Genomic DNA, 144,179 nt, shown 5'->3' on the forward strand with positions numbered 1-144,179 from the left:
TCCGAGTGGCGGATCCAAAGGAGAGCACGTTGCGCGCGTCCCCTCTTTATATTTTGTTAAAACAAGAGAAATAAAAAAAAATTGGGAGGGGGACGCCTACGCCCCTTTAATTTTGTAAAGGCGCCTCCCTTTTACGGAATTCCCATCCGCCCCTGGATTACAGAACTATTCAACCATTAAGCGGATTAACGGACAATTAATCCCCGATAGTCGGAAAGGGATTAAAAGCAACAGAGAGTCATAATTAGGGGAAACCATGTAGGAAGTAGATCCATGCTATTCAAAAATGTCATTTTATACGTAATGGAAAAAGGGGATGGGCAGCGTGAAGATGAATTTTCGTCGGCATCTCAACAGTGCGGAGAAAAGAATTCAGTTGCTGTTGTGATTGTGTGTGAAACACTTAGCTGTCACAGAGAGAAGTATTATTCATCAATATCGTTTGACAAATTCTGGTATAAGAAAATACTGAAACGTGTTAGTATGACGAGGATATTATAATAATGGTGGCCTACAGGTCGTTTTATCAATTCTTCTCCTTCTTCCCCCTCTTCTTCTCCCTTTAAGTTCTCTTCTATTCTCATCTCATTGGCTCCTTCAGTAGTGAATAAGCCTATCATTGCAGACGGCTTTGCTGTTTTTCTGATACTCTATTATTTTGTTTGTGTTCTCAGATAAAACTATTTTCCAGAGAAATCGCGACGAATATTTAGTTATTCCCCTGTAAATGAGGTAAATTGAATACTTTTGTGCGACTGCGACAGACTGTGATCTTCAATTTGAGGAAACTATAGGTCCTTTTTTTGCAGACCATGTACAAACAGTTGTTTTTTAATTCGTATTTAAAGGCTCATGGTCAGCAGATAAATCTATGCTATTGCACAGATAAATGAAAGAGACATCAACTCTGAGGTCCTCGTGATATAGCTTCTTTTCTTTACCGAATTAAACTACATTGTATAACTAAAGAAGTTTTCTCATTTTTGCATTGAGTTTGTCGTTGGAATTGCATCGCAGCTCTAGATAATCACATCGGTCTTGACGTCAAGGTTGAACTCAATTATTTCATCCCTCAATTCAGCACACATTGGAGGTGTACGTGCGTCTAATGTCCGCGCGTCGTACACTACGTGCCAGGATGATAGACGATCGTATGAATTACATGCATATTGTGCGTCTCAACACCCGCGAACGTAATGAATTACCTCTGTTCGCCGGTGTTAGGGAGGGTCACCACTCACGGAATTCAGGACATATTTTGTCGATTTATCCCACAGTTATTCCATATCAAACTGAGTGGTTTTGTGGAATATCGCATTTAACCATCAATGGTTTGTTTGGGTATTGTTTCGGCAGTATTTGACAAGTAATACTGCTGATTTTCATACCCTTTCCATTATTATTCGAGGTACAGTGGTGCACGTCGCTCCTTCCACTACAGGCTTTGTACATGTCCGTTCACACCGGTAGCGCACCGCCCGCCCGACCGACGTTGCATCTCATTATACATTACTGACTGGTGCAACGCATGCAAACAGAAGTTGGAAAATGAAGTGATCGGTCAGTACATTATCAACGATTTCGTGGCCTCTCAGACAGTATTATCCAACTGAGACAAATTTCATCGGAAAGGGAACAGATAATTCCAGACCAAGAGGATGGCAGACCCTGCGGAGTGCAATATCAAAGTGGTGTGCCGTGTGCGGCCCATGAATGCGAATGAACAGAACACTTCTCATGTCTGTGTCAAAATTCAGAACGAAGAACAAGTTGTCGTCGGGGTAGGTATTCAACAAAAATAATGTGCAACTATTAGGAGGCCTAAGTACATTCCTGTGTGACCCACATCTATTTCTGTGCATACCTTGATTGATAATCTAATGTAGTAATGAGGGCATTGTGTATTTTTCAGCCCAAGAAACTTATCTATGTTTTATGAGTTTAGGAGTTGGAGTTCGCTGTGAGTTCTTCCTGCATGGCTTTATGGCTTGGTGTTGTTGTTCATTGCATTTTTGACCAGTGTTGAGAAGAGTGTTGGTGTTTGTCATGTGACACAGGCTCAAAACTTTTTGCCTGACTGGGGCTGGGCAAGAGTTCTTGTGGGACAGACAGCCACCCTAAGTCGCCACCACTTACTTGCAAAATGTGCATTTATAATATCAAAAAAAAAAAGGTGGGGTAGTGAAGTAGAGTGGTACGGTATATAAATTGTGGTGGCTGTCCCAAATACAGTACAGTGGCGGATCCGGGAGGGGGCGCACCGGGCCTCACCCCCTCGTTCATTTTTGTTAAAAACAAAAGAAATAAAAAGAAAAAAGTGTGGGTGGGGGGGGGGGGGGGGCATGCGCCCCCTTTAGTTTTGTAAAGGTGGCCCCTCTTTATGGAATTCCTGGATCGACCCCTGCCCAAATAAACTTTCCCCTGACTGTATATTAAAGTACGTACTGTAAAGCAATTCGACCATGGCACCGTCCAAATTCAACTGCTGACTAGTACAAGTAACAACTATGCTTTTGCAGTGCATGGTCAAATTTTAGCCCAGGAGGTTGAACCTTAGTGCAGGTTTTTTTTTAAAACCAGAAATTTTCGTGAATTTTGCAAGGAGCCAAGATTCACATTTCAATAAGTTAAAATGCACCCAAAAGTTCTTGTCCACACTATGCATTGAATGCCAGTGGCACCTTTCTGAAAATTTCATATTGCAAAAAAAGGCTTTTGGCTCCAATTAGCAAAAATTTCGTGCTGCTTTTTATGGTATTGATATCCGTTTGCTGATTCTTTTTTTTAAATAAATTTTACAACTTGTTGAGTGCACATGTTCATTTTATTCTCTTATCCATTTCTTTTGTTTTGATATACAGTGTAAATTCATATACATGTATTTCAATTCTTATGATGGAAATAGCAGTTTCATACCATGTTAAAGTTGGCTCTAGTACACACAATTGGAATTTAGATCTTATTTGAATATATACATGTAAGCAAATCAAAATGTTATAGATTTCACCACAGTGAGATCCAGAAGATATAATCTATAATTCAAATGATTTTGGCAAGATTTATGCCCCCCATATCTCATGACTTGCCAATGTGTGTGGAACTGTGAGTGTGTGGAACTGTGAGTGTGAGTGCCTTCATCTGTGCAGAAGCTAACATTGTTACCTTACCCTTGTTAGTAACAAGGGTAAGGAAAAGTTAGCAGGGATGGGGTGGGGGGGGGGGGAGACATACAATGTAAGGAAGTCTTTTCCATTTTTCACATACAAAATATGTGTAACTGATGTTATGTTATGCAAATTAGCTGAGGTATGTATTGGCCTTCCCAAGTCTGTTGCAGTGGCCCATACATACACACACTGTAGATTATTGCCTAACACAACAAAATGTTACTTGACATGATATGTAGGGGCTAAAAAAAACAAGCAATGGGGGGGGGGGGGGGAGGGGGGTGGGTGACACCAGCCTCCCCACAAACAAACAATCAGAAAAAAAAAGCGCAAGAAAACTCATGATTTTGTAAGGGTTCTGCCAGATATTTTGCCCATTGAACGAGGAATGTTCACTGTTGATCCAACCAACCAAAAGTACCCCCCCCCCCCCAAAAAAAAAGGAGCATTCTTCAGCTTGTGATACACTATGATGAAAAACTTGCATCCATTGCACAACACTAATACTGTGAAGCAATAACCTGGTCAGTTTGTTTGGTTTTCTTTTTTTTTTTTAATGGGGGAAGCGGGTATGTGCTGAATTTCAAACGTAAATTTTTAAATGAAGATATTTACATCATGTAAAGTTGCACTGTTTTCTTTTTGTGTTTTTTTTTTTAGTTTGCAGACTGGAAATTATCTCTATAGAAGATTCATTTACTTTCCTGTTCCACTGGGGTTTGATCAGTATTTTCAATGATCTACAACTCTAAGACATAAGGCCAAGTAAAAAAAGAAAGTAGTTTCTCGTCCGGGTTTTTTGAGCAAGGCGATGAGGGAGGTCCTTACTATTTGATATCTTACTATTTTTTCAAGGATCGTCGAAATGAAAGTAATAGGGCCTATGTGTTTCTCGTCCGGTAATTCTGAGAAAGCTAACGAGAGAGGGCTTTACAATTTTCTATATTCAATTTATGAAATGAAATATCACTCTGGTAGCTGTGTTATGAGACCAGGTCCCAAGTGTACGTCTTGCCTGCACTCTGTGCATTTTCAAACAAATAGATATATGTGCCATACTTGAAATGAAACTTCATGCATGCAGAAATACATTTGCTTTTTCTTTCCACTACAGATGTCAGGGGAAAATGACCATCTTAACACTGGTATTTAGTGTTGTAATGGCTTTTCTGATACCAGTGTTCTTGCAATTCTGATGTATTGTGCTATCAATTGAAACAGGTATAAAACATGTCTTTCAACAAATGTACGACTGAAATAAATTCCATGATATTCAAAACACTGCTTTATTTATTGGTGTTTGTGACTTTTTGTGTCCACACAGCTGGTATGTATATCTGCAGTTCTTCACAGTACAATTGTAGCATATTCAACTGGAAACTGGCTTGTACAATTGCAGATGGATGTCAAAATGATACTGATATGGCATTCTAGCATTAACCGTTTAAAGATGTTTCTTCATGTTCTAAAAAGACATTTGATAATCACTCATTATTTGGATGATGAATGATTGTATAACAGTACACACTACAGATGATACCACTCACGGATGTGTCCATGAATTTACATCGTGAAGAAAAGTATCCCGCAGAAATACGAGACAAACCAGAATCCGTGGAAAAGTTATTTATTTTGTAGATACACCCATTTAATAATTCTACATTTGCTGGAAAAGCGCATTCATTTTCTCTTCAAAATAGAATGTATCGCCGTGACAGACCAGGGGATGGGGACCCTTGACAGCTACAAAACACGCACACTTTGCCGATATACGGTGCAGCACGGCCACTGCACTGGCACCGTGTACCAGGGAGGTGTGGACCTCCCTGCTGGCACCGTACCTTCCGACACTGCACACACATGCACATAGTCACAATGACATGAAAATGTATACAAACTCGATACCGTATAATCCTCACAAGCATTTGTACAGTACAATTCATCCGCTTAAAATATCAGAAACGGGGAAAAATACGAACAACGCGCGAAATATGCGTGGAATATCAGCGATTGTTCGCAAAAATGTTGCCGCTATCGCGTTCACGACGTACCGAGTGCGCTGTACATCACAGCCCAGTAGGCCGGCCCGCCGCGCCGCCCATCCAACTACAGTGCAGTTCGACTGCTTTGTGGGTCATTCCTTCTTGCCGATCGGCCGAGCTCGCAGTGTTATGCATGCGTACGTTATTACATACGCACTACACACAGAAGCTACAGCTGTACTACAGTCTGCAGCTAAGTAGAGGACGCAAGGCGTAAAAATTAGAAATGAGACGTCACGATTGTTAGGTGAATTGTCGATCTTTTTTTTTTCCGGCGGCCGAAAAAATAGTAAATATCAAAAAAGTCGATGCGGCAACTGAAAATCGATGCGGGCGGGGAGCGGGCTGGGACGAGAATTATGAATTTCTTGGTATTTTCAACGCCATTTTGAAAATAGTAAATAGTAAAAAAATCGATGCGGCGGCCAAAATCGATGCGCGCGAGGACGAGAAACTGGTTTCTTTTTTTACTTGGCCTAATCTTGAATAGTTTTCATATCACAGACACTGTACCTGTGGGAACCAACTCATTTCAAGGTCATGCAGCAGGAGTGGGGGGGGGGGGGGGATATAAATTGTCAAGACCTACAGTTATGCGCACAACAATACTTTTTCCTGTACGCATGCAGAAGAAATGCTGATTTTTGCTTTTAAATACATGTATGTACCTTGTACAGTTGTAGCCCTGCATTGGGCATGGGGAGTGCATTTTGTGTATTATGAAGAATTTGTATGAACAAGAAACTAAATTCATGTTTTAAAATGTACTGGGGTACTCATCAACGTTGCCAGATGGTGATTTCTGTAACCGAAAAGGGTGAAATTTGGTGATTTTTAAAATCGTTTGGTGACAAAATTTTAGCCTGTTAACCAAATCAAAATTTGTTGATTTTTGGTAATTTTTTTTGGTGATTTTGAGACCAATGACAAATGATCACAATAAATGAAAACGAACATGCATTTTGCTAGAAGATCTCCCCTTATATCACGACCAAGTACACATACAAGTACTGCAATTTCCTGTAGAAACAATACTGTGGTAATCTGTGCATCTTTTTTCTGTCACACTGAGTATTATCCATAGATACAAGATTTCGTACGCATTTCACATTTAGTGTGTGTAACTACGGTGCGGCGTAAATTGCACCGAGACTCGCACAATGATGCATTTATGCAGAGTATTTGCAGGTTTATTGACATCAGTTGTCTTGAAATTGAAGCCGAAACTACACTTTTCCAAATTTTGTGATTTTTGATCACTTTTGGTGATTTTTCACATGCCTATTGGTGATTTTGCTCTGTTGGGACCTGGCAACGCTGGTACCCATTGCCGGTGAAAATGGCAACATGTATTAAAGAAGATGCCTTGGACACCAGAAATAGTTTTCCATCTCTTTATACTTGTTCTTCTTGGTGCCAGTGTTCATGCCGGGCGATATCAGTGGAGGCCAGGTACAAATTTGAACGAAAGCAATTAGTGTGCCAAGTTGTGCCTGCTCATTACTCTTAATATTATATCTTGTTAGATGGCAAGGCATTTACACGACATACACAAGTGTGGCATCCATCTCACTGATCTTTGAACTTGCAAACTTAGACACAGTTGTTGATCCATCTTGCCACTTATTGTTTATGAGTTTATCAGTGAGGGTTTGCTAGTTTAAGTGCATTATTTATAAACATGTCATGCTGCATTATTGTGTCAGAAATAAGTGCTGTGGAAGGCAGTGTGGTACACAAAGATTACATGCCTTATTCTGAACACAAAATATTCCACCTACGTAGGAAATTATAGAGGTTGGTACACTTGTACTTTATAATACAAACATTGAAGACTTTTAATACTTTGTTCAATTGAAGAGCACAATACAATTGTACTTCATACATGTAATGTTGTGCATTCAATTCAGTTGTATTTCATGTTATCCTAGTCTAATTGTGTTTGTGTTGTAATCATGTACTTGTCACAAACATTTTTTTAAAAAATAGATCAAGTTTTGATAAGGCATGATATTTCTACACAGTAAAGTTTAGTAATGTGTACTGCAATGTAGAGAATGTACACGATGACACTGCCCTACAGTGCATGGGTAGTAAAATTTCTGAAGACTGACTGCATGTAAATTTTTGTACACCTGTAGCAATTGAAAAATATTCATTGCAATAATAATTACAGTTGAGTTATAGCTGGTTTGATAGTGCATTTCAGACTTATCAAGAATTTCAATGCATTTTACAGACTATTATTATGAACTCCCTTAGATACATTTGTACAATTGTATTATCATACAAAAGCATGTAGATAATACATTGTAGATAAACTCGGAAATTGGCCTTTGTCTGAAATCAGAGCACTTGCAAATTTTGAGCTCCCACAATTTGTCCATAAGTTGGATTTTGTTTTGTTTTCTTTGCTTGTTTTAATTTTTATTTTTTTATACCAGTTTTGAAATTGAGTTTAGATATTTGGCCTGTGCAATACAACCTTACAGCTGTATGGCAAGAATTCCGTTTATGCCATGAATTGATTTTTGTTTTTCCTCATGGTCATATTACCGAGACTATTAGGTGTGAAAGGAATTTTTTGTTTTGGCCCGTCATCATGCACGTTTGCTCTATAAAACCATGATGGAGCTACACATTGTACAGTGCATGATAAAACTTGTGAAAACTGCTCTGCTAACTCTGCACACAGAAATGCCACAGACCTACTGTGTAATGTACTCGTATGCATATTAGACCTTCACTTTTACTTCCTCTTTTTCTATCTTTTTTCGTTCACATGCATTACATTTTACATGTGTAACTACAATATACATGAAAATAAGATAATACATGTAGTTGTGAAAGCAAAGTATGCATTGTGGGAATCTCGTCAGTGAAGTATGAAGGATTTTGTTTTACTGTGCATGTATGCTTGGAATAAAATACATTTTTGTGGATCTAGAGACATGTAATACAATTGTCGTACACCGTACACTGTAGGATTGAGACCTGCAAAAATCCAAGCTGAATAGTAGGACTAGGAGGGTGGTTTTGTACCATAAATCACTATCATGTGTATTGAATACACATGATAGTGATTTGTGATATGGTACAAAACCACCCTCCTAAGGATGAATTTGAAAGTAAATACTGTAAAGCGAGAAATGTTCTCGAGTACTAGTAGTAAGTACTGTAAAGCAAGATCTATGTTTTTGTGGCATGAAATTATCGCGATTTTGAGCCGAAGGCCTTTTTCGCGGCATTAAATTTTCCTGAATTGTCACTGGCATTCAGTGCATATGGTGTAGACGAAAACTTTTTCGCAAAATTTGCAGAATTGAAATGCACGCAAACATTTCTTGTCGTACACTTACAGTATCCAATGCATTTTGATATCAGAATGGACTACAATTTTTGTATGCTATATGGTCAACAATACCCAGTTGCAGTAGGATTGGCTAAATACTTTTGATAGTCTTTTTTTTTTTTGGGGGGGGGGGGGGTTATAATGCAAACGTGTAGTATGTGTGTGTGTGTGTGTGGGGGGGGGGGGGGGCAGTGCTTGACAACGGTAAGTTTACAAATTTTGTCCAATTGTAAGTACATTGTATGGTCTGAGGTCTGAGTGAAAGCGCAGTACAGCAGGCCAGTGGCAAAGCAGGCAAATAACTCCTTGTACCAGAGTCAGAAAGCCGAACAGAAGAGAAGAGTGGATTTGAGGAGATCCACTCCCCCATCAGGCCTCATTGCCATTCAATAGTGATTCTACTGTAATACAGAATCCTAAAGTACATTGTTGTACATCACATGGTTCACTGGCGTATACAGTTGTAGATACCGGGACAGTGCAAAAGATGTACAGTTTACTGTAGATAACACTAAAAAACTGAGTGTCTACAGGCTAGTTTGTTGCCATAATGCGATGTAAGGCTCTGTTTGGGAGTTGATTTCTTGATCTATGATTGTTTGATTGCTGTTGATTTTCTTTTTTGGGGTTGGGGGGTGGGTGGGTGGGGAGGAGGCATTGAGTTAAATAATTTTAATACACAAGAGGTCTGCTTTACAGGATTGTGAGTACCTTGATATTGGTTTAAGCAATTTTGTTTTCATGAGCAAATTAAGAGGTATTGTATTCAACCCAAGGAGATGATGGCAGTTGTAAAATCGAAGCAGTTCAGTGCATTAGTCAAAATACAAAACAAATCATACTAGTGTCATGAAAGCTTAGCACCTAAGGGCCAAAATTCACAAAGTTTTTATAAAGGAGTTGCAGTTATTTACTTGGTCATGATAATTGAAATTTGGATGGCGTCATTTGTAACACTATGAAAATGTAAGAGTAATATTGATAGTGCTCAGCAACAATATCAACTGTTGATGTATAGTCATTTTAATATTAATTTTTTGCCCAATGTACACTTGTACTCTGATTACTTGGTATGTACCACATTTATCATACTTTCATAGGTTAAAGAACAGCAATTTTGATACAAGACTGATACTTCTCATTTGTGAAAATATCATCAAAAGTCCTATTTCATTTTTTTAAAAACATTTTGATAAGAAATATCCCTACAGTTGTCAGGAAATTGCATGTAGTATGTTCAAGTTATTTTGAGAATTCTATGCTGATCAGTTATGAAATTGTAAAGGGAGGGTTGATTTTCATGTTGCTTATGTTCGTGGCCTATGTTGGGCTAATGGACCTTCAGCGCTACACTGTAACTGCAAATGATATGTGCTCGGTTCTTTAGCTGCTGGGGCTTAATGCGGCTCCGACTGTGTGCTCATAAATTATTCTGTGAGTGACGTGTGTTATGTGAGGAGGCCGGAGGGTTTCCTATCACGAATAGGAGTATACAACGTAGCTCTCTCGCCGGCAATGGATTGGTCTTGATGCCGTATTATGTACTGTATTGCCTAATGCATAGCAAATGATATACTCCAGAGAGTCGCTTATTGCTAAACGTGTGTCATCCAAATGAGTCATAATTGTGATGTTTCAATTACTGCTTTGTTTCCATGGTTACAAGTGTCATAAAATGATATGTTTTTAATCCTATTAATTTCCAAAATATACATGTATTACTCAGGCAATTATTCTTTTTCTACCACAAAGTGGTAAACTACAATTTATGCAATAATTGTATGATTTTATGTGATAAACTGCCTGTGAAATTATTCTTATCTAATGTGATAATCCTGCAAAGCTTTCCTGCTTAGTGGATTTTAGAAATGCTGCAAACCAAACTCATACTCTAGTGAACTTTCTACTCCTCTGATTGCCTTTATACAGTATTCATAGTTGTGATAGTACATTGTACAAGTACATAAACCCACTGTTATTAACAGTGTTAATACAATGTACATTGTATGGATTCTTGTGAATATTGTGTAGTATGAGATAAGTTGCGACAGAAGTGGAACACTGCTTGATAATGCCTTTGATTACTTAGAAGTTAGACTGTCCGTACTTTTGTAGTTTCAGTGGGTACCCTATCCCTGAACTGAATTTCACTGGCCACAGTTACAATTGTAAGAGTTCAAGTGTGATTGCGTGCTGTGTTAAAGGACTCCTGTAAGTCCATAATAATGACTCCAGTCATAAAACCATTTTTAAAGTGACTCTCCTCCCCCCCCCCCCCCCCCCCCCGAACAAGATAAAAGAGGCTGTTGACTGGTGATGGCAATCACATGTATCAGGTCTGTATTTTTACACATGTACAGATTTGATTATACTGCTATACAGGTGTAGGTTGTACATGTGATGCATGAACAGAGTCTGACAGTTCAAGCATTATGTGTTAGAATTGTTATGTATTACTGTAAAACGAGGAATGTTCGCTTGCATTTTAATTTCACGAATTTCGCAAGAGCTAAGATTTGCAAAATTAAAATGCATTCAAAAGTTATTGTCTACACTATATCCATACTATGCCAGTGGCATTTTGCAAAAATTTCATGCTGCGAAAAAGGCCATTGGCTCCAATTCACAAAAATTTCATGCCGCGAATATATGTGACCCGCTACAACAAAATGATTCTAAAGTCGGGCGAGGTCGATTATTTGGAAATTGCATGATATAATCCCCTTATCTTTCTGCTTTAAATTGATATATAACACATTTTATAAAAGTAATCGGCTGCGGAGATATCGATGTTTGAAAGACAGCATGTCGAGACGTCTGGAAAATCACTGTTTCGAGAAAAACGCCCTAAAAGTCTTCCTTTCGACGCAATCGCGATCAAGGGACACGTAAGTCAGTTTTCACCTCTGGACAATAGAAGGTAAGCCTAGCAACCCCCGAAGAGTTCATTCAAGCACATCAGCGTCGGCGGTCTCCTCACCAACCAATCAGTGACCAGGATGTGAGAAGCGGCTGAGCATAGCGCACCCTGCCCGCACGCACCAGTCGACTGGGCAGTGTGCGAGCTTCACGCTTCGGTTAGCAGCAAGCAGCAAACTGACCAATGAGATCACTGTGGTCGTTGTTAGGGGTGGAGCTTATCTGTGGCGCTCAATCCAAATTTTCGAACCAGTTTCTGCTTCGTTGAAACGCCAAAAAACATCGCTCAGAAAAACGCTATTTTTTATCTTTCCTTTGATCATTTTGCTTCAAAATTTCGACAGATGATAGAAGACATGTTAGACTCCAATAATATCAAAATCAGAAAATCGTAAGTTTTGACCAATTTTAATGCTCTGACTTCAAACTCGATTTTCACGGCTTCGATCGTGCGCGACTTTAGGATCTTTTTGTTGTAGCGGGTCACATATTATTATGTTTTACAGTACATGAGCTTACATTACGGCTGTACTAGTTATTTGGTATACTCCTAGCATATCATCAGCATGTTGATGCTAGGGTTCATCATTGAAGTTTGACTAAAATTGATGCTGGTCCATCAAAGGTGACGTTCACATGACTCTTCTCAGTGATGGTGTTATGAAGGACATTAAAAAGATATTCATTTCTTATAATTAATATGGCAGTAATGCTCACACATAACATTGGCAGAAGACTTGAATATGTTGTACACATGTACAATGTACACTTGTTTGCCTCACTCAGTCACTGGAAATCTCATTCTTACAGCTACATGCTGTAGGCCTACCTTACATACGTGTACATTGTAGGAGATACTCAGAATCTACTGTATACGCCGAATATTTCGCGAGGTTTTTATTTTCGCGAATTTAGCGAATCAGCTGTTATACGCGAAATTAGAAACACGCGGAAATATTGACTCTGATCCTGATATGAATGTGACATACGCGTACACACATTTCTCCGTTCAGTACAGGACTCCACGATCGCGAATTTAACCACTCGCGAAGTTGTCGGGAAGTCTCGATTTGCGAAAATTTAGACTCGCGAAATATATGGCGTATACAGTTCATTGGAATATGCACTGTAACGTATTTTATACGACTAATCACAACATACACTGTACCAGTAGCTTGTTTTGTGTAATTTTAAGCAGATCTATACAGATGCTCTTGGTCATAATGCAAATATTGTATACAAGTTACACATGAACATCTGTACAAAGATATGTAATTTCGTAAAAGTTTTTGACTGTGTTATTCTCTGATTGCATAAATTAGGCAGATCTACAGTATGTTTTATCAGTGGTTTTCTGGCTACTCTGAAGTGTACACTGTACTTTAGTTGACAGACACTACACTTTGCACATTGAAGGTGCAACAATGGAAATGATATTAAACTTATTGCACACATTTTGTTGACATAGCATCTACTACTTGTAGATTATTCCAAAAATCAAAATAAAATGTTTAGAAATCATTTATTTTTGTTTCATCTGATGCCCATGTCAGGCTAAATGTGATCGTATGTATTCTGAGGTACAAATTGTATAACAAAGATTTCTGCTTTCCACCCTTTAGTCAGAGTCAGACAGGTGAGCTGTAAAGTTAAGGGTGATGATGACTATTAAGGTGTTAGATAATAATGTCACTGCAATGTAAACAGTGATGCACCTGTTTTGATACTGGCATTAGATTTTGATACCCAAGATGTCTGCCAAGAGTCCAATCACGTGGCCCGTGAAAGGGAGGCCCACCTCTTGCCGGGAGACGTGAGGAAAATGCAAATGAGGGCGGAGATGGAGCTAGGGGGAGAGAGAGAGACCCACTTAATGGGCTTTGGCTGATCTACTTTGCAGTAAATGCTTGTATGGGAGGGAAGCAGCTTCTGATCCACTTTTGAGATCTATGTGTCGTGGAAATCATATAAAAGTGCAATGAAGTTTGCTTGCCAACTAAAGTACACTGTTTGATGTGAATGCCTCTGTCACTTGAAAAGTACATTATGTACAAATGTGTGATGTCACTGAACTGATGTTTCATGCATATTGTCAATATGTTATGTGTGTGAGAGGATTATTGCTAATGTCACATGTACAACCAGTTCACATCAGAACATCATAACACATTAACTATAAAGATAAGGAAAAGCTGTGATACATGTACTACGTGTATGCTTGGTATCATCAATTGTACATTGTGATTCCATACTACATTGTACATGTACATAAAGGCACTTTCAATTTGTTTAAAATGTTTATAGGGAAGGACAGAGAGAGGGTGACAGTGGAGGGAACAGAGTTTATAATGTACAGTAGCATTAGTTTGTTTAAAATGTAGATTTCTTTATTAAACTTGTTCATTCTATGGTTCCATGTACAACATTGTATCTATTGACAGAGGATGCAAATGCTTGTACTCCATTTTATGAGAACAATGTTGAATACACATATTGCACATGGCAACTGATGCAAAGAACATATCAGGACTCCTGGTCTGTATGACACTGTAGTACTTACATTGTATAGGCTACAATATTTCATTTGTTGAACAAGGTATACAATATACATGTGATGTGTAAATTATGTTGATATCCTGTGCTTGTAAACAATTGTATGACCATGTTCAATGCTAACATGTTAGTATTCATCAGCAGACAGGAGCATTGCCTAAAGATTGCATTCACCAATTCAGTGCTTTTAAGCACTGGCCTCCCGCCCCACTGGTTTGCATGTATCAAAGCTGAGATGTGAGTGGGATAGACGATGGATAGAATGGTGTAGAGAGAGTCATACAGTGGGCATGAATTCTGCTGCTGCCACTCACTGTATATTGCATGTTCCCTCCCTGCAGGGCTGCTGAGTGAACCTCAAATGTTAAAGGTCGCAGCAGGAGGACGGTGGTTGAAGATGATGCGGAGGAGAGTGGTCGAAGATGCGGAGAATCAGGAAAATCCACAGAGGAGACGAGAGGAGATAGGGAGGGGGATGGGGAAAAGAAAAGTGATGAAAATTTTTAGTAGTGGTTGATGGAATTTGTGTGATGTTCATGGTAGTTGATGACCCTACATTGTATTTCTAGTTCCCCCTAAAGATAAACATCACAAGTCCATGATGTAAAATGATACATGTACATTTGTATAACGTACATCTTCTATGTACATATGTGTGGTTACAGTCAAAGCCAAATAGATGTATATTACTGCTCTTTGTTCAAATCCCAATCCTAAAGTGCAGATTTTCACCATTGTTAAGAATAGCACATAAATGTCAAGTTGACTATTAAAATGTGTGCAAGATATCTTGTGGACCGACATGTGTATGACGTAATAGCGAAGGATAAATTAATGTTCCCCCATCCCACCAGACCTTTACATGGAGGAGTTGACAGTGGAAAACAAGATGACGTCACACCTGCTCATCGGTTACCATGAGAGTACAGTTTGTTTTCTGTACACTGCTTCACTGGAGTTGTAGTGTGATGAGTCAGAATTGACCTCCAAGCTTCATATTTGCATAATCACAGTGTGTAACTCTCACTGAGCGCTGCCCTAGTATTAGGTTCTCTAGGAATCTGTGTTCACATAATTATGATGATGATAATGTGAACACTGTATCTCATTGCCTAATAAACTTGGGTTCTGCATGAAAAGGGGAGGAGCATGGGTGTTTCCTTGTGCATTTCATACCAGTTTGATTTCCCATAATGATATTTCAGGGACAATTATACTGAACTTTGCAATGATCATTACACAGTACATTTTATTCTCTAGCCCCAAGATTGTGTGGTATTTAAAAAGGTATAATAAATGTACTCAATGAACTTTACATGGTATCTTATACCTACCTATGATGATTTTATCAATGATATCCTCCTTTGGAGGGTTTGTATCTTGATGGTCAAACACCTGGACAAAGATTTAACCCTTTCTGTGCTGTGTGTTTGGACAGTGTGTGTGTGTGTGTATTATAATACACTGTACAGTTTTCTGTACCTATCAGCAATCAAAGCCACAAAGGGATATTTTACATTGTAAAGGCAGCGGTATTCCTGCCAAGTGTCATGACATTTTGCACGTAATTTTCAGAATATGTGCAGTATCGTCATTCGTATAAATGCCCGACATCATGAAATTGACATCGTTTTCAAACACTGTACATTCCAGTCATGCTTGTGAGCTGCTTGTCATGACATTCTGTAATTGAAATCTACAAATCCTGACCAGAATTTATTTCCTTCCCACTCTTATCTGCAGGGAAAACTCTTCATATTTGACCGAGTCTTCAAGCCCAACACAACCCAGGAGGAAGTGTACAATAAAGCAGCAAAACAGATTGTAAAAGGTAAATTTTACTGTTTTAAGTGGAAAAGGAAAAAAAAATATGGATTTTCTCTGATTTGTACTTTTGTATGATGTGTGTGTATATTCCTGTTTTGCCAAGGTTACATGTCACAGAGATTACATCTACAATGTATTTCTTTTTGTAGCATTTTGTACTGTTGTGTTGTTGTTGTTTTTTTTGCCAAAAATGCTCAAAATTTTTGTGAAAAATACTGTCCTTGCCCAAATTCTATTACTACACACTATGTCTCTTGCAGGAACTGGTTAAAATATGTCTTTTCATTAAAAAATATGCCTTTTCAGCTGCTGTTTACAAGGTTGGCATCCCTGAGGTTAGGATAATTTGTATCCGCTTCATAAAATGTCTGTCTGTCTGTCTGTCTGTCTGTCTGTCTGTCTGTCTGTCTGTCTGTTAAAGGCTTGTGAGTATTTTAATCCCGCAAAGTAGCAGGAGGATTGTGGTATGAAGGTTTTCGGCTCTGTATACAGTCAACATGGCAGTGGCTTTATGAGGTAGAAAATGGATCAGAAAAATGGCATGCATACATCTACATGTATTGAGCGTCAATCTGAGCCGAAGTTATCCCACTGGTCAACCGACAAAGTTTGTTTTCAAATTGCAAGAAAATGCAAGTAAATTTGAAATACCACATAATTTATTTGAAACAAGACACGCATCTAGTTGTGTTATGAATGACACATACTGGTTCTTGTAATCAGACTTTGAAGCCTGCCTTTACTGTAACTTGTCAAATTAATTTAGACAGATTCAAGGTACGCCAGTCAGGCCCAATAACAAAGATGTTTATGAACAGTATCAGGTACTGTACCGCATTACCTTCTGACACAAACAGCCTATATGTTAGACCCTATTTTACACCTGTTTCATAATCTTGCGATGAAATATGTTAGTCCACCGTGGCAAATCAACCCTCACTGATACAATGTATCATGTGCAATTTCGAAGGGTCTATTCAATTAGACTACAGTAGCAGGGTATACAAATTAGATTATGATTGGTTTTAGTTGCATGAATACCTATCTCTAAATCAAGGATCTTTATCATTGCTGCGCAGGAGGTGTAAGGGGAATTACTTCAACCACAGCCCCACCACAAAAGATGAAATTGCTTTCATGGAAACCCGCTTGAACACTAGTGAATAATTTTAGTGGAAAAAGACAGATGTGGGAGTTAAAACTGATAGCGCTTGTGTTGGCAAAATTAGGGCAAAGCAAATGAAGTGTGGAGTCCCAAATTGCAGAATTGATTATCCATAGACCCAACAAAAAATTTGATTCCAAATCAATGTTCTGTTATGCCATTTGAGCAAATTTTTATTAAATTTTCGGAAAAATGTGCTCATTCAAGGGTTGCATACAAGAGGTATTTATAGAGTATCACAGTTTAATTTATCTCATTTAGGGTGATTTAGAGGAACAATCAGTAAATTGGATTTCCTAGTCATGCATTCACAACTTATTTTTTAAGGGAACAGTATCAGTATTATGAAGAGAGAATAGCACAATGTTTTTCTGTCACCAATCATGGATAGATATCACTTGTTTGAACAAATTATATTTATTTATATTTTTATTATATATTTTTGGATCTAGTGTGTGAAATAACATGTAATTTCCCCTTTGAAAATCTGTCTCCCTATACAGTATTAGTCAAGTGACATTGTTTACATGCGGTGTAAAAGCTTAGAGACCTGCAAATGTTTCCATCTGGTTTGGCCCTCATGAGCAATTGGGCATGGCGGAAACCTTATGCCTTGCAAAATGGCCAATGTTGTTGACTGTAGCCCCGTCATGTGATTTTCACATCAGCAGTAGATTCCAGCTCCGGTTGCCTGCCATGAGGCATCCTCATGCAAGACTATCTCAGTGTGCGGGTGGATGAGAGCACTTGACTTTCATGCCTTCTGGCATCCATACCAACACACACAGTTTCCTCTACCATGAGGAGGATGGTGGCACTTCTCACACACACTTTCACACACACACACACACAGAGTACCCATATGGTTAACACACACACACACCCTTCACACACAAACCAACAAACATAATGTGCATGACATGTATACTCACACACACAGGCACACAAAATGCTGTACACCATGCACCTTGTGTGCTAGGGTCCCAAAGTTCCGACATGATGCTGCGGAAGATGCAAGCACAAGAGATGTGTGTTGTCAGGAGTGTGTGTGTGTGTCGTGTGTGAATTCAGACCTATACCTTGTCTGTGGCATTCAATGTATCATATGCATATACGGTACATGCTGGTATGTGGGTAGCTTGAAATGCTCTTCTGAATGTAGAAGAGCAAATACTGATGATTATGCGTTGTGATTTAACAATATTTGTATCAGCTTTGTGAGTATGCTTGTGAGGTCCAAATAGTAGATGACCACGTACATGCATCTGTTTGAAATGGATTAGCTATGAGTTGAAACATCACATGAATGCTATCGTGGGAATCACGGTGTAAAATGTGACATGCCGCACCTGCATCAAACCTAGCACAACATACCGGTAGTGATAGACATTGATGAAATAGTGATGTCTCTTTTCATGAGCAGCATCATACTTTATGCCTCAGTGTGTGTGTGTGTGTGTGCAACTCTGCCATGCACACTGAATTGGAAGGCGTACTCTTATTAAAATTGCCAGAGGATGTTTTCGGCTCACTATTAAGTGTTGATGAAATGAAAGCACAATTGTCTGCAATGCACATGTATATTATTTGCTCAAGAACTAAAAGCCATCCTTTATTTCATTTATTTATACTGAACTAGATATCAAACAAATACATTGCTCGTTTATAATCAAACTATTATGAAGAACATGTTAATTCCTGTGCTGGTTACATTTGAGATGAAGTTAACTGTCTGTGCTTTGTGGCAGCACTGTGATTAAATTCTGCTTTATTCAGCCTTGGGCAAAGCATTGTAATAAAACAAAGTTATGGTCATAAGATTTGATAATCTGTGTGCACACATTCTGGGTGACTACCAGTGTACATTTACCAGTATGCTTCAAAAACTGTGTGTGTGTCATGTGTATGTGTATGTGAGCGACATTGATATACACCCATGGAGGCCATCCGTCAATAAAATTTGTATACTCTGCCATCTGTTAGCATTAGGCCGTATATTCTATGAAAGATTCTGCACTGGTAGCCTGTCATTTGTGGCCCTGTCTGTGCAGAAATATGTTTTATCATCTTCTATATTTTTTTTCCCCTCCCAAACTCTGGTATAAACTTAGTAGTCTTTTTTTCCCCCCAGACTCTCAACAGTCTACATTTTCTTTTACATCATTGTTGTTGCTATGCCACTGTGGTAAATAGATTGAAGTTGATAAATGAATAGTAAACACAAATCAATGAATATATAAATTACCCGATCTGTGTATGGGCATATAAAGTAGAATAATTATGCTTTTGGAAAAGTGTAAATGAAGAATGATTATCAAATTTTGTTTCAGTCTGGAGATTTGTTACCATCTTCAGAAATTTGTGGCATTTGAGATGCCACATGTTCATCATGAAAAAAAAAAAAATCTGTTTGGCCAAAAAGTTGATGTCACATTTATATCATGTTCAGAGTTTTAATGATATTGCATGTTGTTGAATTGGCAAACAGCATGCAACTTGCAAAATTCTCACAAATAAAATCCTGGCAAAATATGTTACAATGGACAGTATGCATGATACAAATGGCCAAGCAACTTTGTACGTATGCTTAGGGAAGTTTTGATATGGCATAATAACGAGACATAGGCCCTACAATGTACGTGTAATAAGGCATTTAGTGAATATCAAACTTAATGTGACTCTTTGCCATGGAAGCCTGATAAAGCCAGCAGATATTCATCTTCTGTTTTTTTTTTTTCAAATTTTCCTGACTCTGAGCTTTCCAGTGATTTGACTATTTATCACTATTTAAATAAAAAGAAAGATTACTCACAGTTCTGAGAAAATTGCCCTCAAAGTTAAGATGCTGTCCAGCAGGTCCATAATGGATCAAAATGCTGTTTGTCATTATCAAATAAAAAAGCACAATAACATGCTATATATACATACTGTCAAAATTTGGAAAAAAAACAACAGTTTCCAAATTCAAGCATTCTTAGACTTTAAGATATGAACAGGAAACAATTTTGTGAAAGACATGAAACTTCTGATTTTCAAATTAATTTCAAATTTCATCTTTTTTTTTTTTGTTAAAAGCCAAGTCATCTTTACTCTGCAGTTTTCTCAGCCGTTACCATGATCCGTTTTTTCATCAGGATATTAGGATAACAGGTAGCAAAGAGGTAAAACAGGAATAGCATTGGTGTTCTTTACCGGAAAGATATGATCCTGCTGGTGCTGTTCCTGGAAATGTAATGATCCTGATGGTGCTGTACGGTGTACCCATCTGACGAAGGGCAGCATAATATTATTCTGATTGCCTTGTTATTGCCAGGAGCCCTTCACCCCGTGCGCAGCTTCCTGCCTGAGTTCAGAATTGGCAAAATGACCCATAGACAGGACTTCCTCTCCTGAAGGCATGACCCCATTGTGAACACAGTTTTCAAGGCTGACCAGTGGTCACCACTGGTCAACCTCTATTGTGTGTGTAAGGTCTTGACCCATATATCTGACTCAAAAGTGTCCTTGTGTTCATTCAACCATCATACTTATTATATACTTCAAAGACTTAATATTTGAAAGGCTTCCATGCATGAAGATGGAGAAAGAATAACCTTGCATTGGCTAGTTGACATAGATTTGAAATGTCAAATGCAAACACTTTTGATTGAAAACATAATTGTAATATTTGTATCAAAAGGGATATAAATAAAGTCACTGAACTATTGTGATAAAATCATTTTATGCTGAAAAAATTGTAGATTGTATCGTAGGATAGAAATACAAACAGCAGTATCTTTAACCCATGGAAACAATATTTGTGTTACATTCCCACCTATTGAACAGCTTTTTGCAAAATGCTGGAAAAAGGAAAATAAAAAGATATTGAATTCCAATCTTTTCTTTCTCTTTTCCTGAATACATTAAAGGGCCTATTTATTTTCAGCAACATAAGAGAAAATGTGCATTTGTAAGTATGTAATTTCGTGCATTGCGCAAACTCAGCACTACATCAATAGATGAATTAACTAACGTGTGCACAGTCTAGTTTACCATGATTTCTGTGAAAATAAGAGAAGTTTGAGCCTCGGGTGTAGCCTTGTGAAGTTGTAGTTGGGGTCATTTCTGAAGTCAATATGGCAGTGTTTGGAAAGGGGCCACTCTCCCTTGCAAGCTACACAGGAAGCTAAGTCCTGTTCAAACAAGTGTGGAGGAGTCATGCTCAACTGCTGACCTCAAGCAAAATGAATAGTTGAGCGCTGCAATATAGCACAGAGTGGTTTGCATTAGTACTAACTAGGTACTGTGCATGGCCTGAGCATTGTGAGCTGGGCCCTGTTTTATGAAGACTCAGAAGAGTTAAATTGATTAGTATATAGGGCCTAGTAGATTTCAACTGTAAGACTATGGCAGCCTGTGTGGTAAGGAAATCTGAAATCGATTTTATCTTTTGATAGAACGGGGCCCTTCACTTCCAAGTTTGATAGCCTCAGCATCATGAACTGGAACTCCAAGTGATGTAAAAAACAAAACAAAACAACAACAAAAGCAAAAAAATAAAACAAAAACAAACACACAGTGCCACAATGAAAAGAAAATTCCATCTTGCATTTCCTTTGCTCTTAATGAGAGCATTCCTTTAAAGTTGGGATAAACATGCTAATTCAGTACATATAAGTAACAAGATATGAAAACAGTAACCATACATGTAGGCCTAACTTAATCCCTTGAGGACGGGCTGATTTTGCTAACAACACCCATTTCCCATAGACACTTGCCTGAGTATACAATGTACTTAGTACAATGGGTTGATATGGAAGCAGAAGTAGTTGGAGAATATTCTTAAACTGTAGACTTCTTAAAAGTTGTTGTTTTAGTTGTTTTATGAAATTGTAATGAATACATGATATAAGGTAATGTAGCACTGGTTATGAGTCATAGATGATTCCCCACCAGGTCATTGCACTGAGCCAATTTACAGGGAGAAAAGAAATGAATAGTTTTAGACTTGAGCCTGAGGCTCTGAGAACAGGGAGAAGCACCTAGAGCTTCACCGTACTAGTCAAACTGAAGGGAAACTTGGTGTGCTTCTATAATTAGATTTCGATAAGATCTTTGTGACATTGATCACAGAGATTTTTAATATCTATTGGTCAGAAGCAAAGAAATATCTTTTTTCACCCCATTTGAGCCCTGTTCTAACCCAGTACTCTGACTGAAAGGATAATGAGGCTGTGTGAAATTGCATTTCATCAGTGATTAGCTTCTTTAATCAGCTGTGACAGTTGCATTCATCTTACATTTTTTCAATTCATGGAATAGGAAGTGCATGGACACGAAGGAAGATTAGAATAAAAGCCTGTTCTGGAAGACTAGCTGTTTGTCGTGAGTCATAACGATAGACAATAATACAAGTACCCCCTGAGCCCAGCGAATAACATGCCAGGGGCCTGGAAGGAGTGCATCCACATCAGCCGAGTACCAGCCATTGCTAAGCCTCTGCACAGTACAACTCTCTCTTGCTGGGTACATGTACTTGTTGACTCCCCTATGCTCTAGCAGTGAAGGCGTGACACATCAGGCACAAGTGGTCATTTGCACATTATGATGAATAGTGTCGACCACTGAAAAAACCAGAAGAAGAAGTGAACGACTTCAGGCATAAATGATGCCGTAGTTCCCATTATGAATATAGTCCAAGTGATTCATGAACAAAGCGTGAACATGACATGGCTGTGAGCCAATATCATCCTTTTGGCAGGTTGTGTAGTTAATTTATTGTTCAAGGTTTGACAAGCAAAACATCTATTCTTTATTTTTTTTTATTCACTCTTACAGTGAAGTGGCTTTATGAGTCGGACTTTTAGGAGGAACATTCACCTCTCTTGTACATTTTGTGGTAGTTTCGGATGGTTTGGAAGTGGGCCACTAAATTTTGAAGTTCACTCAGAGTACCCTGTGTTTGTGAGCAAACTTTTGCAGTCTCAGTGTTGAGGACATGAGTAATTTCAAAGCTTTTTGCAGAGGAAATGTGTCGAACATACCCAGATCAAAGCCAAACATGAACAGGTGGTGCTACACTTTCAGCAACAAGGAACCAAACGGTACATTTACTCATATGTTCAGAGCAAACATAAGATTCATTTCTTTTCTCAAAAAACATGCCATAAATCTCCCATTAGTGAACATGTAAGCAACAAATTGTACCTAATTTGTATAATGGTGATGGCCTATATTTGTGATACTTAGCTGGTACCGGGTAAGCAGCCAATTAGATTGCCAAAATGATACAAATGTGGATGTTGTTTTGGAAATAGCACTCTGAAGTGATCCTGTGATCACTCCATGACCACCACGTAGGAAAAATTGTGAAGGGTTGTAATACCAAAACACTTTATCAAATTATGGGTAGATTTAAAGTAAACAAATGTACCTCTCTGTCAAATGCATGGTTTGTACAAGTTGTATGATGCAGTTTGTCCTCGATTGTTTTACGCCATCTGATCAGTGACCTGTGTATGTGCCATGGTATGAGCAGACTGTTAAATATCAACTTGAGATAAATGTCATTCTGTATTTGATACCATGCCATGACTTGCGACATTGACAAAGGGTGTCAAATGGAGTGGGCAAATTTGGTATTCCTTCTTTTTCCCTCTCATATTTTTCCCATATTGCATCATTCTGGTCATTGTTGGGTTCAGTTGGTATTCAAAAGATATGGAAAGGTGATGAAAAAGAGAATGACAGGTTGCATCAGGAGTGGACAATTGCGTCATGCTCTGTGGTATACATTGGCTTCTATTTGATTGTCTTGGTATCACTGGCTTGAAGTATTGTTGACTCAGAAATTAGTTGGATGTGTATGAGGCTTGGCGTGTGAGCAGGTTCAATGTGTATTCTACTGAGCCGGCAGAATGTGAACCGGTCCACACTCACCATGTGTGTGTAGTGAAGAATGCTCTGCCTGAAAGGGAGCAAAGTCAACAACCACTGACAGTGGTTACGTGACGAATATCATGAAGTCTCTTTGACCGTAATTAATGAGAAACTAGCACTCTTATCTTGCAGGAGGAAGAGAGAGTGGGCAGCCCTCATTTCTTCTCCGTGTCTTTGCCTCCCAATCGTCTTATTTCATTGCTTTGTTCATAAAACTGTTTTGATAAATATGCATGAAAAAAAAGGCTCTTTGCTGGTGATACATTGTATGTGTGTGAGCATGGCTAAGGTGATAGTCCTAGATGAAAGTTCAAACTTCATTACCATTAGATGCTAGAATGAAATAGATTTCAGGAGAGAACTTTGAAAATGTATCTCCCAATAGAAATCAATGTTTTACTATCCACACACACACACACACACACACACACAAAATGAAAATGGACGTCAAGTTAATTCTTGTTCCTGTCCTGCAGGCTACGCAATACCATTCAGGAGATACTGGAATGCAGTATGAAGCTAAAAAAAAACAAACCGACCACAAAAAACATCCTAACAACCTTGCATTCTATTATTGAAAAGGAAGGCATTATTAATAAAATAAAGATCCTGCAGACTGACTAAAATCATAACTATGAGAACTGGAAAGAACTACCTACAGTGTAACACAATTTCATGAAAGTAATCACTTTTCATGATAAAAAGCAAAAATATGGCCACAAAATCATCATCAGTTTGTACTATTTTTGTGATGGATTAAATATTTTCATGTCAAAACTTGCCCTTTGTAACTTATTGCATATCTGTGATAGTAGAGCATACAATTGTAGCTCATCCATTTATTATTATTATTATTTTTTTTTTCAGTTGTCCACCCCTATGCTTGGGCTTATGAGCAGCACACACACACACATGTTAAGTGTGCATGCTCTCTGGTTTTGCATCGCTCTACGATGCCATGTGTACAGCCTCCAATGAGTGCTATCTGTCTTATTTGCCTGCCCCACTCACCTTATGACATAGCAATGACCTTCGTGAGTCATATACAATTGAGAGAGGAAAAATACCATATACCCTGAACTATGATGAGGAATACATGTACATACTGTAGATAGTTTTATAGATGCTGTGTACATTTTTTTTCATGTGTTTTCACCAGTATGTATGACTTACTTTAAGTTGCTGTATCAACTTCTTTGTAATCATCATGACAGAAGGTTTGACTAGGCAACAAGCACTTTAAAAATAAAAGAATGAAAAAAAGAAATGTGGGAAATACAGGTAAAATAAATAATACCACGAAAATATTAAAGTGTATTTTGTATTCTATTTTTAAAATGAATATTTTTTGAAAGATTGGTTATAAAAAAAGAAGAAAAGATGGTGAATATCGTGCAGTACAAAGGCAACACACAGAAAAGTTTGAAAAGACCATCCCCCACAAAAAAACAATTAATTAAAACAATAAACAACAACACAAAAATAGGAACTTACCCATATGTGTATATTAGTTCTATGAGTCAATTTCAGTTATCTGTTCTCTCAGTTTTGCTCACGTCTGGCTGTCCAACAAATCCCATGATTAATATTTGAATACCATTTGCTGAGTTTACAAACCACTGATGATAAACTTAGGCCTACATATAAAATGTTGTTTTTTATAATCACTTCTGTATCATCTGAAAACCACTGAAATTACCTCTGACAACTTATTCAGTATTGCAGTTGTCAATGGGAAAAGGAAAATTAAAGCTAGTTAGCCAGTGATTGTAGGTAATCTCAAACGGAAAGAGGAGGTAGGCTTAGTGAAACTAATGATAAAACCTCATCCTGTATAAGTAATGTAAACATTATATGCTATACCACTTGCTAAAGTGTAAGAAAGATGCTATGGAAACAGATGCATACCCAGGGTACCTCATAAATAATTTCTCATGTCCAGCGAAGGAAAGAGTTTGACCTACATTTATGAATGAAGTAACCTAAGCTACATTGGTTGTACATTACATACAGATCCTGATCTTGTAGAGCACAGCTTCCGATCAGAAATCATGGAATATTCTTGCACACTGGTTGCTGCTGTGGAAACGATATTACCTGTGCCACTTCCCATCTGGCAAGGTCAAGCGCTGATTTGTTTTGAGCTCAAATCAGTCAGAAATAGACTAGGAACTAAACTCTTATCGATACTGATATACAAGAGGAATACAAATTCTAGCAGAGAAATATTAGAAACAACAAAAACTTGTAACAATGTCTGAACTAGGTGCTAGTGGTACAATAGTTCAGCTGCATTAAAAATCATGCGATGTTTACCCATTGAATACTAGTCCCAAGTACACGGGCAGGTGTCTATGGGAAACGTGTGTTATAGCGAAATCAGGTTGTCCTCAGTGGGTTGATGTAATATGTAGGACATTAATTTTTTTTGGGGGTAAGAAGTCATTTTTGTTGTAATTTTTGCACAAATTACCGTTATCCTCATGAAGATAAACTGGTTTTCTGACACATTGGTAAAATGTAGACGCAGCAAAAACTCCAGGCTTGCAAGCGAAGAGATGCTTACTACCTGATTCAGCATAAAATCTGGTACTAGGGTAGGGAGATATTCAGGGCTTTGCATTCAGTGAGCATGCTTGCACTTTGCATATTGACCTGTGGACACGGCACATGATTGTGTGCCAGTGCTTGCATGTTTCTCTCAACACATAGTATACGACACATGAGTCATAGCCTTTGCCAGCTGACGCAATTATACTTTAGACTCTCATTGAACTTTCACAACCTTATCGTAGATGCAATGCAGGTTAAAGGTCATTTGATAAATTATGACATACGAAAATATCCCTGGTCATAAATCTCCGGCCATTTATATACTTACAAGTAGATAGCACAGAGAGTGCTCATGGCTCTTCACACTAATAGTATGGATGCATGTGACCCTGTGGTGTGTATACAACATGTATAAGTGTATGTGTTTGAGGAGGTATAAGATATAATGTTTCCAGATATATGCACACATGCTTTATTTCAGTATTGTAGTGAAAAGTAGCCTGGCTTCCATTTAGCATTTAGGCCTAATCTTTGTAGTATATATTTAGTGTGCATTTTTATCATACAATAAAAACAAATATGAAAAAAAAGTAAACTACAAATTCATAGACTTTTGAGAAATGAACAAAATATGATCAAGAATGATCATGACATGCAGAACAATAATTATAGTATACTCACAGAGAAGTGGAAGCAAATCATGGAAAAACACATTGAATGTTCATGCACATTACGACAGAGATACAACAATGTAGTAGGCCTACATATGTTTGTTGAGAGTTTGAGTTATGTTCTGACAGTCAGCAGGTGATGAAGAAATATATTGTCATTTGTAGCAATTCAGAAACTGTTACAAATATACAGGGTGGCCCAAAAAGAACAGAACAACTAAGATCTTTAATTTTAGCTATATTGTTGCTAATGTGTCACTATTTTGCGTACTATTGGAAAGGCCATTCCTTTTCCCATATAATGACATCAAGTTCTATAATTTTGGTTAATGTGTTATGATTTTAGAACCACTTTTGTCAACCCTTGCAATTTTCAAAATGTGATCATTTTGCACTCTCAGAGATAACGAAACCAGCGAGAATTTGGCTTGCCATAGAACCAGTAGTGTTCACAATGTGCGGAATATGGGGCGGACGGTGTTATTGTCGTCAGGTCGTCTCATTCACAATGGTAACGGACAATGACAACCACATTCTACACATTGTGAACGTAACTGGTTCTACGGCAAGCCGAATTCTCCCTGGTTTCTTTATCTCTGAGAGTGCAAAATGATCACATTTTGAAAATTGCAAGGGTTGACAAAAATGGTCCTAAAATCATAATGCCTCCTCCAAAATGAAAGAACTTGGTGTTATTCTATTGGAAAAAGAATGGCCTTTCCAATAGCATGCAAAATAATGACATATTTGCAAAAATATTGCTGAAATTAAAGATCTTAGGTGTTCCGTTGTTTCTGGGCCACCCTGTATGGTAAGGCATGCCTACTTTTCGTCTGACATGTGATTCAGCTTATTTATTTGTCTGACACCAAAATATTTACCTGACCACCCACTCCTTCTCTTTTTTGTGGTTCCAAGGGAGGAACAGGAAATATTGAAAAAAGAAAGAAAGAAAAAAAGTATTTGTTCATTGATGTTTCAGCCAGTTGACTGCTATTAGTATTATAATATAAAAGTAAACACCAGATTTTTAGGGTGAAGCTATGAAGGTGTCATCCATAGGAAAAGTTCAAATATAAACCATGCCTTTGCTTTAGGCCCTGATTCAAGAAAACTATGTATGGTATCGTTCCTTTGTGGGTTTGGGGGCGAGTGGCCCAGAGCTTGTAAATTTTGACTGCCTGTATTAAAGATTGAAGATACCAGTTGGATACTTTTGATTTGGGCCATGGTTAAATATATTCTTGGAATGGACATAACTTGCAAGCTCAAAGGCCATAAGAATATATTTCCCATAAAGTATGTTTACTTCAAAAGAATACTGTAATATTTAGGCAGATGAAAAATCATAGAACCCCCCCCCCCCACTCACACCCAAACAGAAATGGTTAGTCTGTGAACTCATATTAATTCAAGATTCATATCTATCTGACTATTTGATAAATAATAATTGGTTTATTTGAATTAATTTCAAGCTCAGTAGCTTTTGATAAAAATTGGAAGCAAGAGGTGTTTGTTTCTTGAATTGAGCCAGTTCTTCCTGTATGTACATGTATCTGTTATCCCTTCGAAAGACAGAAAAAACCCCAAACCAAAACAACAAAAACAAGAGGGGAGTAGATCTGTTTCACTGACAGGAGGCGAGTGAATAGTTGTATGGCTTAGTCTCCTCCCAAGACACTATGTCAATTTACAATGACATGATCATTACCTTGTCCTTACTTTTTTTCATAGCTTTCAATATGATGTGATTTGGTGATTGATGCAGGCTAAACCTTTGGAATGTCCATGTTTATATGAGAGGTCATATGCTGGTGTCAGAATCACAAAAACATTTGCATCCTTGTAACTGAACTTTGGAGGGGGGGGGGGGGGGAGAACAACCCTGAAATTACCTTGGACCACATTGGGATGACACCAGGAGTGAACTCTCGGTACCCTGCCATGACTAGTCTCTGAGCGCAAAGCCCCAGATTTCCACTGTCACCCCTCTCGAGGGGTGTAATCCTATCTCCTGTAGAGACCCAGCTTGTGAAGTGTTGTATGCCTGGCTCGTGTGGTATGTCTGTGAAGTATCTGTGAAATACGGCTGGCAATCGCATGGATCTGAGGGGCTGAGGCACGAGTGATGGGGCGTGAGACTAGAGGGAAATTGTTTGTTTTTCAGTTGACACAGATTGCACATTATTGTATTGACCTTAGCTGAGAAAGTCGTCCTGCAGCCGGCAGTGCCTGTATTTCTTTTTTTAAAATGTCACTGTGGAATTTGATGTAATTCGGTGCGATGTCATTGTTGAAAACAATGCTTTGGAAACACAGTAGGCTGAAGTGTTTGTTGTATTGTCTACAAGGGGTGTGCAAAACACTATGAGACTTCATCCTCAGATCATGAAAAGTTTTGTCCGGCCAATACATAGTAGATCTCTCTACTCAATTCACACTACAAGCACAGAAATGGGAGATTTACATTTCACACTGAGAAACCAACAGAAGTGCTATATAAATGATGAGATAAAGAAAAACACTTTCTTCCATGTAATATCTTTTAAAATAAAACAGACATTGATATGATTTTGTGATAACAAATACTGCCATAAGACTCAGTGTTCAGTGTATGGTTTCCTGATTTCTTTCTCCTGTTAACAATCATCCAAGACTGAGCATCATTACTTCCCGTGCAATTTGCTTCAAATGGCATGGCCTACTAGCCTTTTTGTGCGGTGCAAACTCCTAGACAGATGCAGTGTAATGCATTATGCTCGATATTGCTGTCATGGCTAATACAGTCCCAACAGAAAGAATGAATACCTATTAAAGTGAGAGCACTTGGAGAAGAGGTACATTCACATTCAAATTATTGCACCATTCTCATTGACAGAATATCATGATCAAAGTTACCGTAGTACTGTAGACCAATGAGTCTAAATTTTCATGAATCGGGACTTCCCAACGATTTTGCGAGTGGTTAAATTTGTGATGGTGGAGTACAGCACTGAATGGAGAAATGTATGCACATCACATTCATATCAGGATCAGAGTCAATGTTTTCGCATGTCTTTAAATTTGCAAATAGTACCTGACTAACAAATTAAAAAAAAACACCTATTGAAATATTCTTCCGTGCAAGTCACACTCATTTCGGGATCAAAGGAAATGTTTCGGCATATTTGTCTTTAAATTTACGAATAACACCTGACTCACAAAATTCACGAAAAAAAGACAAACACCTAGTGAAGTATTCTGCATATATACAGTAATTCACTTGGTAATTTCTCATTCATGAAATGAAATACCATGGTGTATTTTTTTGCTTGACAGTACACCTCTCAGAGGTATTCAAACACTGCACATTATCTCCTATGAGAAGAATACAGGAAGTGTGTCAGGTTACATGAGAAATACACTGCTCTGTACGATATGTGGTACTTCATGACATGATTCACACTCAAATTTTGCATGATACAAATGTATTTCATGTGAAGTTTAGATTATCACCCCAAATCCCGTGCCATTTTACAGTGTATTTTGTGGTGTATAATTTGTATTCTCATTAGGAATTACTGTGCAAAATACTGAGGTATTACACGTAAAAACGTGAATGCTTCTAAAAATTACTTGTAAAGTGACAGTGGGAGGGAATTATCTTCCTAGTGTGAAAAATCTGGCTTTACAAATGGGTGTGGAGAGAGCGAGACTGGATGAGCTGAAAGCTTCCCTGGGATGCCATATGGATTTTATGGGGATTAGCGAGGGTATGGATTAATGGCACCTATAGGTTATACATAATATTTCAAGGAAGTGTTAAATTAAACTGAATGTACAATTTGTATCATGAGTGTCTGATATGAATATGATGCTGGTATTTCCAGGGACATCATGCTGCGTAATCAATATAATGCAAATGGGACTGGATAGTTTCCTGTATTAGGTTGTAGACATCCAACATATGAAGATACAGTGTACGTTGGTCAGAAGTAAGGTGGGAATAGCACTAAAACATTCTATATTGTCAGTTTTCTTCATCATACCAGTACTAGTCTTAATGTTAACTTGATTTTGATAAAGTGTGCAAGTAATTGGTGTGTTTCTTTACTGGGAGATGTGTTCTTCTGCCTAATGCTACAATGTTTAGGGGATTAAAAAAAAGTGATTATGATTTTTCTGATTATCTTCCCATACATGCTATTTCTGTGTATTAATGCTAGCCATCACCTTTTGATACAAAAATGTATACTTGAACTTGAAGTACAAAATTTGTATGCAGCATCAATGTGTGAATGGGGGAATTGGAAAGTTTCATTGTGTAACATGCTAATCTGCATGAAGAGTTCATCATAAATTTAATTCGCATCCCCCCTCCCCCCCCCCCCCCCCCCCGAGTAAAGAAACCAGAGATAAAACATTGTTCTACTATTTAAATCCATCAACTGCTCGAGCATAGTGGAAACTAACAAAATATTAGAGTTTTAGAAATGATGTGTTTGTGCAAGGGTGTCATGCAGTTGTTTGTATTGGAACAGTTCAGTGAATATTTACATTGATTGTTTTAATAGATAAAGTGTATCAATTACAATGTAGATATTGAATATGTACTAGAAATAAAAATGTACAACAAATACATGTTGTATGCTAGAGCAAGTGTTTTAGAATGCTACATCTCCAAACTAGAAAACAATGTGATAGATTGAAAATTTGTAGTATTTTCCATAAGCTGAATTTATTTTAAATAGTACTTTAAAGGACAATTTGTAAATTTTGGACAACTGTATACTGTATTAAAATGATTTGGTTTGCCTGGTCTAGGTTTTAGAGGGGTGGTTTTGTAAATTTTCTATTAGCCACATCACAAGAATATCAGGTATGGTATCATAAAACTTCTTTTCCTCTCTCTTTATGCACCTGTATATTATTCTCCATAAATTGTTGTTTGAAATAAATCTTGACAAGATCAAAGATAATTTGAGTTTCAGGAAGTATCATTTGTTCCTCCTTGCAAGCACTCTGTAAATTTAAATAATTGTGGAAAAGTGTTATGTCTCTCTTACACCTGCCTGCATTAACAGTTTTTGTAACAGTTCTGTTTTAGTGTAAAAACAACTAGATATCTCTATTAAAGTGTTCTACCACCAAGAAAAGGCCAAAAGATTTGCCTGATTATAATTATAAGCTTTTACTTTTGTTTGTAATGCAGCATATCATTCAGTAGCTTTAGTAGTGAATTAATGCCAGCCATATTTTCCACTTTATTGTTTTAGTTTCTACACCATTTAAAAGACTTGCCAATGTTCATACAATTTGATATTTCATTCCAGGTATACCCCTCTGTTGATAACATGTATGTCCGGTACATAGTAGTCTCATGAATTTTAAAAAAATTGCCAGTTATTGTGTCCAATGTATTTTTTTGAATAAAATCATTTAGATTAATGGAATTAATGTACATGCATGAAGATATGGGGTCATAGAAGCTGAGCACTTGCTGAATGTATGCTATGGAAATATGCAACAAGTTTGTCTCATATATATGTTTCATTTTGTGAGAGGCATTATCCCGGAGCTGTAATCATATGGATGTATTTCACTCTACTGTCATGGAAATTCAACTTGATCCCCTTTGCAGTAGCCTAGTTTTTTGTCTTGTTTTTTTCTTTCTTGGAGATTGGTTTGTTGGGAATCTGTTTGTTGAGAAGCAAGAGGCGTGGGAGGTTTCCGCGGTAGAGGTTTCGGCGCCATCTCATTACTTGCGGAGATGGGAACGTTGGGCACATCTGCGACATGTAGGTCAGAGGATAGATGAACAACCTTCAAATCCACATCTCTCTCTACCTCTATGTCTCTCTCTCTTTCCTTCTGTCTGTCTGTCTGTCTCTCCCTCACACACACACACACACACACACACACACACCCACCCATCCCCACCCATGCACATTACTCAATGGGTGAAATTTGTGAGTACGAAGAAGAACATGCATACCTCAAAGCATTGAATGATTATTGGAAATCCAATAACACAGAGATGGCTTGTGTTGTGTAAGTGGAGTGTTTTGTGACGTGTGTATTCCCTAATCCATCAGCGATAGATGATTTGTTTTTTTTTTAATGTTAAAGTATTTTGTTCGTTGAGTTGATGTAAGTTGCCATGGGTAAATTAATCAAGAAAGTTATCATCTCTGTCTGTGAATTAGTACCATCATGATTATCCCAAATAAAAGAAGATGTTGTGTATTTCATCACATGAATGTGAATGCCGTGACATGTATAGAAAATGATGGTATCCATTGTGGTATTTCTAACTCTCTACACCTTTTTAAGAACTTTGAGGCACACAAACATGAAATGAATAATACTGTAGAAATATAGTGATATCTTTGCCTGCCCCAAGACCAATGTATGGAAAATAATTTGTGTTGTACAATGAGAGACTGTGGTATTTTGTTATCTTTTGGTATATGAAAATAAAAGTACACAAATATTTTTTACTTGTTATGGTATCTACTGTATTTGATTCTGTGGAATTACAAAGAAGCGAAAGTCATTTTACCAAAATTACTCTCACGAAAATGTCCGCTTTTACAGTATCACATATGTGGCTACCATGCCTAACAGATATCTTGGCTGCTTGGTAGAAACAGAAATATGGCCTCTCTATACAGATGGCCACTATATACAGATGGCTGCTATAGACAGTCACTATATTCAAAGGTTTCACGGTAGTTGATACTGTGTTTCGTCTGGTCCTCAATGTTCACAATGTGACTGGGGAGCTTGTGTTGATTTTACATGTACCTGTGTCATTCTGATATCCACACTGGGGTCAGTTTGTCCCACACTCAGGCATACCATGTCGTGCATTGCTTCCCTGTGACTCATCTTCCCAAATTTTCTTCATTCTCTTCATTCCTGCAGATGTTCTGGAAGGTTACAATGGAACCATATTTGCCTATGGGCAAACATCCAGTGGAAAGACATTCACTATGGAGGTGAGAACATTTTTAGACGACGTGCTGTTTTTTACACCATGTTTGCAAAGCTGGCTTTGAGCGATGCCTCAAAAAAAGAAAAAAAGTCTGATGCATAAAGTGTTAATAAAACTGTTTCATCAGTCATAGGATCTACAACATTTGTAAAATGATATTTTAAAGTTGTACCTATATTCCCAAACATTGATTTGAGTCATAGTCACATTTGTATTGGTGGAGGTGATGCAGTCATCCTCTAACAAGTCTTTTGGTAGTCTTCTAGCAACCTAGCAACAAGGATTTTCAGGGGGAACTGGATTGTTACTAACTGAAATATTGACCCAAACCATGACATTGATTGTGTACAGACTTGATTTTTATTCTTAAGAAAAAAAAACACCCCAAACAAACAATTGTAATATCATGGTGCTGTAATGCCCTGTAAGAAATGGTCTTTGCACTGAGAGCAACATGCCGGATTATGCTTGACATTAGATAAACATTCCATTCTTTTTTGCTGTTATCATTTTGATATGGTATATTTATTGTATAACCTTTTCCCCTAGAATAGCATATTTTTGAGATGGCATATCTGTTTTATAACTTTTTTTGTTGTTGTCTAGAATTGCTTTCCCATTGATTGATGATTAATTTCTCTGTCAACAGAAATATTATCAATCTGCTTACTCTGTAGAGTGTCATAGCAGAGTACAGCAGTGTCATTCCCCTCCTCTATAGTGACTTTATTTTTGTTATTCAATTTCATGAAATTCTTCCGTCGAGATGCTTTCATTGCAACTGATTGACAAATTGCCTGCATCGACGTAAATAAGCACTGAATTGATCAGTGTTTTTAAAACACTGATCAATTTAGTGTTTATTTACGTCAATGCAGGGCAATTTGTCAATCAGTTGCAATTTATTTTTGTTATTGTCTTAAAGCACAGTCCAAATGTAAAATGAATCCTGCTTCTAAACTACCCTTTGTGAACCCCAACACCAAACATGCCATGTTGTCAGGCTCTTCCATTATTTGAATTGACTATTTGCTCCAGTTTGTGTCCTGTCAGTGCGATTCCACTCATGCTTCCAGGAGGTCTTTATTACTGCTCTCATCTCTCTTGCCAATATTACCTTGAGAGTACATCAGACTTGTGACCTTCCAACACAATATTAAATTTCTGTACACACTAGCTATGAAAGGCAGAAATTGACACACACGCACACCAAAAAAAAAAAAATGTTGTAGCAACCCACACACTCCTTCCCCCAATGTTGCTTATCTAACTGAAAATTAATAGTGTTTTTGTAATTGCAAATCAATTTCCGGTGTTTCTTTCTCTGTGATGGAAGAAGTTTTATTTTATTTTTTTTTTTGCACGCTATTACAAAAAAAAAAATGACTTATATGAATCAGCTTTTTGTATTAAGTACTGAATGTGAATATAGTTTTTATAGAGTATGTGTAAGAATTATTGTGATGAAACATAGGTACTTTTCAGGTACCAGGTGGATGCTACAGCGGTGTCAAAATTTTAAGACCCGACCAAAATAAAGTATTATTAATATTCAAATGGTGAACAATATTTCTTCGAAAGACAAGAAACCAGTAGAGGCTGTTTATCTGTAAAGCAAAGAGGATGTATGAGGATGAATTTCTTCAGAGGTCACATCAAATGTGGCTTCCCAGCCAGCTGGTAATAATTCAGAAGGGAGGAAAGGGGAGTGAATAGATACGTTCACATGACATTTGTAATCTTCGATGATTAACTTTTAGTTTTAAACTATGACAGGCATTCACACCACGACGCCTATTCTTAATGATTGAATTTTCGAGCAAGAGTCCCACAGAAGTATAAGAAATAGGCTACATACGCATGGCGCGAGTGATAACCCAATAATGTACACCGGCACGATAGTGTACAACGCGCACTGGAGGTTGATCTTGAAACTGAGGGGGAGTAGGGTTCACAAAGAAGTCATGCTAACTTTCGAGTTTAATTGACTAGTGTGTCCACATAATGCTAAACTATGAGTGGGCACCCCCTCATCTGATCATTGTGTGGATAGAACATAATTTGTAAAATGTGGCGTGGTTCTAATCTTTGAGACTGATGTTTAAGATTGCTATACAACTGCATCTTTATGAGGCTAAACTACGAATTATTATCATTGGAGATTAAAACTTTGAGCTAATCTTGAAGTTTAGGAACATGGTGTGAAAGTGACTAGTGAAAGTGGTATGAGGAAGGACTGCACAGATGATCTTCAGCAGTGAGATAGAAACACAGGGCATGTCTCTCATCAAGGTTGGACAGCTCTGTCTCCTGTGCATGACCTGGATGTCACATACAATGTACGTGTTGTTTTCACAGCAATGTGTCATGGCACATTATGTATTTGCGGATCGTATTAGACTGAGGCAAACCGTGTCTGGCTGAATGTTTGATTTCTTTGTGTATGTCTGTGACATGTGCGATTAAAACTACGAAGTCTCTGTTAGTGGCACAGAAATGTTTATATTCAAGCGTTCGCAGCATAATGGTGCTGGAGGCATTCCAATTTCAGATTGAAATTCATTCTTTGAGCCGGCCATCTCTGTTAGATGCTGAGGGTCAAAGTTCATGGAATGAAGGTTAAGTCAAGAATGCGATCTGGTTTTAAAGAAACAGTATAGAAAGCAACTATTTGATAACATTCCAATCAAAACAGGTTTCTGAGAATAATGTAAAGATATTTGCGATTTATCCACATACAGACATTTAAAGTAATACAGTAGAAGATAGATTGATAAGATTTCAGCAGGTGCATGAAGGCATTTGTACAAGAGACCTTCTTTTTTCTGATGATTGTTATGAAAACAAAATGCAGCTTTGAACTGTCTAATTAAATTCTTCAACAAAGCCAGAACAGTCTGTGCACATTGGCAGCTGCTGCTGTTTCTTTATGTGCCAATGCATATCATTTGACAGTGTTATATTCAAGGTTGGGATGATTTTAGTGTGCTCTGTCTACCTCTGCAGTGCTATTAAACCCATGAATAAAGTTTGATGTGCTCGATGAATAAAATTTGTTGAGTTTACTGTTTATCTTTCAATGAAAGGGATATTTCAAGTAGCAGTAATTTAATTGTTTCATATCCTATTACACAGAGAGGTAGAAGGATCTAAATGTGAATGTAAATGTTCTTTGCCTTCATCCTATCCCACATGGGACAATAGTATTATACATCTTCGTTTTTCTTTTCTTCCTCTTCAGTTCAACAAATCAGTTCAGATTGTATAATCTATTTGTCATGGGGGTGCAAACATATCAAGCCTTACTTGAAGCTGTGTAGCCCTTCTGTTTGCTATTACAGTGTTGAACATTGCTTCTGCCTGATCACATTGTCATATGTAGACAAAAGGGTTGTAAAACGGTATTCTGAGCAATCACATGATAATTTTCATGTTGATTCATGATTGACGATGATCAGAGAAACCAGTCAAGTCTGGACATTTCTTCTGTGCTGCAAAGTCAGTTACAACTGTAAATGGAGTGTGACAAAAGATATCTATAGAGCTTTGCTGCAATGACATCGCCCTCCCACTTCAATGATGTTGCCCTTTACGTAACCAAACCATATACAAAAAAATATATATATATGATCATGTGAAGTATTGTAAAACCAGACATTTTGCATGCATGAAGCTTCATGAATTTTGCAAGGAGCCACAATTTGTGAAAGTAAAATGCATGGGAAAGGTTTTGATTACGCAATGCATTGAATGCCAGTCAATTCGCAGAAGTTTCATGCAGTGAAAAAGGTACCTGGTTCCAATTAACAAAAGTGTTATGCTGCGAATGTTTCTGGTTATATAACTTATGAGCAGAAATATACAAGTTCGTATTTAAACAGAACAAGCTTCTATTCAGTCAAGGACTGCTTTTAATTACAATGTTAACCTTTTCTCCACCCCCCCCCCCCCTTCTCTCTCTTCTTCTGGCAGGGTATCATGGGCAACCCACAGTACATGGGTATCATTCCTCGCATCGTACAGGACATCTTCAATCACATCTACCAGATGGATGAGAGCTTGGAATTTCACATAAAGGTTGGTTCTTCCACACTTCCAATCCGTTTCAAAAACAAAGTTTCGATGGGAATGCACCAGGGGTCTTGTCTGTAATACAGTTGAGCTGTATGAGTTACTGAAACTGACACAGGTAGTAGTTCTCAATGGGAAATTCTATCCTGATATTGTGTTACTCTGACGTATGGAGCAAAAAAAATCAGGGAAGAGAGTCAGTGGAAATTTGGGGGAAATATTCAGACTCACACAGAAAAGTTTGAAGTGTTCAGTTTAGAGATAGACAAATTGACAGCTGTTTATGGTTTAAGTATTTGTTTTCTATGTATATCAATTACACTAATTTTAATTTTTCTCAAATATGTGGGCACAGACAGAACCTTACCCATGAAAGAGGACATGCAAAAATGTATTACTCCTTATACAGCAAGAACAGATAGACATTTTTTCTTGGGAGAAAAATAACTTCATTATTCAGAATGATTCTAGTAGTTTTTAAAGGGATTGTACAGTTATGGTTGAGACCTAATATCAGGTTTCTAACAATTTTTGGTGAGATAATGAGAAACCTCTTATAAAGTGTGAAAGAGCATGTAATTCTATGAGGAATTCAACGTTTATTTGATGAAAATTGGTTTTGAAATGGCTGAGATATCAAAAAAGAGCGATTCTAATAAAGTGTGGGACCCACACTTTGTCGCGATCGCTTTGTTTTACTTTGTTTTTTGATGTTTCAGTCATTCCAAACCCGAACTTCGTCAAATAAACTTTGAATTCCTCTTAAAATGGTATGTTCTGTACTATATCATAAGTGTTTTCTTGGTATCTCGCAAAAAGTTAAAAACCCAATTCTCATCTCCACCAAAACTGTACTATCCCTTTAACTTTTTGTGTACAAGCCTTGTACAGGTCTGTTGTTTCCCCCATTTTGCCACTGATCTACTGCTGTGATTTTTTGTCTTTCATACACACACACAAAAACGATTCTGTCCTGATGTATCATTCAGGATAGATAGAAACCGGGATCCATGTTTCATAAAGCACAAGTTTCACAACTTCAGCAGTGTGCAATACGTGCAGTGAAGTCAAAGTGAAACTTATAATAAAAGCAAACCTCCTTCGAAACAGGCTCCATGAAGAACAACTGTTCCAGGGGATAAAGCCATTGTGAGGATATTGTGGTATGACAGTGAGAAATGTCACAGTCAACAGTATAAATTGTGACAAATATTTGATACCTCCGTCTCTCGAAATGTGTACTCGGTGATATTTTTAGCAAGCAGAATCCCAGCACGTTGTAGTCCACGAGGGTCGTGATCCCCTATGATGTAAAGAACCATGGCAGGCCTTCGAAAGGTAGCATTTACTCATCCTGGCTCAAAATGAGGACTCGTCTGATAAAAATCCACAACGCAAGATCCTTCTATCATCAGAATCCAACAGGCACTCAAGAAAAGAAAAGAAAAGTCCTGCATTATTGTATGTTGGACAACTATTCCCTAATATGTACATGTATTTAGGACAAAAAATTGTGTTGAGTTTAATTTTTTGTGTTCCTTTTACAACCCTGAAAATCAGATTCCTTTCATAAGCTGGCATATTGTAGAGGTAGGTAGTTCAGACCTTTTCTCAGAATAACAAAACTGGGAACTTCTTTATGATAGAGTGGGAATAAGTACAGTCTAACCTGTCTATAGCGGCCACCCAAGGGAGACGAAAGAGTGGCCGTCATAGACAGGTTCTACAACATGCTTTTTCTCTTGGAGGGAATTGTGTTTAGTGGTTGTATACAGCAGATGGCCGCTGTAGGCAGGTGATCGCTATTGACAGGTTTGACTGTGCTATAGACTTCCAGTGAATTTATCAAGACCCCCAAAATTCCAGCTATTATTCTCGGTGCAAAGGGGGAATGTTTTCTAAAGTGACATGGGGTTTGTTTTTCACTTCTTTCTTAAAAACTCAGAGGTATGTTACTGTAAGATTTCATCCATGATCTTGAGAGACGCCATTCTTCAACTATGCCAAATTTCATGACATTTTCAAGAGGGATATAGGCCTACAGTGTATAACCTTCAAAGTAGAAATTTTGGGTACCCAGTATATGTTGCCGCAAAATTCTGAGGCAGTGCTGTTGAAGATGCAGTCAATATTACTCTTTTTAATGCCTCATAGGGAATTTTGTTAGAGCATGTGACATACATTGTACTGGTAGAAGCTGTAACTGCAAGTACTCACAAGAGATGACTACAACCCTCAGAGGGCTGTTGTTGTGTGAGGTGTTAGAGTGCCAATAATGATATAACGATGATGAGTCCCATGTAGATTGATACTGTGTGTGCAGGATGAGAAAGGCTGACGTCATTTAATGGGTCAGGGAGCTCATAAATGGCCGAGGGTTCATCGCACTTATATCCAAACTTCTCCTCAGGGGGTATACTCTGTGACAATTTCACCCCGGTGCATGTTCATTGAGATGAGCTTTTATACTGGCCGCAAAGAAAGCGGCAGTAAGAAGCGTGACATGAGTCACAAAGATGTCAAAATTGGCTTGTCAGCGGATTGTAAAGATACATGCAAACATGCTGATTGGGAGATAAGCAGTAGATTGTGTACATGGGAGGCACAACTTTGCCCCATGCTATCACGAAGGGAATGTAAATGTATCGATCTTTAAAGACATGAACTGCAGTGTTCTCCTGTACAACTACTATTTGCAATCCAAGATCGTGTCTCTCTTCTCTTCCCTGAGGGATACACCTGTATAATGTAATTGATATTCATAGCATAGCAATAGTGTCTCAAATTCTATATTTTGCTGTGGCAGCCAAGATGTTTATATTTTAGAATAAGTGCCTTGGGATGGTTTTTGTTGTTTTATCTTACCTCAATCTGAAAAATGTCACATAGAGAATAGAAGATTTTCTGCAGCGTGAATCCCTTTAGGCTGTGTAAAAGGCACATACTCTGTCTTTAGATTTTACATAAAGCTTGCCTGCAATGTAATAGCAGTATTGTATTGTAGCATGCTAGCCAGGATCAAATTCAAACACATTGTGTCATTTCTTTTTAAATCTTTGTTATCATGTACGCGAAATCTTGACAGATTTCCCATATCCATCAAGTTACATAACATTCAAAAATAAAAAGATTGGACTAAATTACACCTGTCTCTTTCTCTCTTTCTTTCTTCTGCTCTTTTCCATCACCTGTACATTGCATTGTTTGTGTATTGTCTTTGACACTGCCCCCTTGACTTAACATGCACATCAGGCATCAATTATGTAATGGAGTCAATCCATCAACCTGTGGCTATTTCCTGCTTATAATCCCACATTGTGCTAATGGTCATCTTCCTTTGATTCTCCATAAGAACACCTGCTGCTGTTTTTGTGTGTACCTCTAATGGTTCACGGTCATGGACTGGTTTAATAAAAAAATTACAGCTTTGTAGCAGTATTGAAAATAAGTACTGCAAAAAAAAAAATGACATAAAAATGTGTCATTTAAAGTCTTCAATAAACTAAATCTGATAGGCATTTACTCCAATATCTCCTTTGCTCAAGATATTTTCATCTTTTCTTTCTCAAAAGCTAAAGAGCTACAATTTCATTTCATCTTGATTCCAAAATGTTGTCTATGATTCAGTTTGAATGCAAGTCATCAGTTGGCTTTCCTAATGACAACCGACAACAGGTTTGTAATAATTTGTAATGTATCAACCCACTTTCGTAGGTAGGATGAATTAAAGGCGCATAGTCGCGGTAGTGTAGAGGGCAGTGTTGATGGTACTGCCGATCACGGTTAGCATTGATACGAAGATTGCCGAAGTTGAGCTGTCATCAAGAGTAAAGCGCGTAGGTGTTGCTAAGTAACGTTGCTTTCGTTGTCTTCTGTGCGTATCACGCAGTCTGTAGTAATGCCAGGGTGTGTGCATAAGTGCTTCGTATTATGACATCACAAAAGAAGTTTGCTAAAGCTGTCACCCCCCACAGCCGAATCATGAACCGAACTGTGATCGGACCACTGACTACATTGGATCGGACTTCTTCGGACTTGGAGAAATGGGTCACAGCGTAAGCGCTAAAGAAGAGTCGATAGCGTAGGTCTCTATAGGAAACTTGCACCGTGCACCCGCGTACGCATTTGACTAAACCACTGGGACCATGTGCCTTTAAAGCAACCATCGTTCACACAAACCAGTGATTTATGTACAAGCTATTCACAAGGAGAGGGAGATTGTGGAACATAGTGCATTCTTCCTCATGATAATTGTTACATACAAATTGTATGCTGTAGGTGTGCACTCAATCATATTGATTTGGTATGCATTAATCCTATAGCTGCACTTCAAGCACAACATGCTTCACATGTTGAGTAAGTACATCGTGAGGTGTGGCTGTCCCAGACTAAAATATGTTGCATTTCTTGGCAAGGTTTTGTTAGACAACCATAAAGAGGTGTGTTTCTGGCTGACAGACCTCTAGTTTTCTGTGGCATCCTAGGGAATGTAACTCCTGCTGCTGCTCATTCTAGTACATCATGTCCTTTCTCTAATGATATCCCTTCCACATTTTTTTTTCCAGATAGCATTCAAGCTTTCCATTGGAAGAGTTAATTGTTAAATCAGAGGACTACATCTTTCATAGAGGAACATGATTTGTCTTTACTCAAAATATTGGAATTCATAATGAATGTGTGGTCTACTGAAGATGTAGACATTTATTTGTGATGATACATATATATCTTATCTACACCCGCTACCAAACCTTTTGTTCAAACTACTAGTAATTCCTTTCATAGCCCCCAATTAAAAAATAGAATAACAAAACGTGAGAATAGATAACAACTCAAAACAAGAGGATTTTCATTATCCTTTTTAAAGCTTTTAAGTTGGTTATTAAAAGTCAGATGATAATTTTCATCCTATGATTATGGACTAGATTGGTATCATTAAATGCTGAGGGCTATCTTTCCTGCTAATCTGTACTATGTTTTGATTGCTGATTGACACACACTGTAAAATGCTTTCTTTGATGGTCAACACACATGGCTGGAAACTAATTGCCAATTAATAGAGATTAGTTAATCTTCCCTTATCCCAATTGTGTCACCATGGCCTTCCTGTTGGATTAAAGCACATTGCTACTCCTGAATGGGCTTAACATAAGCTATTAAGTGCCAAGGCAAATAAGGAGGTTAATAAAGCATGTATCAGTTTTATGAGAGGGACATAGATTTCCATGGAACAGAGTATTTTTTTTCCTCTTTCGGCAGTGAAGAGTTCCTGTCCATACTTCAGGTGCTGATTACAGACAGGGTGTACTACCCATGAACTCTTTCCTTTCCTCTCGGTAATGAATGCCATGTGCAGTGAGTGATGCTGATGGCCAAGAAAAGATACAGCGACTGCAGACACCCAGCAATAAGGCATAATGAGGTAATGGGGAGATCTCTTCCTGGGAAACGCGCTGACGGCCAGCTGTCTGTGTTCTGTCACTGGGGAATGGGAGCAGGCGTGTGTTGGGGGTAACTAGGAGGTGGGTTATACTTCAGGCAGAGATCCAAGCGCATGACATCCAGACATCAGTGGGCATTGTGCAGAATCTAGGGTGGAGATGAATAGCGCTGCATTCCCCAATAGTAAAGAACCCTACACTTGCTAAGCATTGTGGGAAGTATGATATAGAGGAAGTACATAGAGTCAAAGCACTTGATGGGGAAGGCCACATGAACTTTAAATTTACAAGGGAGGGGGAAAAAGCCCACCAAACTATTAAATGATTCTAATATGTATGTCTAATGTTTAAATGAGAAAGTTGAGGCTGTCAGTTGGAGACAAAGGATACTCTCTAAAAAAAAATCGAGTGAAAATATTCACTCCTAAAAGAGTGAATATTAAAAAGAGTGAATTTAGAGTGAAAATGGAGTGAATTTTGAGTGAAAATGTTCATTTTCACTCGTTTTAGAGTGACCTCAGGGATCACTCCAAAATCTTCGAGTGATCCCTGAGGTCACTCCAAAATGAGTGAAAATGAACATTTTCACTCAAAATTCACCCCAATTTCACTCAAAATTCACTCTTTTTTGTATTCACTCTTTTAAGAGTGAATATTTTCACTCGATTTTTTTTAGAGAGTACTGAAAAGCTGCTCAGGAAAAATGAAGTCATGTGAAATGACTGATATTCATGTCTGCAAGGAAATAGTTGCTGCCTCAAAAAGGTCCCATGAACTCATAGAGGCTTGGAAGGCATTGAGATATATACTCTGTTTTTTTGATCTATTATCATTATTGTTATCATTATTATTGTTATTATCATCATCATCATGTAATTCATTGAAGAGTCTCCCTGCTATGTGTGGAAGTTCTGGTCTTGCTTTTGCCTGTAGTAATAGCTCATGAAAAATAGTGAATCAAGACCATTGATTCCCCTAGCAGCTCTAATATCACAGAAACATGGAATTGGGATTTTGAGCAGTGATACACACTCATGCTCAAGTTTATTGTTTCCAGAGTGTGCCTTGCCAAAAGAAGAAGAAGAAAAATTATATGTGCACAAGTTCAAGTTATGAGAAACATCGCTTCCTACTAAAAGGGACTGTACAGTACTGGTTGAGGTGGGTATTCATGTTTTGAACATTCCTAAGTGAGATAATGAGAAACCTCTTATGAAATATGAAAGAGCATGTAATTTTAAGAAGGATTCAACATTTATTTAATGAAAATTGGTTTTCAAATAGCTGAGATATCAAAAAAAAAAGTGATGATAATAAAAGGCGACAGGCCACACCTTTTATTAGGATCTCTTTGTTTCACCATGTTTTTGGATATCTCAGCCATTTCAAAACCGATTTTCATAAAATAAACTTTTGATACCCCTTAGAATTGCATGCTCTCTGACATCTCATAGAGTGGTTTCTGAATATCTCGCAAAACATTAAAAGCTAAATCCTCACCTCGACCAGAACTGTACGCATCCTTTAATATTGTATTGACCGATACTGACTGTGCCATAAAGTGTGAAATATAATTCATCTTAGTGGCACTGTATGTTGGTTGGCATTTTTTTCCCTAACGGTGTTTCATATTGTATGAGCCAAATTTTGTTTAGGGAGAAACTGTTCCAATGAGTGGCTGAAGTTGAGGACCCAACTTGTACGATTGTAGTTGGGAGGAATTTGCCATTCATATATTTACATTGTGGAGTGGCATTCAGCCATATGGCTCATATACAATACTATAGTTTTCATGAATTAAGTTTTTATGAATTTGCTTTTTTTCAAATACTTGTATATGGCGCATTTATATCAAAGTGGGGTGGGGGGGGGTGAATTGATGGGGGTTGGGAAGCAGTCCATGTTCTTCTCGTCTATCAGTTTGCCACCTGATGTGCTGCCAAGGGGAAGTGATTCAATAGGCATTATTGTTTGGCTATGTGGTCATCACTTTCCTTAGTGATTGTAGTCTACATTTGTAGGTTGACAAGTATTCAAAGAACAATGCAGGTCACGTGTTGGCTGTATTCATGTAGCATTGCCAGGATGTGTACTGCAAGATTTGAAACTCATGTTTGGTGAGCTTCAAGATGGGCCAAGTTCAGTGAACTTTTAATACAAGTTGATACTTTTTTCTGCTTTATTTAGAAGGCCTGCCTCCTGAATATTTTTTTTGTTTCAGACATATTCCATAGTTTTGGCAGTTACAGCCTGTCTACATTATGGTATACGCGATCTGAAATGGCAGCACAATCCACCATTACTGCGGTGCTCCACACGTATGACAAATGCATGATGTAGATATCGCTGCATAGCATGGCTGGCTCGTGGGACACCACTATAATGTTACATGCAAATCAATCCTCAGATCGGTGTATGAGTAATCTCTATATCTTGTGTAGAGGAGATTTTGCAATGACTTCTTGAAAAATGATGAATTTGCTGGGTTATAAAAATTCTTCAAAATATGGCTTGGTACAACTGTATGTACAATGGGTGACAGGTCTGGATTGCTGTAGCCAGACATTAATTTTTGGGCCCAGTGTTTTTTATGGAACATGCAGTGAGAAATGAGTAAACAGAGGGCTTTGTGAATGAAATGGAGGAAGTCATGTTAAGCAGGCTATGGTATAGCAAAGGGGGGGGGGGGGGAGAGTCAGTAATGAAGGCCATAATGTTAAGACGCGTGAAATTCTACTTTACTCTTAACTTGTGTCATTGTAATGATGACAGTGTACTAATGTGCTGTCAAAGAGACAAATAATCTCAGGGTCACCATTCTGGAGACATCATATCACAGACAAAAATCATTAAAATGAGCACAGATGTGAACTAGGGAAGCACTCTGAGAGCGCAGACCTCCGCCAAGCATGCAGCTCATTTCCACCTCTGATCTTGTTCTTCCATAGAGATCCATGTATCAGTGATTTCCACCCATGTGTACTTATAGCATTGTATGCTGAAAGTCGCTCGACTTCCCAATATACGTCATAAACCCTCAGCTGCACGGCGCGCCTCGCCCTAGTAGAAACTAGAGCACGCACTATAGTGCGCGCATGCAAACCTCAAATATGCGCCGCCTGACCTCCCAAGTTCATTGGCCCTACCTGCCAAAATATAAAAAATCCTTCATAAATTCCCCCAAAATTCTCGCATCACTACCAAAATTTAATCATCTCTTACTTGTATCATTCTTAACTTTTCCTGCAAGTTTCATCCAAATCCGTTAACTACTTTTTGAGTTATTTTGCACAAGGACAAACAAACACACAAACACTCAAACCAACGGTAACGAAAACATAACCTCCTCCATTGGCGGAGGTAACAATGCCATGACCTCTGTACCCTGTTAGCACCACAAACATTCCTGAAAATACTGACGATAATGGTATTAACGATTTGTCAAGTAGCACTACATGAGATCAATTGTACCCTTATTGGTATGGCTATTCAATGAACTTCACTTTGGATAGGAGTGTTTGGCTGCAATACAAGGAAGTCTATTGTATGCCATTGTGGTTTTCTGTGTTTGCATTATTTAATATTCACATTAATGTGAGTCCATACTTTTCACTCAGGTGTCATTATCTCTTTATCGCTACATGTGTAAACACTGTAGGGGCAAAATCTGAAATTCTGTACCATTATGACTAAGTCCAAATGTGTTGCCCTCTATAGTATTTCTCTTTTTTTTTTTGTATTCTCATGTTCTTTATGTGGTTTCACATCTCTTTATATTTCTATGTCATGCTTTAGCTGATTCTCGCCCTCTGTCACACGAGGGTGGTCTCTCCTTCGCAGGAAGACGCTTTGTTTGCCTCCAGGTACTCATATTAATTCATTCCCCCATTCTCTCGTATTCATCCCCACACAGGTTTCCTACTTTGAGATCTACATGGACAGAATTCGAGATCTTCTGGATGGTGAGTCATGCATGCCACTGCATAAATCAGTCATAAGACAAGGGGGGGGGGGGGGGGGGAATTACCGCTGTACTGAATATTGGATTCAGACATAACAGTCGCTGCATAATTGAATTTATGCTCCCCAAAAAGACGGGAAACATATAACAAATTTTGTACTTCAAATGGCATAAACATGATCTATCATAATTTCTTCAGCAGAAATAGTATGACATATCCAGAGCAGGAAAAGAAAACAAGGGGAAATGAAAGTCTTTTCTACTGTGCTGATACTGTTCTTGATAAGAGTTTGCTACATGACAATTATGTAATATTACTTGCAGAGTATATTGCAACAATTTATTAATTTTTTGTCTTTTTTTTTTCAAACTCATAAAAATCTGTTAAATACAAGTTTTAATGTGATATTACATAGCTGAAGGGATGTAAGTTTGGTCAGCTGTCAAAAGCATGTATGTCATGCATTGCACAACAAAGTATTGCAGTTACTTTTAGTTTGGGAACATAACAGAAAATATGATAAGTGAATATTATTCAATCCATTTAAGCATGAGACACTTTTACATACATGTAATATCAAACAGTGTACATGCAGTCTCCCTGATTTAGAAACTATTTGCCCACGATTGATTTTCCTGAAACAACCCAAATAGCACCAAGTTACTGGAGCTGAAACGTGTCAGGGTAGGAAAGACTGCGCCACTGTAACAAATGTTTTCAACACCTGTTACTGTCTAGAGCTGAGTCACACGCCAGAAACCTTCATTGTTGACCACTGCAGTAATTGTTTTACGTGTCGGCTCATCATTTGGGGCATCCATTGCTCTTGTATTCTGCGATAGCAGTGCAAAATTTTGGGTTTGCTTTCGTTTTTTTTTTCCTTGTCTTCAAAGCTGCAGCTGTGTAACTGCCTGTCACTCACAAATACAAGCAGTGGTATTAAAATGACAAAACTGTTCAGAGTTAAAGAAAATTGATCAAGAAGTTTAAGCGTTTGTTTGGTCTTTAATGTTAACTGTCCTATGGGGTTTACAATTAAAATGATATGGTCAGATCTCCTGGGCCCCATTTCATAAAAGACGTTAAGGATGTCAACTCTTGCTGGAATGGCAACTTCCAATAGCGACACCCAATCGGGAAGCTTGATTCTTGTTGTTAACATGACAATTGCCATTCCAGCAAGAGTTGCTATCGTATCAACTTTTTATGAAATGGGGCCCAGATTGTCTGTAAATTCTTGGTGCTTGTGTATGTTAATATCACCCCTTCCCGATGAAACAATGAGTGCAGATTTCTGAAATATAAACATTAGAACATACTCTAAGGAAAAATGTATACTGCACAAACATAGTGACACAACAGCAAAACAATTTTTTTTTCTAGAGTTTGATGAGAGCAGATAATTATAAAGACAATTTCTGACCATTGCAAAGATGGCAAATTATCTAAGATAGACTTTTGCTTTGATTTGCGCGAAGGCATTTTGAATAATGTCACACAAAGAAAGCATAATTGCATTCATAAAGCACATTTGCATGTCATCTCAGATGAAGAAGAAAAAGTATAATGCAAACTTTTTGATAACATTTGCAAAAAGAGAGTTATTTCACAGATCAAAAATAGTATCAATAAGGGGTGAAGAATGTCTGAAATATAACAAAATCAATTGAGACAATAGAAACAGATTGTCTAGACTGTAAATGCAAATCGCCTCAGGGCCCAGTGGGCTTGCTATTGATTCTAGGACTGATATCAACTGCAATTCAATAGTTATGCTGTGTGCTGAGCAAATGTTCCATCAATTGTGACTTTGGATACATTTATATCACAAGGTCTCCAGTAGGAGAGGATGATATTCCCACTATCTATACATCACCCTCATGTGACAGTGCATCTTGATTTGATGGACATGGTGACGTGTGACATAATACTGTACTATATTGACCTTATCAGGTTATTGTATGTCTCAAAATAGCCTCCGTGAAAGTACGGTAGTGAGAATTGATCGTAAATCAGACACACCATGCAATTGCCTCAGAGTTTTGTTCAGATTTTTTTATTTTTGATTTGGGTGCCCAATCCCTATGCACACCAGCACATTCACATATAAATCATGCACTATTTATATGACTTATTGGTGCTTGTTTTAGTGTGTTTGCACAAAGCTGTGAATATAATGGTTAGATGACAACTATTTCAGATGCCCAAAAGTCTCTTGCATTGAAGGCTTACAAATTTTTAGATAAAATTCTTTCAGTCTGCTGTTGATTGATGGTACAGCTACATACTTGTACAACAGTCCACCAGCACTGAATTATGACACTGTATTATCTGATTCTTTTTTTTTTCCTGTGGTCGCTCAGAGCAAACAGCATTATCTTACACGCTTCCTCTACCATTGTATCACACTTGAGACCTTTTACAGCATTCAGAGTTCTCATTCAGTGTTCTCATTCAGAGTTCTCATTCACTGTTCACATGCATGAAACTGTGACATACTTTCCATCATGAGCATCACGAATGATTGATACGAGGTTCACAATGGTACGCTCCATTGATACCGCCAGCTAACCAAATGAAAGCATCAAGCAAACATTTATTCTATCTTACTAAGAAAGGAAGTTTTTCATACAAAGTATTAAAAAAGGTGGAGTTTTTATTCCAGACAGCCAATATGTCACACAGTTTCAGGATGATCCACAGATGTTGTAACAAAATAATGTGTGAAAAGGATCGTGATATTGTGTGAAATGAATCGAGTGCCATCACTAGCGCACAACACATATCCCTTCATATAGGGTGCTCCAGAATCCTAGATTACTCACTGTTTGGATCTTCACCTTATTTTGGAACATTGAACCAAATTTTAGCCAAATTATCAGCAAGTTGGAGATACTATTCAATCATTTACAGGTTTCTAATTCTCGGCACCTCATCATTTATCGGCATTGCTCTTTACTATAGAATGTTGCCCGAAAGTCTCACCATATTGCTGTGACATGCTATAAACCACTCATGGGCTACCTTGCTGTAGTATGATCTATCAATATTACTCAATTGTTCCCCCCCCCCCCCAATGCTCTGTGCTGTTTTATTTCCTGTCTCAGGTGCATAGCCTGCATACACTCTGCGAACAGCATTGACAGATTTATACAGACTTGAAATAATAAATATATATACGTGTATAATTTGCACTCAAATAGGATCAGCAAGGCCCATAGAAACAATGTTGATCAATTAAAATCATGACTGTAGTTCATGATTTCTTGGGTAGTGAGAGGAGCTATATTTAAAAAGGGCAGAAATGCACTGATGAATAGCACAGGTCAGCAAATGAAGTAAGATCAAACCTGTGTCAATCATAGTTCAGTGCTAATACAATTTGCATGTTTTACAGGTTCTGATTTGTACGTACAACGTGTTCATATTGATTGGAGGGAAAAAAATTACATGATGTATATACCGTTAATAGCAATTGAAATTAAAATGCTAAATGCCCTCTGGAAATTGGTTACCATATCATATGCAGGTATCACATACCTAATGCATCCATCATTGAAGTATGGTGCATGCCCTAGGACTAGCTATGTGTGAAACTACACCCCATGGTATGATTTCTGCATCAATCATCAGCAGTCGAGGAAACAGAAAAATCCCTTATGGCAGCACTTATAAGACAGTCTTCGTCTCGGGAGAGGGAAACCCATGCGAGACGGATGGAGGGATAGAGTGTGGTGGGTGGGTGGTAGAACATTGCAAAGCCATTGTGAAGGGGAAGAGGATTTTCAAGAGGGGGATTGATAGAAATGTGGATAATGGATGACAAAAATTTGCTCCAAAGAAAAGGTCAGTCTGACATTTAGCTATGAAATAATCTCCCCCTCCTTTTTAAAAAAAATGGAAATAAAATGCATTGCAAATTTTAGGCGAAAAATGAAGCTTTGAGAAAATTTCACTCTGTGTTATTTAATTTATTTGCTCTTTTATGGACTATTGTTGAATTTATGAGGACTATGTAACAAGATGTGAAGTACATGTATCATCATGGACAGATGTCTAATGATGGATTAGAGAGTGGCTATACTGTAGACATGAAATGTGTTTTGAGACATGGTCTTTGTATGACAAAAACTTCGCCTCTTTCTTGTAGTGTCTCTGTTTCCATTTCAGGGGGTGGATGCCAGACAATGTGTGCAAAAAACAAAACAAAACCATGAAACGTGTAAATATTCTCACTATCCAAAAAAAGAATTAATCATACAGTATTGACTGGTCACAGCATATAATGAAAAGCATTCTGATCATTGGTTTGGGATTTTAGAAAGAATGTTGAGTTGATCAGCTGTGAAAAATGATGGAGAGTTCTGCTGCTGCCACGCCTCTGTCCAAATGTTTAGGTTGTCGGTCCACGGTGCCACAAAGTGCCCCCTTCCACCCAGGGAGACATCACCCATGCTGTAGCTCCAGGGGGAGAGATATTGTCCGTTGTCATGGAGACGCGCTCGTCATTTATCCAGTAGAATTGTTTTACCCTTCCAAAGCCCAAAGAGGACTTGATAGACTATCGGAGGAGGGAAGAAGGAGGAGGAAGAGGAGGAGGAGGAAGAGGAGGAGGAAGAGGAGGAGGGGGATTAGCATGTTAGGAGAGACAGCGGAAAGGATGTGTACTCGTACTGCATAGGAAGACATGATTTGCAAGATTAGTCTGCCGTGACACTCGACATATATTGCGGGGTAGAAAGACGGGACAAATGCAAATAGGAGTAATCTGGGATTACCGGACCGGGGAAAAAGGCGTCATTAATTTCAGAGTGATAGGGTGAGGCATGTCTGCTCAGAGCTGGGAGCACATTCTCTGTGACTCATAGAACAGGGTTTTGTTTTCGCTGAGAAATATTTTTATGTTTAGAAAAAAAATGTATTCCCATTACACGAGCATCCACAGGCATCCCTCTTCCATCCCTCCCCCCGTGTATCACCAATGATACTGTCCAAAAAAAAAATGATCTTAGTAACAGAATTGATTTTGTTTCCCTTTAGGGGAATCTTTGGAGAAGAAAATAATTTTAGGGGCTTGTAATGATTGCATCTCAGCAATGTGTACAATTGTAATTGAAGATATATTTACGTGAACAATGTAGTAATACTATTAAATCTTTTGCACTGTGAACTCTAATAAGCAGTGTCTTAAGCAGTGTGAAATCTGCCATAGCAGTTCTTAACTGATTAATCTGTCATTGTTAAGTACTTATTTGGCACTTTATTGTGGCAGCATTCTAGAATACAACCTGAAATGAGTATTTGATAATAAAAACTTTTGCTACAACACATTCTTGATGATAATCCTTCTCCTTTCTCCATTGTCTCCCTGTCACATCATCCGTACAGTTTCGAAAACCAACCTGTCTGTCCATGAGGACAAGAACCGGGTTCCTTTTGTCAAGGGTGCATCGGAGAGGTTTGTGTCCAGCCCTGAGGAGGTCATGGAGGTCATCGATGAGGGAAAGTCCAACAGGCACATCGCCGTCACAAGTAAGTTGGTGATACCTGGGGGGTGTTTCATCAACGTTTGTCAGCGCTGACAACTTGAATCACCACAGTAACAGTCAGTGACCAGAGCATCTCAGCCAATCAAAACCAAGGATTTTGCTGAAATTGTCAGCGCTGACAAACGTTGATGAAACACCCCCCAGGTGTCAGCCTCAAACTTTTCATGGCGTTAGGAAAATATGGCATACTGATTGACAGACACAATGCACATGATATATTTGTCATAAACAAGTGCAGTCTGACTTCGGTTACTATAAAAGCTGTTATTTTCACAAACATATATTTTCAGGAGTGAGGAGGTCACAGGCATTTTTGCGAGATGTTGTTTGCCACTCATATGAGCTGATATTCTTGTATGATACCTCCTATCATAAGGTAGCAAAAGTAAATTATTGTTTTCTCTATGGGTAGCTTTTCCAAACTTTAACACATTTGACCACACCATCGAAGTGACAAGATTGTTGATAGCAAGGTTTTAGTGTAAAGTGATCAATAAAAGGCTGATTGAACTTACTCTGAATATCTATCATGGTGACATTCGTACTCCACTCATTTTTTTTTTTTCTGTCAGTTATATTCCGTTTACTTGAAGATGACTCTAAAAAGACAGAACACCAAGAAAGCAAGCAAATAAATGAAGAAGAAAGAAAGTTTCAATCTGCATAGCGTCATGGCACCTCACATGTTAGGTCTGTTGTAAGATTTGAGATCCACATTTTAATCACCCTTTCCTCCTCTTCTCAGACATGAATGAGCACAGCTCACGTAGTCACAGCATCTTCCTCATCCAAGTCAAGCAGGAGAACATGGAGACGAAGAAGAAGCTGAGCGGTAAACTCTACCTGGTGGATTTGGCTGGTAGTGAGAAGGTACTTTAATCTCTCCCCCTACTCAGTACCAAATTTGAGATGTGTCAAGTTCCATCAGACAGATGGGAAGCAGAGCAGGGTGACATGACATACTGTATGCTCCTGCGACAGTTGCTCCAGTCTTATTTTCTCCCAGGACTTGGGGGTTAGGGTTAGGGTTGTGATGTGGTTTAAGGTTTAGTTTGATGTAGGGATTAGGATTAGGGTTAGGGTTGTGATTGTGGGTAGAATTTATGTATGGCTTGGCATGCAGATATTTCATGGGAGCAATTGTGGCAGCACCAAATGTCATGGAACCAGCATATTCATCATGAATTGATGAAGCCTGGGTATAGGATTTTAAGCAATATACAGAGGGAGAGACTGGCCCAAAGTTTGTTCTAAGTGAGATTAACACGCATTCTGGTATGTTCTGCATTGTGTTAAGTAGCAGAAAATAAACAAACTAAACAAATCATGCTTCAAACTGCATCTATGATGAAACGTTGACATGGTGATATTAGATGGACAGTCATAGGAGGAAATCATGTTATAGTTGATGTGAATGTTTAATCCTGGAAAAATGATTTTATCATACTCATTATATTGGAGGGCTTTCAGAGATCTATAGCCATTTGAATCCATCCACTAGTCTGATGTGGACTTGACATCAAATTGCTCTCTCTCTTTCTGATCTTGCTTATGTGTTTGTGAATTACTTATACTCAAAGTAGCTGTCAGCTCTCCATAAATGCCCTTCTTTATCATCGTCAGATGAGCTTCCAAAGGGCATTGACCCCATCAAATTTTGACAGAGCTTATGCTCCTATTGTTTGTTTGTGAATGTCATTAACAATTGTGGTGTGAAATGTATGATCTTTTTCAGGTTAGCAAGACAGGAGCGGAGGGTACTGTGCTAGACGAAGCCAAGAACATCAACAAGTCTCTGTCTGCGCTTGGAAACGTTATATCTGCCCTGGCTGAGGGCAAGGTGAGTGTTCTGTGTTTTGACCCATTGAGGACGGGCTGATTTTGCCACAACACGCATTTCCCATAGAGCCCTGCCCGAGTGTACTCGGGACTCGTCCTCATTGGTCTAATTACATGTATCTCCGCTGAGGGAGTGAGTGCTATATGAACATACTGTGCATGGACATATTATTTGAGATTTTCACTACCTTGGAAATAAATCTTTGTCTGGAAACATGACATGATGTCATCCTGAAGTCGATCCTGATCTTGTACAACGATCCTTTGGAGCTACTGTGCTCTAGAAGCATATCAGATCAAAACATTGGTAATATGTGGGTATAATAATACTCAAGGTTGAAGAATGATTTTTGTGTGTGTCTACTTTCATGTTTTCAAACTGCGAAATGGTTTCTGTTTTGCTCCAGAAATCTCACATCCCATACCGTGACAGTAAGATGACCCGTATCCTCCAAGAGTCGCTGGGAGGTAACGCCCGAACCACCATCGTCATCTGCTGCTCTCCCTCCTCCTTCAATGAGGCTGAGTCCAAGTCAACTCTCATGTTTGGCCAGAGGTGAGTGGGACCACAATGGACCACATACCCCTAGGGACCACACACCACAGTGGACCACACACTACTGGGGACCACACAACAGAGTGGACCACAAACTCCAGTAGACAACACGCTACATTAGACCACATGCTACATTAGACTACATGCTACATTAGACCACATGCTACATTAGACTACATGCTACATTAGACCACACACTAGTGGACCACACACTCCTGGGGACCACACAATACAGTGGACCACACACTGCACTAGACAACACACTACAGTAGACCATACACTACAGTGGACCACACACTGCACTAGACAACACACTACAGTAAACCATACACTACAGTGGACCACACACTGCACTAGACAACACACTACAGTAGACCACACACTACAGTAGACCACACACTACAGTGGACCACACACTCCTCCGGGCCACACAATACAGTGGACCACTCTCTACACTGAACTGTACACTCCTGGAGACCACACAGTACAATGGACCACACACTACAGTAGACCACACGCTACAGTAGACCACACACTACAGTAGACCGCACACTCCAGTAGCCCACACATTCCAGTAGACCACACACTACAGTAGATGACAAATTACAAATTATTTTTAGTAAGGCCCAATTTTAGACAGATCAGATCAAAATGATGTTTTAAACAGTCATACAAAATTATTTAAACCTATGCTGATAAAATGTCTCCACAACTGAGCTCATAATATTGTCTCCATGGAGAAGCTCAAAAGAAGGGGGGAAAAAAGTCTCCATGTGGGAGTTAATATAGTAGACCAATCAAGATGTTCCATTTGTGACCCTGCACCACAAAGCAAACAAAAAGTCGCCAGACATGAATATTTAGTTGAGGACAGATTCTTAAAGAGCAGGCTCTAAGCTTTGAAATGGTATATAACTCAGTTCATATGGACTCCCCTAACCTATCTAAATACTGGATAGAAAGCACACACTCTGGAAAAGTGTGAACTGAGAAAAGAGGCCCTGAAGTACAGCGTCTATTGAAGCGCTTAATCTTTATCGAGTCGTACTAGCTGTGCAATGAAAGGGACAAAACACAGGATGCAAACCACTGGAGCAACAACAATGAAGACATTATCAGATTAAGCTGAAATTGAGCATGTTCTATCAGCACATTCTATCCATGATTGATACCAACTTTTAAAGCAGTGGAGTTATTCTTTCAAAAGTTATTAGACTTGAAAGTGAAGAGTGTCTAAAGGATTTCAAGAAATGAAAAAGGGACGCTAAAGACATAACTGATCATTCTATTCTCCCCCAAAAATGGGTTGTAGAAAAACTGCTGGAAACACACTTTCCCATTCATGTTATGATCCCAATCTAAAGAATAATGTAGAAGAAGGATAGCTCTTTCAGAAAATATGAAAAACTCAAGATTGACTCGGTTGACCCATTTCACCTTTTTTGAGTCCTCACATGAAATCAAGGGGTGCGACTTTTTGTTCGTTTTGTGATGCACGGTCACATTTGGTCGCTCATGAATGATGCATGATTTCATTTTACTGTGATACCTACACACAGAGCCAAGACCATCAAGAACACAGTGACAGTGAACATTGAGCTGACAGCCGAGGAATGGAGGAACAGGTATGAGAAGGAGAAGGAGAAGAATGGCCGACTCAAGGCACAGCTCCTGGTCCTGGAGGCAGAGCTGCAGAGGTGGAGAGCAGGTGGGTTTCATGGGTGTGGTCTTTCTTTAGGACCGGTAGTGTGACTGTTGAATATTGATGCAGGTGGGTTTGGGCGTGGCCTTTCTTTAGGACCGGTAGTGTGGCTGTTAGATATTGACCAGTATGTGATGATAGTACTGATAATGGAATACAAAAATTTCCGACCTACTGGTTAGTTCATTTATTGTCATCAAACAGGATCTGCAGTTGATTGGCGTAGAGATAAAATGGCATTATATTATTTCTTTGGGAAAAAGAAAAAACCTACTCTGCTAGCAAACCGAATGGAGAAATTCTGTAATCTATGTGAACCAATCATATGAGGATTGAAAAGTTGGGATTAGATCCCTTTCCTATTTTTGAAACAAATTTCCATTGTCGTAATATAAGTTATTCACTTTCCAACCAATTCACCACCAGAGTTTGACGAGTAGAAGCACATGGAAACATTAATGCAATATTCCTTAACAGCTGTAAAGACAAAAACGATAGACACACACAGGCCTGAAGACCTTAATTGCATCCTACTGTGTTTCCACCCCCTCCCCTGTCCCCAGGTGAGAGTGTGCCAGCCAATGAGCAGGTAGACAAGAACCCTGAGATCCTCAAGGACCTGATGCCCAAACAGGAGACCATGGTGCAGGTGTCTGAGGAAGAGAAGAACAAGTGGGAGGAAGAGAGGGCCAAGCTCTTTGAGCAGCTGGATGAGAAGGTGGGGCTGAAAACTTGTTACCTTTTACATGTACAAAACCTCTTACTACTCATACAGTCCGACCTTTCCCATCTGGACATGTTGGGACCAGCACTCATCCGGATAAGGGATTTGGCTGGATATGGGAGACTCACTGTTTCATACATGCAGCTGTCTACCCAATGGTAGCTACATGTAGGCCCTACATGTATCAATTTTGCGTTGACATGTCACATACTCTTCAGCTGATCTGCATTCAGAATTCTCTGACAATTTCCTCAATGAACGATCGCCTCTACCATGCCCTGATTTAATGAAAAGTTTTCTGTCCAGTTCCTGTGCTGATCGGGGGGAAATGAATGTCTGAATGCATGTTATTTAGATGGAAGTTAGATGTGAATGTATGTTACGATAGGAATAATTTGTACTTTGGAAAAAAAACAAAAACATCACGCTGAGATCGTATCCGGATAATAGAGAGATGTCGATAAAGGGAGGCCGGGTAGGAGAGGTCGGACTGTACTTGACGGATGCATCAGAGACAAAGTACACAATGCCTTGCCAGATATCTTTGTGCATCATAGTGTTTGCATGTAAAGTGATCCATGCATTAAATCTTGTGCAATGCAATCAATATAGTTCAGAGATCTCCTTCCTCTGTATGGGGAGGTTAGTCTCAAGGAAATTACATCAGATATGGTTTGGTCCTTGGCCCAGAAAAGGGACCAGGAAATTATGTTCTATGACAAGCTACAATAAAACACATGGGTAGAATATATCCATAGAGATATCTATTTTACAGTGTAGGTCTTGGGATATGGAGATGACTCTAGAGATGCTAAGGTTATACAAGATCAAACATGCTGATGCAATTTCAGAGATACAGAATGTGTCTGGATCATATTGTTTTTAAAGGCAGAAGGGATATTAGAGTGTTTTCACATTCAGAAAGTCATGATTGGGCACTAAACACAGATTGTATGTGTGTTGCAATGTTGGCAGTAATGTGGAAGAGAAAAGGAGCATCAGAAAGAGCACAGTAGACATGTTCAATTTAGGAGAGAAAAATATTAGCACACAATACAGTCTTTCTTCTTGTTATTGATATCACAATTATGGAGTCAAACTTCAGGCAGTCACATGTTCTGTGTTTATTGGAATAACCATGTACAAGTGACTTGTACGAATGAAACCGTTCTCTTTAGTTTAGACTGTTTGGTCAAATGTCATGCCTTTTATATTGTATGCATGGAGTATTGATGCACATTTCAATGAACATTGTACTTACACATATCACCTGTGTTAGATGAACATATATGCATTTAAATCAACCAGTTTTTGTCTGAGAACATGCAGAAATCCTTTCTTTGGGTTTAGTGTCTTGAATAATTTATTATCATGATGTTTAGATGAGGGTTTGGGCTGGTATGGGGCTGGGGATGAGTATGAGGGCTGGATTCAGTAGAGAGAGTAATGGTTAATACATGTATGCAAATTTATGCAAAACAAGTGTCAAAATAAAATTTTTTAACAAACTGGAGCTATGATTTCCCCCACGGAGTGTTATAGTTCTCTAGAATACTCCAGTAGATTGAATACAGTGCCAAAGTGCCTCTTTCCCCCCAACCCAACAAACACGGGTGTGGTCCTGTGGTTTTTTCCCCTCCCCACAGGACAGCGAGATTGACAACCAGTCACGGCTGACGGAGAAGCTGAAACAACAGATGCTGGAGCAGGAAGAGCTGCTGTCAGCCATGCAGCGAGACTATGAACAGCTCCAGAGCCAGATGGGACGCCTGGAGGCAGAGAACGCTGCTGCCAAGGAGGAGGCCAAGGAAGTCCTCCAGGTTTGTTTTGATTTTGATTTGATTTGATTAGATTTCTGGATTTCTTTTTCATACATAAATGAAATACAAAGTCAATTGAACGAACTAATTGAGCACAGTATGATTTGAATCAGACAGTTAAAACAGATAAATGATTAATTCAAATTTCCAACATTTTTTCTAACACAATGTAAAATGAAAACAAACAGGCATTATTTTGTGCACATATTCATGCAAACATAGGATCCCATATATCTGTCGTTCAAAGACAAATTAAGCAACTCTTGATGTAACAGAAATACAGGAGACCTCCGTCGTGTTGTCCATCTCAACTCTATGATAACCCCCAAACAAACAAACAAACAAACAAACAAATGAACAAACAAACAAACCAAACATCCAAACAGAGACTGCTATAGAACCTAACAGCAGCATTTCTTAATCCTTATCATGCATTGCTTGCTGATTAGCATGCATGCTGGAGTGCTTTCATCGAAGATTGACACAGATGTCTGGAGACCAGTTGTCGATGAACAGAGATTACTGTGAAAGTGGACATTTTCGCGATGCTCAAAGTTTCACTCATTTCGCATAACCAGAATCTACCGCGAAAATAAAAGCACACAAGTATTTTTTTTTTTCTCCCACTGGGATATTTATGATTCTACATCAAACATATATTCATCTGAACACATAATACATCATAATATTTCAAATAACATCATAACATTTCATATAAAATACTTTGAAAAACAACCAATAAAATATCGTGACTCAAACCATCATATAATACATCATATGATACATATCAAGAGAACAGAGTATTTTTTGCTTGCCATATGATCAAGTGGTTGAAGTCTTGATTCCACGAAATTAAAAACTCACAAAACTAAAAACATCCACTTTTACAGTTCTGAATCACTCTGTTCCCATTTGTGGTCATGGCCTTCCTGTTGGACTGAGGCACATTACTACACCTATTTAAGTGAGCTTGCTAAATTTACAACTATGTCAAGTTTGGATTTATTACTGAATGCTGATGAAAAAGTGCAGCAAGTTAAAGGGTGTGTACAGTTCTGGTTGAGGTGAAAATTTAGCTTTTAACGTTTTGCGAGATATTCAGAAACCACTCCATGAGATGTCAAAGAGCATGCAATTCTAAGGGGTATCAAAAGTTTATTTGATGAAAATCGGTTTTGAAATGGCTGAGATATCCCAAAACAAGGTGAAACAAAGAGATCCTAATAAAAGGCGTGGCCTGTCGCCTTTTATTATTAATACTTTTTTGGATATCTCTGCCATTTGAAAGCCAATTTTCATCAAATAAACGTTGAATCCTTCTTAGAATTACATACTCTTTCATATTTCATAAGAGGTTTCTCATTATCTCACTTAGGAATGCTCAAAACATGAATCCCCACCTCAACCAGTACTGTACAGTCCCTTTAAACTAAGTGCCTGGGCTCATAAAGGGCTAACACATTGTGGACCCATAATGCTGAGCTCCATCCTGTCTACCAATAGGGCAGTAGAATGATAAAGATAAAGCTTTGTCACAAAACTCTCCTGAGAAGTTGATTCCTTTGATATCGTGTGATTTTTGGATATGAGGTACATTTGACTTTAGTTATCTTCTGCAGTGTTGTACAGATGCAGATACTGGGATCAAAGGTATGAATAAACAGTAGGAACTTCATTTAGGTACCTCATAAAATCCTGCACAAGAATAGATTTGTACATAGTCAAGGAATTCGGGAGGGAGATTGTTTCAGACATTCTGTGTGTGTGTGTGTGTGTGTGTGTGTAATAACTAAAAAGCAAAGCTATCAAGAAGCAATGAGATACGAATTTTTCTGAGATTCAAATGATTTGCCCTTTGACCTTTGCCCTCATGTGACCCCAGGCCCTGGAAGAGATGGCAGTGAACTACGACGAGAAGTCCAAGGAAGTGGAGGACAAGAACCGACTCAATGAGACGTTGAGCGAGGAGGTCAACGAGAAACAGGTTTGTCATCCTGAAATACTCCCTAGTATCCCCACCTTTCAACTGAATGCCTTGACTAGTCCCAAATTGCCTTGTACGTGTGTTCTCACTCAACTTTTCTATGTTGCAGTTAAGCTTGACATACTTGTTTTCAAGCTCTTCTGTTGTGTTCTGCCATTGTTTATTCATGATCACATTTCTCCCCAGTCTGTTTGCATAAAAAAGTACAGAACACAAATCTCTAGGAGGATTGTATTTGCATTGGAAGAAAGTTGTAACTCAACTTGATTGAAATTTTAAATAATGGCCTGTCTGATTCTCACTGTGTTGAATACCTTGTGAGATCTTTCTCTCGCACATTTTCCTGTGGTTTTCCATTTTCTCTGAAAAAAAAAAAGATCAGAAAATGGCAAAATGAGAATGCACACATGGTATAATAAGACCCAAGAGGTACTAACTACAGAGCCATCAAGTCTAAACCTCATTGTGTATGAATGCCTCACAGTAAAGGTTCTGTTCTTGACCTTGCCTCCCCTCAGACTGCCCTCTCCTCCACCAACATGGAGCTGCAGAAGCTACAGGAGCTTGAGCAGCACCAGCGCCGCCGCATCACCGAGATGATGGCCAGTCTCCTCAAGGACCTCGGGGAGATCGGTACAGTCCTGGGAGGCAATGCCGCGGACATGAAGGTGCCATTATCTCAACTCCTTGGCTTGTTTCCTTTTCAAATACTTTATCTACCATTTTGTCAGTAATTGTTGAGATGATTGTGATGGGATGTCTCCAAGGAATTGTTGTGGTGGGGGTTATGATGATGATTATAATGGTACAGAGGAAGATTTTTGTGGTACTGGTTATTACAGTGATGGCAATGATGATTCATTAGGATGTTGTTGAATATGAAAAGTGAATAACAGTAATGAAATATATCAATATTGATCATTGTAGCATTAGTGACAATGCCATCCTCATCATGTATCCTGGATGAGGTACTGTTAAAATAGGGGGAAAAAAAAGGTGGATAGAACAAAATCCTAGACATCAAATTTGTGATAATTTTCTTACCCTTCCCCCCCCCCCCAAAAAAAAAGAGACAACAAAAACAGATGTTAGTACAATTATTAAATGTCCCTTTCCATCATACATAATTTTTTTTTTTTTTTTTGGTGAGGGCCGATTTTTTTGTGAAGTTCAGAATATGTGTGCTTAGCATTCCATCTCATGCTACCCACCTCTATCTGTCTCTCACTCCAGCCCAATGTGGAGAACAGCGAGAAGGTGGACGAGGAGTTCACCATGGCACGCCTCTTTGTCAGCAAGATGAAGACGGAGGTGAAGACGATGTCGCAGCGCTGCCGACAGCTGGAGCAGAGCAACATGGAGCACGAGTCCAAGATCAGCCAGAGCGAGGAGGAACTCAGCTCATGCAGGATGCTGATCCAACAGGTAAGGGGTCTGATGCTGATCCAGTAGATAGGGGTAGGATGCTGATCCACCTGAGTTGGGTTCGATGTTATTCCAGGAGGTAAGGGTTGCATGCTGATCCAGCATTATACGGATGGGGATGCTTATTCAGTAGGTAGGGGGTGGAATGCTGGTTCAGCGGGTAGGAACAGGATGCTGATCCAGTAGGTAGGGGCCAGATGCTGATCCAGTAGGTAGGGGTGGATGCTGAACTAGCAAGTTGGGGTAGGAAGTTGATCCAGCAGGTAGGGGTGGGATGCTCGTCCACCTGACTGGGGTTGGATGTTGTTTCAGGAGGTAAGAGTTGCATGCTGATCCAGCATAATACCAATGGGAATGCTTATCCAGGAAGTAGGGGGTGGGATGCTGATTCAGTGGGAAGGAGTGGCATGCTGATCCACCTGATAGGGGTCAGATGCTGATCCAACAGGTAGGGATAGGATGATGATCCAGCAGATAAGAGTGGAATGCTGATCCATATGGTAGGGGTTGGATTCTGATCCAGCAGGTAGGGGTTGGTTTCTGATCCAGCAGGTAGCAGTTGGATTCTGATTCAGCAGGTAGCGGATGGATGCTGATCCAGTAAGCAGGGGTCAGATGCTGATCCAGTAGGCAGGGGTGTTATGGTGATCAAGTAGGTGGAGGTGGGATGCAGATGAAATGACAACCTTTTAGAGTACCTAAGTGATGACGTCACAGTCTTCTGTTACAAAAGTCTGGTTCTAAACAAAATATCTTTGCACAAAGGTTTGGGTAATTGGTTGGATCGGGGAACGAGCATCGTTATCAACCATTGTGTTCACAGATATTCAGGCTGCAGAGGTTGTATAGAATCACTTTCCATTGCAATGAATTGTAGTCATCACTTGAAGATTAACAAGTGCTGTAGTGGAGGAGTTATCATTGTTTAGTAATGTTAGCGGTACCTTGGCCTTACAGTCGGCCATATTTTCATTTTCCTATACAGCATGAAGCTAAGATGAAGTCACTGCAGAAGAACATCACTGAGGTTGAGCAGAAGAAGAGAAATCTTGAGGGCAATCTGGATTCCCTCAATGAGGAGGTGGCCAAGCTGAGAGCTGCAGGTTAGTCAGTGGTAGATGACAGTCATTTCTATACCAGTCTCTAGTCATGTGCTCTCTAACATGCATGTACCCTATAGCCAGTCAAAAAACATGACTAGGATGGTAAATGATGTACATATGATGGTGATAATGACAACAACAACAACAATGATGATGATGATGGTGATGATGATGAATGTTAAGATGCTGGTGTAATTAGGATTACTTTACATTTGATGATACTAAAGTAAGGTGAAGATACCGATAGTGGAGATTGTACCAACAGTGTTGATGATAGACAGGATGATAAAGATAACAGTATAGATATTGATGACGAAAGTGAAGATGAAGATGAATAATGTGATGCGAGAGATGATGATTATGGTGATGATATTAGATGCTAATGATGATCAAAGAGATGATGAGTTTGTGGAGGTGATAAAAATAATGATACAGGTATGTGATAATGATAGTGATGATGCCTGTGAAATCTGACAATGGTATGATAATGATGATGATGGTGATGATGATGACGATGACGATGACAATGCTGATAATGTTATGTACCATGGATACATGACCAGGTGTTGATGATGATGAAGATGATAATGTTATGTGATGTTGATACACAACCAGATGTTACTATCTTTCAGAGTTAGAAGCATGCATACATGTATATCAGCACTCTGATAATGACCTCTTATCTTTCATGTTTCATTTTGGCCCCACAGAGGAGATGCGTTTGGTAGACCAGGAGGACATGAAACGTGAACAGGAAGACGAGATACAGCTGGCCAATGAGATGAAGGTATGATCGTCACATGTTTTCCCTCCCCTCCCTCGTATGACTCTTTTATCTGTTAGGATGCATACCATTTCTTCACTTTCTTCCATGTGCTGGTGTATGTGGCCGTCGTGATGCAGGGAATACTTTTCCTGGTATCGCATTATAATTAGCTATGGATGCTTGTACCACTGTTACACAAACATCTTTTGGGTAGCAGTTTTCTTCCATAGAAGTGTACAGTATACCATATGAAATCGCCGGCCTCATGCCAAAAGGGCACTAATAGTGTACAAAGTCTATGGTGTTAAGGCCCTTTTGGCATGAGGCCGACGAAATATTGTTCATCAGGTGAAATTACTTATCAATTTCGAGTTGGAAAATTATTCCCTGTCATATATTTCCTAGGTGCCAAGTCCATGTTAGCATGTTGATCTCTTCACCTGACCCTTTTAAATAGTTTGAAGAAAGTAGAGATAATTCCTTCTACAGGACCATTAGTTTTATTTGTAATTTTTGTTGATGTAGGTATTTTATGTAAGACATGTAAGACATCTGATATCAAGCTAACAAATGGAAAGAGGTCATAATGGTATGAAGCCATTGAGGGTAAGATGCTGTTTTGTGAGAAAATGTCCGGTGAGATGAAACGGCGCTACGCCTGTTCCTCTGCCAATGTCCTTTTAAAGTTCATGTATCCCTTTTGCAATCATGAAAGTTTAAATTCCTTTCATAGGCTGGTATACTTGAGGCAGGTAATTCAGACATTTCCTCAGAATAATAAAAATTGAAACTTCTTTGTGATGGAGGGGGGAACACAATTATAGATTTCCCATGAATTTATTTGAACCCCCCTCCAAAAAAAAAAAGTTCCAACTGTTATTCTCAGTACAACAAGCGAGCATATTCTCCAGTGACATGGGGTAAGTCTCGCATTTCTTTCTTTTTGTAAAACCCCGAGATATATCACCATAAGATGTCATGCATGATGTTGAGAGATATTATTCTTCAACCATGCATAATTTTTTTGAAATTTGCCAAAGGGATGTATGACCTTTAACCCCACCCATCCCAATCGTTGTCTCCTCGCCCCGCCCAGGAGGCCCTTCAGGAGCAGATGGAGGCCCACAGGGAGGCGCACCAGAAGCAGCTGGCCAAGCTCCGCGCCGAGATCCTGGAGAAGGAACACATGATTGAAGACCTCCAGGAGTAAGTGACTGTCTTAGATTTTGAAAATTTGAATTTGAAAGTCTTTGAAATTTCATCGTCATGTTATGTTGCTTTGTATGCAAACAGAAAATTCAGAGAAGTAAATCAGTGAAAATTTGGGGGGGAAAAATCTGACCATAAAAAAAGAAAGAAAGAGTGAATTGTTCAAGTTCAGTGAGTATGACAAATTGGCACCTCTGAGTGAGCTAGGTTGTGAGCATCTCTCTGTTTTGTAAGCAAAATTTCACAAATTCTCATATTTCTCAAATATTTGGGCACAGACAAAACTTATCCACTGAGGAGGACATGAAAACACATGCTACTCTCATCATATACCAAGAACAGACTTCAAGTGAATTTTCCTTAAAGGACAAGTTCACCTTCATAAACATAAGGATTGAGAAAATGCAACAATATTAGTAGAACACATCAGTGAAAGTTTGAGGAAAATTGGACAATCGATGCAAAAGTTAAGAATTTTTAAAATTTTTGTGTTGGAACCGCTGGATGAGGAGACTACTACAGCTTGTGAGTCATATGCGTACAACAGTATAAAGAAAATGTAAAAGAAAATTCAACATATTTTCACTTTTTTCGCATAATAAAAGAGCACTTGACTTGCCTCTTTCTAAAGGCAGGGGGAATAATATTACCCATAACATTTGTCGGTAACAAGTCAGGGGAATGTGTACTTTTTTCAAAAGATGGAATTTTGTGAAATTCTCTTTATATTTTCCTTATATTGTTGTAGGCATGTGACATCTAAGTTATTCATACACTGCAGTAGTCTTCTCATCCAGCGGGTACTGCACAAAAACTTCAAAAATTCATAACTTTTGAACGGATTGTCTGATTTTCCTCAAACTTTCAATGATGTGTTCTACTAATATTGCTACATTCTCTCAATCCTTATCTTTATGAAGGTGAACTTGTCCTTTAAGGGAGAAATGAAAACTTGTGTGAAGATAAGTGCTAGATTTATATTTATACCGTGCAGAGAAAATTTATCAAGATTGATCTGGAAAGTTAGGAAGTAAACTCTGTAGTTGTCTAAGTGGATGATGGATTCTTTCAGGTTTAGAAATTGATTGATGACGTCAGATACAGTGCAGAGTGATAATAGGTGCCTTGATGTTATATTAGGATAGATGATTGTCTGCATAAATACACTATTCTATCTGTGTAACCATGGTAACCGAAGTGGTCTGCGTCTCTCCTGACCTTTGCAGCCAAAACCAGCGCATGACCCTACAGCAGGAGAAGCTGCAACTGGACTATGAGAAGCTGAAGGTGGAGGAAGCAGAGAAGGCATCCAAGCTGAGAGAACTGAGGTTAGAGCTACATTTGTATTCTCCTCCCATCCCTTTAGTCTCTGGAATGCTAACTCTTTATTTCCAGATCCATACAGATGCTGTGCATATTCCACAAACTTGATGGACAACCTTCCTTTATATGGATATGATGTTGTTCCCGAATTCATTTGTCAGTTTACGCACCGAAAGAAGAGGTGGAACTGAGACATCGAAGTTCGTTTTTCTGTATCATTCTTCACAAATGTTAAACTTTACCTGTAACACTTTCTCACATTGAATTGCTTTCCAACTCTTATTAAATGTAATTGCAACCAAAAAGTATCTCAAGTGTGTATCTTGTATTAGCCACTTTGTATCTACTGCACACAAACTCTGAATGAAGTCTCTAACAAGCGAATGAAGTCTCTAACAAGCCAACAACATAGGGAGAAGTCTCTATACTCAAAGACACATGCTTTCATCTGATGGAGAAATACAGGCTGTCATATTCATGTCATGAAATTTACTTTCACTTTTGTTTTCACTACCACAGCCAACAATTTGACCGTCGTGAGCAAGCCAAACAAGACTTGAAAGGCCTTGAGGAGACAGTAGTAAGTTTGGATTTAACCCTTCTAGTGCCACAAGGTCGAAAGGCTTGAGCCAAGCTAGTTGTAGATCTAACGGTACCAAGTCTATTTTGAAACATAAAAAAGGTTGTTTTTGTCCCTACTGTTCAACTTTTCACCATTCTTAATCTGCCCATAGAATAAAGAGATACATGAAATAAATTGGAATTTGTTTTGTGATGTGTATTATTGCAGAATATTATAAAACTTTCCAACAGTTTTTATAGTTCCAGGCAACCCAGTGAAATGCTAGAACTAGAGCATTGCATAATTTCAGATTTGACAATTTGTGTTGAACTGTTATGTCTAATTAATAAAAAAACACACACATTGCTCTAAGGATATTTTATGCATATCAGTCAAGCAGAATGCACTTCATATGAACAAATCGCCAAATCTCAAGACACATCTTATTTCCCCTTTTTCCAGTAAAGCTGATGACACTTCATATAGGGATGATATGAATGAGATTGGGCAAGAAAGTAATGACTTTACTTTTCTGTTATTTGATTTCACTAAATGGCAAAACCTGGGATAGTAGATTGATCATAAAGACAAAAGATGTCAATTCCCTCCGTCCTGCCTTGCTGAAGGTCTGAAATGGTGCAAAGGCTCATGGGAATGATGGTTTTTCCTTTCCCCCCACAGGCCAAGGAGCTTCAGACGCTACACAACCTACGCAAGTTGTTTGTGCAGGATCTGCAGAACAGGGTGAAGAAGGTCAGTTTGCCTTGACCGTGTCCAGTGTCCAGTGTGGCTTTGGGCTTGATGTACATAGCTATCATCTGGCAGGGTTTGACCACTTGGCTAGTGAAAGCCGTGGGCTAGTGGACAAGTTTATAACTATTTCTAGACTAGTGCTGTAGCGTGGCTTTGAGTTTGATGTGTCTGGCTATCAGAATACGATTTGGTCAGATACTAAGCTACTATTCTATTACTTCCCGAATTGCCCTCGGCTAGTGAAAGCCACGGGCAAGTTAAAGCAGTTTCAAGACTTGTCTTGTCCTTCTAGTTACTGTGAGAAAATGGTAGATGATCATGTTAATTTCAAAGTAAATATGTAATTTTGATTTGAAATGGGTATTGATTATTATAGACTCACCAGTTACAGACAAGCTTCACAAAAGTGATAGATTAGGATTGGAGGCTGAAAACTTGCATCACAAAATGCAAGCGTATGTTCAGCTATGTGCCTTCCTTAACCTGTAGAGGGTAACAGACACATACATTGTTTTCAGTCGATGAGCAAATCACAACCATGTCTGTTTGTGTTTCACCTCTTGCCAGGCTCTTGAGGGTGGTGACCGTGACGACGATGCGGGAGGCAGCCAGGCCCAGAAGCAGAAGATCTCCTTCCTGGAGAACAACCTGGAGCAGCTGACCAAAGTCCACAAACAGGTGGGTGTGACCAGAGTAGGAGGAGGAGGAGGAGGAGGATGGGGAAGTCCCATCCCTCATCCTTGGTATCAGAGAGCAGTGGATAAGGGGTGGGTGTGGCTGGATGAGGAGGAGGAGGAAGGGAAAGATCCCCTCCATCATACTTGGTATCAGAAAGGGGTGGGATGAAGGATGGGTGTGGCTAGAGAAGGATGGGTGTGGCAGGAGGAGGATGGGTGTTTCAGGAGGAGGAGGGGGAAGTTCCCTCCCTCAACCTTGGCATCAGAGAGGAGTGGGATGAGGGGTGGTAGCGGGGGAAGATGATAGTAACTTTGTTGATTCTTTATAGACTTTAACCCTTTTAGGGCAAGCTGATATTGCTGTTACTCACATTTCCCATAGACACCTGCCTGTGTACACGTATCATCAGGACTAATCAAAAGTCTGTATGTGTGCTTTTCCATGCATGCAGAGCCCTCAGGAGAATCTGACTGTAGTGACAATCTTGTTTTGGTAACTTTATTCCATTCGAATTAGGACAAGCGGTTGCAAGGGTAATACACAAAAGAAATCATAAGAGTATAAATCATCCTGTAATGCGGCATCAGGATTCTTTCCCATCTGTTTTCATCAGAGACCATGTCAGGCTTTGCATGTTGTACACGTACCTTTATTTTGACATGAAGGTGTCACATAAAATTTGACCTTGCATTTCCATGTGACCAAGTACGTAGTTCTTTGACACTGGCAATGATGTCTAAGATTATTATGGAAGAACGTGTTACAAATTAAGCTCCAAATAATTTTTCTCGTGAATATACCAAAAGCCCCTGTGTGAGCTAAATGTATTTCTAAATTTTTGCTCTTACCTCACAGCTGGTGCGAGACAATGCTGACCTGCGATGCGAGCTGCCCAAGCTTGAGAAGCGTCTCCGGGCGACGTCTGAGCGCGTCAAGGCCCTGGAGATGTCTCTGAAGGAGACCAAAGAGGGCGCTATGCGTGACCGCAAGAGGTAAGACCTTTTCCTGCTGGTCATGTGACTAACTCTTCTTCCTCTCCATTTAGTGTACTCAGAGCTGCCAAGTCTTCCTGATTCTGCAGGAGTCTCCCTGAAAATGTCAAAATCTGTTCATGTCTGAATAAGAGAATATTAAAATCTACCTGATGTGGGAATTATTTGTGCCCATTGAAATACATGTAACACACAGATATCTCCCTGATTGCTTTTTGGAATCTCCCTGATTTGGATGTGGGAATGTTGGCAGACCTGGTGTACTGCTATGTCTTCTAAGCCTTGCACATTCCTAGTGATTTGATATAGTTGGAGCAGAGCGGAGATTCTATAATTGCCCATTTGTTTGCTTGTGTTTTTGCGAGGTTTTCGGATGCAATTCATATATAATGATAGGATCGTTTTATAAATACATCAGTGAAACTGCCATGATCAAAGGATGATCGATGTGCTTTATGTAAATGCAAAATGCATTGATTTCTGGAGAATATGAAGAACTGCTCAAGTTCTCTTTGTGAAATCTGGAGGACCAATACTGAGAGAAAACAGTGCAGTCTTGGATAGAGGCTACAAAATGTCATGAGTCTCACTACATAATCAATATAGCAATTCAAAGCACAGAGCCATCAAGGTTGCCCCAAAGTTAAACAACAAATTAATAATTTCTGTGCTGTTATGAGAGAGCATGTGCCTATAACCAAGATTTTGTTTGGTTTTTGCGACAGGTATCAGCAAGAAGTGGACAGAATCCGTGAGGCTGTCAGGCAGAGGAACTACGCCAGAAAAGGAAATTCAGCCCAGATTGGTAGGAAGAGAGAACCCAAGTTTTTATCACTGATACTCACCCATCTGTCTATAACCTGTTATGGAAAAATTTGCATAGAGGAACAGTGATGTTGAATGCACTCATCTCTTAAGTGAACAACCAAAGTGACTCATGCAAGAGTTATGAATCAGTAACAACTGTTATTTTCACAGAAAGACCTTGGAGATATTAGTGAAATCTGTCGCAGTTGGATATGCAGAGGAGCAGGCTATGTTTATGAAAGTTTTTTTGTTGTATATTTACCAGTCCTTTTAGTGACTATAGTCCTTACTCGTGTGTTGTTGAAAGTCGTCAATGTGATTCAGAAAATTTGGGGTTGTGTCTGCCCACACGCAGATCCCTGTGTTAAATAGCGCGCTGCTCACAAACGGGATGAAAAATTACATCATGTATTGGATGATGTCATGAAAGTTGTGATGCTTATCTGTGCTACCATATCCTGATATCAATTTCAGCTGCATATCTTGTTGTTTGCACCTGCTTTTGCAGCAGTACAATGACCTTCGATTATGTCACTTTTTTTTTTTTTTAATGAAACACGCACCCATACATTCACAACAGCAGAAATAACTGACCGATGAACTGTAAGCTGTAATGAATTTTATTTGTGTTTGTTTTGCAGCCAAGGCCATTAGGGCGGGGCACCCTCCCATGTCACCTGGTGGGCCAGTCTCCATCAGGGGAGGCGGTGGTATCCGGGGAGGGGGCGGTCACTCGCCTGGCATGCGACCCCTCTCACAGGGCAGTCCGGAGCCCATTGCACAGTACAACAACATGGAGAAGTCGTAAGTGTTTCTTTTTTTTAACATAGGCTTTGTACAATCAATGTACACTACCTCGTGTACGCTGCCTAATGCGTTGAATGATTTTACAGGTTTGGGTTTTTTTTTGCCCTTTTTATGTAAATGTTCTATCATTTGATATTAATGTGTGGATTAAAAGATTGTTTGGACTTGTATTTACTTGGAGTATGTAATGAAGGAATACTAGTAGTGTAACACATACAGTCAAATCTGTTTATAGTGGCAAAAAAGAGACAAAAATGGTGGCCACTGTTGACAGATGACCGCTATGGACAGGGTATTTCAAACTGCTTTCCTTTCAGAGTGAATATTTCTTAATTACTGTATATGACAGGTGGCCTCTATAAACAGGTGGCCGCTAAAACAGGTTTGACTGTACTCCAATGCAAGTGCATTGTGTGGTATGTTTGTTTTTGACAAAATTGAGTTTGTTTGTTAGTGTTTTTTCCCTTTTTTCGTCGTCTTCATTTGGTTGCTAATGCCTCAACAATGGCTCAGTGAATGTGGAGCATGATACGTGTATATTGATGTATGATTGGGAGAGCCATTGCCAGCCTTTTGATCCAGGTGCATGTTTGTGTATTAAAAGGGTCATGATAGTTCTGGTTAAGACCTAACTTCACGTTTGTAACATTTTTTGGTGAGATAACGAGAAACCTCTTATGAAATATGAAGGAGCATGTAATTCCAAGAGGAATTCAGCGTTTATTTGATGAAAATTAGTTTGAAATTGCTGAGATATCCAAAAGAGAGCGATCCCAATAAATGGTGGGACCCATCTTTTATTACGACTGCTTTGTTTTACTTTGTTTTAGGATATCTCAGCCATCCCAAAACTGATTTTCATCAAATAAACGTTGAATTCTTCTTAGAATGGTATGCTCTGTACTATTTCATAAATGGTTTCTTGGTATCTCACAAAAAGTTTAAAGTCCAATCCTCATCTCCACCAACACTATACCATCCCTTTAAAGTGTGTGTATGTGTGTGCTTGCAATTTTTTTTTTGGTATGGAGTGTGATGGATTTTTCTGTTTAGTGTAGTGGTCATCTTGGGTCATAAGTGCAAGGTCATCTTTAGTAAAATTATTTCATTAGCCATGCTTTGAGTTTTTTGGTACTGTTCTAAATATCTGAAGATGCCTTCAAGCCTGTGCATCCACTGTTACTTGTGACACCTGTCAGGTTTGCACCGCTTTCAAACCATTTTTCTCCCCCCTGTCCTGTTAGGATAAACTCCAACGATGTGGAAAACATGGAGAAGAAGTCCAAGCGCTTGCCAAAGCTGCCACCAGGAGGTAACTATGGCAACCGATACACTGATGGAAGATGATAGATAGCTTTTGGGCCACGAGTGATCCCACATGGTCCCTGTTATAGGACGTTCGGAATTAGATCAACAGCATACTTGATGTATTTGTAGTCTTCCCCTGAATAACTTCTATTTCTGCTATTCAAGGAATTTGGTTGCCCATAATTGGTACTACTACACAAGTAATCAGTAATCAGTACACATGCTTTGACTTGTGAGGTTGGTTTAGGATGAAAGTGATTCATGATTTTACACTGCCTCTGCCTATTTAATGCTCTAGATTATGGATACAGAGATACCTATGATTTTTTTTCTTCAATCTTTAGGAATATATAGTATGTACACTTCATATTTGGAAAGAAATGTAATATTTGTGTGATCTTTTGATGAAATAATGTTTATCTGCTGAGCGGCAAGGCTCGCTGTGATAAAGAAACGCAGAAATGTCATTTAGGTATAATTTTCTCCCTACTCTACTGTTTGGATCAAGTGTATTCAAAACTCCTGTAAGGGAGGTTGAAGGGACTGTTGAAAGTATTTAGCAGCTGTGACAAGACAAATGCCTCTTTAGTCAATTGACAGAGTACCCCTAGTTGTCAATATTTTTGTTTTTTGTTTTCTTGATTTGACTTGCCTTGCCTTTCTCTCACTAAATAACAGGTTTGTGAGCACGAATGACAGTTAGCATGTTTTTTTGTTCTTTGAAATTTGTTGAAATGTGGTTAGAGATTAATTCATACGATTGCAATTCTACATTTCCAAAGAGAATTCCGTACTTTTCATACTTGTCCAAGTAGAGAGAGATGCAATTCAGTACACGTGCAATTTAAACAAATGTCAAAGAGATAAAAGGACATTCAAAGTCACCATAAAGTCTTTTGCTCTGTCCAGTTTAGTGATAGTGTATTTGCCAAATTTGTAACGTGTTTCTTGTCAAGCTGTGTTTATTATTAAATCAAATTGGCCGAATGATTACCTCGTATTATATGAATCAAATATTGATGACTGTATACTTCCTTTGTGGTTTCCATATCCTGCTTTGATGACAAAAATGAGTTTATAGCAACCACAAACAATACTGTGTTGTGACTTTATGATAAAAGCCTTTGATTTTTGTTATTCTCTGCATCAGGTAACAAGCTGACGGAATCGGATATCGCAGCAATGAAAGCCAGACGTAAGACACAGAGTAACTCCAGTGGCAAGGTTCCCTTTACCAGTGAGTTCATGTAGCTGCCTTGATCATTCATTTTATCATCACCTTACACTAAACAGGAACTCTGATAGATAATGATAGCAGAGCTGCCAAGTCTTCCTGACTCTTCAGGAGTCTCCCTGATAATGTCAAAAAGAGAATATTAAAATCTCCGTGATTTGGGATTTATTTTCGTCCATTGTAATGCATGTAACACACAGATATCTCCTTGATTGCTGTGTGGAATCTCCCTGATTTGGATGTGGGAATGTAGGCAGACCTGTGATAGTAATGATAGCTAATATTTTGATAGCACCTTTTCCACTGGATACAAAGCGCTACGAGATGCCATCCCTGGTCGTTGAGATAAAATACACTGTAGAACGAGGAATGTTTGCGTGCATTTTAATTTTGCGAATTTCGCAAGCGCCAAGATTTGCGAAATTAAAATGCACGCGAAAGTTCTACACTACACTATATGCATTGAATACCAGTGGCAATTCGCGAAAATTTCTTGCCACAAAACAGGCTATCAGCTCCAATTCGTGAAAATTTCATGCCGCAAATATATCATGTTTTACAGTATACAAATTACCAGGCAGCGACAGTATAAATCCAGTGCACATGAAGGGATTTCTTATAAGTAGGTCTTCAAATTTTGTGTGAAGTGATCCTGTGTTGGTGATAATTTCAGATGAGGAGGTAGCCTATTACAGCCTGTCGGTACATATCAAATATTTTTATGACTTGGTATCTTTACAATCCTAACAAGTATTTGAAACAGAAGAAATGAGCAGGCTCACCTTAACAAATTGTAATGTGAGCATTTTACATTAACCCCATTTGAAGTATGAGCCAGTAAAAATATTGAAAGGAAATGTCATGAATAAGTTCAATTTCTAAAGACCAAATGGATCACTAATAAACTTCAGTTTGTGGTATTTGGATATGAAGTTTTTGTCTTCAAACAGGCAAAAATTATGGTGGATTAGGCAGAAGTGTAGAGAGCTGGTCTTTTGCACTAAAGAAGAGAAAGAATCGTCTGACCTACCAATTATGTAACCTTGTAATAACTCTGCCATCTTCAGTCAGTTTTACTCATTATCATTCATACTTTTTCCCCCTCTCTTATCATTGTGCAGCTAGCGGCGAACAAGCAAGTTAATGCCCTGATGGAACTACCTATGGAATAATGTAAGAAAGAAAGAAATGTAGCTTAGGAGTTTAACATGTAATAACTCAAACTGAACCCGGGTGTGCAACTTGTAAAGATAGTACGACTTAGAGCAAAAAAAAAAATATATAATTCTAATACTAAGTATAATTAATTTTCTTCTTTCTTTTTTCAATAACAATGACTTGTAGGGGTAGGGTGTGAATACTGCGCAGTCAGTTTAACTTTATAATCATAACTAGTTTCTGTGGTGCGTTTAGCACTGATTTGGTATGTCTTTTATATCAATATCATGTATCCCATGTGAGAAATGTGTCTAACTTATATAACATCAAATGTTTAAAGTCTCTTGTACCTTTCAAATCTTCCTTAAAAAATATCTGTAAAATTTGTACTAGCGAGAGATACTTATTTGTCCTGCTGATGCAAGAAGAGGATGTAGTTTTAACGCGGCGGATTAGCTGCTGTCAGCCCCGAAGTTCCATCATCATTGTAAAGTTGTTCACAAATTGTACTTTTTGCCAGGCCTGCTACTTAAATTATTTGGATGTAAAATGTAATATGAGATGAGTGTTTGTGTCTAGGGTTCAGCATACATGACCTGAGTGTGAATGTTAAAATTCAAATGTCGCCACAGGAGATAAAGAGAATGAGCGTCAGCTGGAGTGTATCAAACAGTTGTAAAAACTTTCTCATTCTCGGTCGGAAAATGTTGAATGTGGAGTAATATTTTAGATTTCTTGGGGTATTACATCGTAGTAGTGCAATACGAACGTTATTAAGCAAAGATGATTTTTGTTTTGTTTTATGTGTGTCAGTAATATGTTTAATGATGATGATAATGCATATGATGATGATCGTTGAAATGATTTGCATACAAATTCAGAATGCGCTTAAGAAAATTTGAACTGCTCGATTATTTGATCCATTGTACTGATACATGACTTGCCTAGCTGTAGCGCAGTAACTGATTTGTGGTGAACATACACCACACTTTAATGACTTATAAATTGTGTTGGAACGGTATCGATGTATGAGTGTAGGTGTGTATGTCTGATACTAAAGGATTCATTCGAGCAAGGTAACTTGAGAAATACAAGCCTTGCACCGAGACTAATGTTGGGGTAGTGCACTCTATAAACATATGTACATGTACTAAAATTTGTGAAGACAAAATTGCCTATGTGGTTTTAGAAATTACTTGTAGATTGTTAGCAAGTTAGGCTATTGCACATTAGAACATCTCACTTAGGTATTGTCTGTTCGTGTCAGAATTGTGTTCGTCATCTTACTGGTATAGAGTTGTGGTTCATTCTAATCATACACATAGTGGGGTTTATCTCTTTGTGATGGTGATCTTGATATACTTATACAGCTTGTATGCTGCCATAACAATATACAATATAATACAATAAAAGCTCAGTACGCTCTTCCCATAAAGCTCAGCGAGCTTGCAGAATTACAGAAATGGAAACTTTATGAACGCAATTCAGAATGATCCTTAACCCAAATTCAGATCCAGGAGGTGACATACAAAATGGATTATATTGACCTGTTTAATAAATATGGTTATCAAGTGAATGATATAGTCTTTAGAGTGTTCATATGACAGAGTTTATCCTAAAGAATAGACACATAGCCCTTGTAGACATTTATTCACATCAGCCCTATGTTCACTGTCTGAATATCCTGTCCTTAGATTCTCAGTTACCACTTTCAGCTCTTGGATTGGACACAAAATAGAATTGATTTGACTCTGTGTCAACTTTGTTCAGTAAATTCTACTCTCTATTCTGTTCTAAGTATTGTGGCTGCGGAGACGAGATCTTTTCCAATTCGGTACACCAGGGGGCTGGGAGGTTGTGACTCCTTTCCTGTGTTCAGGTGAATCACTCCAGCGTTTGGAATGCGTCGTGCCAGAGCCTGGAATCGAGACTAACCTCCCACTCCTCAAGTTTCCAATCTGACAATTTGTGAGAGGGATTATACCATCGTATATCATTTTTATGAATGACAACTGCATATATACGACCCTATAAAGGAAAACAAAATTGGAAAAGCCAACACACAATTGATGACTCACTTATTGCAAAATGTCTAATTGTCTAGGTATATTTTGGATATTGTTTACGATGATCAACAACAAATTTCAAGTAAGCTTTCACAGCCAACAAGACATCCCTGTCTGAAAAGTATGGATTAACACTAGACCAAGCGCTCTTGAGCTTGTATGTTCTCTCTTTAACAACATGGTAAGTTGTGATATTCAGGCAATGTACATTGTAAAGTTGAGATATCAGTATTTCTTAAATTAGTCTCATCTACACTCTACTTTAGTATAAGAGCAGCTTGAAAGCCAGGGCGTAGCCTCTGGTGGAGATGCAAATGAATGTATATCTAGAATTATCTATCATATCCATGTCATGATTCACAACACAAATAGACTCCATGACACTCCTTAGCATTGGATAGTTGTACTGCCCTTCAACAGTTTTGCCAGCAGATGCCTTTAAGCAGATGGACATAATTAGCAGGTGGCAAACCTTTCGAGTCCAATCTTGACAGCGAAGGGAGGTATTCCTCCAACTTTACCATACTATACTCATATTTGGACCCGATTGTTTGGATTTATCACATTTGCAATCGCAAGTACGCCCTCACTGTTGGAATAAGGGGATACGCTTTAACGATCCCGTAGCGTGGGGAAACATGGGTGGTCTGATGGAATCGGTTTTCATTCGCTGCTCACCGGGGTACTTTCGAAAATCACAAGTAGCACTCTCCCACCACGAGTCTGCGACATTCACCGGTCATTGTCAATTCCAGTCGAGATTTTCCAGGTGTTTGTGTACGTACATCAAGATCAGTGGCAAAGCTGTACACAATTTGTACTGGGATTCTTGAATATATGCAAACTGGGCCCACATTCCCACTCCATAAAGCCCCACACTACAGGGTCTTTAGGGAGCTTTGATATGTAATGCTATCTCCTCTCCCCACCTTCTCAATATCTTAAAACATATAAAAAATATACTTTTTCACTAGTCTATGTCCTATGCATGGAGATACACATGTAACGGGCAAGGAGATTTTTGATGAATAGAGCACACCCTTTGTATGATTTGCAGGTTTCTCAATGTGGTATGCACATTGAAGGACATTTCTTTAGTCTTGTGTAGCAACCTCTGGGAAAATCTGATAAAAATAGTTGTGAAATCAATGGATGTTGTCATACCATACTGTTAGGATGTAATGTGAGTCTGAAGTGTAGACTAGAGCACTGGTAGGCCTTCCCTCATATAGCATGGTATTATAGTAACAGCATCTCAATGAGTTGCCATTTAAATACAGAAATGTGTGTTCATCTGTTGGTCACAAAGACCTGTAAACAAAACAGCAAAAGCCAGATATTAAACATTGTCGTCATTGTCATGAAATGTTGTACATACTTGTGAGTACGTGTGTGTGGATTTATTTCAGTCCAAAATTATATCGTATACAAAGTATTACAGCTGTATGCTCTGTAGCTGTTCTTTTGTTGTGTGGAAGATAGCATATATATGTATATTCAAAAAACATTTACAGTGCAAAGACATATACAGGAGGTCAAAGGTCATTAAAGGCCTACGACTCCATATCTCTGGGAGGTGGCCAGTTGTGTGTATTCTAGATGTAGCAATGTGTGTCTGTATATAGGGGAGTCTGTCTGGTGTGCAGATTTTGTTGTTCGGTTGTGGGGATAACTATGCATGCAAAAATCTTCTGTGGTAAACCCTTTTTCCTGCTCAAGCGAGCCGTAAGTAGCGTTATTGTCACTTTGTACGAACTCTTTCAGGTGTTCAGGAGCAAAGATGAGAAGGAATTTGGGGTGGAATACATCGGCAAGAAAGTGTGACAGAAAGTGTGATGATTGCTGAGTGGCTGAAACAAGAAACTTGAACCGGTTTGGAAGGTTTACCATGCAACACATGTAGAGTTGCAGAGTGCTTTAGAATTCAGCAACTGCCTTCGCATAACTTTGGGCGGATTAGCAGTATATATTGCAAGCTTTCCATAGCTGCTTTGTGAAATATCACAAGCCTGATTTGTCATTGAGTTAACTGAAATTCTGAGGAAACAAAAAATTGCAAATCAAATTTTACAGAATCGTGTTTGTATGAATAGAGTCATAAAACTTACACTTAATATTTAGAGCCTGTACTCTCCTGGATGTTAACCAAGCAGGATGCAAAAAAAAAAGGATAGGTCTGGTATGGAAACACATGTAGATGAAAATTAGGCACTAAGGAGTTAGATAGAGATGATAAGGCAGATTATGGAGTTGCACATGTACATACATGCAAAATTGACTAATATCTATGTTATATTTGTCAGCACATTATGTCTAGATCATTGTTCGTTTGCCATTTATCTTCAAACGTGATTATGGGATTTCACCGTTGTAACATGTACTTGAATGTTTCATACAAGAGTTGTGCTATCCACACCTATGTATATCCAGTGAGTTTGTGCTGGTCTATCTCCGTGCAGAGTATCGTCCGGTTGTTTGGAGCCCCAGGGAACGATAACTTGTATTCTGTAAATATATTTAATAACGCTTTGGGTAAATCAGTCTAGCAAAATGTACTACATGTTATGCTCATTGCATAGCAACTGATAATACTGTAACAGATGTGTTTGAACGGTAGTAGAGATGTGGATACCGCTGTACAGGGGTCAGTGACCGACGCAAGGCTTTCACTCAGTCATGGAAAATGTTTGCAAATGTACTTCATGATAATGCATAGTGTGTGGATGTATGTGTGTGTGCATGTGTGTTGTACGTGAATGTGTGTGTGTGTGTGTGTGTGCATTTGTGTGTGCATGTTAGAGAGAGGGAGAGCAAATGAGGAGTGAGTTTGTTGAACTGATTGCCCAGTGATTAATGTCATGCTTAGATAATGAGCATGTATATTCATGAGTCTGATGTATATTTATGAGAATGAAATTCCACACACACACATACACTGTTGCTTGTGAATTATGCTTCCCCTGCTAACCAATCAAATCGTCGATTGTTCTTTCTATCTCAATATTGTTTTTTTCCTTTTTTTAATGCATTGAATTTCTAATGATCATGTTATGGCACAACTAAACAGTAAGCTGTTTCAAAAAGTGCTTATGTAAAATAAGAAAATTGTGAAATACTATGTTATGAATATTTCATGGTGTATACCATTGCCCCTTCAGTAATGCCCCTCCTATATTGTAGGAGTCTATTGAAAGTGCATTGTACAAAAGCATATTAGATTAGATATAATGCTCTATAGTTAAACTTGAGTATGTAAGTAGGACAAGAATTTTGTCATCGGATGTGCAGCCTATGGCTTTAAGTATGTGTACAGTCATTGTGTAAATTACTGCCAACTTCTGCTCAGTGGTTCAATTTGAGAATTCTAATTGCATTATATTTAAACGTTTGATGTACTGTATGTTTATCATGTTTGAGTAAAAAACACTATCGGCTCGTTTCGTTTGCTCTGTAGCCAGGTGTGTGCAAATCGTTGGACCGAATGATTGTGCAGCAGATGTACAGCCGTCTGCTTTCATTGCAGAGTACATTGGAGACTTTCCGATATGGGAACATTATACATGTATATTGGTTTTGTCAGAATGTAACGTTCACACTAATCTTATCCTAGCGACATGCAACATCATGCACCAAAGGTGTTTTAATGTGCTGCATACACTTATGCCAGCCATATCTGTATTTCATGTTATGTTGAAGTTCCATTTCAGAAGTAGAAAACATGATGATTAATTCTCATTTATTGTTTATTTGGTTCATGTTTTTATAATTTTTGTGTAAGAGCAGGAGATGGGAGAGGTATAAAAATGTGAAGTTCTTTAAAGAACCAAACACTAGTGCACCTACATGATTATCCGTTTTCAATTAGACATCTCGCATTTATGTTTTAGTATCATGAACGCCTGCTTGCTTTCAGCAGCGGAGTCCTAGTGTTGAAGTTCATGCATATTGAGGGTCGTTTAAGGACCTACATGTGGTAGGATTTGGTTTACATATATTGCAAACTTTAGGGAGAGTGTATTTAGAAGTGTTTGTGATTACACTTCACAGACACTTAAAGGACAAGTTCACCTTCATAAACATAAGGATTGAGAGAATGCAACAATATTAGTAGAACACATCAGTGAAAGTTTGAGGAAAATTGGACAATCGATGCAAAAGTTATGAATTTTTAAAATTTTTGTGCAGTAACCGCTGGATGAGGAGACTACTACAGCTTGTGAGTCATATGCGTACAACAGTATAAAGAAAATGTAAAAGAAAATTCAACATATTTTCACTTTTTTTCGCATAATAAAAGAGCTCTTGACTTGCCTCTTTCTAAAGGCAGGGGGAATAATATTACCCATAACATTTGTCGGTAACGAGTCAGGGGAATGTGTGCTTTTTTCAAAAGATGGCATTTTGTGAAATTCTCTTTATATTTTCCTTATATTGTTGTACGCATGTGACATCTAAGTTATTCATACACTGCAGTAGTCTTCTCATCCAGCGGTTACTGCACAAAAACTTCAAAAATTCATAACTTTTGAACGGATTGTCTGATTTTCCTCAAACTTTCAATGATGTGTTCTACTAATATTGCTACATTCTCTCAATCCTTATGTTTATGAAGGTGAACTTGTCCTTTAATCTCTTTAGCACAGATTGCTTCTTCTTGGAATAATGGAGTTCAAATTGATGTGGACCAGCCTCTCATTGAAGTGAATTTTCTGTTCATTTTTCTTTTTGATATTTTGTTTGCCATTCTTTTATTTCATCTTTCTTTTTTTTTTTTGCAGTCCTGCGCATGTCAGCCCTTTCAGTTTTTATTTCAAGCATGCAAAATCCAAAAATTCTATGATTTGTATGGTATTGCCACAGTCGTAGAGGGATTGCAAAACGTCGTTGATTGACTGTTGCCATGGAAACTAAGGCTGGAGAGAGATGCTCCGACAAACTTATCGTGTTCCACATTGTGTCAAAGCAGGCCAGAACAAAACTTTGAAGAAATCAAGATTGATCTAGATGTCATTTGCTTTGTCGTTATTATGATTTGACTGGACACAGTCAGGCTAGACCAAAACCAATAAAACAACAAATCGGTTCTGACCAGAGAACTGGATGAATATTGGATATTCCTTGTCTGTTTGCTTATTATTTTTTGTTTCATCGTATTGTGCAATACATACGTGCGTGCCAGATGTGTTCCCCTGTTTTTGTTATTGTTTCTTTCGTGTTCGCATGACATGATTTGTTTTCCTCAGTGAGTGTGTGTACTCTGCTTTGCTGCATGCAATACGGAGGAACAGATATTTTTCAGTGCAATAGTTGTGCTGGCTATTTGCATGTGGAATGAGCAGGTTTCCATATAGTGTTGCAGCGCCCTCGATTACCCGTAGTTGTATGTCTGCGAGGCGTGTAGTTTGTAGCCACTGCTGCTTCCGTTAGGCTTGCACACAAGGAGAGTCTTTGGTCAAGTGAATAACACACATACAAAGAATTGTCCAGCTCTTCAGGTTCATGCTGTGGAACCCGGAGTGCACCACCTTTGATTGTTTAAGAATTTCAGACCAGTTGAAAGTTAGTGTGGAATGAAAGAGTAACATTCTAAAAGCACAGCATTTTTATTTAGTTTTGATCAAGTTGTCATTGTTGTAAAAATTTTTGTTAAAATATTAATGTTAGTACTCTTTTTTTCTCAGATTAACTTTTAACTGGTCTGAAATTTCCCCTTTAACAATCGCTGGTGTTGCAATGCGGATTTGACAGCTTGAGCCTGAAGTTACTTTACCCTAGGCCACCAAAGGGACCATACCCCAGTGATAAAAAGCACACAGCATCTATAGTGTGCACTTGCATAGGGGGTCCGCGTTTCCGTACATGTCATTGTTTAGTGCACGAAACATAGGCTTCAATCACAAGCAAAAATTACTACGGTACCCAAAGAATGCAAGGCAATCCTGGTATTATTTTCAAACCAGCCAGTTTTGTATGTCAGCTATATATGAGGCCAATACTAAAAATATCAGTGTGGCTATACAGTGTTTCAGCACATTTCTGACATGTTTATACCCCGACTCTTCTTCCTAAACAATTTTTTGTCTTTCTTTCCGATTTAAATTCCATCCTTCCAAGGCCTGTTTGTCTTCTGTTGGGTCACCTGGATGCATTGTGTCCTTCAAAATGCATTGGATTAAGAGTAAATTTAGACATTATTCACCTATGTGACTGCCCAGCTCAAAACCCATAAAGAGTTGCAGATTTGGATTCTCTGTAATGCACCAAAATACATGTATGTCGTCTGGGTTGACCAACTCAAATTTATACAGCTTGTCTTACAATCCATACCTGGGAGAGGAATCTGTTCTTTTCCTTCTGTCAAAATTTGGTAGCTTAAAACAAAACCAAAATCAAGATATTAGCAGTTTTCATGGACCATTATATATATATAATTTATAATAATATTTTTTTTGACAGGCGCTGCTTTTGCTATGATTTTCATTGATAATTCTGCATGGCACACCGGAGTGAGTCTAATCTTTAAATCCTCTTTTCTCCTTTTTCTATGAAACTGCACCTCCTAACTCTCTCTTGTTTCAATCACTTTTTGAATGGGTAAGAATGATCCAATATTAACTAGTTCTGCATTTCAAAGCTTAGAGCTTACTCTTTAAAATTATGTAGAAATGTGGAAATTTATTTTGGCCCACTTTTTGTAGGTTTTGAGCTGGACAGTGACAGTTATCCAGGGCAGCAGTGATATCTGAGACATGCTGTCACCAGCCATTGAAATAGCTGTGGATTGGATTCTTAGGTTTACCGAATAGTTCTCAATTCCCAGTGACTTGGCATACCAGAGCTACCAAGTCTCACGCATTCTGCGTGAGACTCAAGCATTTAGGGGCCGTCTCACGATCTCACGCATGGCACCCATTTTTCTCACGCATCGGGCCAAGTCTGCAACTCGGGCCTATAATAATAAGCATAGCTCAAAAGATTAAGATGATAGTTGCAATTGAAGGTATATTTTCCTTTTGTCTTTCAAAATAAGTAGAAAATAGTCACTTAAGTATGCACCTGGTCGCATCATTAAGAGCGAAAAATTGAAAAAGCTCCCTACCGTGGGAGGCCACAGGGGGGGGGGGGGGGAACCCCTCCCACACCCTCGCTCGCAGCGCGCATTCGCTCGCCAAGATGCCGAGTCATGAAAATCTCACTCATAAAACTTTTTTGAACTTGGCATCCCTGGGCACACAGCTTAAAAATGTTAGTCATGTTTTAGTTTCAGCCTTAATCATTGGCACATTGTAGGGATGAAATCTACAAATACCACCCCATGTATGTATTTGAGCCATAACTCCATGAAGGCTACACTTCAGAATCTGTACATGCAGAGTTTGTTTGCAAAAAAAGATAAGTCCATTTTTGAAGATTTTGAAGTACGGTCTCTGTCATAAAGTACAAAATAATACCTTTTAAATGATATATTGATCACTACATATAAAGGTACATTTTTGAAGTTATGGTCAAAAGAAGCAAAAAATTTCTTTTCTTATTATTCTCTTTATTTTTCTTGACCTTTAATCGCAAATATCTTCATTTGGCAAATATGGACTTATCGTGGTCAATAAATGGTTGTGCAATATCTAAGCTCCGCAAGTTATTTGACGCCACACATCAGAGCACAATTATCATATGTACCATACAAATCACACATTCTTAAAAATTCATAGCTTGTTTGACAAAGCTTATTTTAAAAGTTCTGCATGTATTTACAGTGCGTTTGGCAGATTAATGTGCATATCTATTTCAGCTTCTTTTCTTTTAATGCACTGTGTGTATCTGCACCACATTTGGTATATTTACTTGCATGCGTGCTTTGTAACATAAGAAATAGAAAAGAAACAGTGTGTGGCACTTAATATCAACATGAGTGAATCGCTGTACAAATGATTGACAAGTCAATATTCATGCATCTATCACCAGAAACTTCATTTAATAAGTATATAAGTTGCAACACATATGTACAAAGTGCATATACTAGCTGTAAAGTGAGAATACCCATGACTTGTCACCAGTACGAAATGTCCACTACACGGCTGTAGAGATTTTAAAGTATCTTAAAGAAGAAAAACTACTTTCAATGTGTAAGAGGTGTGCATTCGTTTTATGTGAGATTCAATGTCTGTACACAGCTGAATACAGAAATAAAGCAATTACAACATGTGAAAAAAAAGGCTTACCTGTCTTGTCAGTGTGAAACAGACATGTTACACGTTCGTCTAAAGCCCACCGCACACTATACGATCAGACCGGTCGTACGACCGTAAGACCAGAAGTGTGACATCACCAGCCTTGCCAGTTTCCAGTTGTGGGACTGGGTCTTAGTTCCAGTCATAGAGATCTAGAATGCCAAATTTCCACGACCGGTCGTGGGCTTTCAGCCAATCACGATACAGTATTACATGTATGCAAAGAGTATAGAAGCGCATGCAATGAGCACTGTGTGTGCTTCTATAGTCATTGGTAAAATGTCCTGAAGCCGGAACGGTCGTAAACCTAGTTGAGTAGCGTGATCGCATAGTGTGCGGTGTCGAGTTGTGCGACTGGTCGTTTGCCCTACAGTTGTGCGACTTGTCTGATCATATAGTGTGCAGCAGGCTTTATGTGGTTGCTTTTTAGAAGGTCAGTGCTCAGCACATACGTATATCAACCATTAAAAGGCACAGAGTTTGAAATAGCAAATGGATCGGTGTAATAGCATAATTATGACCGTGCACCACAAAACGAACAAAAAGTCGCACACACTGATTTTGTGTGAGGACTGAAAATAGGTGAAAAGGGTCAACCGAGCCGATGTTGACTTTTTCATATTTTTTGAAAGAGCAAGTCTTCTACATTATGCTAAAATTTGGGATCATAAAACGGGCAGGAAAGTGTGCTTTTTAGCCGTTTTTCTGGAACATTATTCGGCAGAATAGTGTGATTAAGGGTGTCTTTAGAGTACCGTTTTCATTTCTTAAAAAAGTTGTACACATTCTTCACTTTCAAGTCCTATATAACTTTTGAAGGGATAACGCTACTGCTTTGAAAGTTGGCATTAATTAAGGACAGAATATGTTAATAAGGCATGCTTAATTTCAATTTAATCTGATAATCCCTTCATTGTGTTTATTCCGGTGGTTTACATCCTGTTTTTTTGTCCCATTTATCGCACAGCCAGCACGGTTTGGTGAAGATTAAGCGCTTGAATAGACACTGTACTTCAGAGCCTCTTTTCTCAGTTCACACTTTTCCTGAGTTTGTGCCTTCTTTCCAATATTTAGATAGGTTAGGAGAGTCAAATTGGTTTGAGTTAGAAAATACATAATTTTAAAGCTAAATGTCTGCCTTTTCAGAATATGCTCTGAACTAAAATTTCATGTCCGGAGACTTTTTGTTTGTTTTGTGGTGCAGGGTCACAATTAGACCTGTTCGTTTTGGGTGCTATCTTTTATGGTAATTTCTATTTTGGATAAGGGGGGGGGGGGCCTTGAGTATGTGTAACAACAGTCAGTGTAGCTTTGACAATTTTACATTTTAAATGGTGCAATCTGGTGCTTACTTTCGACAGGATTTCAACACATACATAAATCGGGTGTGCGTGCAGAAATAATTGTTAAACTTTGGCCTAGGACATATCAAACATCAATTTGAATAGCACTGATTTTGAAGACATCGTCTTTGTTTGCTTTCAGTTTTGGGGGTTCAGCATAAGAATTTGTTTATCAGAGTGAGGTACACCTGTAGTTAAAAATGGGGGAATTGCTCAAGTCTCATAGCGATTGTGAGTTGGCAGCCCCGACATATTATACAGACACAGCACACACACACACACACACACACACACACTCACACATCTTTCTCTCTCTATGGAATAAAAAAATTGATAGGCAAATGATGTTCTAAAGAATAGTTTCATTTCCGGTAAACAAGCATGTCACTGGTCAATAACATTGTAAAGGGCGTATCAGTGCACTGTGGGCATTAAAAAAAAAAAAGAAAAAAAAAAGAAAGACTACTTTGAAGCAAACATTAATCTATTTCATCGTTAGTTTATTATTTCAGTATATTCTCTTCCAAGTAACAAGATGCTTCTCATTTCTACTGATGGAGAAGATACTTAACATATGATACAGTTACGCGTCTTACGTACCGAAAATTATAAATAGTAGATTTACAAATAAAGGAAAGTAAGATAAAAGTCACACACATTGTACGGAATTTCAGTAGGCTGTATAGAAAAATGAAGTAGAGTTTTAAAAAAAGGAATTTCTTAAGACATTGACATAACAATCACACCATTCCCTAGAATGCCTTAATAAGTGGCAAATTTAGAATGTTTATCCTGCAATTGTCCCATTAGTGTGCCTGCTACACTTTCAGCCAGTGTGAAAGTGTTAATCCTCCAGGGCTAGATATCGATAGAATCTTAACAAAAAGATGATTTTTAAGTAGTTGGCTGCAGCACTTGACTAATCAACAAAGGGGTAAAACTGAGGCTCTAGGAATTAACGAAAAGAAATATAAAAAGTCATGTACAATGTATAATCTATCACAATTAGCAGGTCAATACCATGACTGAATGACAACACGGACATGGTACTCTTTCGTGTGCTAGTAGGCACGAGTGTGCTCCCTCCAGCGGAGGTAAGGTACTGTAAAAGTGGAAAATTTTGTGCTGTTGATACTTTCATGCATTTCGCGCTACCAGAAACTAGCCGGAAAATAGAAACACGCAAATATTTTTGCTAGCCTCATATACCAGTAGTTGATGTCTTGATTCCGCAGAATTAAAAACACGCTAACTTTTTCTTGCCCGGCCAAGCACGTAAAATCAGTCGTGCAAAAATATCCACTTTTACAGTAACATGAATGTCAACAAATTCCTGTCTCCTTCTTTCATTGTCATCTGTCTAATACAGAACAATGCACAGTCTGCATTTCTGTTCAGTATCAAAGAATCATGCGATAGACTCATTCAGAGACTTCAACCCCAAGCACCTTCTGATCGGGAGATTCTCCCGCCTGAAACCCCTAGCAAAGGGAAGACTCCAATTTGATGTGCGCGAAGCGCGAAGTTCCTTGCGGCCGGGGTCCAGGGCCCACTTAAGGGCCCTGGAAGCTCTAGGGTTCTAGATGCTCTCTCGTGCTATCTAAGGCTTATTTTTCAACATATGGCCAAGCCGGAGACACATAGCCAGGGCGGTAGAAATTAAATCTCAAGCGGGAGAACGGGAGATTTTGCCAAAAAGGGATTTCGGCGGGAGATCTCTCGTCGAAAACGGGAGAGTTGGAGTCTCTGCTCTTTTGTCTCATAAGTGGCAAATACAGAAATTATACACCATAAAATCATGGGATGCATTCAGCGCAAGGGAATAGAACGCATGCTTCAGTAGATTGACGTTTAAATTACAAACAGTCAGCAACCTTCAAACAAAAGTGGGAGTGGGGGATACTGCTGTACCTTGGTACTGATGAACTTCATAATCTAAGGACTCCTGCATATTTTCACTGATTTGTTTGTTTCTGAACAACACATGATCTCAGATCATGTTATGTAGTCACAACGTATGCGGCTTTTAGATCACACAGTCTTCACAGAGTCTTCCTGTGGTTTGTTGTCTTTCTATGGTTGATTCGTCAAAGCCCATTACACTGGAGGATGGACAATTAGGTCCTGCCACAAAATCAATCAGTCAGAATGATTGTAACAATTTCTTTTCGACACATAATTTTCTTACCCATTACACAACAGGGCTATCTTCAAAAAAGAAGAAAACAAAATCATGAAAATTCTTTGCGTTTCAAGACTGAAAAATTAAATAGCTTTCCTATTTCCCATACAATTCAACTATAAGGTTGTAGGTTCCAAATTACAAAGACATAGTCTGACTCAAGCAACTTTAAAAGAGAGTGGAAGGGAGGAGGTACTGCTGTGATGATGAATATCATAATTAGACTAATGTATATTTCTAATGATTTTTATTTGTTTGTGAATCACAGATCACAATGTGATCACAGGCTGACCCTAGCAATTAGTGGGCATATGGCAAAATTCTGTTAGAGAGAAAAAGCGTTTTTGATAAAGTCATATGGTGGCAATTTGCGGAGAAAGAACTGATGTAAAAAGACTGTTAGTTAAGAGGTAGCAGACAGGTTTACAAAATGGGAATTTACCTACATGTACTATGGATGGGTGGAAAGTCCTACTATGTCACGCCATCAGTCACTACAAGGGGTAGAAACTGGGATATGGGTCTCCCAAGCTTGCAGGCTTGAAACAAGAGTTGGACTGACATTTTTGACAAGAAAGAGTTCCCAGAAAGAATATCAGCAGTACAGATGACATGCTAAGTACACTGGCTTACACTGAATTGAATTCTTCATGGAAGTATCAGAAAAAGTTACAAAGATTTTACACCTTATATTCACAGAATATACATGATCAATAATAATGGATTAAATATTCACAAGTGCATCAAATATACTCAAGTTTATACCTTGTTAACCAGCTTTGATAAAAAATATTATTGTTTTGCTCTTCATATCACATCAAGCATGATGTATATTGTGGTTTCTCTTGCAAATCTGACACATAATGTCATGAAACATGATGAGGATGACAACCCCGATAATCATCACCATCTTGATAAAATAAAGATTGCCATGATGGCAATCTGTTATTGATACAGACTTGATTATCCATATAATTAGTATTTAGGGGACACTAAAGAATACAGAAAATGCGTACGTAGCCCCACAAATGTTCACTATACTGTAAATTCCATGGTGTGCATGTATGTACACTGTATAGCATAATCACTACATTGCACTCTTCTATACATTTCATGCAGGCCTAAATTTAGCTGGTTTTTTTAACTTGGAAGCTCCATCTAGTGTAAGCCAGAAATTGTCCAGTGCATGAAACTTTTGTGAATTTTGTGAGGAGCCCAGATTCACGAAAGTACAATTGTAAAATGCATGCAAAAGTTTTTAGTCTACACAATGCATTGAATGTCAGGTAACAATTTGCAAATATTTTTTGATGCAAAAATGGCCATTGGCTCCAATTTGTGAAAGTTTCATGATATGAATTTGTCGTATTTTACAGTATTCACCACAATATTAGCAGGATTGCACCAGACTGTCCGCTCTCGCCTACAATATGTATCGTGTACACTGTACATTAGTGAGGAGACTTTCACAGTATATTGTATATGTCACATCCTGGTCAAAAACACAGCTCTACACTGGCTGAATCATGGTGTTTCATTTTTTTCACTGTGCCAAAACTTTTCTGAATCAAATTATCATCCCTCCATTACACAGTTGTTGTTGTTTTTTTCTTATGTGTGTCAATATAAACATATGACAATAGTATAAGTAGAGTATTATTCATATACATATATACATAAATTTATATAATATCAGGTTCAAAGTGTAAAAAACAACAACAGACCAGCAACAACTCTAGACTTTGTACTGCATTAACACTTTAGCGGTTCTAGGCTGAAGATGTGTCTCAGCATAATGGTGCTTAGTTACTACAAATGGCACACACACAATTCTGAGTTGATGAGACAACTGCTGCACTGAAAATAACATACAGCCATGTGATTAAGATTGTTAATGTTGACCTTTGAACCGCAGTATCTCAAAGTCATCGTGTGGAGATAAAATGCAGTTTGCAGACAGTTGGTTCAAGAGCAATTGACTACAAACTTAGCAGCACAAAATATTGAAGAAGGCACATTGAAAACACACCCATGCATGATAAATAATATCCAAATTCTTCCACAATTGATACAAACAAACATGCTCACGAGGTAAATCTAATTGCAAGATGTGTTTAACTATCATGCCGTGGATGATGTAAATCAGACATCCCATAATGAATACACCTCGATGCAAGTATGCCCATTTCACACTCATTGAAGTCCACGGACTAAATTTACAAAATAGATTTATCTAAACTACCTCAGCCTGTGAATGCGAGCCAAGTGTTTTCCCATTTATAATCCCCTGCCAAATCAATTGAATCTGTTTTTTATTTGTAAAAAAGTTTTTTCAAAGCATGATCTTTATCTGGCTTTTTTAGTTTCTTGTTGTTTCTGCACTGGTTTTCCTTTTTTAATGAAATACATTTAATGAGCAGCTTTTAGTCCAGAAAGATTGTGAATATCAGTGTACTATAATTTCATTCCATGTTTGTGTTATTGACAAGTCACATATAATGTATAGCCAACAAATGCAAAAAAAAAAAAATGCACCCTTAAATATACAAAATGTGTGAGGAGTGGCTTGCCTAGAAAGGAAAAAGCCAGCTTTGACACTCTATGTTTTACGATAGCGAGAACTTCAAATATGTGTTTGGCTGTCGATCATTCTCATATTCATAGTGCATTCAGGCATGGTGTAGCTTCACCCAGGAATATGCACCACAAGGACTGTTTTCAAAAAGTTTCTGTGTGGAACAAAATATTTACAAACCATAATGATTACAAAAATATTTTACACTAATTTAAAATGCACAGTCATATACAGTCTCATTACGTAATACTTCAAGATCACAGAATACCATAACAGTTTTTCTTGCACATTGTATCATCAAACCATGTTAAAAGCATGTAATACATGATTCATCATAAATTTTGAAGGTACACTGGACATGATAAATCATAAATATTTCTTTTTTTAGAGTTGATAAAGGTTACCTTTAAAATCATCCATTTCAAAGTGACTTTATGAATATTTGGCATCAAAATATATGGGGGCAAATCCTGCCATGCAACTCACCTGTTTGTGAAAAACATTTTCATATGTCCATATTTATACTGAACCCCCGACCCCGACCCCCTCCCATCTCCAAGATTTGCATCAAAGAGATGCTGATCACACTGCAATGGTTTGGGGGGCTGGTCCAAACCCTCCTCGCCTCCCCAGAGCTGGTGGAAGACTCTTGTCTCGGACTTCGGAAGGTCAAGGACGGCGGTCAGCGGGCAAACTGTGACTGCCCCGTCAGCGGCCTGAGATTCTGACCAGTCAGCTTGTTGAACTGCTCCAGAATCTTGAGTTCTCTTTCATGCATCTACACAATGGAGAATAAGTGGAATAACACTGATGATGGCAACAACAATAACAGCAATGATAATGACACCAAGAAGAACAAGAAAAAAACAAACAAACAAAAGAAGTACATGTACTTGCAGCAGAAGAAGAGGAAGAAGAAGGGGAATGAGAAAAAAAATGGAATTTATCTGGTATGCCATACTTTTAGCATATAGTGATCCTCTCGAAATATCCAATCTGTAGAATCGGTAACAGCCACAAAAACAACAAAACAACAACAACAACAACAACAACAACAAAATCAGCTATTTGCTGCGTTCTTTAAAGTATACTGGGATCTTACTATACTACATTACATGGTGATTTCCAGTCATGTTTAAAAAATGTTCACAAATTGTCTGTAAAAACAAAATGATTGAATATGAAAGAAGTACAAGTACTAACCAGCTGCCACTGTTCCCGTGTCTTGTGATTGTAGCCAATGAGATGACAGAACCCATGGGTCACAATAACCTGTCAATGAACAAGAAATGGCACATGTTTAATAGGCATTTGATGCTCTGAAAATTGCATTTTCCTGGGTTTTAATTATATACACATGATCCACAGCCATCACATACTCACTCCTCACCCTTCATTATAGCAATACTTAAGCCAATTAGGGGTTTTTACAAGAAGTTTTGTATTTGCACGAACATGCACATTGTAAAGTTTTCTCTGTTTACTGTTTCCAACTGAAAGGGGCATTTTACCAGTACATATTGCATGGATTCAGTGAATGTAGACAAATCAGTAGAACATTTCAGGAAGTCCGAGGATATTCAGACTACAAGCCATTCAAAAACTTCAGAATTTAACCATATATTTATTATACTGTACATGGACGAGGATGGAAAGGCTATATACACTGTACAACAATAATCATGTACACTGTCACAATAGCACAAAGATATGATAGCAAAGAGAAATAAATTTAATATCTTGAGAAAAGTAATAATACTGACAAAATGCTGAGGGTATATTATTCTCCCTACCACCCAAAGGATATAGGTTGCAAGCTCTTCAATCATGCTAGAAATAATTATTATGCAGATGCACTGTCTACGTGTGTGTGAGTGCGTGTGCGCTTGGATTGATGAGTTTGATCAGCTGCTTCTTCCACTCATCCGTGGTGGTAAGAGGCCCCCTCCCCCCTCCCCACCCCACCCCTGCATACCACACATCACTGGGTCAACTCACTGGTAGAATGTCATCAAGGTCTGCGTTATGCCTCTGACAGTCCGCTAGGATGTACTCCACACCAAGGAACATATCTCCCAGGTCAGCCAGATCACTCCATGGATCCGGCAGCCGACCCGGCTTCAGATTCTGCAGGGGAGGACGAAAGGGGTAGAAGGCATCCTGTCAGTAGCCATGGTAACCAAAATTTACAGCATTCTTTTGAAGTGAGCTTGGAAACTAACTTCTCCTAACTTGCACACACACAGTGGAGATGATTGAACCACAACTGCAAATTTACAACATAAATGTCACCACCAGTGACAGCATGTGATGGCTTGTTGGTTCAGTGTTGACCCCTTAAAAATACGGCAAAAGCAAGAATGACAAGATGGACTTCTAGAATATGAGGGATTTTTTTTTTTAAGTCATATGGCCAGGATCTCAATTTTAAAGTGTACACAGAATGTCGATCATTATTGTAATCTACTGTCTATCAGTTTCATAAATTTTCTCACATAAATGGATCGCTGATATTGTCAGTATCCACTCAGCAAATCTTAGAACAACATGTTTGCTGGCAGTATTTCCACTTGAGCTGTTGACTGAAATTCATGCTGTGACGGGTGATGAAAATATTGTGAGCTAAATTTCCTTCTGGTGGCTCCTGGACATATGATTATCCCATGTCCTCCCAGAGATAACAAACCAAATGCCTTTTCGTTTTGTGCCATGAGAGATCATTTCGCTGCATTCTACACTAATTTATTCTTTGGCTTCTAATGTATTTTGCACAACTTATGCATGGCTGGCGGAACCGAGGGGGGGGGGGGGGGCAGGGGGCACTGGTCTCCCCCCCCCCCCCCACTTTTTGTGCACCATTCAAAGGAATACAAAAGGTGTCATCACTTTGCCCCCCCCCCCCCCCCACACACACACACACACACACACTTTTCTTAACCTGGAAGGTTTTTTTTTTTTTTGCTTGTCAGCTGAAGAAACCCAGAAGCAGAACGAAAAAGATGAGTGGAAGACCCTTTTTTTTTTTTTGCTTGTCAGCTCATGAAACCCAGAAGTGGCCACGCCACCTCCCCCCCCCCCCCCCATACTTTTGCAAACGCTCCACCGGTCCTGTTATGTATGTTAAATTAACCCGTTGAGGACGAGTCCCGAGTATACTCGGGCAAGTGTCTATGGGAAATGCGTGTTGTAGCAAAATCAAACCGTCCTCAACGGGTTAAAGGAGAAATACTTGCTTTGTTGTGAAAAATTAAAGTGCAAGTCTACTCCATGCTCAAGTTGAATATGGCAGTAGAAATTTAGCTAAATCAAATATATGGCATGACAATTAATTATGACTTAGTCAACTTCGACAGTTTCTCATGTTTTCATGAACCAGTATTACTGTTAACTACCAGAATAATCAAATGCAATGCAGTGACAATGTTGTCCCTTAAAAGTCTTTTTGTTGCCCAGCACACAAATCTCCACGGAATCATCTGAGAATCGTTGTTCTAGTTAACTCAGAAATATCTTTTGCATCCATTCATTGTTGGATTGTACAATGACTTTCAGGAATCATTAGCCTTTTGCAAAGGCAGCTCGCTTTTGATTTCAGCACACGCACACAAACAGCAATGGACTCGCACACACAGCGAGCAACCGGCGAGCTGCGAGAGTACCAATCCGATCGCTGCATGCGTGCGAGTCCATTGCTCACTAGCGAGTCCACTGTGAGCTGCATTTGAAAAAGGCTAAGGAATCATGGGAAGTAAAGTTGCTGAGTCATCAAGCAAAAAACAAAAACAAGAACAAAAAGCAAAAACAAACATGATTTTTATATTACAGTGTATAAACAAATGAAAGAGTTGCCATGTGATGACATCATTACTCACCTACTCTATATTGTAGTCTCTAAAAATATTACTGAACTTATTTGAAAACACACTGACTTTTCATGCTGGTGAAACATCTTCCAATCTGTTAGTATGTTATTACCATACTCAATTTATTATCAAGTCACACTGGAGATGAGCTGATACTGCACACTTAAAGGTCCTGATTACCTTTGGGAACAGTGATTTAAAACATGTTCAAGATATCACATTTGATGCATATGTGTAGGTCTGTTGTATCACAAAACATCCTAACCATATAAAATTTTTGCAATAAAGCCTTAAATATAAGGAGATATCAGTATTTTTCTCATTAAACAATAACTGTAGACGGTTTGGTCTGGCAACATTTCTATTGTTCACATTTTCGGTATTCAACAATACTTAACAGTGATTAAACGGATTCAAATTTTTACAGTGGTTGTTTCTATCCCAAACTCACATTTTGGAACTACATTGTATTTTGAAGCACTAATGCTGGGTTTTTGTTTCAGCTGCAAATAGTAAATTATGCCTTTAAGAACTGTGTTGGCATAAATATATAACACACACTTTGTGTCTTACACTTTACAAGCCATACCCATATAAAAGTGGCAAAAAAAATCTCGACTCTACATCCTTATTGAACTCTGTCAATATTGTGTTGGCATTCCCATGGCAGTGAACACACACTGGGCATACATACAGCTGTACATTACACATTTCTGTGATTTAGCAGTATAAACATGATGGCATGTATGTGTTGTATAGTTTCTGCGTGTGTTTTTAGCCTAGAACCACAATACTTGTGTTTTGATTCTAAAAACGGGAAGAAAAGAGCAACCACTGGTAATCGGATCACTGCTCACTCTGAATAACACAACCCTGCTCTGTATTGCATCACTCTAACAGCTACAATGCAAAGTAGGCCTACCCATCAAGCATCCTATGTATACTAACAAAGAGAAAACAGCAAGTGCTGTGCACACACAGTAAACACACATTGTAAAAGAAGGAGGTGTGTTCTCACAGCTGTCCAATCAAATTGCAGCATTACTGACACACCCTTTCAGGCCCCTGCTGGGGCCTGAAGGTCAACACAAGGGCAGGTATTCTATCCAGAGAAGTTTGTACGGTACCGCTATTCCTGTGTGGGTACACGTGCACTGTATGTGTTGTACTGCAGGACATACTGTTGTTCATACATATCGTGAGGGGAAAAAAAAAATGGGGAAAACAACAACAGACACCTACAATGTAGTGTACACAATGACCCCATGCTAATAATTTGCAGAAAAATACAGTGTTTCACTCACATCTCCTCCAAGCAAGCATGTGAAAACATAATTCTGATGTCCATTTCCACATACATCATCTATTGATCAAATCATTTTAGTGATCTTACAAACTTGTAACTTGTGGAATTCGTCTAACACAAGTTTTCAAAGGTATATTAATAATTTCTCACATCCAAATTTGGAGAATGATACAAATTTATCTTGCAGAAGTTTTAAAAGGTATACATACCAATTTGGAGAATTATACAATGGAAAAAGTCTTTACGAGGATATCCCCCTCCCCCTGGCCCCCCATAAAGTGTAATACCGTACAGTGTGTGTGTCACAGTGTGTGTGTCATACAAAGGCCGCATGTTCCATGTGCACTACAGTTTAAGTCAGTTTTAGTTCAACTTTGTACGTAAGCAGAAAATAAAAAGGTCACTTGCGATAAAAGGCATGCTGGTATATAAATTCATGGTATAAGCATCTGAGGTGTAGTGATTATTCGTGTAATCTTTATACTGTAAAAGTGGGAATTTTAGTAAAAGTAATTGTTAATGATAGGCTTCGTAAGATGAACTTTGCATGTTTTCAATTCCGCGTGGAATCAAAATATATACATATGACACCCCCCAAAAAAGTCCTTGCTTTTATTTTCAAGATAATTTTTACGTCACATGAAATGTGCAAAAATTTCCACTTTTGCAGTAAATGGTGCACAAGTGCCAACACATTCACCTGACAGTAGCATAACATTCATTACAGCCTGGCAATTGGCAATAATACCACAGTAATTGGCAAAGTTTCTTTAAATACATTCAATGCAAGACAATGAAATGGATGCTTGGCAAAGTGTGAATGGACAGGCAATTGCCTGATCCATGCAGGTTCATTCTTTGATTTGACATTCAAATTCTACTTGCATGCAGGGCAATTTTATAATAGCTTATATTAGCCTATATCACTTATTGATAACAGGAGAAGTTCCTAATTGAAAGACAAAGAAAGATCATGTGAAAAATGTGCATGTGAGCTGATCAGGAACTAACTTTCAATTTCATTTTAACTTGCATTTCATTTTACACTGTACAATTTGTATATGTAGTTAATTGAAAACAAAATCAATGGATACGGACCTACATACACACACACATACACACACGCACACACACAGCACAGAAGTGGATAAATGCCAGAAAATTATGGGACCCTATTGATACTACTGGCACTACTGGGGGAGAAAATCTTGACAGTTATTTAGTTTAACATACTGTAAAACAAGGAATTTTCACGTACATTTTAATTTCGCGAATTTCGCGAGCGCCAAGATTCGCGAAATTAAAATGCACGCGAAAGTTCTTGTCTGCACTATACGCACTGAATGCCAGTGGCAGTTCGCGAAAATTTCATGCCGCAAAAAAGGCCGTTGGCTCCAATTCGCGAAAAATTCATGCCGCGAATAGATCATGTTCTACAGTATTGATGTGCTCCTGAATTCCACTGCCAAAGTGATCAGCATAACCAAATTTTACATTGAATTTTTCAGTTCGCATTTGGCGAACATCATCCACTACATATAGGTCATAGCACTGACAAAACAATTCTCCTTTGGCTTTGCTTTGCTATGATATTTATGTTGACAGCAAGCCAAAGAGGAATGTCTGTAACTCAATCATCCACATTTTTCAACATGCCACCACAACATGACGTCCACAACCACGGAGCTGGCCTGGAGCAGGGAGGTGGGCTTTCCCACCTCCCTGCCTGGAGGTAATAACACCCTTCCTCACCCATAAATCATGCAATTCCGCCCCCAATTAATGGAAAAATTGACAGAAGACACGCATACATCTTCTATTACCTCAGTTCACTAAACTTAACACTGAAATTGACGCCACGTATAGACGTATTACACTGATTATTTGAACCACAATGGCGTAGGGCCTACTTAAAGTCTACTTGCAAATAGCAAGATCGAAGCAGCGGCTCTTCTGCCAGGACCGGAGCAGGGAGACTCGCTGGGAAAACCACGGGAAGAGTTCGGGGTAATGCCCGTGACAGTACGTACCTCGTGAGCTGGAAAAGACAGCACGTCTGTTGGTTCGTCGATGCCGCGGTATATTCGGTTCATTTTCTGAACCTCCTTGTTATCAACACACACGACACTGACATCAAATCTTTCGACCCGTAGGATTCGACGAATCGCTTTCACATCTGCCTTCAGCTTTGGCAGGTTCAACTCCACGGCTTTCTGCAAGTTTCTCACCACAGCAGACATTTTAAGAGTTATTCTTAGAAAAACTCGTGGAAGTTAGTTACAGAAGCACTGCGACGATGTGAGTGCCACGTTACAACTGGGCGGGAACGTATGGAGCTAAGTGAGCTTGCTCACGTACGTACACACAATCTGCGCGACAGCTAGTGTGCTGACCTGCAGTACTGTACAGTGAAAACACTCTGATGTGGGTGGAGCTTGTGAAACCATGTGTTTACAATATGCCGTGTATTGCGTAATAAACTCCTCGTGTGTATTGCGTACGAAACTGGCCGCCGGGCGGGTGACAGTCACTGTCGATCAGTTTCACATGTTTTACCAAAATATGAACAATATCTACATCTAAGCATTAGATCAGTAGTAATTCATTCCAGGGGCGGATCCAGGAATTCTGTAAAAAAAAAAAAAAAAAAAAAAAAAAGAGGGGGGGGGGGCGCAACTAATATTTCTGGTGCCACTTCCGGGTTTCATTTCATTTTTGACGAGTGGTCGGTGGTAAATGAATACTTACTGGATATAATACATCATCGTTGATTATGTAAACATGGCCGCATTTTCCCCACTACCGAATATCGCTCTGAGTGTTGTCATCGCAAATCTTTGTGTTGCAGACCTCTTATCGCAGTTTTATTTGGGGTAAATTTGAAACAGTTCATTTCTAAGAATTTGAATTGGCCCATCAAGGATATGCACACTTACCTTTTAAGGATTGAATAGAGACTGTATCATAGTAGTTTTATTAGATTTGATGTTCAATTTCAGGACAAGAATTCGAGGTGTAACGTAACAAATATTTCTTTACACCGTCCCTTGTATATTGCGTATTTTGTTGTTGTTGTTGTAAGCTGTTAACTATCGTGCGCCAAGTACTGTAATTGCCACGATCATCGTTACGTCACGGATATATCATTATTGACATCATGATAGAGTCTGAACTTGATCTGTGACGTAACAATACAACTGTACAGTACATTTGTGATGAGCACACTGACTGCGCGAAATGAGCAGGTAAAATACGCTTGTATCCATGACACCCACCCATGTAGGTGAAACCTTTTCCTCACAATATTTCTCACTGGTCACTGCACTGGAGTCAAACATGGGATATAGCGGATTTAGTAGTAAACTCGTCTGATTGAAGATGGAGGAAATTAATCACGAGGGATTTGAAGCAGATCGGTGAAGGTATGATATCACATATTTATTGTTTTTGTTTTACATTAATGTTTCAAAGCACCAAATGAGTTGTATAACCATGTGCATATGTATACTTGACTGTTTGCTGTGTTGCATGTTTATGTCCTGCTTGATCTAATATTATTGCATTCCTTTACTTCAGCAAAAAAACAACAAACAAACACCAAAACTAAACAGCTATTGACTATCACCATAAATGAGATGTATATATAACTAAGTATCTCCTTGGCTAATGATTGCATTGTAATGTCCATGGCCGGCGGAACCGGCCCCCACACTTTTTGTGCACCATACAAAGGAAAGGTGTCATCGCTTTTAAACTCACTATTCAACCCGGAAGCACGTAAGTGGCACTAAAAAGATCTTGAAGTGTTTTTCCGCTGAAGACCTTTTTTTTTTTTTTGCTTGTCAGCTGAAGAAACCCGGAAGTGGAAGGAGAAAGATGAGCTGAAGACTTTTTTTTTTTTTTTTTGCTTGCTTGCTTGTCAGCTGAATGGAAGGGGAAAGATGATCTGGGGACCTTTGTTTTTTGTTTTTGTTTTTGTTTGAGTTTTTGCTTTTTAGCTCATGAAACCCGGAAGTGCCCCCCCCAAACACACACACACACACTTTTAAAATGAGCCAGGATGGTTCTGTGTTATCATTCATACCCCAAATTGAGGTACGACACAGCAAATCCAAAGTTCAGTCAAGGCAGTTGTATAAAATGGGGGTCGTGCCGAGGAAATATAGGCCTTTTCGTGGCGAGTTTGCCTAGTACCTTCTTGAAGCTATAGTACTGCGATGAAATGCAGACTAAAATTAGGACCAATTCATGGTGATAACAACCTGTAATTAGCTTTCTCTTTCAAATCCATGGATAAAGAAAACGACTTTGTGTAGTGAGTATTGTAAAAAAAAAAAAGCACTTACGGCGTACTTTGTTTGTCTATTGTTTATCAATAAACAGTAAACAGGAGCACTGAAGTCCATCTATAACGTCGTTTCATTGCGTTCATATATTTTTGACAGCATTTTGACGTCCGTCAGAGGTCGTTTTTACTCATGTTAACATTTAAGGCGCATGAGATTATAGTTAATTTGGGCTCACCATGGCAAAGATTGGGGGTTTTTTTATAGTCTTGAGTGCGTATTGATATCAGTTGTTTCTCGTCATTACAACGGGTTACCATACAGGTTTGGGCTGACCAAGGAGTTAGTGAGATAACTTTTTGGGCTGACTGTTTGACATCACGAACAAGAACATTATAATATCAAGGGAACAAACAACTTGATCACAAAGTAATTCAAACAGAGGTAAAAAGTTCAAAGAAGAAATCCACCCCCGATAATTAACTTCAGAAGAAAAAGAAAAATATTCCCTACAGAACGATATAAAAATGACTAAAATCGGATAAGAAATAAGAAAGATATATATGACATTTTGAAATTTCATGTTTCTTTTGGAAAACATTTCTTGACCAGTCCTTATGAATATTCAGATCAGTTAGTTGAAGATGTCATACTCTCACAATTTCTTATTCATTTCATATACAAAAATGACAAAAATCTCATATTTCAGCTGTATAAACATAAAACTTTTCTTGAAACCACCCAAAATAAAAAAAAGAACAAATGTTAGCTGTGATATATTTTGGTTTGGGGACATGCTTTTACTTGTGTCAGCGAAAAATAGCAATTTTTCGGATTTTCATATATGACAAACATGAAAAATTGTGAGGGTATGACATCACCAACTCGTTCATTTGAATATTCATAAGGACTAGTCAAGAAATGTTTTCCGAAAAAATGTAAAGTTTCGAAATGTCATATCTTCCTTATTTCTTACCCGATTTTAGTAATTTTTGTATCATTCTGTCGGGAATATTTTTCTCTTTCTTTTGAAGTTTATCTTTGGGGTGGATTTCTTCTTTAAGATATGTCATTCTATTCAAATGTCTGCAGTCCTTGAGAATGATTTCATGTTTATTCATTGTGAACTACACACTGCTATTTATGATAGACGATTGATATGTGTGTTTTTCAATACGGCATTTTCTAAGATCTACAGCTTGCTTTATTTAGGCTCAACCAATAATTATGGCAGAAGAACGAGAACATACGCTCACAGAGTCAAGCTGTCGAGCCGCTACACTCAAGGGAAACGTTGAGGGCGACATCGAAGTTTTTTCCCATGATGACAAGCAACGAGATGACGGATCTCAGTTAAGTGGAGGTGCCTGTACTTCGGATACTGGTGAAGTAAATACAAACTGGACAAAGCGGCATGGACTGTGGTGTCGCATGAAGACACTTTCTCTGGCTACAGATCGGGCCAATGGAGTTGGCCGAATCAGACAGGTTGGCTCCAATTTGATTGCCCTTCATGTGGTTTTATGATTAGGCCCTATATATATACATCTACTAGTTTGAATTATTCATAACGATTATGTTGTGTTGTTGGGAGGAAAAGTTTTCCTTTGACAAGAACATACATATTTCAGATATTTTCGGTTCATGCAAAGATGGGGGATTAATCTATTATTATCATTATGTTTTGTTCAGAAGATTGTTGTAAAGCTGTGAGCAAATTTGTCCATAAATCGAACTTATTACTTTCTATTTTTTTCTTTCCATTTTATTTGCACTTTTAAAAAACAAACAAACAAACAAACAAACAAAGAAACAAAACCATGCCCGGCAAACTTGTCTTTGCAACTAATTCGAAGTGCATGTTCTAATTTTCTTTCAAAATTATTTTTTTGGGGTCACTAATATTTTGATGCACCTGAGCCTCGGCGAATTCTTGAGCAGTATTTTGTAGTCCATTTTTCAAGACAAAGGATTTTTTTTTTCTTAAGCTCTCCCATGAGCATATCAATTTCATAGCTAACTCTTTAAAAACAGTTTTAAAAAAATAAAAAAATTCCCCTGTGCTCCGCCCTCAGTTTAAGATGATTTTGCTGTTGTCCCAAACGTTACATTATTTCGTCACTTGTGATGTTTTGTTTCGTAGGGGAGCAGTGACGGATCGAGCGCGTTTACACTTGGACGCATGCGCAGAAGCAGAAGGCAGACTCGCAAACTCGACGAGTATGTTTCCTTGCAAACATTTTAAGATTTCGATCTAGGCATCAACTCCTGCTCAATTTTATGTTTATAATCGGGTTGGTGTTTGGTGTATGTTGCTGTTAAGTGTGTGTGCAGTGGCGGATCCAGAGGGGGACGCAACCGGCGCACGCCCCCCTTTAATTTTCGTTAAAAACAAAGAAAATAAAAAGAAAATACTGCAATGAAACCCGGAAGTGGCACCAGAAATATTAGTCACGCCCCCCCCCCCTTTACAGAATTCCTGGATCCGCCCCTGGTGCGTGTGTGTGTGTGTGTGTGTGTGTATGTTCGCGCGACGTGCATGTGTTAACAGGTAATAAAGAGCCCCAAAACGGGATTATGTGAATTCAAATGATTTGCTTGTGCAGAGAGGAATTTCCATACAAGTCATGTTTATAGTTGTTTTAGTTCTTTCCTTTGAATAGATCATTCTCGCTTGGAATGTATAAGGCCCTACTTATATCCGTTGATGGCATGGTTGAATAAGATCATGATCATTCGCTCACAAAAGAAAAAGAAGATGCATAAACCACAAGAAAATCCTGTGGGGAGACATTCTCAACAGATAAGATATATTTGATGCGATACCAAATCACGACTAGATGAAAGAAAAATACAGAGGCTGAGATTGCAGAACTTTGAGACAAAGAAAGTCAAAGTCTAGTGATGCAATACGAGGTAATAAGATCTATTCTTTGTCGTACAAACATGATTGTTATGATCACAATATTCTTACATTTTTGTCGTACTCCCTCCCCCCCCCCCCCCCACTTCAGATCAGAGCTGAACTGCAGATACTGAGAGAGTTATAGCGAAGAATTTGCGTTTGCAATGTGGATCCATGTAAAACGTCTATTAATCTTAAAAGTTTGTCCGGTATACCATTCTTCTCCTCACTCACCTGCGTTCAGGAAAGCTTTACTTTTCCTGAAGATGGAGCGGGAGATGCAGAGACAAAGCAGACTATTTGAAACTCGTCGCTGCGAACTGCAAGACAGAATAAGGAAACTACAGGACGACGTAAGAAGTAGGGATGAATGCATCGCCAAAGACAGTAAGAAACTTGGTAAGTCAGGGCAGAACTTTCTTGGAGAGTCTTGATATTAACTGAGAACATGGAAATGTATAGTCTGCAACAACTACGTGTACTGAATAACGTGAAAGTTAAAAGTTCCCTGAAATTTATTTAATGCATGTTGATCTGTGTTGATTTATGATACCCTCAACATCACTTTTGCGGTGAAACGAATATCTAGAAACATTCCATATTTTCAAATATTTTTTCTTCTAGTTTTCTTCAGATTATTTGGATACGCCCACAAAGAAAAAATCCTTCCTAAGCAATATTCCTGCTGTGACCTCATCTGTCAATCATTGCTAAAGTAATGATATGTTTAACAAAAGACATCGGAATGCACCTTCCCCTCGACTCAGCATAACTTGCATGTTCCCTCGCCATGTCTTTTGTTAGTCACATTAATATCACCGAAACATGCAAGTTATGCTGAGTCGAGGGGAGGGTGTATTCCAATGTCTTTTGTTGAACATGTCAGTACTTTAGCAACGATGAGGTCACAACAGGAATATTGGTTTGGAAGGATTTTTTTTTTTTTTTTTTTTTGGTGGGCGTATCCAAGTAAAAGTTGTACTGTAATCTGAAGAAAAAGAGAAAAAAAAATTAGTTAAAACTACATGGAATGTTTCTATATAGTCGTTTCACCGCAAAAGTGATGTTGAGGGTATCATAAATCAACACAAATCAACGTGCATTTGTATTTCACTGAAACCTTTAACATCACGTCCTGTTCTTTGCAGAATGTGTGCAGCTGAGACTGACGGCAGCTAGACGGGAATCGGCCCGACTCAACTGGGTCCTCAGTCTGGCCAAAATCCAGGGCCGCGCCCAGCAAGAGGTGGTGGACAGCAAGCAAGATGACGTCATCAAGATGGCTGTCCGACAGGCGGAGCTCCGCGAGCAGATCAGAAAGCTGAAGCTCACTATCGAGACGCTGGAGAAGAAGGTATTATACCCCTCACCCCCCCCCCCCCCCCCCCACCCCCCGAAAAAAGAAATGATGAATAAAAGTTAATTGAAGTCAACGTTATTCCACTTTTCATCTGAACCTCATATCATTATGACGAGATAAAATGTTAGCCTGCAAAGCTCATGGATGCACTTGACAATATACACTGTAAACAGTGTCTATAATATTTCATGCAATATGTGTCTTGAATCTGCTCTTTCTTGATAAACCATTTCCGAAATACCTTAAATGGATGTCAATATACACATGTCGAATCAGAGATCAGAGAACCTAGGGATCAACGTTGATGTGTGTCTTGAATCCTTGTTTTCCCTGTTTCCCTTTATTGGCATGATTGATTGGATATGATGGATAACTGGTAAAATCGGTCAGATGTTACTTTGTATTTTTGTCACATTTCATTAACATCACATCGAAGACAAAAATTAAGGAGCAGCTTATGCAAACGTTTGGATTTAAAACCATGTCAAAGGACGTGTTTTTTTTAACCATCCCGTATTTACTTTCACCCACACGATCCACTCAAGGAGGCCGAGAACGGTTACCATGGCAACAAAAACAGGTGTGAGAACACAGCTGAACATCCAGGATCGGAACTCATCCAAGCTGGGGAGGCTGCGAATCGGGTTGGTCCCCCTGTTATCATCAGTTGTAGACAAGCCGTGGATATAACGAAGGAGGGAGATCACAATGGGAACCAGGTAACTATTGTCTACTTCTCGACAGCAGAGCGATAGTATCAGTTGGCTAGAAAGGCCTACAACTTGATTTACATTAAGAAATAGAGGAATTCTTGCAGGTTGTATACTCCTCAACTTATCAGGGAGAAAGTAAGCTTAACATCTCAGGATCACATCATTCGGTCTAACGATGGAGATAGATGTGCGCAACCTACACTTATTAAATCGAACTAGAGAAGCTGACAAACACTAGCAACCAATGAGAAGGCCGTACATCCGTCTTTCTGAATCAAGCCGAAAGGTATTCAATGGTATTAGCGGGGTTGATATCTATATTAGCAGGTTGCAATAATTTGAGGTGATGGAACAGCCACAAATATTACATCTTTCCTTCAGGTTCAAGTGATACCATCCTTATGATATGATAGTTGCAAATCTTTCTGTTTAAAGTCTGATATACACCAGGCCTCTGGCCTATCCATGGTGATGTAATGTCTACCCGAATAAAAAGTATTGGAAAGTCTGATGTCAAACTGATGTCAATATGTCTCCATAAATGAACGATTTTATCTTTCTCACGTCTTTCTGTTGCTAAACTCATGTGCCCTTTGACCAAATTTGTATAGCGTGCGCATCATGTTCATACAGTCATGATACGGAAATATTTCTCCAAACTATAGCAGATACAATAATTATGATAGGCAAGGGCGGATCCAGGAATTCCGTAAAGAGGGGGCGCCTTTACAAAATTAAAGGGGGGGGGGTGCACGTACCCCACACCACCATTTTTCTTCTTATTTCTTTTGTTTTAACAAAAAAAAAATAAAGGGGAGGGGCGCCCGATGCGCCCCCGCCCGGATCCGCCACTGCAGGTCAATTAAAACATCAAATGATGCAAAATGCAAGAATCTCTCCTTTGGATATACGCGTGGATTAATGTAGCCATCATTTTGATAGATAGTAATATAACCTGACCTTTCGGGCATTTGTGTGCCGTCCAAGGGAACCAATATTATCTCAAGTTTTGTGTATGCCGGAACGCCAACAGACCTTGTACACTGTTCTATATCAGTATACTCAAGACTTCCATCAGTTCGACGGAAATGCGATCTCTCCATGTTCCCTTTCCCAGACTTCATCTGTACGACAGCGTTCCCGGGCTCGTGTCTGGAGAAGAAGCGGAACAACCAAGTCTAAGACAGTGACACGTCAGGTGAAAGTCAGCCGAGGTATCACAGCCTCATCCATAAGACTGAAGCAGCAGCGGGCGAGAAATGCCTCCCTAAGAAAAGATGTCAAAAGCATGGCTGAACGGTAATTACAGCTTTCATTGTCTTTTCGGTCCTTCTTCAGCATCTCTCAAAGATATAGTGACCTCGGTAGTGAGTTAGGTCACGATCATGCTGAGGCTATAATAAGCCCCCATTTCAGTTTACTTTTTACCTCACGTTCTCAATCATGGCGTTGCTGCATCAAAGCACGAAAATATTACAAGGTTGAACCATAATTAGATGATACTATATGAATTGAAGCAATGATTAGAAATAGCACAAAACAATGCTCTGAAAAATGCTCAGGCCTTATTTCATTGGTGAACTTTTATCTGACGAGCCTTCTATATCACATCGCCTATCTTTTTTCAGAGCATAGGTTTTTCATTTTTGACGCGTTTTCCTTTCTAAACTAAAACATGCTGCCTATAGAATTCAGACACTTTTGGACGACCGGGCCCGCGCACGGCTGTTCCTAGCGAACGCTCGACAGAGGGCCGAAGCCACTATTGGAGTCTGTTTCAACAACGAATCGGGACCAGTTCGGGAAACGATGGCTAGCGACACATCCACTACACCTCAGAAGAACGAAAAGGCTTTCTCCACCGAGATTCCCTCGACGTCATCTCCACTATTGCTGGAGGAGATGAGCAAGATGATGAGGGTCATCGAGGAGCTGGATGGTTTCCTTGGCAACGACAAGTCGTGTGAGATTGTTACGAAGGTATACTCAAACAAGTCGATCCATATTTGGGACATGACAAAATAAGATCTTTTTTTTTTTTTGTTAATCGACTGTCACGTGGTCTAGGTGAAGATGAGTCAGTCCGCTGATGAAGGCTGTAGCGTTGGCAGCTGAAAATTCAGGAGATAAAGTGTATTTTAAGATTTAAAAATAACACCCATTTCGATTTTCATAATCTTGTGTGTTTGGATTTTGCTAGTGTGGGCAGCATCAATTATCCTCAGTAGAACTAGACAATGGGGAACAGGTCAAGAGGTTCATCCGCTGCTGTCAGCGGGAATCGAACCAGTAACCTCACGGTTGGGAGTCAGTAATTTTATCCGCGAAGTCAGTTCTTTGTCTGATAGTTATTTTCTTTTTTTTTAGGATGTTTTGTGCACTTCCAGTCTTTAATTCGTTATTTGAACGGCATCATAAATTTAATTGAAATGAAATGAATGAAGTACTTGAAATCTAAAGGTTTGTCGTTATCAATATAATTATGTTAAAAGATGCGTTGTAGGACAATTTTTGCTAGATGTTGACATGTAGTTTACATGCCAATGATATTTTCGTAGCCACTGCTAGGGCTTAAGCCTAACTTGATGCTTGGATCTGTATTTATCTCTAAACTCATTGTGGAATTCAAATCAAATTGCCTTATTCTCGCTTGAAAAGCAGTATTTTGTGTGTTCGATGTTTCTGTACAACTCTTCTCATTGGGCTAGATGATGGGTTGCTTACCTTGCAGCTGGGACTGATAAACCTATTGACCATATTGACCATGTTGACTGTTCGTTTAGGTTAAAACTCGGCGAGAAAAGTCGTCCGACCAAGCAGCGACTACGACACGAGCTGATGTCGGTGATACACAAATTACGATCCCGCTCTCCGACAAAATCAGAATGTGGGAGTCGCGACAGCAGGAAGCCGACAACGCCATCACGACCAGGCGATGCTGCTCCCGCACAGCCGCCAAGGTCCGCGGTGATAGACCTCAAGGAAGCGTCTCGAATCCGCAGCTGAGAGGAGCGCGTCGTCATGGTGACGCGCTTGGTACAATGCGCAGCTTCGGCGGAGGACGGGGCGTGGTTGTAGGGCGTGTACCTGGCAGAGAATCGAAGGCGGATTATACCAGCGAAGACGACATGAAGGGATGTGAAAGAAGAGTGAGAATGATAAAGGAAGTGAAGGGAAATGAGATAAGTGCGTTAAATATGACGGTGAGGAGAACCATGGAAATAACAGACCTAACTGCTGCCACTGTAAAGGAGACGTCACCTCCGAGAGAAGTGTCAGTGAAGGAGATAGGCAAGGACGTGGGAGGGAAAATAACAGATGACTCTAGAATGGAGAACAATCTTGAAGTCATTCGGAGAGTATCTGACCTTTTGGTCGATAAATGGTGTTTGGAGGGACAGGTGAAGGTAAGAGTAATAATATGTTGTTTGGGTGACGAAAAAGTGATGTTATTCTTTAATTCCTGCAGGCGGCATGATTTAATTCACACCCAACTGAAAACATAGACGAAATCATGTATTTCTTTCTTTTTTTCATTTTGATTGTTATAATCGTCACTAGTTCATTTTCTTGATTACTCAGTAATCTAAAACGCCATCGGGACAATGCTTGGAAAATGATGGTGTAACCTAACGAAATTGTCCAAAAAAGAAAGAGCATATAAAAGTGGGAAAAGAAGAACGAACAAACGCATGTATAGTTCCAGTTTGTTTGTTAGTTGTTGTTGTTGTTTTTTTCATTACTTTCTCCAATATCGATAGCGATATTATCATTAACCATGTGACCTCATGGATATGATTACTCCTTCGGAGATTCCCAGAATGGCAAACTGAATTATGCCCTTTTTGTCAATACTAATGAAGGTTGTGCATCTTTGGCGCAGTCTCTTCTACCAATCGTTTCGCACCTTGACTTTTAGAATGACCGTTAGATCTGCAAAGCTGAGATATACATGTAGCACGTAACCACACGTTAAATTAGTATCAATCAGTGCTGTCAATCCTGACGCAAGACAGTATTGAATGTGCGCCTAGAATTTACCATCATCGATAACTTTGGCCTATGCAACGAAAATGGCACTGACATTCTCGGTCTTTTCAGGCCCTTGCGGACAACGAACAGGCCCTGGCAGCAAGCAAGGAAGAGATTTCCAATCGGCTGGATGCGGCCAATCGCGAGCTGGCAAAGTCTGCGAGCGATTCGGTGTTCATCAGGCAGCGGAATATCGATAATATCGCTTCCTTGCAGAAGGAGATTGCGAAATTATCGGAGCAGCTCCGAGAGACCGAGGAGCGACGTCAAACGGAAGAAACTTCCAAGATAAAGCTGAGGGTATGTTCCGCCCTCTATACGTTACCTCTCTTTAAAGAATCTCATACATTGCACTCCGGTTTAAAAATGATTCTGTCAAATTGTCGCTGATGTATTTTTACGTCGCAGTATCAAAACCTGTCACCAAACGGGAGGTGTGTTTCCAAATCATACTCATATTCTTTACGTAAACAATGCTTGTAGCGTATTTGCCACTATATACGTATATGTATATCGGGGACGGTGAAATTATTATGCTCAAGAAGAAGAGAAAAAAATAATGGTCGTGTGAATTACACACATTAACAATGTATAATTATCCAGGAAGGTGGAAAGAGTCTACTTTCCACCTCCCTAATAGGAAGTAGGTTGGAAGCCTAGTTATTTCACAACAGATATCGAAATTTCCACTCTCGAGTATTCCTCGTTTTTTGTGAGATAATAGAAATGATGTAACATGAACAACTCCTTCTCACTTTGTCGATCAGTTGTGATAAACAAACAACTCTTATAACATCTAATTATACTATTTCGCTCTCCTCAGACTGAGGTGGACGAGTGGCAGCGAAAGGTGGCCGAGTTGGAGGCGAAAAAGGTCAAGTTGGAGGGCGAGGTTGAGGCCTGGATGGAGACAGTAATGGAAGTGAGAAAAGGCCGCATCGCTCTCCTCGATAGGATGGAAGACATGACAGATAAGGTGGGTGGAAGAAGCGGTACTTTAGGAGAAAAGATCATCACTGTGTTATAACGATTCTCGAGTATTCGTACAGGCCTTGCTCCTTCACACTTTGCTCAAAGTTGAGATCACTAACATAAAACTGCTTTTAGCCGGGAGAAGATGAAACATGAAAGAATTGGAGCATTGTCAATCTGCCTTCAAAGCAGCTCTATAACCATGCTTAAAATGTAGTAATGGCCCGAATGGTGCCAAGTCAAGTTTTTGTGGATTCGTGCGCATCCGTTCATAACTTTCTAAATTAATGGTGTCCTTATGAGGCTGAAATGTACCGAATAAGATTGTATGTGCCTTGTTTTCCCATCGTATGAATGCATTATACCGACATTATACCGCAATATACCGACATCATTATTATTTTCATTATCATGACATTAGTTTACTGCTATTTAACTGTACGTCGCCACTTTAAAGGACAAGTTCACCTTCATAAACATAAGGATTGAGAGAATGCAACAATATTAGTAGAACACATCAGTGAAAGTTTGAGGAAAATTGGACAATCGATGCACAAGTTATGAATTTTTAAAATTTTTGTGTTGGAACCGCTGGATGAGGAGACTACTACAGCTTGTGAGTCATATGCGTACAACAGTATAAAGAAAATGTAAAAGAAAATTCAACATATTTTCACTTTTTTCGCATAATAAAAGAGCTTTTGACTTGCCTCTTTCTAAAGGCAGGGGGAATAATATTGCCCATAACATTTGTCGGTAACGAGTCAGGGGAATGTGTACTTTTTCAAAAGATGGAATTTTGTGAAATTCTCTTTATATTTTCCTTATATTGTTGTACGCAAGTTATTCATACACTGCAGTAGTCTTCTCATCCAGCGGTTGCTGCACAAAAATTTAAAAATTCATAACTTTTGAACGAATTGTCGGATTTTCCTCAAACTTTCAATGATGTGTTCTACTAATATTGCTACATTCTCTCAATCCTTATGTTTATAAAGGTGAACTTGTCCTTTAAAATGCTTATTATTATCATCCATTGCGAAGATCTCTCTCTTCAATTCATCTCAAGATATGTGATTTGGGATATTAGACGCCACGAGTTTTGTACTTTACAAAACTTTAGTTTACGTGTTGTCCATCAATCTCCTTTTCTGCGGCGACAGGTGGATCGTCTGGAACGGACAAATACGTGGACGATGAGAAGAGAGAGCTGCAACCCTCACAATTGGCGCTGCAACGCGTCTAGGGTAAGAGCGACCTCTACGACGATCCCCTTGCGCTACAAACAAGCTGGGGTAGCGGCAGTACACAGCTCTCATGTATTTGCACACCGCTCAACAGTTTAGCCAACCATTTTGTGTCCTAGACATAGGCGCCGGAAGTGGGGGGGGGGGGGGGGGGGGGGGGGGCAGGGGGGGGGGGGCAGGGGGGGGGGGGGGCGGCCGCCCCCCCCCAATCCAAAAAGTGGGGGGGGGGGGGAGGGGGGCAAAACGCGTTTTTGCCCCCCCAAAAAGCCCCCCCCCAAAAAAAAAAAAAAATAATAATAATCATAATAAATAAATAAAGACATAAAATAAATAAAATAAAGTAAATATACACTGTATATATATATATATATATATAAATACAATACACATAGGGAAATCTATTAGCTAAGACTAGTAATTCTAACTCTCATAAATGTTTAGACATTCGTTTTTCGTTGCGTGTGAGCAGATTATCGCAACCGCATTCAACGGTAACCGTTGCAGATTTTAGAGGCTTTTGGCAATGGAAAATCGTGCAAATATCAAAATGTTAGCTTTAAGCACTGGCGGATTTAGAGGCGGGCACAACTGGCCCTTGCCAACCCTCCTTTTGAAGCAAGTTCTTAAAAATTCTTCTTTGTTTTGTAATTTTTATACGTGTGCCTCCCCCCCCCCCCCCCCTCCCTTGAGAAAAAAAAAAAATCTACCATACGTCCCACTTCCACCGCTAGTTGTTACTAACGTGACACCCGACGTAGGTAGCGCTCCGGGAAAATAGTTTTAACCCCCGCCCGCAACGCCCCCCCCCCCTTCTTAATTTCCAAAGCGAAAAAATATAGCTACAAACGGCAGTTTTGGGACTGTAAAATGTCAAAATTTTCAAGCTCGCTCGCTCCGCTCGCTCGCATTCAATCGCTATGCCATTCTCCTGATGTTGCTGCCAGTAATTGCTACCAGTTGCGCACGGTGCGTCCCCCCCCCCCTCAATGTCCAAAGCGAAAAGACTATAGCTACAAACGGCAGTTTTTATACTGTAAAATGTCAAAATTTTCAAGCTCCTTGGCATTTAATCGTTATGCCATTGTAAAAGAGAATGTTACTGCCAGTAATTGCCAGCAGTTGCGCCTTGGCCGCCCCCCCCCCCTTAATTTCCAAAGTGAAAAAAATATATAGCTACTAACGGCAGTTTGGGGACTGTAAAATGTCAAAATATTCAAGCTCGCTCGCTTTGCTCGCTCGCATTTAATCGTTATGCCATTCTCCTAACGTTGCTGCCTGTAATTGCCAGCAGTTGAGCCCGATGCGCATCCCCCTTAATTTCCAAGCGAAATACATAGCTACAAACGGCAGTTTTTGGACTGCAGAATGTCAAAATTTTGAAGCTCGCTCGCTTCGCTCGCTCGCATTGAATCGTTATGCCATTCTCCTAATGTTGCTGCCAGTAATTGCCAGCAGTTGCACCCGGTGCGCCACCGCCCCCCACCCCCTTAATTTCAAAAGCGAAAGATATAGCTACAAACGGCAGTTTGGGGACTGTAAAATGTCGAAATTTTCAAGCTCGCTCGCATTTTATTGTTATGCAATTCTCCTGATGTTGCTGACAGTAATTAGTCGTTTCACACCGTCATTCCATAATCCATGTAAGGAAAACTTCCAATGTTGCTCAATGACTGCGTTGTTGAATGTATCACATTCCGTAATGTGTTGTTGTCCCATTACGTTTGCAGACTGACAGCGCACGCACACACGCACAAGCATACACACCCTCAAAATTACTTTTCCACAAGGTGCCCCCCCAATGTCTCGACCCACGGTACGCCACTGTACACACACACACACACACACACACACACACACACACACACACACATATATATATATATATATATATATATATATATATATATTTGTGTGTGTGTGTGTGTGTGTGTGTGTATGTGTATATTGTGTAACATATGTATGGTCTATCGTGAGCCCCCTCCAATATTTGCCCCCCAATCCAAAACTGCTAGAAGTGTATTTTCCAGAACATTAATTAATGTTGTATGGCACAACTGGTTCCCGTGAGGCACTTGATGAAGAAATCAATGTACCTACATTCTTTGTCTTTAGCGTGCTAAAAATACATAATTTGCGAAAGGGGCATTCTCAAGAAAGTTATGTGCACAGGTTGATCGTGGATTTTATCATGTTGTCAGTGGCGAGCATTAAACTATCCGCTTGAAAAAAAAAAGCGAGGTATTGAATTAACAGCTATATGTTATGCTTCTTTTTATCTTCTTATTGTTTCAAATAATTTCTTTCAATCTTATGGTATAATTTATGAACTATGAAGTTACTCTTGACGTTGAAGAATAGTGGTCGATGCAGGTAATTATTATTTGGCTATAAATCGTAACTGAACAGACTACAGGACAATTTAATGATTCACTGGATGCATGGGTAGATAATAATGACGCTGTTCTGAGATATTTTGATATCTCGGTCGATTACCATGAGTCCGTTGCTACTTGATAGACCTGAATGAAAAAGTACGAGTATTACAATTACACTAATAACCACTCTGATTCCAGTTGCAGCAGTTTTAGTATTTGTGGTTTCTATCCAAAATTTTGTCCACATGCTATCACAGAATTACCGAGACGATAATCGGTCCCTGCAAGAATGTCGTAAGCAGCGGAGCGACACGAGTATCAGGAACTTACGGACAGAAATCGCCACTCTGTCCAGACAGAAGAGAGAACAGGAGACTCATATTGAACAACTCTCTATGCTGGTGAGTGAGAAATATCCGGAATATCTGTCAGTGTGCCCTGAGGATGTCAGACAGATGCAGGAGAGTTAAAGAGGTCGAAAGATTGACATAACCTATAGAGATAAATGATTTTGTGATAATAATATTAACGCTGACAGTAATGATAACAATATGCCGATACTGGAGTAGTAACTATCGCTAGGCCTTCTGGAATGGTACTAGTAGTTACTTCCTCAGCATCATTAGGGCGTATGTTGTTAATGATATCATTATTTGAACACTTATCAAGTACTTGTTATTAACATTACTATCATACTAATCTTGTCACTGCTATATGCATGATGTGTATTACATTGTACTATCATTGCCACTGTTATCATTATCATTGCTAGGAGCCTATATCATTTTCATTATTGCTATCAGCATCACCTCTTCTATAATGCTGTTATGACAGTCAAACCTATCTATTACGGCCACCCAAGGGAGGAAAAAGTGGCCGTTATAGACAGGTGGTTGCTATAGACAAGTTCTTTAACATACCATCTCTCTCTGAGAGATTTTTGTCTTTAGTGATCGTATACAGAACATGGCCGCTATAGACAGGTGGTTGCTAAGACAGGTTTTATTGTGCTATAATTCTACCACAGCGACTCCATCTTCCTCCCCTTCTACCATTCGGATGTCGCTTTTTTGTTTTATTCAGCTGCAGACAGCAAACGACGAGAAGCAATCCCTAGCCGCGCAGCTGGCCGAGTCCGAGCAAGAGAAGAGAGACCTCCAGTCAGACTTCGACCACGTACACGAACTGCTAATGAGCTCTTTTCCCGACGAAATCAGTGCAAAGGTACCCCATATAAACCCTCAAGACTGCAAGACCTCGTTGAACTACATGTATTTTCGAAGAAGTGACACCTCTTTTTCGTAGATGTCCACGAAATAAAACACAAAATGTTTCCGTCATATCATAATTATTCTTATGCTATACTCATTTTTGCTAATAGTCCTCCCAGTGTGGAGAGTGGTATTAAGAAGACGATATAATGAAGACCCTATACTCGAAGACTTTGTACATTACACCTCCCTGTATACGATGGTAGGTTTGGGAGCTGATTGAGGTCGAGTTTGGAGTGGGGTGGGATGAAAATTGTGGCAGAGCTAGATTTTCAATGTACACTGCATCTGCTTGATACGGAAGCCATTGCAGTCTTGACCACTCTAAATGCTTAAACTTTTGAAAAGGAATACGTAATATCCGTGTTGAAGCTATCACTTAGCTTATCGGTTCTTATCATGCTCGCATTGCTTGTTATACATATGAATAGGAACATAGCCAATCTATCTTTGGTATACGTATAAAACTACATGGGGCCCGGGATGGGCCTTGGAAATACATGAATGGCACCTGATTAACGTATTGATAATGGCTCTTTCCCTGCGAGATTCTTTGCCTTGTAAGCAAGGACATCGTCTCTTTCATTAGCGAAGAATATCACTAATGACTACCGAACGATATATTTACTGATTTCATATGCTAGCTCATAACGAGGATGGGGGTTTTGTCAATTCAACTGCTTTAATCGGCACATGCATTCCAAAAGATTCAATATACACCTAAGAAATTATAATGATCACTTTCATATTTTTATCCCATGTGAAAGTATCCCCTTCTGCTTCATAAGAACAATATTAATGTGTATCAGACATTAATGTTCTTTATCAGCTTTATGATAGCTGGTTAACCAAAATCCCCCAACCCCATTGTTCGATAAATTTCGCCTGACAGTGTCACATTCTGTTCATGATATTCTTATATGTTTATTCATATGTTCTCTCCTCAGGCATAATTTATTTTGATGAAACAACACACGTGAACTTGATTCGACGACCTTGTCTGCCTGCACTCCACTTTTTTTTTTTCTCTCAAAACGGACGGCACCCATCATGGAGGTTTCAGAGTTCAATCAACATCTTCATTGCATCTAAGAAACGAAATTTGCAATTTGCAATTTGAGCCTTATTTAGAGACATTTATCCGAACCTTTTTTTAACTTATGTTTTGGTAAATAACATAAATTGCAATACCTGAGCGAAGCTGTGGAGTAGTAATTGATATCATAAGGAATATTTTGTGCTGTAATAAGGAGACAGATTGAGCAAATGAAAAGATGATTACTGTACGAGGCACGAGAGGCAGCAAATACTGGACGCAAATTAATGTCTGTGATGTGCCACCACAACAACCACAGCACACGAAAAGTAATCACTTAGCAGCGAATATGAGCGTGAGTATAATAGTAATACAATCGCGGACAGTTACTTCGACATTACCCAATTCCATTATCAGTATAGGGCCCTACTTGTAGTTCTATTGTATTTCACCTTTTTTTTTTCAATGGATGAGAAACTGAATATGGTTTCATATTCTTTCACCCAATGTCTTCCATCCGGACCGTGACTGACTTGATATGAAAATAATGATTAAATTTTGTGAGATAAAACTTTCAATGACTGTCGGTTTTCATTGTGTTTGTTTGGTTTAGTTTATTTCTGCATTTTCTTTCTCCGAATACAATTGCAAATGAAAACAGAATGATACAGATAACATACAAATCAATACAAAAAAAAAATCATTTGCGTAACAACATCAGTCTGAAGTGACATATGAATCAAAATAACTATTAAGGCATACTGTATCTTTTAACAAAGGAGAATCAATACAGGGGGCCGTCATCATAAGCAGAGCTTGACGTGGAAGAGGCCCTATCTGAATATGTGATACCAATATATTACAACACCAATTACATATGTACTCATAAAACTCTTAATCTTAATACACGAAACACATTTTGCTAGAGAAAAAACCCCAGAAAAGACAAATAGTGACTTGGCGCTTTAAAACAAAACAAACAAACAACAAAAAAAAAAAAAACAGCACGCAGCATCATTGACTACTGCATGGTATAATAGACAATAAATCTATTCATTGGCTTCATCGGCTTTGTTAAAGATCAATAAATCTGTTCATCGGCTTTGTTAAAGGAAACCAAAACCCACAGAGCAATGTGGATTGAGTCAAAGCAGCAACTTTATTAGAACACATCAGTGAAAGTTTGAGGAAAATCGGACAATCGATGCAAAAGTTGTGAATTTTCAAAGCTTTGATGTTGTAATGACTGGAGAAGGAGACTACTAGAGTTCATGACGTCGTGTGTGGACAACAATATAAAGAGAATATATAGAGAATTCCACAAAAAAAAGTCATTTGTTTCAAGAAAATTACACATTCCATCAAATTGATACTGACATTTCATGTTAAGAGTAGTTCACGTGTAATTATTCCGCCTGCTTTCTGAAACTGGTTAGTGAAGTGCTCTTTCATTACTCTAGAAGAGTGAAAGCATGTTGAATTTTCTTTATATTTTCTTTACATTGTTGTCCACGATGTCATACCATGGAGTTACTAACAGAGAGTAGTAGGTCCTTGGTCATACACTCAAGTCGTCTCCTTATCCAGTGGTTCCAACACCAAAAACTTTCACAATGCTTTTGCATCGATTGTCCGATTTTCCTCAAACATTCACAGATGTGCTCTACTAATATTTCTGTTTTCACTCAATCCACATTTCTCTGTGATGGGTTTTGGTTTCCTTAAAAGATACCGGAAATTCATGAAAAACGATTAGCTTCTATGGATCACCTATAGAGGGCGAAAGTGACAAAGCCAAGTATGCGTATATTTCATTACAGTGTTGTCATCACCGGGGAGGTAAACAATAAACGAATAATTTATGAGTTGTGAGTGCATAGGGCACGAATATCGCACGAGGCGCGAGATGAGCCACTGGTCTATTCAACAAGGCGCGTAGCGCCGCGTTGAATAGACCAGTGGCTCATCTCGCGCCTCGTGCGGTATTACGTGCCCCAATGCACGAACAAAATCATAAATTATTCGTTTTATACAACACCTTGTCCACAATCACAATACAAAATTAGTGACCGCCAACTCAGGAAGGCCCAAAAATAAATGTAACAATTAGGCAGAGAATTGTAAACCACCCTGTGTACTGCTTTCAAACACTCGTCATGATTCGACCACACAGTCACAGGAATCACGAACTCCGCAGGGTCTATACCCATTCTACGCTAACGTTAGATCGAGTTAGGCCTGACTGTTAGGTCGATCTGAGATGTCGGTAGATCTAGTAGTAGGTCTAGACTTTGTCTATTTCCGAAAATGATTTTGTATAAAAACACAGAAAAATAATCAAATTACGGTTTCGATCAACTTGAAATGAAGTCTTGATGTTGGGATCACTGTGGTCCACGTAGCAGATCAGAGTCAAAAGTAAAAACACAGCAGTAGGTGTAAAGGCCGCGATACATGCAACTAGCTAGGTAAAGTAACTGCGCGTACACGTTAACGTTGCGTGCAGTACTCGTACTCCGCCGCGCCTGGTCTGTGAGACTTACCGGCAGCGCAGCGCAGCCGGCCAGCACGTACACTGTACAATGTAGTTTGCTGGCGCTTTGCTACGGGTGTGAGCCACAGAACTCTGTGAGCGGCCATGCATTAGTAGCCCCCCGCGAAGCCGTGCTATAGTACCTTCGAGCCGTGCTATAGGCCCATGCCAGGGGCCTATTGTATGGCTGTCACTCTCAATGAGTTTGATAGGTATTTTCTATTGAATGTCATGTGACATGTTCTTGGCCAATCACAATTCGACATCATTCTGAGGTGTTGTATAATCATTGATAATGAATAGATATGGGAGAGAGAGGGAGAGAGAGAGAGAGAGAGAGAAGGGAAATACAGAAAGATAATGACAGACAGGAGGATAGAGAACGAGAACAAGAGAGGGGAAAGAATTTAAAGGGATGGTATAGTATTGGTTGAGATGAGAATTGGGCTTTTAACTTCTTGCTAGATAGGCCTACCAAAAACACTTAAGAAAGAGTACAGAGCATAGCATTTTAAGAGGAATTCAAAGTTTATTTGATGAAAATCAGGTTTGGAATGACTGAAATATCCAAAAACAAAGTAAAACAAAGCAATCATAAAAAAGTGTAGGTCCCACATTTTATCAAAATCGCTCTGTTTTGGATATCTTAGCCATTTCAAAACCAATTTTCATCAAATAAACGTGAATTCCTCGTGGAATTACATGCTCTTTCATATTTCATAAGAAGTTTGTCATTATCTCACCAAAAAATGTTACAAACCTGAAATTAGGTCTCAACCAAAACTATACGATCCCTTTAAGAAAGAGAATTAGACGCAGACTGACCGGACAAAAGAACAGAGAATGAGGAAGAGGCGGAGGAGAGGGAGAGGGAGATCGAAAGACAATACTGCAGCGAGAAAGTCAAAGCGATCGAGGCAAACATCAAAATTAATTAAAGAGAGCGTGTGAACGCAACTCATAATATAATTATGGGAAGTCTCCTCCTTCATATACGGGAACCACTGAATTATTGAAAGAGAGAAGTCTAGAAAACGAGATAACGTATATATATATACACTAGTAACTCGCCGAATCACTTATTTGTACTGTACTTATGTATCATTCATTCATTCATTCATTCATTCATTCATTCATTTATTTATTTATTCATTCATTCATTCATTCATTCATTCATTCATTCATTCATTTTAATTCAGGACAGAACTGGCTTTAGCTATGGCTGCTTTTCAGCACGTGATCTGTGCAAAAAAGAAAATACGATATCTTTTCTATACAGGTGTATAACGATGTACGTAGCATGTTCATATGACATTGTTTTGTACAATTATAATAGCACAAAATAATGTCATATGAATATACAAAGTCGTCACTAGAAAAGAAGTGAAAGGAGGAGGAAAAGATTAAAGAAATAGGAGCAAAATCACAAGATCATATCATATAATTATGAGTAAGGTAAAGCTCTCAAATCATATGTCGATATCACAATGTTTCATCTTAGCAACAAGAAAAAAAAACACCCGTTAATATTATTCTACGAGAAGTGGATCTGATCGTTAGTAGGGCAGTTGAGAACTTTGTAATGCTCAATGACTGAGTAAACTTTCCGGAGTGGTTCCCTCGAGTGTCGCCTTTCAGCCATTTATTATACAAATGATGCACAGGATAGAGTGTGTTAGTGTAGGCGTGGTGCACCCGAGGGTATTTACAATTGTGAAACATGCACGAGGCGAAGCCGAGTGCATGTTGCACTACATTGTAAATACCCGAGAGTGAGCTACGCCTCCACTAACGCCACGAAATAATCCTGTGCATCATTTGTTTTATAAAATGGGTCGAAAATTCGAAAACTAACATCATTTTTCAGCGTTTTTCACGTACCTTTGTGGGTCAAGACGTCCGAAGATGTTCGTCCCAAACATTTACGCACGTCGCACTCGCGGAAGTCCCGCACATACAGTATAAGTATAATGGGGGGTTGGGTTTCCGGACACTTAAGTTCCCGCATGAAAACTTACTTATTTTACATAGAATATGCACCCTTTACCTTAAAGACTTGATATAGACTCCTCATATAGGCCTACTAGACAACATACTCTGAAAACGGCGTGAGAATTAACCTGCTAAATCGTTGGATTTGCTCTTCAAAGTGACTCCATGTACGCGTCCGGTCCCATAACGCTTGGTCTACTGTACTGTACAAAGTGTACGTATAGTATACAAATATACTTGGCCTTGAGAGTTTCTTGTTAAAACTATGGGCAGAGGTGACTCCAAACTAGTACTATTCACTGAGGGGCGCAGCCCCGAAGTGAATAGTACTAGTTTGGAGTCACCGAGGATCAAAAATTTGAATAAAAAGTGAAAATCATTATAGGCTTAGCCTAACCCCGGGACGCTCCGTGTACACAGTTACACTGCAACACTGCGTGTTGGGGCTGGTCGCAGTTCGGCTTAGCCGCACGCACTGCGGCGGCAGCGCAGCGCCTGCAATACGCAGCAGTGCGAGAGACCGGAAATTGAAAAACGTAGCAGCCGTGGCACCGCCAGAGTTGGCCGTCGCATGTATCCAAGCGCTCGTATGGCCGCTGCAAACCTGAACACTAGAATTCGGGACCGGACGTGGACGGACCACGTACACTTGATTGTAAAGAAGGGTGATTGTGACATCATTTTGCAAATAGTATATACTATTTGCAAAATGTCGTCACAAAAGTGACGTCATTTTGCAAATAGTACTTCATGGAGTGTCAAACACACCAACACTCTAAAATAGTTCAAAATACCTATAATCACGTGAAGCTCTTTTAACCAATCAATGGAAGACAAATTTTCGATCCAAAATATAATAGAGTATACGTACGTACGCCACACATGTTATGCCCAAGGGAAGACAGGCCGGCCGGCCGGCAGCCCGAACTAGAAGTTGTTTACAGGATTGACAGCGCGTATGCATGCAATTCATCAAAGGAGCCGCCGCGCGCACAGACGATCGGCAATCTACCATAGGATTACAGGCAGTGCAATTGTACTGAAGTAAAGGAAGGAGGTGTGTCTCATTTCAGCGCTTCCTATTGGCTACATTCTTGAACCCATTTTATAAAAAGAGATAACGGCCCCTGTTTACGGGAAACACCCACAGACCATGTAATCCGTCGTTGCACGTACACACTAGTCGGCCTACTCGACCGTTCGATGTGTACATAGACCGGCCTGGGCCTGTTGATCCACAGTTTCGAATTTCTTCCTTTTAGCAGCAGAATTGTACAACATGGCGCCTTGGAGTATTATATACCACATGTTGAGCCATGGAATGAAGTTGGCTCTGGCCTTAGTGTGTTTTGTGCACATGACGGGCAAGACAAGCGCTGTGTACACCTGCACTAAAGAAACCAATTCCAACTGCGAGTGCACTTTTAATGACGATGCCAAGACTCATGTGGACTTTTCAACCATTGGGCTGACTACGGGAAACCCAAAGTAAGTGTATAGGAATGACTATAATGTAGACCCTATAACGACAACTAATACATGTAGTCATAATTCTTCCTCGTTCCAGCTATAGCACTGGTTGCCCGAATGAGCTATGCTGTCCTCTATTACTGTTTGCGTGTTGCGCCATTATCATAAAGTTGACCTATAAAAGTTCTTACTTGGGGATCCGGGGGAGGAGGCAGGGGTACGGGGTTTGACCTTCTTACCATCATATTATTCAAGAATACATTTATTATCGTACACACCGGGCCCCCATCTTTGTGTAGGCCTAGTCTCCCTTACGTATGTAGCTCAGTTTTACTGATGCAAGTGTAACAATGCATGTAAGCTACTAATATCAGTAGGCCCTGCTAGTATATCAATCAAGCGGCCACATAGGGGGTTGGTTGGCTCGCTGTCAAAGATCAAAGTCCCTTCTTCCCTTTTATCAGCTGTGCCATGTGGATCTCGGGACAACAGAACCCTCGGGAAAGTCTCAAGTTTTCTATTCTTTGTTTTGTTATTATCGTTATGATTCCAGGGGATGGGGGGGGGGGGGGGGGAGGGTGACCATATGCCCTATATATCTTTTCAGTGTCGGTACAAAAATGTATTACTGTTTACATCTGTTGAACGCTGTTCTTGTAGAAAGGTATTATCTTGGTATAAGCGACAAAACAGGAAGAGTTATTTATAATAGGACCTATATATGGTAATGAAAATTTAGATTCTGCATTATCCAGATAGGCCTACTCTATCATTCAAATTCAGATTCAGATTTAAATTTCATTTTATTTTCCATATATATATATATAGGAAATTCTTTATGTTGACATTTATACAAATGGGGATATCTATACTATCATACATACACACTTAAAAATATTATAAGCCTATAATGACAGCGTTCATATTTTTTTTTCAATCATACTCACAGTACATCAGTGAACCGATATATATGATTACCAGTTTCCCCATAATACCTTCACATTTTAAATGGAACAGAAATGCACAGTCATATGCAAGAAAGTGGGGCGATCAATATATGACGCTGTTTTATATGTGGCTTCTCATAAACGGTTGCTAGTATGAGAAATGGAGGACGATTCATATCAGTCGCCATGACAACGAAACAGACTGAAATCGTGCGGTAGTAGCTACTTTCGTTGTCACTATCAAGCTTGAAACTATTACATCATCAATTACTTTTACGTATATACCACACAGCCTTTGCACAGCATGTGCGAATAGAATTACTGGCCAGCCTCCATACCTAGGCTATATACAATGTATGCCCTCTTTTGCATGTCCGGAGAAAAACATACGAATATCTCGTGTAAGATACTGTATTTGCCTGTGATGATGGAGCTCAGCGTTTCGAAAGCATACACCATGAAACAACTGTTATCTTCAGAAAGTCATCCTTGACCTTTGAACACATACTCCGTGTTGAAGTTTCGTCTATAATTTATATCTCCCTAATTTCGTTCGTGTGTCTTTTTGTCAGGTTCACCTTTGGAACGTACGGCTATCAGGCGGCAGGTGATTTTGAGTACGCCTTTAACCCCTGCTATCCATTCTCAGCTGGGGGCTGTGAGAATGTAGTGGTAGGTAAATTTGCTGCTTTTCTTTTGCGTATGGCAATCCTTAATCATTTTTTTGGTTTAATGGCCAGCTTTCAATTCCGTACACAGTAGTGAAATACTTGCATTACACTTGCATTCAGTCTACGTGATTCAAAATTCCTTTAGGTATTATGTAGCCCCTACTCATGGAAGCGTTATGTATATTTCTTTGTATTACTTTATATCGAAATAAAATCATTTTGAATTGAATTGAATTGAATTGAATGGAATTGAATATACCAGCGATGTGGTAGTAAAGACATTTACGGGTGCTTTAGAAAAGAGACATTCTCGGAAGTATAAGATATTACCATATTTAAGGTGTTCATAACAGACAGAACTTGCCTCGGGTTTGTAAGTGGTTAGATGTAAGGCGCGGACATAACATGACGAAAATGACAACTGACACCTTTGACTGCGGTATTATTATTGTACTTCAGTCTTGTACATTGTATTTTTAAATCTAGGAAATAAAAGGGGCGCATTGGGGTTGAAGTTGTGTCAAAGAACATATCCGCTATATCACTTGGTATATGTAACAAGTATGAGAGCATTGGTCCTTCTATACTCTCTACATATCTGCAATGTATCAAGAACAAAACATGTTTCGTTCAAGAGCTTGACCTGGTATAACCAACGACCTGCTTTCCAAACCAAATCAAAATTATAGGCCTGTTCAGTATTACGGCAGACCTTCGCACAGAAATGCATCGGCCAACACAAATTTGATAGGCTATTTAAGTTCAGATTCACTTAATGTTTCATATTTTCGGCAGAACAACATAGTATGTGTCATTCCATTTTCATTCTAGTAGGTCCTGAGTGCATATTATATGTCAAATATAACAGAGAATGTAACAAAAATCCCCAAATTCCCCAACCATAATCCCCCAATTTCATGAAAAAATATATGCCTGGGTAGCCCTAATCTGTATCTAATCAAGAAACAAGAATTAAATCACTGCATCTGGACTAAATATTCAACTATGGTTAGAAAACGATTTCACGTCCGATCCTGTATGCTTCATCGGCTCGTCTGACGTGAAACCGTTTTCGGTAAGATCAGATTCATTGATTAATTTCTTGTTTCTTCATTGAATGTTTCTGCATTAACCAAAACTTACATCAATTAAATCTGAACTGAATTATTTTGTGTCAATATGATGGTATGTGAAAAATAGGGGGATTCATTGAAAATTGTTGCTTGTTGATACTTAACTATAGCGTATGATTTTTGGCAGCCCCATTGTAACTGTAATGAATATCCCAGTGTGTGCAAGTTATAGTGAAGATCCATTTAGTGAGTATTATGAACTATTGGAATGACTCAATGTCTGACCGATTTCGATAAGCCTACAGGGGGTACTATCGAGTCTTGTCGAATAAAATGTAATAATGATGATGATGGTGATGATAGTGATCATGAGGTGTGAGCTTCTCTTCAATTTGTCTCCCTCTATGTAAGATCGCAACTATAATTTAACAAACATGTCGGCAATAATGAACTACGGGACTCGCACCTGTTATCTACTAATTTCCGGGCAGCGACACTACAACCACTAGGCTATCCCTGGCTGCCGGCAGTGACACGATGAACCTGGAACAAATACCCAAGCTCTGATCTCACAAATTTCATTTGTAGAGGGAGACAAATTGAAGAAAAACTCACAACGCAATTTTCAACCCTCTGCTTAATCTCTTGCTTTCGATTAGTGATATTTGCAAAAAACATTGATAATGTGATGTATTGGGGTGACTCAAGGTCTGACCGTTCACTATCTCGTCTTGTCGAATAATACAAGCTGTATTATGGAAATGATAATGATTGGGGCAAGTCCAAGCTACTTGATTACTCGTGGCTAAAAATTCAAAATGATTCAAATGAGACACACTTGGTGTCATTGTATATATAAAGCCAAGATGTTAAAATACATGAATGTTAATGAGAAAGCAGAAAATTGCTTGTATGTGACCAGTAATAAATGAATACATGGGACATCAAAAATTGTTGCATTTTTAAAGATATCTTAAAAGTTTTCCACTTTTGTAGCCCAACACCAGTGGGACCACAAAGTCTGAATGGGAAGTTATCATGACTATGAATTCCAGTTTCTCAACTAATTAGATATGCAAATAAGGGACGTGCCAAAATTGGCATGTCCCACGCGTCACTTTTTTAGGTCATTATTTCTCATTTACTACTGAAATTTCTACTGAAAATTTTCCATAACTAAAATTTCCCCAAACCTTACAGAGCAGTCAATTAATTCTTTATACAGTACTCAAAAAATTATTTTTTTGGCCTTTTACATTCCTGGCATTCTTTTACTGAGCTGGAAGTAAATTTTTAAAAGTTTTGTACAAAGCAGAAAACAAACAAACCAAACAAAACAAAATGAAAAAAAAAAGACGTTTATATACTTCATAGGTCTTCACATAGTGTATGAGAACTCACAAAATTTGGCTTAATTGTGATATATTTTCCACATTCATTGACGGATTGACTTAATTTTTCCTTCAATATAATGTAAAGATCACAGTCTTAATTCTTTTTTTTTGAACAAATTAAGTGTCCGCTAAAACTGTGATATCAACCCAATTTTGTTTTTCCAGTCACAAAATGTAATGAATGTATTGTACATGTTGTGTACGTGTACAATAATACTTTGATATTATAACTACTCAAGATTTATTGTCACAATTATCTTGCTTGATAAAAAGTTGTTCAGGGTTTGTGTTTGATCGTAATATGTGACTATGAGTGTTGTGTCTTACACTAAACAAACAATCACGGTCATTGAACAGTAGGTATGACACAAGTTATACAACAGACTTTCACCATCGTGATAATGAACAACGTTGCATCAAGGGAGAGGGGAGGACTATAGGCCTTGATATATACAGCTGTACTTGTAAATCTACAACACTGTTCTGTCCAATGTAAGTACAATCTTAACCCTTTAGCAACTGAAGATTCCATGTATATGGCCTAACGATTCATAAAAGATGCAGCAATATTACTCTGATTTCGACAACCTTCTAAAATTATATAGAATAGTTTACTGCATGTTTAATTTTGTCTATAAGTTATGTTTATTTGAAAGCCTATTATGACTTTAAGAAGAGAATGGTGTGTCACAGAAGTAATTCTGACATACTTTTGTCGACTTTTTACCTCTTTCAAAATATGTAATTACATTAAAAAACAATGAATATGGTAAAGCGTAAACTATAAAAAAACAAACAAACGTACAGGCAGTTTGGGGCATTTTAAGGAGCAATAAAATCAGGTACTTTCGAGCAGTTGAATTGCTAATGGTTAACAGCATACTTGTATTCATTTTCGTCAGACGATTTGCATAGCCTCCATAAAAATGATGTACTAAATGGATCAGTTTGTTTGTGATAATTAATTAATTTATGAAGTGGTAAATAAAGCCTTTCTTCAAGCAAATGCAGTCAAATATCATGAGCTGTCTTTATTGCCTAAAATAAATAACAAACTTAAAATTTTCTCAAGTAGATGTGCCATTTTCAGAATATTACCCAAAGTGACAAAAATGTCTCACGCCGTACTTTTCCAACGTGTTACTATACACATCTTTTTTTTTAAATTGACCTAGAGAGAAAACGGAGGGATGAATATAAATGAAACATGTTATTTTGTATTGTTCACCATGATTTTCTAGTGTGACAAGTATTTTTACAATATTTGAGAAACAAAGAAAAAGAAAAGAAGAGCCATCGTAACGGTCCCACACATTACTGGAGAATGAATTAGCATAAATTAATTATAGAATGAGTACTGCTCATTATTTCTGTTGTTTTGTGTGTAGGTACCTACTATCTACCAGAAACAACCAAACAATTGACCTTTCATAACTAACTGTAAAATATACGGTTTAATTTGTTTGCATGATGTCCCACCTGTTACTGATGGGCAATTCCGTAAATGTGACAACCTCAGGGTGAAATGTCAAAACTCATAGGCTAAACCTTAATTGCACCTCATTTGAAAGCTGAGACAATGAATTGTCTAAATTTGTGACTTTCAATTAGGTATGAACAAGGTCAAGGTCATCATGCCTCAGTTTATTGAGACATTTCAGATAATTGCATTAGGCATACCTGACATTTTTTCTGTATTTCCAGAACTGACTTCATGGAATTGTTTCTTTCTTCATGGTAAAAGTAGTTTATATCCAGCTCTTATAAATGCAATATTTTGTTTTTGATTTAATTTTTCTTTTAATGACTAATTGCCACTTAATTGCATTACACGTACGGTCGTGTACGTCCGTCACAAAAAAAAACTAGTTTTTTTTTTAAGATTTCAGGTAAACAAAACATTCAACTGATGTTATAATGTCAATCCTAAATAAGCTTTAGGGTATCTACATACTTGTCACAAAATTTTGTTTTCACTCCTGCTAATTAAGTAGTTAATGAGCGGTTGGACGTACACTTTTTTTGTACGTCCAACCGCACCTAATTTGTACGCCCATCACGGTGTCATATAGCTCTCATTTCCCCATTTCAATTTGCCTAAGCATCTTGTATAATTGTTCTTCTTTGTTGACAATGACTGGAGAGATGGTCAAAATTGTTACAGGGCAGATTAATTAGTTCATTAGTCACTAATTAGAATGGACCTGGAATTTAGCTGTCTAAACTTTCTTCATTCATAAAAGTTTGGGCTTTAGTGAAAAAAGGAAGAGTTTTTTTTTCAGGTAATGTATGTGACATTGTTTGGGATTGTGGGAAATAAATTGTTATGAAAGGTGTGTGTGTGTTGTTGCTTGAATTGTGTTTGAATGATGATGTTATGATAATTAAGTCGAGATATTCTAAGAAAAATGACACTCCAGTTAAGCTGGTGGAGTTTGGTGGTCAAAAAGGTTAACAACCTTTGGTAGAAGGGATGATCGTATCTCATTCAATGAAGGGACAAAGGAGACGTTTGTAGGGTTTCACAAAATACACTACAAGGCATTTGAATAGACAGAAAAAGTCAAGTAAAAACTAAAAACATGTATGGCCAAATGAATGGGCCACTACAGGATGATGGACTGTCTAAAAGAAGTTATTTGACATTGCATTTGCTCGTCAGCGAAGTTTCAGGCGCGCAAGACTACAGACATGTGCGAATAAGAGAAGAGACCGAGCAAGATGATTCACTTGACAGTATAGATGATATGGATCTGTCTGAAACACCAGACGAGGAGAGCGAAGACCTAGAAATAAACATTGGAGACTGGGTGTTGGTAGATTACCAAGGCGAATCCTTCCCTGGAGAAGTCATGGAATTTGGGGCAAACAATGCTGATGTAAAGGTCAATGTCATACACCCAGCAAGGGGATTTTGGAGATGGCCAGAGCCACCAGATCAGATATTCTACCTCAAAAAAGATGTTGTCCAAAAAATAGCAGCACCTGTAGTTGCTGGAAATAGGGGTCAATTCAGTTTCACATTCTAGGCATATTGTTTCCAATTGCAGGAGGAAGTCAAATATATACTGTAACACTTTGCTGGATGATGGCTATTTCAACCACTTTATTTATTTTAATTTTGCAAGGGGGAAATAACATTTATCATACATGTAAGTAAGAGGCAAATTATCTCAACTCCTCAAATGTTCCAACATTAGACTTTGTATGAATCCATTCAAGTTCTTATGGTTTGGTGATTCCTCCCCAGACTTTGCAAAGTTCTTCACAGACATTTCAATTGTTGTTAAATTAACTGACTATTTTATTCATTCATTCAATCGTGATTATCCATAGTATTAGTAATCATACAAAGTCAATATACAGTTCCATTTATGTAAAAGAAGACTGCTCTAAAGGAGAGTACTACAATCATGCATGGCTGTAGTTCCAAAATTTAAGAAACTTATGTTTTGCTTAAACTGTGTTTTTTTTTTCTGAAACATTGTTTTAATTTTTATCATATGAAATGCTCTTTTTGTTTGTTATACATGTGATAATGTACATGAACTTTACTTTTGTATGATAACCCGCCACAGGATACTTATATACTAGTTCTAACTGTAGTTTAAGACTTTTTAGTAGTATTTCAACTTTTTGTAGTTTCCAGGTTTAAGCCTGATATTATACTCGTGTTACCTCTTATATTGTGCTTACTTACTGTATACATCAATCCTACTATAGTTTTTCATGTGTATGATTACATACATGTACACATCATGACTTAGTTTTCTCTTTGTTTAGAATTAAAACTATTGTATATGAAAGTATTAATCTTAAGTCACACTGTCAGTCCTTTTTAGGTATACATGTACATTTACCTATTCTTTTTCATTTTCTTTCGCAACCACTTGTTCAGTGTTAGATGTCATGTCAACTCTCATGTATAGTACGTACATGATGTGGTCGAAAATATCCATATACCATGATAACTTGTTCGTCTTAACCCCCCCCCCCCTCATTTTAATATAGATATTGCCTTAATTGAGTTACTATATGAGGAGTATTGTTAAAATTTTTACTCTGGCTTAGTTTACTTTGGTATGTTAAGGACATATTGAGCAATGGCTCCCAAAATTTATAGCAATACAAAAAAAAAGTATGATAAGATGGAAAAACAATGAAATACAAAGAAAAAATAACCTTGGCTTGTATCTTTCTTTTTGATAAATGCCAGCACATATTAAAGAGAGTGATAGTTAACTGAGGTTACAAATATGATAAAAATGCTCAATTTCCATATGTATAATACATGTACGTCCATCACGGACAAATTGTATATCCAACCGTGTACGTCCGTCACGATAATAAAACGTAGAATATCTCCATATAAATGAATAAACAAAGCTCGATTTTAGTACCTTACTATCAGTTGACATCTCCTTCTTACAGTCATACCTGAGTTTGAAGAAAAAATCTGAATAAATCACAGAAATTTTTATTTGACATCAAGAGATTGGAAAACAGCGTCCATTTTTGTACGTCCAACCAGAGGGTGTTTTCCCACTTTTTGAAGGTCACAGGAAGGGTGTTGCCCCAAAATTTTATGTGAATGTTTTCTTTTCATAGAGGTACATCTTTTGGTAGGAGAAAACTTGTCTTAATAATATTTGTTTTTTGTCAAATGTCATTAAAGGCTGTGAAATGTACGTCCGTATTTACGGAATTGTCCTGGATTAACTGGACTTACCCGTAATAATAATGATGATGATAGTGATAACATTTTTAAATACAATGATAATAACTTAATGGCAATTTGATCTAGATCATCCTAAGTAGCCTTTATATGGCAAAGAATGTTTAATATTATACACACACCCCACACCAACGAATACACACACACACACACACACGCACACACACACACACACACACACACACACATACAAGAATAGAATGAATGTCACGATAGAGAAATGTATTGAATGTCAATTGGTATTTACTAAAAATCCAAATATTTGGAAGTTTATACCACTTCTACTATACTACTGTCAATACACGAATCAAATTAGATATATATGCAGTTTTTACATATAAGGGTTTCATTACAAAATGGGCTAAGCGCCATTTTTAAGCAAAGTCCAGCATCAGACAGAGCAAAATTAAACCTTTTCAGTAATACCTTATACTTGCATCATAACAAGGAATATTGTACTGTGTTTTGTTATTGTTTTCTTTTTTAGAAGCTAGAAATATCACATATATCTCAACTTAACAAGAATGGAGTTAGCTCGTTTTTCGATAAAACTCTTCATATATATATTTATATGTATATAATAGTGATAGCAATAATAGTTAAGATAATACTTACATGACTTATGTGTGCAGGATTGCACGTGCTTTGTCATGATAACTTGATGTTCTTATAGAGGTGAAATAAACAATACACAATACCAAATATTTGCAGGCATGCCAAGAGTACAAGCCCGGTCCTACTTATTATAAGATCGGTGACCCCACCCGGACGTCATGGACGACGACAGCGGACGAGTCGATCCAGGTCGTCTACGACTCCACTCAAGACGGCACCAAACGGTGAGTCTGTTTTTATTTATATTACATTTTAGGTGAAAGGTGAAGAACATTCTTCTCAATGTCTCGGCACTTGCAACCGAGTAGGAATACACCTTTATATGCTTTGTGATTGGAGGGTACTACGAAAACCATTCGAACTTTCCCTTTTATTTTTTTGGGGGCTTAGGAATTTCCAATTTCAAGCGATGAAAGTCAAAGGGACCCATAAAAAATTCACAAATCATTCACATGAATAACAACAACGTCTTATAGAAACAACCAAAAAAGAACGCATAAATCATCTCAAGCGCATTCACCAGCAAAGGATAAGCAGATATGGAAGGGGAGAACGAGACTATTCTCACATTCCCACGTGACGTCACATCACTTGTTTTCTCTGTTTACACAGATGATAAAAGCATAAAAAAATAACAGCTCTATACTTGAAAAACTCCACACTTCACCCATCCATTCCCTTCTATAACCCTCGACTCGATACTATTATACGCAATCACAGTCAATGATATTTTAATGTAACTTCCTGACACTATTTCTTTTCATCTCTCTACTGTGAAGAGATTGTTTTCTTTTTCTCCAGTTTGAAAGGAAGTCCCTATTGAGGCCCTACTGATGCCAACTTTTTCTTTCATTTTGCTGTCATAGGACCTCGACTGTAATATACAGGTGTTTGGCGACTGCGTTAGAGCCTACGCTATCGCTGGATTCTGTTGGAGACAGCAAATACGTGAGTACAGTGTACATACGGTAGATATTGTAGGTCGCACACCCGCAAATGAAATGGAATGTTCCCGGTCTTTAGTTCACTCAAGATACAATATGCCATATAGAATCTTGAAAAATAAACAGACAAACTAAAAATAAAAGCAACTTGAAGCACAACAAGGAATACTATTGCCATTATAAAAATTAGTGTCAGTTGTGGATGAGGTTGAGTTCAGTTATGATTTCCATCCTTTTGAAGTCAAGAGAGAGAATAGTCGCTTGAGATGAGGGGTGCATGTTTGCCGATCTATACCTCTAATAAAACATTAGGACTGAGGTTTCGCGAGTTGTGAACTTCGTTTAAAATATGAAATACATTGAAACCAAATAGATATCATTCAAAAATCAATAAGAGTTTAACCCTATTCTAACTGGGCTATTTGAGACCAAGTTATTACTGGGGGGGGGGGGGGGGGGGGAAGGGGGTCAATTTGACCCCCCCCCCCCCCTTCAGATCTCGGCCTTCGATCGCGCGATCGCTGCAAAAGTTTGCCTGAACATAGAGCCGGATGTCAACTACAAGATTACATGGTCATACAATAGAAACATTTGGATTTCATATTTTTTAATAAATTAATTATGCAAATTTACGCATGAAATCATATTTTCACCTATAACTCCATCAAAGAGAATGAAGGATTGCTAAATTTTTGTGTCATAGTTCCTCAAGACACATTAAACAATTTTCTTGTAAAAAAATAGCGTAATCAAAATCAGTTTCTTTTGTTTTTTATTGTTTTGTTAATTTCTTATATATTTTATTGTTTTTTCGACCTTTTGTTTTCTACTGTGTTTTGGCCAAAATTTGTTGCAGGCACTATTTTAAGCTTATCTACATTAGAATTGATTAATTTTGATGTTCAAAAGTTGAAATAATCTAATTTATATCAATTAAACAAAAGAACACAATTTGCATTGGATTTGCACACGAAATCATGAATTTGAGCTGTTTTCGGGTTGACATGCATATGCAAAACATTGCTTAACTTCAGAACGGTGTACCCGGACGTCGCAAATTTGGACTCAAAATATGCGGGAGACTTCAATAAAAAAAGTCATGAAACGACGCGGCAAAATCTTTGCGCGTTGCGGAATCGTGGCGCGAAATGTCGAGGGGAAGGGGGGTCAATTTGACCCCCCCCCCTCCCCAGTTACAATAGGGTTAACATTTAGAGGTTTCCCCAAAACGGTTGCCTGCCTTTCTACCCGGTCATCCCTGACGCCGTCATCTGGATCCATACAGCCTCACAAGAGGCTTAGTTTAGTAGTGACAAGGAGGATGACTTATTACAGTGAACCCCGTTATAACGAGGTCCGTGGGGCCGGCGATATTACCTCGTTATAACCGGTACCTCGTTATAACCGTACGCATCAAAAACAAGGAAAAACATAAGCACGATGTCATACCCGTCAATCAAACTTATAAGAACATCCTTTGCGTTGTTATTACACAACTGTGGATCGTTATTAATGAGACAATAAAGAGGAATTAGTTGTGATTTGATACATCAAAAAAAGACGGAAAAAAGTAGGGATTGAAATGCGTTAATTCTTTATATTTCTTCCAAAAATCTCTTGCAAATTATGTTCTTGAGAAGTAGGCCTACTCGGCAGGATCATATTCGTGATTCTTTCTACACCTATCTCTTCCTCTTGTATCGAGCCATTCTGAAAGAATGTTTTTTCGTCTGTGAAATACAGTGTAAAATGACAATGAACAAATTCAGATTGTATAAAATGCGTTTGTTAAGTTTTTCTAAACACCAGTGCAAATAGAGTATCATGCGTTTACTTGTTTGTCGTAACATGCGAGGTATGTTACGCTGTTGGTGCTCAAGCGGGAATGCGATGATTTCATGAATCATTTCGGCTGTAATCCTATACGATGTATGATCGTTGCGCTGGAAGGGATCAAAAAAAGCGTTCTTTATTTTCTTCCGAAAATCTCTTCGCATTTTGTACACTCCTTCTTGAAAAAAATATGCGACGGTGTTGAGTTTGGAAGGCTGTGATCCTTTTTACGCAAATCTGTACCTCGTAGGCTATTCTGAAAGAAAGAAAAATATTCATTGTGAAATGCAGTGTAATATGATAATGAACAAACCCAGATCTATTCAAACTGTTAAATGCGTTTGTTTCTTTTTCTGAACACCGACTCAATAAAGTAGATTAACATGCGCTATTCAACTATTTTTACGCTATGGTTACCCGGCGGGATCGCGATGCTTTCATTAATTGTTTTGGGTACACACTCATTATCATTTGTTACATGATAATGAACAATCCCAGATCTATTCAAACTGTTAAATGCGTTTGTTTCTTTTTCTAAATACCGACGCAAGTAGATTAGCATGCGTTATTCAACTATCTTTACGCTACTGTCATCTGGCGGGAGCGCTACGATTTCACTAATTGCTTTGGCTTTAATCATACACTCATATTTACTACCCAGCAAAACAACTGGAAGTCGGAACTGAAAATGAAAAAGATAATGAATGATGAGTTGCACACGCATTCTGGTTTTTGAATGCGTTATATATATATTTTTTTCTCTCGTTGCGCTGTGGTCTGACCGAATATCACGCACGCGTATCTCACGAAAAACAAAATCGAATGATTTTATTCAATAACTTAATAGGAACATCGGAAGGCATTTCTGTGTCTTATCGCGCGGTTTAGAAAAAAAAACACGAACTCCTCTGCAAAATGGGAAAGAGACATGGATAGCGTGAATTTGGTTTCAATGTTCCGTTTGTCGCGTGTTTGAAAGCGGCAAGTCAAGGAATAGAACCTCGCGAAAAAGAAAATGGAATGATTACGATTATGTTTTGTGGTTTAGAAGAAACATGGAAGGAACGGCTACTCGGTTATTCGTCACTGATAATGGGCGGTAAAGAAGGATAATGGCGGGACTGAAACAAGTTTGTTTCCGAGTCTTCCCGCTTCAGATAGTACATGTTGAGATCGAGACGGAACGGGCATTCGTGCAGTGTGTTACTGCGTTCTACACAGTATGTAAAACGGGGATAGCGTGAATTCGCTTTTCCATGTTTCGTTCGTCGCGTGTTTGAAAGCGGCAGGTCAAGAAATTGAACCTCGTTGCATCCGATCAAATTGCTTATGTTTTTCTTTATCATGATGCACCGAAAATGTCCTCGTTATAACCGGAATCTGGTCATAGCCGAACTCGTTATAACCGATTCGTTCTGCCTTAGGTTTACACGCAAAGGAAAAAGGGACCAACGCGATCACCTCGTTATAAGCGGTTTTTCGTTATAACCGAACTCGTTATAACGGGGTTTCACTGTACCCCCTTTCCAAATGTACACACAGACACAGACAGACAGACACACACACACACAAACAAAAGATGAAACTATCGTAATGTGTAATTGTCATATTGACTCCTTTCCTCCCCCTTTACAAAACTGAAAAACTGAATTTAAAGCTCTGACATTATTATGTCATCAGTCAACTCCGAAAATGGGAAGGCACTTCAGTAAAATTCAGGGGGGTGGAAGAGAGACCTGTCTGGTAAAATGTCCACTCTTTAAAGGAGTGTGACGTAACGGCAGGGACATGATAAATCGTCCTGTTCCTCTCTTCTTCATAACCGTAAACTAATATTATGTAGATGGCAATGCTACCCCAACTCTTTTATGCCACACACTAGTTTCAAATTATTGAGTGTCATTTTTTTCCCGATTAACAAAGCGTCTTTCTTTTATTGATGAACCTCCGTTGATTTCCGAATACAGTGGAGTCCCGTTATAACGTACAGTGTTGTATCGAAATTTCGTTATAATCGAACAAATAAACAACAGAAATACAAAGAGTGGATAATGTTTCGGCCTGAATGTTCATTTCGTTGTAACCGGAATTGCGTCATAATCGTGTTCGTTATAACGTGCACTGTATACGAACCCTTATATGTATTTTATTTTTTTGAGCAGTCATTGCACAATGGTTTGAATCCCTCGATTCTCACGGACCATCGCTTCTTTGATGTTCACCTTTGCTGCAGGATTTCACCGTCACTACATGCCAGGCGTGTAGGCCGCGTGTGGCGAATTGCCCCGGCAAGCCTTCTTCTCCTTCGAACAAAGTCACAGTGGGCGGAATCTTGTGCATTGTGTAAGTATGACGTCATAACTTCCGTGTAAAGGCTGGACATTGTTTCGCACTCTCCTCTAAGGAATGGAAGATGATTTAAGACCATTCAGTCTGTGTATTCTACTTTGTTTTTGTCACACCTATGACCGACTAGGCAGGGAGGTGATTCCCTCCCTCTACACTTTTTCGTCTTCAATCTTTAACCAATGCGTCATGCGCACTGTTGCAAGATGTGCCAACGAATATGAAATAGTCCTTCAAGTTGTGATTATATTTACCTCTCTCACGTGCTCCTGTGTTCCATTCATACATTCAGGATTATATCATTGAATTGAAAATATTTCACCCTCAGGTTACCCACGATAGTTACAGAGCGATTGCATCAGGGATATGAAAAAGACAATAGTAATCGGGATGAGAAAAAAAGCAAACCGAATAATGAGAATAATAATTATAATAGTAATAATAGTAATAATAACAATAATAATAATAATAATAATAATAATAATGATAATGATAATGATAATAATAATGATGACAATGATAATAGTAATAATAGCTTCTTTTAAGCGTCGTCACCGTGCTTACACCACCTTTATAACATGAAATTTCGGTCAATGAATCAAGCCTGCAGACGCACCGCACACGCTCCCTGTAGCGTACTGCAGCCAGGCCGCCCCTATGCGGCGAACACACAATACATGTATATCCAACTGCATCATAATTCACCTTCTCACTGGATACTTATACTAACAGACCAACTATGTCATACTTTAAGGAACTGCGGCGGGGTTCGAATTCTTGACGTCTTAACGAAAGCGCAATTTGCCCATCCAATAGAACACGACGTATTGCAGTATATCGTTATTCACCAGTCATTGTATGATTTTTTCCACTGAATCGCTAGATATGGAGGCGGGAATGTTGTAATGTTGTTGTGCCCTGCCTGTCACAGGTTCACCGTAACGGTAGTCCTCTATCTGGTAGGGGGAGTGCTGTTCATGAAGTACCAAAGGGGCGCGTCCGGGACTGAAGTTATTCCCAACTATGGATTTTGGAAAGATTTTCCCGGTTTGGTGAAGGTGAGTCTGTCAATCAATCAATCAATCAATCAATCAATCGATCAATCAATTAATCAGTCAATCAATCATTCAATCGAATTAATCAATCAATCAGTCATTCAACCTATCCATCTCTCTTTCTGTCACTCGTAATCTATCTGTCTATTTACTAGTATTTATCTTTATATTTCTTTCTTATCTATCTATCTATCTATCCTTTCACCCATCTGTCTAAACGACATAATTATGTGTTTGTCTATATTTTGTATGTTATATGTATGCACATAGTAGTCAATCTGTACATTTCACATTTGAATATACACTGTATTTATCCGATTTTCTCTTTGTGTCCCATTTTTCATGTGAATCATTAGCGCAAAGTATCTTTTTTTCTTTCTTTTCGATGAGCTCCAATAATAATCATAGCACCTTTAGAAATAGTAACGTTTATCAAGATAGAAGTATACAATGTATTACTCTTCTATGCTTGGCATTACATTTTCTTTTGATAGCTAGGAGAAAATAAAATCTGTAAAATTCTCTTCAAACTCAGTTTATGAAGTGGATACACACGATAACTAGAGAAAAGTACACGTAATCCACACTTTTTTTAAAGATGAGTTGGAAAAATGTTGATAATCGCTGTGGCATAATTTTGATAGTGTGTGTGTGTGTGTGTGTGTGTGTGTGTGCGTGTGTGTGAGCGCTAAACGACACACACCATGTGCATCGTCAGTAACTTTACTATACTCTGATAAAGTTTCTTGAAACTGTGGGACATATACGTATTATATATGTTCACTTACGGTGGGAGAAGCGTTCAGTGCCATTAGAATAGTCACAGTTGATCGTAATAACCAAGATAAATGGACGAGAAATGTACTCCTTCGTGCCCATCATTTTTGTAAGTTTCTTTTTTTTTTCCTTTCTTATCTTCCTCTGTAGGATGGCTTTCTATTCGTCATATCTCCATGCAGGAAAGATGGTTATTCGTCCATGGACTGATCGACACTTTTTTGACCTGCACTGGGTCAGGAGAGTATAGGAAAGTTCGAAATAATATTACGAACCTTTGGGAGAGCAGAAATATTTTTAGAATGTGTATGTGTAACAGTATGCATTATTAATCCTGATGAAGGAGGAATGTTTGATTAAACAAGGACAGACCATTTCGACCTTCTGGCAACAAAATTGTGATGTGAATAGACCCGTAAGAGAATAATTTGTGCCTTACGATTAGAAAAATATATTGTACCTGTAAGTGCATATCACTGTGCAATTGTTAGAATGACGATGAAATTGATTAAATAGGTTTGTCTTGGGAACGCGATGGTGCCAGTATAGTCAAAACACATTTTGTTTCTGTGTGAACAGCACGCACTTGTGATTTATCTTACAATATAATATTGTTGCCAGGTAGAACTTGATGCAGCTGTAAAATTCAAATTTAGATATACTTCTTTTGACATCGAGTTTATGATGATATAATAGCGCTATTAACCACTGGCTACCATTAAATACCTGGAATCTTCGTTGCAATCTTCACCCCCTGCTTAGTTGTCCAAGCTTCGTGTAAACATTTCAGTTGCAGTTCAAACTTTGTCTCTATTAAAAATGAAAGTGTAAGTACCTCAGTCTGTGTCGCGTTGATGCTTCTCGTCGTGGTCAAATTGGCAATAAAGAGTCAAACACAAATTTTCCCCTTTTGTATGAAACGTTTCAGGAAGTTGCCTTGTAAGGGCTGTGCAGCCAATTTCGAAGCATAACTTTACTTTTTTATAAGTGACCATCCTGTTTTTACTTGACCAAAGATTTCTTCTTTTTTTTGTTCAAGATGTTGGACTTATTATTTTGTTGTTGTTGTTGAAAATTCATCGTGTTTTAAGGAACGGTAGTCTGATGCTCTTTCGTAATTGATATACAGTACTCCCATATTGCATTTTTCTCTATGTTGACTCTGTTAATACCTCCGGCAGATATAATGCCTTGTACAGTGTACTTAATAAGCTGCCAGTGAAGTCATACTAAATATTCGTAAGAAAAAATTAGTTGATTTTCATTTTTGCATGATATAAATTCCTACTCTGTATCCTGCAGCTGCTTGGCTATAAGCCAAAGTCAAAACTGCATTTGAATATTGTGACTGAGAGTCACGATTATATGTCTTAGCCGACTTAAAGAAACGTCATTCGACGAAAACTATTGTAGAGCGCTCGAGCGTGTGAGGATGTGTTTTTTTTTGTACCTACGCAATAAGTGTATGGCTATTTTGAACCCTAGTTTTATGATTTGCAACAGGGTGTAAACATTTAGACAATTAAGTTTTAATCAAGTCATCGGACCAGTTACAGGAGATGACCATTGATGCAATTTTGCGTGATATGAGACTTCGAAACGTTGTGGAGCCAACGAAAGTCTTTCTCAAATGGACCGCTAATTTGTTTGTAGAGCGTGTGTGTTACGCCTTTTTGTTGCTTGCTGTTCTGAAAAGAAAAGAAAAACACCCGATATTCTATTATATACATTGTATGTGACGGTGTTGTTTTCTGTTTAATTGTAAGACTGATTACGTCATTATCTTTCGCCAGTCAAAATTGGGCGGCTTTCATTTCCTCCGTACAGTTTACTTTGCTCTGTTGACGATGTAGATGTTCATATTTATTTCTGCAACATTGTCGTTACTTGCCATTGTAAAGTGTGATTGTGTATTGTCCGTTGTCTTCAATACATTGTTGATAATTCATTTAATTCAATTGAATTCATCAGTTCCAGTGGTTTTTATTCAAAACATCAATCCCAGTCCAAATTGGTTTACATAAGTGTGCAAATATGTAAACAATTTCACTCACATTATACAGTAGAATAATACGGCACTTCCGATGATCTTCTACATGACTAGCAGTTATTAGCAATATTCTGAAATACATATGAAAATAATGTAATGATACTAGCGCTATTTGTATACAAGTATATAGGCGAAATAGAAAAATACAGGAAATTGATATAGGCTTATTATTCATCATACAGTATTTTAAAGAAAGTTTACATGGACATTAGTGAAAGGTTGGGAATTTGTACTGTTCCTCTGTGTGTGCGTGTGTGTGTGTGTGCGCGCGCTTGTATTTAGGCTTTACAATTCCACGATTATGTATGAGAGATTATTGGGTATAATGAGTGAGGATGTTTTGCGTTGCTTTCATTTCTTTCTGATAAGCGGAAAAAAGAAAAAGGGGAGGTATCAGGCTAAGGAACTATATATATAAAACTTAGTCAATTAGTAGTCAATAATGTATTTCATCATGTGATTGAAGTGGCAAGTCGGTTACAACTGTGTATTTGAACAGAAGGTTTAATCCTTTTATAAAGTTTTTGCACCTGTATTTTGTTGATAATGATAGCATTGTCATAGTAGTTCACCATTCTTTGTTATATCAAACAGTGTAAGCAGATGTTGCCTCTTGTAAGCAGGAGACACAAGTCACAAAAATAAATAAATGAATACATGAATAAATCGATAAATTAAAAAAGAAATAAATAGTCGTGTAAATTCGTAGATATAGATTCACGTCACAACATCATATCACAATGATGTAGCAGAATAACATGTAGATACATTTTGTACTAAGTTAATATAAAGGTACAATTTATACTAAAAAAAAAATCCAGATACATATCCGCAAAATATACGTAAAAACAAACTATATATATGTGTTACAGTAAACACTATAAAACATACATTTTTATCTTAATTCATTTTGTCTCATTCTTTACCATCAATATTGTTCACATTATTGTCCCCGCCGAACGAGTTCGAGCAGGGGACTATGAAACGGGCTCCGTACGTGTGTGTGTCCGTCCGTCCGTGTGTCCGTCCGTGTGTCCGTCCGTGTGTCCGTCCGTGTGTGCGTCCGTGTGTGATCAAAATGTTCAAAATGCTACTCCTTCGCCATTTCTAACCCGATTTTGATTCTGTTTGCTTTATATGATAGCACTACATGGGAGCTTTGAAACTTGTATACAGAATTTCAGTTGTGACCTTTGACCTTGACCTTTGACCTATATTGTACATTTTGCTTCAAAATGCTACTCCTTCGCCATTTCTAACCCGATTTTGATTCCGTTTGCTTTATATGATGGCACTAGGTAAGGGCTTCAAAACTTCTACACAGAATTTTCACCTTTGACTTCTTTGACCTTTGACCTTGATTTTTGACCTATATTGTACATTTTGCTACAAAATGCTACTCCTTCGCCATTTGTAACCCGATTTCAATTCCGTTTGCTTTAAGTGATGGCACTAGGTGAGGGCTTCAAAACTTCTACACAAAATTTTGACCTTTGACTTCTTTGACCTTTGACCTTGATTTTTAACCTGTACTGTTCATTTTGCTACCAAATGCTACTCCTTCGCCATTTCTAACCCGATTTTGATTCTGTTTGCTTTATGTGAGGGCACTAGGTGAGGGCTTCAAAACTTCTACACAGAATTTTGACCTTTGACTTCTTTGACCTTTGACCTTGATTTTTTTACCTATATTGTACATTGGCTACAAAATGCTACTCCGCCATTTCTAACCCGATTTCGATTCCGTTTGCTTTATGTGATGGCACTAGGTGAGGGCTTCAGAACTTCTACATAGAATTTTGACCTTTGACTTCTTTGACCTTTGACCTTCATCTTTTTACCTATATTGTACATTTTGCTACTAAATGCTACTTCCGGCGGGGACATATATTACGCACCGCGTAATTTCTACTTTTCCTTGTTATCATTATTATCATTCCTTTAGTAAAAACAAAAATATCCCAATGGGTAAATTGCCTTGTATAACGGCCAACTGTAACACCGTTTCAAAAAGATCACAGTTTCCTTGTTCTTCGTCAGAAGAAAGATCCTCCCTGCACACTTCTAG

The 144,179-nt window shown here is 38.6% G+C and overlaps 2 protein-coding genes across 2 annotated transcripts; one reads left to right on the forward strand and one right to left on the reverse strand.

Annotated features, from left to right (window-relative positions):
- Positions 1–1,221: 1,221 nt before the first annotated feature.
- Positions 1,222–76,705, forward strand: LOC139724247 (kinesin heavy chain). The gene is made up of 28 exons (XM_071635391.1): positions 1,222–1,781; positions 15,777–15,864; positions 34,074–34,147; positions 38,116–38,220; positions 47,566–47,614; positions 53,003–53,146; positions 53,909–54,033; positions 54,899–55,003; positions 55,410–55,558; positions 57,118–57,266; positions 57,824–57,978; positions 59,631–59,804; positions 61,687–61,788; positions 62,307–62,456; positions 63,022–63,213; positions 64,199–64,316; positions 65,027–65,103; positions 66,179–66,288; positions 67,518–67,619; positions 68,134–68,194; positions 68,858–68,929; positions 69,497–69,607; positions 70,463–70,599; positions 71,325–71,404; positions 72,048–72,210; positions 73,458–73,525; positions 74,672–74,758; positions 75,877–76,705. Exons 1-28 carry the CDS (start codon positions 1,659–1,661, stop codon positions 75,897–75,899), a joined length of 3,093 nt encoding a protein of 1,030 aa, XP_071491492.1. The 5' UTR covers positions 1,222–1,658; the 3' UTR covers positions 75,900–76,705.
- Positions 76,706–94,299: 17,594 nt separating this feature from the next.
- On the reverse strand, positions 94,300–99,719 carry LOC139724245 (endoribonuclease YbeY-like). Its single transcript, XM_071635388.1, has 2 exons — positions 99,510–99,719; positions 94,300–94,437 (listed from the first exon to the last, which is right to left on the reverse strand). The coding sequence occupies exons 1-2, from the start codon at positions 99,717–99,719 to the stop codon at positions 94,300–94,302; spliced, it is 348 nt and encodes a 115-aa protein (XP_071491489.1).
- Between the last annotated feature and the right edge of the window lie 44,460 nt (positions 99,720–144,179).

Source organism: Diadema antillarum, unplaced genomic scaffold (assembly GCF_040938485.1).
Source record: "Diadema antillarum isolate AM-2024a unplaced genomic scaffold, OU_Dant_1.0 scf00000209, whole genome shotgun sequence".
NCBI lineage: Eukaryota > Metazoa > Echinodermata > Echinoidea > Diadematoida > Diadematidae > Diadema > Diadema antillarum.

Coding starts and splice junctions, on each gene's coding strand:
- LOC139724245 (XM_071635388.1), bottom strand. CDS start 99,719: ATGTCTGCTGTGGTGAGAAACTTGCAGAAAGCCGTGGAGTTGAACCTG. Junction 94,438..99,509: donor TGTCTTTTCCAGCTCACGAG/GTACGTACTGTC, acceptor CCTCCCCTGCAG/AATCTGAAGCCGGGTCGGCT.
- LOC139724247 (XM_071635391.1), top strand. CDS start 1,659: ATGGCAGACCCTGCGGAGTGCAATATCAAAGTGGTGTGCCGTGTGCGG. Junction 1,782..15,776: donor AAGAACAAGTTGTCGTCGGG/GTAGGTATTCAA, acceptor TCTTATCTGCAG/GGAAAACTCTTCATATTTGA. Junction 47,615..53,002: donor AATTCGAGATCTTCTGGATG/GTGAGTCATGCA, acceptor TCATCCGTACAG/TTTCGAAAACCAACCTGTCT.